The 132763-nt window shown below is 56.1% G+C and overlaps 1 protein-coding gene across 3 annotated transcripts; it reads left to right on the forward strand.

Annotated features, from left to right (window-relative positions):
- The first annotated feature begins 3836 nt into the window (after window positions 1–3836).
- On the forward strand, window positions 3837–93639 carry LOC122385086 (SH3 and multiple ankyrin repeat domains protein 3-like). 3 transcript variants are annotated; one of them, XM_043373090.1, is made up of 14 exons: window positions 3837–4089; window positions 40853–40909; window positions 58934–59113; window positions 65607–65732; window positions 79860–80040; window positions 81264–81425; window positions 83535–83692; window positions 84258–84519; window positions 84781–85014; window positions 87039–87242; window positions 87587–88008; window positions 89019–89307; window positions 89965–90227; window positions 90473–93639. In XM_043373090.1, exons 3-14 carry the CDS (start codon window positions 58967–58969, stop codon window positions 92909–92911), a joined length of 4887 nt encoding a protein of 1628 aa, XP_043229025.1. In that variant the 5' UTR covers window positions 3837–4089; window positions 40853–40909; window positions 58934–58966; the 3' UTR covers window positions 92912–93639. The 3 variants fall into 3 exon arrangements, with proteins under 3 accessions (XP_043229025.1, XP_043229027.1, XP_043229028.1); XM_043373092.1 differs by lacking the exon at window positions 3837–4089 and adding an exon at window positions 31209–31268; XM_043373093.1 differs by lacking the exons at window positions 3837–4089; window positions 40853–40909; window positions 58934–59113; window positions 65607–65732 and adding an exon at window positions 71045–71385.
- Window positions 93640–132763: the final 39124 nt, after the last annotated feature.

Genomic DNA, 132763 nt, shown 5'->3' on the forward strand with positions numbered 1-132763 from the left:
AAAAAAATCAAAAATGGGCCTGGAATAGTGCCTTTTTCGCCTAAAAGTTTATCGGTTTTTAGATATGTATAACAACTGTAGTGGGCTCACCTGCAAACAGGCGTCGGGCAACAATCGCGAATGCGGCGCACTTGTGACAATAAGCAAAGGTCATTATAGTGTTACGACCATACGACGTACAGGAATGAGTTATCAGCTGTCTAATCGTAGACAACACAATGTCGAGCCTTAAACTGTAAGCCTGTATTGGTATTGTTTCTTAAATTTGGCTGTCGAACATTAATTTGTGGTTTGAAATATGATTTTATGTAAAATAATTGATATGAAACAGCCGTCTCTTAAGTTATGACCCCATTACACCACACGCAAGTGGCAGAAATGACAATGATCAGCTGACGCATTTTTCTTGGCCGAAGTCAGAGCGCGCGGCCCGACGCACCACGCGTATTTGGAAATTCCGACCTCGACGAGCATCAGAAGCCACCTAACAGGCGTGTTCGAAACCGCAGGAGATGATGATGAACGGGTTTATCGAAACTTGATTGGATGAGCCTATCGGTAATAGCGATTTTAGTGTGTGCATTTATTGTTCATAGTGGTGTGAAATGTGGTTGGGGTACGACCGACAACCCGTCGGGGCGAATTTCGCACTGGGGTACTCAAAATTTGAAGAATTTAAGACGTTTCCATAAGTTTTGAAGGTATGGATAAGTTCTAAAAATCCGGTTCTCCTTATCCGGGTCATTAACTCCATATGGTCCAAGAAAGCTGGCACACTACCTTTAAAACTTGGTCTGAACTTTGTTGTGGTGCCTACAGAGTAAAAAGAATCAGCTTCATGACAGTAATGTGGCCTGGGGAAGGAGGTAATTTTGGGCTGTGACGTCACATATTTGAAAGTTTGTGTTTGGAATATGGGAAGCCTAAGATGTTTAATGAAAAATAAATGCCAGAACCGTGTTCCTGGTCATCCAATCTATAAAGTCGGGCACAATTTAACTGGTTTTAACAACATTTTAGAAGGTGGGATAGTCCCTTTAAAGGTGGGATAGTCCCTTTAACGAGCTTTCTGCCAAGTTTTACGCGGATCATTCTTAGGTGCTGTTTTTATCCGCTGGGACTGAGAAGGAAAGCTCGTTAAAGTACTTGGTCTATATATCTCAGAGGTAGAGCATTGGAGCGCTAATCCAAAGGTCCGGGGTTCGAATCCCCGTATAGCCCAAATCTTTAACGAGCTTACAAAAGATGACTGATGTCATCACTGTCAACCGTGGCGGCCATATGGCTACCCTTCTACGCTGGAGTACGAAAAACATCATATCACGAACTGCTGTGCCGTTTAGGTATAGGGTAGAGTGGGGCAAAGCGCCCAGGGCGGGTAAAACGCCCACCCCTTATTTGTGAAATGCTCGACTTTTCAAAGAATCCTTGATAGCCACTTTCAAGAACGCGCACGAATCTGCTTGTGCTCCCTTTTTTGGTTCCACAAGTGGGGTTTTCTGGACATAAAATACAGACTGGTATATATATAATAATACCAATAACAAATACTATATAATTGTTTCATGTGGCTTGAGAATGAACTGTTGTTCGAAAATTTGCCAAACAATATAATATTTACTTTTTATTGAATTTCCAATTAATTATCGAGGAAAAGGTCATTTAAAATCCTAACTACATATATCAAGATGTTCCTCGCTAGAGCACTGCATACTACGTCTATTTCTGGTATATTTCTGATGTTCTATAGGAATTAAAAGCTTTCTTAGTTCTAAAACTTTGTCTGATAGAGATTGAAGAAGGCAATAAAATTTTGTTATGTTGAATATGCAGATTTAAGCTATGCTTTAAGCATTTATTTGCTTGCAACACAATTGTGACAGGCTTAATTTTGGCAAATTTTGTTTTGAATGTGCTGTTTACGGAGCGAGTGAAGCGAGCGTAGTCTTTCCTTAGATTAACGGAAATTTCTGAGTATGAGCGGCCGGCACGCTTTTGCGAGGCTTATATCTCAGCAACCACTTGACCGATTTACACGCGATAATTTTTGTAGGGTAGCTTCATTCCTTCTACCAAGTATTGGACTATTCCTGATGCATGTGGGTGACCCCTTATGCACGTGCCACGTGCAAAACGAAGAGGTGTCCGTTTTGTAATTGTTGCAATATCTCGGTAACTACTTGGCCGATTGCGCTGAAAGCTGGCATGTAGGTAGGCACCCACTAGGCACTACATATCCATGTGCCAGAGTTGGGGTGCTGCTGCACGTGCGCACGTGCAGGGGTCGTTTCCAGATCTCGAGAACGGCTCGACCGATTGCGCTCAAATTTGGTACACAGTTAGGGACCGGTTAGTAGTGTGCCGTGCACAAGTCAGTTGGGACCCATTTTGCACGTGCGCACGTGCAGGGTGCCGCTTCCAGATCTCGAGAACGGCTGGGCCGATTGTGCCCAAATTTGGCACGTCGGTAGAAACCGGTTAGTAGGGTGCCGTGCACAAGTTAGTTGGAGGTACCCCCTCACAATTTCGCACGTGCAAGGCCCACCCTCTCGCTCGCTCCGTTAGTCGCCCCAAAAGGCGTTATACTGGTGGGGTAATACGCCCACTTTGGTGTGGGGCAAAGCGCCCATCATGGGAGTTATACAGCACGGGTTATTGCGAGTATTTTGGGCTCAAAGTGAGTGGCGGGATATGTTTCTAATGCTCAGGATTCTTATAAAATATGCAATTTTCTGGTTAGGATCGTCTAGAACGATTTATTCGCGAGATCTGATCTTTGCTCACCAGGGCAGAGACAGGCGTTGACTAATAAGGACTGGGGTGGCGACAACAGTGTTTAAGGTGTTTTTAATAATGCAATCTGTCGAGTTGAGGTCTAATGAAATGAGGAATGGATGAATACTACATTATTTTGTCAGAGTATCAAAATTGTGATGAAACATTCAGGAAGTGGGCGTTATGCCCCACTCATAAGGGGGTTTTGCCCCACAGGTGGGGCAAAACACCCGATCTGTAGTCCTCTCAAATCGGACGGCATATCTCAAATACTGTGCATGCCACACGTTTCTGATGTGTTATTTGAAGAAAGCTAAGGTAATGAGCTACCAGATCAGCTACCTGGTTGTTCTTCAAATTTGTAAGATAAGGAGATACTGAGGCTGAAAATTTAGGGTGGGGCAAAGGTGGGCGCTTTGCCCCACCCTACCCTAAATACATTTTTTCTAGGAATGGCATTTTGTTTCATTCTCGAACGTCGAAAAGCCGGAAATTTTCGTCGATTTCGGACGCTGCGGGGGATATTTACCTCAAATGTGACCCTGCCGGCCTGGATCCACCATTAGGGTCAGGTGGCCTACTATTTATTTCTTTTTTTCCAAAAATGAAAAATAAAAATCATGGCATCAGGGCTGTGACAAAACATAAGTGGCCTATATCCGATGAGAAAACTGGATTTGGGGGTACCTTAGGTTTGGCTTCTGGACACTGGACCTCTGGCCTTAGAGAGATTGAAAATTCCTTGGAGGAGCCCCTGCAGGCCCGCCAACCTCACGCAGTCGAAATGCACTGAACCCCGCTGCGGCCGTTCCTTCATACGATGATGCGTATCGAGCGGCGAGCCAAGCGCACTGACTGCCCACCTCGTTTCCCTCTAGCGGGAGAGACGCCAACCGGCTCATCTTCTGGCCAGCGCTCCGTGGATCGGATGTGGCTGCCCCGCTGGCCGCTGCGGCCACTCAAATCGCAATCAAGGAGATCGCAATGGCATTCCACGATTGAGAGCGGCGCGTCACGCGCGCCGTGGCCAGGTCGGCTCCCTCTGCGCGCCGCAATTAGGTCGCCAACATTAGATCGGTCCAAGTGTGCCGTCCGGTCGGCGGCGGCGGCGGCAGCAGGCGGCGCGCCGGCCGGCGCCGCACTCGGCGAGCGTCACTGGTGGGAGTGAGGAGGGGCGGTACGCTGCAGGTGTGTCTGTGCGTGTGGTGGCGGCGGCCCGGCCGCTGGGCCTACGGTGACCGAGCGAACAGAGACCGAACGAACCGGCCGACCCGGCGGTCCCAGTCGGAGTGACCGGCGCTGGATCCCAGCCAGGTGGGTGCCGTGCTGCGACATAGATTGTGATGTGATTTGGCATTGTGCTTCAGCTGTGTTTCGCGAGTCCGATAGGTGGCAAACCCAGATCAGGATATGGGATGTTGAGGAGAGGTATCCCCTTGGGGTGCCGACGGCTTTCCTCTGTAACCCCTTCACATTTTGATTTGTCGCATCCAGCATCGGTGTCTAGGTCTACAAATAAAATAGGCCAATAGATATCATGAGAAGTGTACTTACCTATATCCTGTTGTGGACTCAGTGCTTCCATTTTTTTTTTCGTTGACCCCATGCCTCTGGCGGGTCACTGGCGGGCGGCCGTTGGCCCGGCCCTATAAGTCCGTCCGCTGTGAGCCGCCCTGGCGGCGGTGACTGGAGCCGGGTGCACGACTGAACAGTGAACACCACGGTATTACCACAGGCCGGCCGGTCCCAGTCGCGCCGCTAAACCTTTCCGACATTGCTTTTACTCTGCTTACACGCATACTGACCTTGACTGGCTGCCCGCCGTCCAAACTCTCCGAGACATGGATATTCGCGGCTAAGGCGCAACCAGCTCTAGGAGCGTCAACTCATGAGTGGATACTTCTGCCCGGGTGGGTCCGGAGCAGCTGTTGGCGGGAACGTGATTTTCTACAGCTTGGTAGTATTTTACGCCTAAGAAGCTGCACCCTCTAGAAATGGAGGTGGTTTTATTGGGATCGGAAGGCGTATTAGCGCTAGTTGTATAATTTCGTTTGTTAAATTGTTAAATGGACCATCCCACCTTAACATTAGTTTGAGTTAAGATAGCCAAATTTGGGTCCCTGGCTTGTACTTCAACGCACCGGTTCTGAATTTGTGACGTCAGCACAGGTCTAGCGATTTTAAAATCTTATACTAACATCTATGTGAAGCAGTGGTGATATATGCTGTTTGCGCGCAATATCTGCCGCACTTAAACCCGCGCATGGCTGGGGGGAAGGCTCTACAGACCCCCCTCCAGTTTTTCGGCAATATCTTCTTAACCGTTTGACGGATCAACACGAAACTTGCGGTACCTTCAGCGGCATCAATTTGACACCTTGTGTTAAATTTCAACTTTCTAGCTACTATAGTTTGGCCGCAAATGACGTCAGAGTGACGTCATGTCGGCCGACTTTGATGCAAAATATTGAATTACGGCAAACGCTCTCAAGAGCTTAGTTTACAGCTAGATCCGATTTCTTTGCATCAGTGGTTTACAAATGCACGTTGCTATTAAATTGCTATCTCGCATTGCCGAAATTTTGATTTTTTTAAATATGTTTTTACAATTACAAAAAATATGTTTTGATTTTGTCAAAAAGTATTTGATGTTTCGCGAAAACCGGAATATATGTGATAGAACTCACACTGATGTGCATAAGTGTAAAGTTTTGCCAATATCTCCCATATAAGAACGCCTTTGGAAGTGAAACTTAGTTGAAATAAAAGGCAATTTAATAGGGATCACATTGGTATAGAAAGTATCTTTCCAATTTTAAAAAATCAAGCGTCGGAATCGCAAGAAGCGTTAAGTTGGCCGCTTTGCCTCACTCTCCCCTACCTCTTTTCCGACATCGAATCACTCATCCGCGCAAAAGTGAATCGCAAAACCGTGCGGATATTTTCCTGGAGCAACTGGCGCACAAGGCCATTTCGTGATGAGGGCATACCTACCACTGGACAGTGTCTGGGTGATTATCCCTGCTCCGGCGCGGCAGATGGCGTGATAACGTGCGGTGGACGTTTTCCTCCTCGCTGGCCCTGGCGCCTTCACTGTCCGATCGAATAGTGTGCCACAGTTCCGGCGAGCGATGCGGGAGGCTCGGCAGTGCTGAGTGGGACAGCGCGCGCCCGCTCCGCTCCCCTTCCCACGGCACCGGTCTTGGTGGGGGAGCGCGCCGGGCCCCCTCGCCGTTCACCAGTTATTACTCATAGCGCTATTGATCAGAGGGGAGATACAACAGAGGTGGCAGGGGACAGGTGTAGAGAGCGAGCGAACGCCAGGTCCGCGCGGACCGTTTGGGCGTCGAACACAGAGCACAGGTGCCGTGCCACGACCTGCCACGTGCAGCGCCGCGTGGGCCTGCTAGGCACGACCCGGCCGGCAGAGCGGAGCGGCGACTCGGCGAGACGCCCCTGCGGCAGCGGCCGGGCTCGGCCTGCTGCCGGAGGCACGGCACGGCGTGAGGAGGCGGTGCACAGTGTGACGGTCGGTGGTCAGCGGCTGAACACAGTGCGCGGCCAGAAGTACCGGGACCTTCCTCACCGCCCACAGCTCGTCTGACGGTCTGACGGTCCAGTTGCTGCAGCTGCCTACATCGGGCCAGGGCTGCCGACCGCCGCACAGTGGGCCGATATGCCATTCTAGCGCGACGGGGCCTGAATCTTCGAACGGAACCCTTGGTTTTTCGCGAGTATTTCGCGTAAAAAGCGGCCGATCGCGACGAAACTTTCAGTACCCTCGCGAGAACTACTTTTACAGTTAACCTGAAAATTTCATGACCCTGACCTTAATGATCTTTGACCTGTGACCTTCTTTCGAGACCATGTTTGACCGGAATCGCGATTCAGCGTATGTCGGCTCGCATTAACCGCGGGGTTGCAGTCTTTTCTTGGTTTAAAGCGTTCAAACATGGGATATTATGTTGCTCCCATGCATTAGGGTGGGTGTCAAGGTCACCAGAAGGTCAGGTAAGGTCATTGACCTTTAATGACCTTGGTTCACTTTTTCGAGTTTTACATGTTTCTAGGCTAGTTTTTGGAGCTGAATTCGAATCTAGCAACCATTTGAACATTTACTATGTAGCTTTGGTGCCTTCGTAACATGTTACAAAGCTGTCAGAGGCGGTTGCCACCTACTGCAAATACCCGGCAAAACCCTTACTGGTTGACCTGACCTGACCCGACCTGGCCTAAATGTATGAAGACATCATCTATGATCCTAAATAACATTATATTCGTGATCAGCACCCAAAAAACCATAGCAGCCACTCTTTACGCCGTTCTAACAGGTCCCGATTTTCCCGACTTTTGGGTCATTGACCTGACCTGGAAGGTCAACCGATGACCTAGGACCTTACAATTGGGTAGCATCAGCTTCCTCTTGTCACGGGCAACACGCTCGTCTTTTCCGCGAAGCTCTAGCTCGATCAGGGGCGAAACGGCGGGGGGTCCAACGGACCCCTTCTATACGTTCGCGGCTGGAAAAACACCACTAGGGGCGAGGGTTAAGCCAAATGTGAGGGCTTATTTCAGAAAGACCGCGCTAAAAGAGCAATTGAATGCACTTTTCCGCGACGATGTAGCTCTATTGGTCCCCGAGGTAAGGGCCGGTTTTCGAGATATGTTGATATATGCAACATTTTACCTTTGATGACCTCTGGTGACGTGACCTTTGACCTGACCTAGAAATGACTAATTACTCCATATGGAATTTCGGGCGCTCTTTCGAATGCCACTTACTACGTGTCGCTATGTGGCCCAAGAGCCGAGTTAGAAGGGGAGTGTTCAATCAACATCTCCCGGCCCGGCGCGTTTGACGCCGAGCACCGGTCCGGCGCGAGTTGATGTTTGGCTGCTACATCCAGAGTCGCAAAAAGTCGCAAAAAATGACTGTTGGATCTTGTAGTGCAATGAATCATTGACATGTAGCGAGATTTTCGAAGCGGTACTCCGCGGTACTTTTTTTAAAAGTCTATTTGTGTGTGACATCAATTATGTGAAATTATATTTTCGTCTTTAAATCTTTGCGGTGCCAATACATCATAACCAAGTAAGAGTTCGTCATTTTCATGTGGTTATGTGTGTTCTGCAGACCCGGAGCTATCGTTTGATGTATATAAATGTGGAATTCCTCTTCAAATTGTGATTGTTTTCGTGGATCAAAGATACGTTGTCGAAGAGTGCGGGGGACGAGTTCGGTCCAAACGATTCCGAAGTTCGTGTTTAAGCTGAGTTTTCGCCATGAAATAGCAATTGCGTTGGAAAACAAAGACAACAGCAATGTAGTATGATCATTTTTGAACAAATTGGTATAGGTTTCATTGCACATCCACAAAGTTCGTTTTTTTTACCCATGTCGTGCTAGACCTGGCGATCGGCCCAGTGTGCGCCGGTCGGCCTGGCCGTCCGATGAGCCCGCGCAGAGCTGGCAGGAGGCGGCCTCGGCAGGGAGCTGCGCTCGTCGAGCCGGCGCGGCCCGAACAGGATCATGGGAAGCCCGCTCCACCTGTTCGCCTCTAGGCAAGGCTGCGTGGTAGCCTGGCGACCCGGCGCCGACCGAGACGCCGGGAGTCAGCGGCGAATTAGCCGGGCCGAGCCACCGATAACCTGTAGCCAATCGTGCAATCGGCTGCAAAAAGTGTCCGGCCGAGCCGCTGTGGCGGACGGCGCGGACAAAGAACGCCGCCGGCTGGTGGCGTGCCACGGCCGCCGGTGACGACCCGTGGCCGGCGGGATGTCGGACGATGTGGCAACACGCCCGGCCCGCCGCCGGGGCTGACCCGCTCCGGCCGCACCGCCGCATGACCTTGCAGGGCGGCCCCTGACGCTCTCCGTGCGGCATCTCTGGCGCAACGAACCGGATCCGGCCCGGGGCCGGGTCCTCATGACCGGATCTCCGGGGTCGGGTCCTCTGGTGGAGCGGGTCCGCTCCTCTCCGGTCCTCTGGAGCGCCGGGTGACGGGTCTGCTCGCAGCGGCGGCCGCTCTGTTGGCCACGCGGTGGCTACCACAGGTCGGCGATTGTGAAACCCGTGCGGAGTGCCCGGACCGGATTCGCCGAGTGTGACGCCGGCTCGGCGGCGGGTTCACACGATCCCGCAGCCAGGTCCGGCCGGCCAGCCGGCACCATGGGCCCGCACAGTCACACTGACTGCACCTACGGCGTCTGAATCAGCGCGCCGCGCCGCTCCGCCGTCTGGCAGGAAAGTCGCCCTGCCGCCCGGCACGACACTGGGCCGCATCGCGCCGCCGGCACTGGGGTGGTTTTGCTGGCTGCCGATTTCACCTTTACACATGCATTGGCCTGCGCTGGCGTGATTTCCTTATAGATTTCTTACGCATCAGCACATATACGAGTATGTGCATACGCGACGCGCATTCGCGCATCGCGTATGCGTAGGTATACGCACGCACGCGGAATGCGTAGTTGATAATTATTTAAGTCGGAAGGTCGATTGTAAAATAGACCAGGCAGAATAATTCCGAACAGAGAGACGCCGCCTGGACTGGCGCCCAGGCGTTGTCAATATTCCACTGTCGAAATAATGTAAACAGTGCTGCACCGCATCTAACAATAGAGGAGCCAGTTATGTATAGTCACTTCTCGGATTATTCTCTGGGATAATAATATCTAACTCACAAGTCCATATATTTCGGATGATGTTGCTCACCCTTGGTCACTGGACAAAATAAAAACTGGTTTTTATTTAAACTGGTTTTTATTAAAACCGCCGGACAAAGTAAAAACTGGTTTTTATTTTGTCCAGTGACCAAGGGTGAGCAACATCATCCGAAATATATGGACTTGTGAGTTAGATATTATTATCCCAGAGAATAATCCGAGAAGTGACTATACATAACTAATTTCCTGGGAAAAATGACTTTAAAACAACAGAGGAGCCAGTGTCTGCACTGCTCCATGAACTGTTGCTGACAAAGGTGCACTGTGCTTGGCGCGTAACGAGGCACGAGCGCCGGGACGCACGCTGCCACGTGTCAGGCGTGTTTAGGGAAGTACCGCTCAGTCACAACAAACGGCCGTCGCTGCTGCGCTCCGCTCCGCCCGTGGGGTGCTCGCCAGTGCCCGGCGCCGGGCCGGGAGCACCCCGGCGCCGGGCCGGGAGCACCCCGGCGCCGGGCCGGGAGCACCCCGGCGCCGGGCCGGGAGCACCCCGGCGCCGGGCCGGGAGCACCCCGGCGCCGGCGGCGGCCGATCGGCCTCCCGTTGCTGAAACGCTGGAGGTCGAGCGGGCAGCGTTTGTGGGCTCCGCGCCCGAGCCGGTCGTACGGTCCGGGACGGCACTCCGAGCTATACCGGGATCCCGGAGGACCGCCGGACAAAGCGAGTGCCACTCGGCCATGCCGTGTGCGCCGTGCCCGGCCCGGTGGCGCGCCGCCGGGCCCGGCCCCGCGGCCGCGCGCGACAGCCGTGTGGCGGTCCCAGCTGTCGCCGCTAATGGCGCGCCGGAGGCGAGATGCGCGGCGCGTCTTCCGGCGTGGCGCCTTGTCCAGTGTTGCTTGACCTTGGGTCGCAGTCCGGGCGCCGCCGTGCTGGCTGCTCCCGATCCGGGCGGCCGGTGGGAGGGATGCGCGCCCTGTCAAGGGCGCCGGGGCTGCTGACGGGGCTGTGTCTGTCGTGCTCGGACTGCGGGGAGGTTCAGGTGGTGTGAAGTTTGGATGTCTACGGCTCAGGTGTGGGCCGTTGGGGTCATGTCTAGTCAGTTCTGTCAGTCGGTCGTCCAGTTCTGTCAGTGAGTCGGTCTGTCCAGTCCTGTTTGTCAGTCTGTCCTCATACTCATACCTACTCATGCTCATATATTTCGGAAACATCCATGATTACATGGTTTTTCGGTATTCCACGTCAAATACATGAGACTACCTAATTAAGATAAACCTAAAACTTAAAAGCCATACCTAAGGACGTTGCATGTATATGTGAATGTTCAGTCCTGCGTCAGACCTGTCAGTCTAGTCTGTCTGTTCTGTCAGTCCAGACTCCAGTCTGTCAGTCCGTCCAGTCCGTCAGTTCCATGATTCTCAGCCATCCTGCCTGCCTCCCTTGTCCCCCAATCTGTATCTATCCACTCAGTAGGGCTGTCTGACGGGCATCACTGACGCAGCCACATCTCCACCTTACCTAATACGTATGTACCTATCTCACTCGAGTGTTTTGAATCGGGCCGCAATCGCCATTGTGCCCGTCAGATTGCACTCAATCAGACGGCCTCATTTGCCGAGTAGATGCTCGAGAGCACTTAATCTTATTTCCTGTCAACTGACGGCTTTGCGGATGCCATTGATTGTTGATAGTGCGGCTGTGACGCTGTATTGTTTGCCGGGGCCGATGGCGCTCCTCCCGCGCTGAACTCTCACCGGCGCGACCGCACCGCGCTGAAGCTAACAAGGACTGCGGCTGTTTGTTTGGGTGTTTGTCGTCACGCGCGCACCAGCTCAGTAATTAGGTGAACGTTAAACTGGTGAGCCTGCCGCGGGCCACTGAGCCGGGGTCGGACCGGACTCGGGCCACTGAGCCGGGGTCGGACCGAGCTCGGGCCACTGAGCCGGGGTCGGACCGGGCTCGGGCCACTGAGCCGGGGTCGCTACGGTCAGCTACGGCTGCTGGGCGCGACTCCAGCGATTGTCTCTGTCCGGATTCGGTGAGTCCTTAGTGATTCCGAGTTTCCCCGTCTTTCAGTCAGTTTCTTCATGTTTCCGAGCAGCTCCGTGCTTCTGGTCGTGTTTTCCGGCGTCGGGAAGGCGGGGGTCCCGCCCCGCTGTGTATCAGTGACATCACTGCACGTACGAATCCGTCATGCCCGCACCATGACGTCATTTACCGGCCGTGACATTCCACTACCTGCCACCATCGGGGGCGGAACTGGACGGACGCCATGAGGTCGCCTCGGGGTCACTTCCGTTCTGACGGCGCCGCTGCTCTATGAGGGTCCGCCGCGCGGCGGTGCGGTCGGGACGGCGGCACAGCTGGCGAGCCGCGACGCGGTCCGCTCCGCGCCTGTCGGGGTCGACCTACCGACGTCCGACGGGGGTGCGCCGTCAGCCGCTCAGCGCTGGCGGGGGTCGCCGTCGGCCTCGTCTGGGGGACCGGATGCGGAGGGTCGGCGCCGCGCCGTCCCGGGCCGGGCTCGGAGGATCGGCACCGCGGTCACCGCACGTGGGAGCGATGCGGGGGTCAGAGCTCCTCAACACCTGAGGCGGGGAATAGTCTGGAGTGCCCTGCTGACACCTCGCTGGTGTAGGGCCGGGCTCGGCGGGTCGCTCGGTACGCCGGCCCTCTGCCAGCAGAACCCGTGACCAGTGACGCTCGAGAGGCGTCAGCCGTCAGGTGACCGACCCGTCCTTTTCCTAACCCTCACCCAATCCTATCGTCGGACGCCTGAGACGCCTGAGGGGGGGGGGGGGGGCGTCAGGTGACCGACCCGCCCCCTCCTCCCTCCCCGATCCTGTCGAGGCTAGTCTCTGCCGCGGCCGCCAGTGTCCCTGCCAACAAATCGACACACGCCCCAGGAGGCTAAGTGTCCAATACCGTCGAGCCGAGTGTCGGGGCTGATGTTCTCCGGCCCGCCGGTCACGGCTGCCGATAGCCGACTCGGCGGCGATAGGAGGCCGGTCCGGGCGGCTCCGCGCGACCGGCACGGCGGCGCCCCGGTCCTGCCGGCCGGTATTCAGATGGGAGGCCGTCAGACGGGGCTCGCGCTGTGACATTTGCGACGCGGCTGGGCTGCCGTGCCGGCGACCAAGTAGTCGGCGGAGGTGCGGTCTCGGCGGCCTCACCCGTTGGGGAGTGGGGTGGCTCAGACCGGTTACCATGAGCGCTGCGCCGCCGCAGTGTACATGCACACGGTATGTACAGTGCATGGCTGTGACTGACGAGTTGCGGACAGGACCAGGAACTGAACGGGAGCGGCGGCGGCGGCTGGGCTCGGCACGGGGCCGGCCGGCCGGCCACCTGCGCGGCCACCCCGCCGAGCAGGGCGCCTCCGCCCGCCGCCGGCCGGTCTATTTTCACACACGCGCCGTCTCTGCCCGCGCGGCACACGGTGTGGCTGCGGCTGCCGGTGGCCCATGTCCGCCCGGCAGTCGGCGCCGCGCTCCCTCCTGCAGCGGCAGTCGGCGCCGCCCTCCCTCCCACAGCCAGTCACGAGCCGCCGGCACCACCGGCCGCCTTTGTCGCCGCGCGCCGCCACGACGTGCTGCGAGCTCCAAGTCGGCGCCCGGCCGACGCAAAGTCGTCGCGCTCGTTGGAGGCCGACGGCCTCTGTCGTCGTCGGCGGCGGCGCTCACAATGGTAGCGCGGCGACGGCAGCCGGCCGGTCGTAGCCGAGATTTAGGAGATATTCTGGGGTACTTCGGATCGGGATACGCCGGCTAGTCCGGCCGTGCCGTACGATGCTGGCAGAACGCTGCAGCGCAGTCCGTGGCCGATCTCTCTCTCTCTCTCTCTCTCTCTCTCTCTCTCTCTCTCTCTCTCTCTCTCTCTCTCTCCTCCCTCTGTGCTCATTTTCCCTTTCCCTTCCTTTTCTCTCTCACTCTGCTGTGCAATGTGCATGCTTGTACATTTTCCGTGCTCCTATCTCCGTCCCCGGTCTCAAATCAGGATGATCTCTCGAACCTCTCATCGTGATTTGTAGCTTCCTCCCGGTCCCAGTAGGTGTGTGCTCTGTCCGCGCCAGAGGCGGCCCGGCGCGGCAGCGGTACCGTTAGGCGCCGCGCTTCGTGCCGTCATGCTGCCGGGCAGCGGTGCCCGGACGGTCATCTGGGGTGCCGCTCAATGCGCCGCGCTGGATGGGCTGGATGGAGGCGGCGCTCTCCGGGTGAGATAGCCGCGGTGGGGACGGGACGCAGAGTGGGACTCCATCTTCCTCCCGGCCCGGAGAGCGAGTCGCCCGGCCGGGCAACGACGGCCGTCTCCCTGTCTCTGTCGGAGCAGTGGGTCCGTCTCCTGGTCTCTGTCGGAGCAGTGGGTCTGTCTCCTGGTCTCTGTCGGAGCAGTGATGGCAGGTGTAGGTACGGTCATGGGACGATTTTGGGACTGCTTGGCGTCAAAATGAGACGACGGATGGAACCGTGATTTAGTGTGACGTTCGTATAAGTGTCTTGGAAGATTGAAAATGTTTGTGTTCGACATCTGACTGCGGTCCGGACGTCGGTCCGCCGGTGCGGCGTGGCCTGTCGGTCCGGACGTCGGCCCGCCGGTGCGGCGTGGCCTGTCGGTCCGTCCGTCGGTCCGCCGGTGCGGCGTGGCCTGTCGGTCCGGACGTCGGTCCGCCGGTGCGGCGTGGCCTGTCGGTCCGGACGTCGGTCCGTGGCTCCGTCGGCCTGCGATGATGCCGCTGATGGGTGCTAATGGCCGCCGCCCGGAAGGGGCCAGTTAGCACGGCCGTGTCGGCGCGCGCCCAAAGTGCGCGTTACGAGCGCCGCTCGTTACCACATCCTGCCAGCGGAGCCGCCGCCGCCGCCGCGCTGGTGCCGCGGACGGCTGTGGGGAGCTGGCTGCGGGGAGCTGGCTGCGGGGAGCTGGCTGCGGGGAGGGCTGTGATGCGGGGAGGGCTGGGCTGCGGGGAGCTGGCTGTGGGGAGGGCAGGGCTGTGCTGCGGGGAGGGCTGTGCTGCGGGGAGCTGGCTGCGGGGAGCTGGCTGCGCGGAGCTGGCTGCGGGGAGCTGGCCGCGGGGTGGCGCGGGGTTATTGATTCTGACACGGCGCCGGTGTCGACTGCTCGTCGGCGATGATACGTGCGGATCGGTGGAGTGTTGATGCTATAAATCAGCCCGGCGTCGCTGAAAGAGTTGCCGGCTGACCGGCGGAGGAGGGCGGCGGCGGATTGCGACCGCTCGCTCTTTTAGGCTGTAGCCGTGGAGAGGGTGGGTGCGTTCTTTGTGACGCGGGGTTGGACGGCAGACGGAGCGACTCGATTCTGCAGCAGGCCTGCTGTCTGCTCACACGGCCTTGGCTCGCCATGTACTGCAAATTTTGGTCATGTACTCCGTACTAAAGCGTCGATCAGTTAAAGGGACTATCCCACCTTCTAAAATGTTGTTAAAACCAGTTAAATTGTGCCCGACTTTATAGATTGGATGATCACTGACCAGGAACACGGTTCTGGCATTTATTTTTCATTAAACATCTTAGGCTTCCTATATTCCAAACACAAACTTTCAAATATGTGACGTCACAGCCCAAAATTACCTCCTTCCCCAGGCCACATTACTGTCATAAAGCTGATTCTTTTTACTCTGTAGGCACCACAACAAAGTTCAGACCAAGTTTTATGCGATTTTTCAACGAACGAACCCATTTAAATCAGAATGACTAAGCGAGGTGACGTCACACTAACGGTCGCTCCATGTTGCAGATAGGGCCTTGCACAAGGCCCATTTTCAAATGAAGGGAACGAATTTCTTCAACACCAAGAGGCCGCGGGGGTTGCAACCTAGATAGATAGTGGTTTCTGAACCTCGCCGCAAACTTGGCTATCTCAACTCAAACCCCATGTTAAAGGTGGGATAGTCCCTTTAACCCGGCAGTTGCTGGGGTATTTCGCCACCCACCGTTTGCTGGGGGGGGGGGGGGGGGGCGTTAAACGCCCCCAGCCGATAACTCGAGAACCAATAGGCGCAGCGAAACGCACGAGGCGGCAAACGAAAGAGCGCGACGAGACGCTTCAGATGAGTACTTTAAAGTTGAATTTTGAGGTCACAGGTCGGGTCAAGGTCAGGTCAAACACCTGAAATCGGGCTTTCAGTAGCATGGACTTCAGGGCTTCGCAATGGGCGCCTCTCGTCATAAACGTTGTCAAAACGGTGCACAATCCATCATATAAGGCCTACAAGAGTGTCAGCTCCATGTAGGGGTCAATCAAACATAGGTCAGGGTCAAGGTCAGGTCAACCGGGTAGGCACATATCCCCGAAAATCAAAACTGAAATTCGCAGCCTGCGACACATGTTTTATGGGTAATTTGGGGCGTAGAACACGATGGTGACATTCATTTTATCATATGTGTACGTGTTTGGCTCAAAAAGTTCAATTTAAGAAATGTATGCATCATGGTCGTGAAGTAGTCGCGAGAAATTGCCAAGATTCAGTTCAAGATTTTGGCAAATGCAGAACGATAATCAATAATCAAAGATAGCCATTTGATTGTCCATGGTATTGGCAGTCTAATGGCGTTTACGGCATGTCTGTATGTCTATTCTGTGATTTTATATGATTTTTTGAACATATGCCGTTTTTGGTCGAAAACTCAGAAATCATGACGTCACTAAAACCTCGATATCTCAAAAATTTTCGGACCGATTTTTTTGAAACTTTGTCACAATAAACTTCAATCAATTCCCTACAGGTACCCAAAATTTGGCGCGCCTGCGGCGCGCCGTTTTTATGCTATGGCCCGGCGAAAAAAGTGGGGGCGTTTAACGCCCCCCCCCCCAGCAACTCGCGGGTTAAGGCCGCCGATGGAAGCGCGAGCTACCGTGCCACTGCGCAGTGGCTGTATTGCGTGCCGCCTTGTTTAGCCGGCGATCCTCAGACCGGACAGAGACTGCGGTCGGCTGGACTGCTGGTCGGGTGGGACTGCTGGTCGGGTGGGGCTGCTGGTCGGTCTCAGACGGGGCCAGTGGCTCGGGTGCCTACTGTGAGTGTCAGGGGCGCGCGCCGTGCAGTCTGCGCCGGCCTCGGGTCCGCACTCCGCGGCTGCAGGGACGGAGAGCCGCGCCCCGTGTGGGTACCTGGAACCCCTCTGCCGGTGGGCCCCGCGCCCCGTGTGGGTACCTGGAACTCCTCTGCCGGTGGCCTGGCGCTCGTGGTGCCACGTGCCAACCTCGGCAATAGCGTGCCAAGTCCTCGATGACATCAGCGCGCGGCGGGCCGGCACGAGACTAAGATATGTCTAGATCCGAACTGTCTGCTGCTCCACTGCTGAGGGAGCGAGGTCAAAGCGACTCACAGCGGCTGGCCTAACATAGTTACCTACAGGACGGGCACTGCTTTTGTGCGACTCCGGTTTGGTATTGCAGAGCTGCCTGGTATTTGGCATACACTCTCAGCTAGTCCTTAGCAGCCAACAGGTCATGACACCGCATGTCGCACGGGATATTTGCGTGTGGGTAATATGCATGGCTTGTTTGTGTACAAAATGTATTTTTTTTTTCTAAATAGTCCGCCATCCATTTGGTCCGGTCCGGTCTGGCGTGGGTCAGACTGGCCAGGGACCGACCGTGCGGTCTAGAGCGGGGTACATATCTACTGGAGTCGGGCCGGTCGGTGCTCCATTGCGCCACCGAGTGGCGCGCAGTGCATGGTAGCAGCGGCGCCATGCACGTGCTGCCCGCGGCAGACGGCAGACGGCGCCGGGCCTCTCGGCCGGTGGACGATATAGGTCACTGCGGCTGCTGACGGCCGGCCCGGTCACCGCCCGGTCACTGGGCGGTGTCAGTGGCGCCGGCAGCTGCACCCTGAGCGGCACCCGGCGGCACCCAGCTGCACCCAGCGGCACCCGGCGCGGCTGCCCGACCGCGGCGGCTGCAGCTGCCCGACCGCGGCGGCTGCAGCGGCCCTGAAGCTGCGGGTCGCCGACAGACAGACACACAGCGACGTGGGCGGCGCCGCCCGGAAGGATGTTTGTCTGTTTGGAAACGAGCTCGCGTGTTTCATTACGACGCTCATTAATTGTAAATGGTGATTAGTTGTGGGCCGGGCTCGGGTGCTGCGGGCTGATAGAGCTGGTGTGACGGCTCCCGATGGCCTCCGTTACGCCACTGACCGGTCGGCCGGCCGGCGGCCGCACGGAGGAGCGCGGACCCAGCTCTGCAGTGCGGCCCCGGGCACACCTTGCATCCACGCCCTGCCGAGAAGTGGCGAGTGCCTACATACGTAAGGTTTCACCGCGCCCTGGCCGCTGGCGCACGCTGCAAGGTCGCGTCGTCAGTGCTAATGACGTCATCTGGGACCTTATTGGGCGAGGGTGTTGCCGCCGCGGCACGGAGCGCCGCCGCGCCCCGAGCTCGGCTCGGCCGGTGCCGCCCAGTGTCGCGGCCGAACCGGGCGGCCCGCTCGGCGCCACTCACTCGGAGTAGCTGCCGAGGGTCTCGGTGCTGTCTGTGGCGCCCCTCCGTGCCGGGGCGGCGGTCAGTCTGTGGCGGACGGACGGGGCCGGCCGCCCCCTGCCGTCGTCCCTATATTGGATCGGAGAGCGATGGAGTCCGATGGGCCGGCGCGGCGGCACTGTGCGCGCGCCGCCGCCAGGGTGACGGTGCAGGCAGCCCCACCCACACGGTCGGCGAGGAGTACGCAGTGGTGTGGTGCTGGTACGCAGACACTGGCGGCCGGCTGCCCGCGTGTAGTTGGCAGCGTGAGCAGTGTTGTGGTTTCTATTGGCGCAGAGATGCTAACCAGTGAACGGGCTATTAACTCTCTTTCTTGCAGATGTAGGTCGCTTGATGCATTCTTGCTCTAGTTGGATACAAATATAATATTGTTGGAAGGAGCGGCCATTTTCGCTTCTAAACGCTGAGGTGCGAGCGTGTCAAACTGCTGGGCCAACATGGGGACGTTTACGGGCCTGTTTCCGGAAGTGGTCGGGTTTGATGGCTGCCGGCGGACATCTGTGACACGCGTGACTGCAGCGCGCGCCGCGCCGGCGGCTCGGCGTGCACCCGTGCACTGCGGGCTGCGCACGGTATGGCGGTGCGGGCGGGTCGCCGGCCGCCGCGGCGCCGCCCGTAACCAGCGCCGGTAATGGGGACACTGCCGCAGCGGCTCAGGTGGGCCGACCGGGCCCGGGCCGGGCACAGGTGGCCGTCCCGCTGTTCCCCTCGGTCGGCCCAGTTCCGGGCGCGGCCGACCCCAGGAGCGGAGCCGGCTGGCGGCCAGCACGGCGGGACGCGACAGCAGCTCTGCGCCCGGTGCTGACTGCTGACTGTGACTGACCTGATGGGCCGGGCCACTGGGCGCGGTCAGACCGGAGCCCCACTGCCGTCCGCTGGTGGCAGTCGGTCTGTATGACCTCGCCGGCGAAGCCCGCCAAGAAGCCGTGGATGTGAGCGCCGACGCTGCGGACGGGCCGCGGTCTGGCTGGCAGCGCACTGGCACCGACGTCATGGCTGTTACGTTTACTGTTAAAGCTGTGATTACTATCTAAGTAATATTATTCAGTTAATATTCAAGTAAGCAAAGTACTCAATTCATGATCTCTATATCTGTATTCTGACTAATCTATCCCGACATCGCCCAATAATACACACTTAGATTTTCTTATGTCGCGTGCTCTGTACGCAATGGGACCATCACTTCATTGACACATCCTCCCTTTTCTAAACATGCTCAGTTGACTCTCCTCCTGCTTCTGAGTAGGTATGGAGATCGAGTCACTTGCGCCTGTTCTCTGTGTTGAGCCTGTTGTGGCGTCGCAGCCACTTGTCTTGGTACACTGGGGACGGGTATATACATATACTCATCATCAGATGACTGGCGTGTCGCTGGACCCCTTCCTGGTCTGTCCGGTGCCGGTCGAGCCCTTTCGAAGGTCGGTCGTGACCCGGCCTCTTGATACGGAGGCTTGTCCTGACCCGGGTCACGGCGGAGGTGACGTCTATTCCGGCGATACACGCCGCCGTCATCGTCAGTCTTCACGAGATATGATCTGTTCCCCAGATACTTGCTGACGGTAGCCGCCCTCCACTGGTTACGTCCTGGTGCAGGGGCCATGTAGACATGCTCCCCTTCGCTGAGCATCGGAAGATCCTTTGCACCTCTGTTGTAATAGACGGCCTGCTTCTGCTGGCGATCAGCTAATCGGCTGGGGACGTCGCGCACTGTCTTGGGTTTGAGAAGTGACTTTGTAGTTGGGAGCAGTGTGCGTGTGCGGCGACCGAACAATCTTTGTGCCGGTGAGCTACCGATGCTTTCGGTCGGTGTGTTGCGCCAGTCGAGCAGCGCCAAGTAGGCATCTCGGCCGTCCGCTTCTGCCTTTATCATGAGATTCTTGAGGATCTTCACAGCACTTTCCGCCTTGCCATTTGACTGGGGATATCCTGGCGAGCTCGTCTGATGTCTGAAGTCGAACTTCTCAGCGAATTGTCTGAACTCAGCTGAATTGAAGGGCGGCCCGTTGTCCGTCATCATTTTTTCGGGCAATCCGTGTCTTGCCATCTGGGACTTTAAGATCCTTATCACTTCACTTCCTCTCTTGTCACTAAGCCTATCACATTCAATGAAATCCGAGAATGTATCAACTGTCACCAGATACGAGTGGTTCTTGAACTCCATCATGTCGCAAGCTATGTACTGCCATGGTCGCTGTGGTATATCTTGTGAGCTCAGTGTCTCCCGTTGTTGTTTTCTACCGTACTCCAGACATACACTGCACCTGGTGACCAGCTCCTTCAGTTCCTCCGTCATACCTGGCCAGTATATCGCCTCACGAGCTCTTCTGAGGCATCCCTGCAGTCCGATGTGTGCCGAATGCACTCGCTCTTTCAAGATGTGGCGGATGGACCTTGGAATCACGATCTGCTCGCCTCTCAGGACAAGCCCATCCCTAGTGGAAAGCTCTTCTTTGACGTTGTAGTACGGTCTCAGCTGGTCAGATAGCTGCTTCTTGCTGCCGGGCCAACCGTTCTTGATCATTCTGATCATTTCTTGCATCTCTTGATCTTCTTCTGTAGCTTGTAGAATGAGCTTTGTCGTTCTGTCTGACACCGGACTGTGTTCCAAGGCATTCATGTTTCTTATTTCCACTTCGTCTGACGAAATTTCTTCTATGAGGCATACATGACCCCTGAGTTTGTCGTCTGTGGCCTCGGCCTCATGTGCTCGGCTGAGAGCATCCGCTATGTACATCTCCTGGCCACGTTTGTAGACAACTTCAAAATCATACTTCTGCAGCTGGAGCATCATTCTTTGGAGTCGTTTTGGTGCGCTCACCAGCGGCTTTTTCATGATCGACTCGAGAGGTTTGTGATCTGACTCCACCTTAGTTTTCTTTCCTTGGGTGAAGCGTTCAAACTTGTTGAGTCCATACACAATAGCCAAAAGCTCCTTTTCGATTTGAGCGTAGTTCTTTTCGGTCTCATTGAGATGAGACCTTGATGCATATGCTACCGGCTGGCCGTCTTGCATAAGACAGGCTCCCAGCCCATGGCTGGATGCATCAACCTGTACCACAACCTCTCTCTTGACATCATAGTACTTCAACACGGGATCTTGAGTTATGATCTCCTTGATTTTTTCCAATGACCGCCTGTGTACCTCCTCATAGATGAATGCATTTTCTTTCTTGAGAAGCGATCTGAGAGGTGCAGAGGCTTCCGCGAGGTTGGGGGCGAACCGCTGTAGATAGTTCACCAGGCCAAGCACTCTTTGCACACCTTTGCGGTCCTCTGGGGCAGGCATGTTCTTGACTGCCTTTACCTTGTCAGGATCTGCCTTCATGCCATTAGGTGTGAAGATGTGGCCCATATACTTCACTTCAGTCTGCCTGAGCTTCATTTTCTCCATGTTCAGTTTTAGTCCTACGTTTCTGCACCTTTCTAGTAGACATAACAGTTTTCTATCATGATCTTCCACGGCTTCTGAGTGAGAGGCACCGATCCCGTAGACGAGTATGTCGTCTGCTATTGCCATCACGCCTTCCAAGCCTTCGAGAGCTTGATGGAGTCTTCGCTGGAATTCTTCGGACGCTAGACACAGGCCAAACGGCATGCGTCGCCAGCGATACCTACCCCACGGTGTAGCGAACGTCGTGAGGTAGCTACTGGCCGTGTCCAGCTCGACATGCCAGTACCCACTTTTGGCGTCGCAGACAGTGAACACTTTAGCGTTTGCTAGTGCGGGAGTCAAGTCTTCTATCGTGGGCAGCGGATAGTGGTTTCGTTTGATGGCCGTGTTTAATGGCTGTGGATCGATACAGATCCGAATTCCTTTTGTGGGCTTGCTTACGGCTACCATGGCGGAGACCCAGTCAGTCGGTTCTGACACCGTCGAAATGATGCCGTCTTTCACCAAACGGTCCAGCTCGTCCTTGATGTCCTGCTTCATTGCTTCTGGAACCGATCTTGCAGCTAGTTGTACTGGTCTCACTGACTCATCAGTTTGGATATGAAGCTTTCCGGGTAGCTTTCCGACCCCAGTGAAGATATCTCGGTACTGCGCATGTAAATCATTTGTTGAGAAGTCTTTTTTCTCTGCTTCTTTGTTTGTGCTTCTTTCCGGTAGCGCTTGCTTGTGTACCTTCAGGTCTGCTTTTGCAGCTCTGCTCTTCTCAACAGCCCTGTTTCCTCTTGCTTCATTTTTGTAGAAGCCAGTCTCTTTGCTCTCATTTACATCTAAATCATTCACGTAGTCGATGTTCTCCGACCTTACTTCGATCAACTCCATTGTCTGCAGTGTGTTCAGCCCAAGCAGTGGGGTGAAGTCTTCGCGTACCACCAAAAATTCCACCACATATCTTGACCCATTCTTCGGGTTCAGAACGTCTATCTCGGCTTTGCCAACGACTTTGGTTGTGCTTTTGTTGAACATGACGAGCGATATATCACACCGCTTAAGCTTCTTCATGCTGCTGTCCACACAAGCTTTTTTGTAGACGTGCTGCGGTATTATGTTGGCAGACGCACCCGTATCCAGCTGGAACCGCTGTAAGTGGTCACTGCCGAGCAGCAAGTTTGCGAACAGCTTGCCTGCGTCTCGCGATGACAGAGCACCGATCTCCAGAGTCAGAGTGTTCTCCGTTTGGTGCTGACTCGCGCCGTCTTCTACACAGCCGTCCTGGACTGCATCCGGCTCAAGTAGACGCACTTCTGCGTACCGGCATTTCGTTGCAAAGTGGTTCCGTCGGCCACATGCTTGACAGGCTTTTCCCCACGCAGGGCAGCTCTCCTTTTTGAATGGGTGCATTCTCCCACAGAATTTGCACTCGCGGGGCCTTGGCGTTTCATGTCTGTTAGCCGCAGCAAGACCGCGTTGTACCGGGGGACGCCTTTGTAGTGCGTGCACCTCGGCGTTGGTGTCTCCGGCGAAGTCCTTCATCTGTTTTTGTGTCGCCTCGTGTGCTTTGACAACTGAAATAGCCTTGGCTAGAGTCAAATCTGGCTCCTGTAGGAGACGCTTACGTACAGACACGTCAGGGACTCCCAAAACGATTCTGTCTCTAATAAGACTGTCTTCTAGATCTCTGTAGTTGCAGGATTTGGCCAGTTTTCTCAATTCGGCTAGATACAACTCAACGGGCTCTTCGTTTTCTTGGTTTCTTGAGTTAAATTTGTATCTTTCAAATGTCTCGTTTTTAGATCCCCCGCAGAACTCTTCGAACTTCTCAAGTACAGTCGCTAGTTTCTTTTGATCTTCTTCATTTGGACACAATCCGTCCAGTACGTTCAAGGCTTCAGGCCCCAAACATGTCAGTAGAGTCGCCACTTGAACATTTTCCGGCCTTTCATTTAAGCCGGTTGCGATCGAATAATTATCCCACTGTCTTTTCCATGTCTTCCACGGTGCAGCCAGAGAATCGGTCTTTGACAGTGTCAGTGTGAGTGGTGGTGGAAGTGGAAATCCTTGCGCCATGTTTATCAACTTATTGAGAGCTACTCACTTATTCATCTAAAGTAATAGGTTCAATAAACTTCTGACACCATGTTACGTTTACTGTTAAAGCTGTGATTACTATCTAAGTAATATTATTCAGTTAATATTCAAGTAAGCAAAGTACTCAATTCATGATCTCTATATCTGTATTCTGACTAATCTATCCCGACATCGCCCAATAATACACACTTAGATTTTCTTATGTCGCGTGCTCTGTACGCAATGGGACCATCACTTCATATATGACACAATGGCGACGGACGGGCGCGGCTGTGTGACTCTGTCTGTTGACAGCGCGCAATAGCCAACTCGAGTTCGGGGCTCGGGCCCGCCGCTCTCTGTGCTGGGAAGGTCAGACTGCAGGCGGCTGACCTGCCGCCGCTATCAGTGCTGGGAAGGTCAGACTGCAGGCGGCTGACCTGCCGCCACTATCTGTGCTGGGAAGGTCAGACTGCAGGCGGCTGACCTGCCGCCGCTATCAGTGCTGGGAAGGTCAGACTGCAGGCGGCTGACCTGCCGCCGCTATCAGTGCTGGGAAGGTCAGACTGCAGGCGGCTGACCTGCCGTCTCAAGGCCGCCTGTCAAAGCGGGACTTAGGAGGCACTCGTTTTATTGCGCCTGATCGGATGGCTATGTGAGCCGTTTGTTTTCATTGCTATTTCTGTCAGCGCTCGCCGTTGATATCGACCGAGACACGTCCCATCCATCCGTCTGTGCAGGGTCGATGTGATCGGCTCGGCTGCTCTCCGTGCCCCTCTCCTGTGGGCACGGAGAGCAGCCGAGCCGCCGACTCGCCGCGTCCCAGCCCGGCCGCCCGCCGGGGACCGGGACTAGGACTGGGACTGGGGGCGGGACCGGGGGCGGGGGCGAGTAGAGGCCGCGCCCTCCGCGCTCCCGGCTCGGCCCACCGTCTCAGTCGGCTAACTCTGTTCGGCTGGCCAGTGACAGGCGGGATGGAACTGACTGACAGGACGGGCGGGACCGGACCGTCCGCTCACATAGCCTGAGGCGCTGTGCTCCGTGCGCTGTGGTCCCCATGCTGGGGTCCGTGTGTTGTGGTCCTCGCACTGTGCCCTGTGGTCCCTGTCACTGCGCCCCCAGCGCGCGGTGCTGGTCGGGTCGGTGGACGCTGAATTTATACATCAGCTGACAGTGTGTGGGACTGGGTTATCCATTATCGGCTGGCGCATCCGTGTCATGGCCGATGGCTGCAGCTCCACCGGCAGCCGCTGCACATCGAGTGCAGCCCTGCACCGGCGCGCCGGCCGGCCGAGTGCGCCGCGCTGCCGCCGCCCGGTGAGCGCGCGCGGCCCGCTGCTGGGCTCCGGCCCGCTCAGCCGCGGCCCGCTGCTGGACTCCGGCAGCTCAGCCGCGGCCCGCTCGGCAGCTCAGCCGCGGCCCGCTCGGCAGCTCAGCCGCGGCCCGCTCGGCAGCTCAGCCGCGGCCCGCTCGGCAGCTCAGCCGCGGCCCGCTGCTGGGCTCCGGCAGCTCGGACAGCGCCGGCGCGGCCCGTGTCGCGCCACTCGGAAGCGGGCAGTGTGATGAATAGAGAGCAGTGGCCGGTCCGGGCCCTCTTCCCCGACACAGGACAGTGGAGAGTGGCAGCTCCAGGGCGCAGCTCCAGGCAGCCGAGTGCAGGCTGAAATGACCCCCTGTTTGGTGCCGTCACTCTCGCCGATGGGAGACCCACCTGTGCTCAGCCGGTCGTTCGGCACACCGCCGGGAGCTGGCCGCCGCCGCCCCTGCGGCCTCTGTGGCAGGAATAGCGGCGCGCCGGCCTGCCGCGGACTCGCTCGCAGCGGCAGCGGCAGCGGGTGGAATGGCGGTGGGGTGGGCCGGCCGAATGTCTGGTGCTGTGTGGCTCGGACCACTCTGCCGGCGGAACCGGCCCGGTCCGGCCGAGCCGGGAGCTGCGACGGCGAGGAGGCCGGCCCGGCGGCCGCGGAGGGCAGTGGCGACCCGTTACAGGTGGGCCACCGGCAGCCGCAGCGAGCCGCAGCGGCGGCCTCGGCCCGGTCAGCGCTCTCACGGTCGGCGCACAGCCGCCGCGCCAGCCGCAGGTCGCCCAACGGTGGGCCTCCCTCGAGCTGCTCACTGGTGAACGCCCCTTCGCCGGCGCTCAGTTCCTTATAAGTGGTTTGAAGGTGTCCCAAATCGGACGGCAAATGCAGTAGTGACTTGTAAGCCGACTGTTTTCAGCTGGCTGCAGCGTGTCGCCGACCCGCCGGAGCCTCCCACCTCGGCTATTCCCCCACTAATCCCCGGCTACCGTCCGCGGCTGCCTGCCGTGTCTGTTCAGCGCCCCATTTCCTCGTGTACCTATACGTACCTACCTCCACTGAGCGGACCCAGCCATCAGCAGCTCGGTCGGCCCGGCGCCGGCTCGGGCCGCTCGGCCGGCCGCTCGGGCTCATGTTTACCGCTCGTCTCGCAGTGTCCGCTGCGCTCCGTTCTCCGGTGCCTGGACCATCGACCCACATCTCCGGCCGGCCGGCCCAGCGGCGGACCCACATCTCGGACGGACAGGGCGGGCCCATATCGCGGCCGAGCGGCGGACCGTCCCAGCTGCCCCGCTCCGACGGCTGCCCGCTCTGTCCCTACATCGGAGTCCACGTCGACTGAAGTCGACTTCGAACGGAGTCAGGAGTATGTAGTTTGGTGAGATGGTGTGCGCGAGCCGGCTCGATCCCTGGCGGCGCTCTGGCTTCTCCCAGCGGAGGTGGGCTGCCCGGATGCGGCTCGTCCCCAGGGATCCTGTGCGCCTGATGCCGGACCACACGTACGGTGCTGGTCGCAGCGGCGGTAGCCGTGTCTCGGCCGCCGCTGTCACTGTCACGGGCGGCCCGTGCCGTGACCGGCTGTGACCTGGGGCTGGCGCCGCGGCTCTCTGTGACCGGCTGGCGGGCGCCCCCGCCCCGCCCCGCCGCGCCGGCCCGCTACACGTATCCATATGCAGATGGGAGTGGCGGCGTGTGTGCGCACCGGCGGAGTGCAGCTGTGGACAGGCGCCTGAGACACAGGGACACGTCACATTGGCGCCCCTCCCGCCAACAGACGGATGGCCAGTCACGCTCCGGCGCTGTCGGGGGCCGCGGCTGACTGTGACTGCGACTGACTGTGACTGACTGTGGCCCGGCTCTGACCGCGCCCGGTCGGCTCGTCTCCGCCCGCGGCGGGCCAGCTCTGTCCGCCGAGGCACCTGTCCGTCCGTCCGTCCGTGGGCCTGGATCTTACTCGCCGTCCGTGCCGTGGACCTGGATCTTACCTGGCCGTCCGTGCCGTGGACCTGGATCTTACCTGGCCATCCGTGCCGTGCCGTGGACCTTACCTGGCCCGTGGCCGTGACTTGTGACCCATCGTTGACCCGTCAGCGCGTCAGCCGGATCAGCGTGTCAGCCAGATCAGCGCGGGAACATTTTGGAGCTCTCAAGATGCTGTGGAAATCACAGTGCAGGTGGTCTTATGGGGCCTTGGTCTCAGTGTCATGTTGAGTGAGCCGCTTGAAGTCTTTTAAAACATGCGGCTTTTGTCATGCACGACGTTCACGGATGAGCTCATTGGCCAGCTCAAGCCATGTTCAGTGCGTGACCGTGACATATTTTAGCTGTCTTTTGTCGTCAGCAAGAGGGATGGCGCTGATAAAATGTGGTCGCGACGTTCTTTGTTCGCGAGGTTGCCACACACTTATGACCATTGCACAATGCACAGGTTGTATGGCAACACAAATATAATGCATACCTATGTTATGTCCATAGGAGAACGACAGGGCTCTGGTGAAATGCTGAATTTCACCTTTTCGCGCGCTAACAGACGCAAAGCCGTCAAACGTTATAGGTCTTTTTATCGGTGTGTGATATCAAGGAAGAACAGACCTCTTGTGAAGTCGCTGCTGCCTCACTGGAGCTTTCATGTCACTAATTAACCATTAATCATCATGGGAAGACGCAAATTAACCTGTACACAGTGATGTAGGCCTTCAGGGTCATTTTCATATTATATGGCTCATTATTGTTTTTCCTTCCGCCCGGACGTTAAAAAAAAAACACTCAAGGTTCTTACTTCCAAATAATCAATTCTGTACTAGCACCATTTTCCTTCCACAACACCCGGAAAATGGTACTCGCGAACCTGTGAACTGTGAAGTCTCCTCAAAGTATGCACAGCGCCATCGACGTATCCCTTTCGACAGTGTCCATGACAGGCTAATTTCAGCGTAGGGTATTTATCGCCAGATCAGAATGGCTGCCACTTTCCTGCCTAATTGCGTTTTTGTGTAAAAAACGTCTGTTTTATTTTGACATAAGCCATTTGGGGGGGGGGGGGGATTTTTACTGACATATGCATGGGTATTGGGTATGATGGCCCTTGTATGTATGTGTCCAGCATGTCTTGCCTAGTGCAGATATGGGTAGGACCTCCACGCGAAGAAGGATCGGATTGTCCGAACGCTGTGAGTGCTGGACTAGTGCCGCGGGGGGGGGGGACAGGCTCCACCGGACGGTGGTATGTACTGCCCCCCCCCCCCCCCCCCCCACTGTGCACCCACCGCTCCTGCCGCACTCGTGCTTACCGGCTACCTTTCAAGGACGAACGTGGACCACCATCTCTGAATTCACCTTTATCTAATGAGTTCATCCCGTATCATCGGCTAGCTACGAGTTAATCTGATCGATGATGATGTCCTGTCCTTTGTTTATCCTATTTGACCCACTCAACAGTACCGATTCGATTTTCTCCCACGCTAGTAAATACTAAATAGATTTCCCGAAAGGGCGTACCGGCAGCAATTTGTGTATGCCTATTACCTAGCAATTGCCAGCAGCGGTCCACACGGGCCACTGGCCGGTCTGTCTCAGTCGCTGGTCTGTGGGCCGGTCTGTCTCAGTCACTGGTCCGTGGGCCGGTCTGTCTCAGTCGCTGGTCCGTGGGCCGGTCTGTCTCAGTCGCTGGTCCGTGGGCCAGTCTGTCTCAGTCGCTGGTCCGTGGACCAGTCTGTCTCAGTCGCTGGTCCGTGGGCCGGTCTGTCTCAGTCGCTGGTCCGTGGGCCGGTCTGTCTCAGTCGCTGGTCCGTGGGCCGGACTGTCTCAGTCGCTGGTCCGTGGGCCGGGCTGTCTCAGTCGCTGGTCCGTGGGCCGGGCCGTCTCAGTCGCTGGTCCGTGGGCCGGGCCGTCTCAGTCGCTGGTCCGTGGGCCGGACGGCTGCGGCCTTGGGATCCTCTGGCCGCAGTGTGTTGACGCGGGGGGATTGTGCTGAAAGTTGATAGCTGGGACGTGCATGGCCGGCGGTAATCAGCATCATTAGTGGCGTGCTGACCGGCCCGGGCCGGTGGGCGCTGGCGCCGCTGCCGCGCAAGGCCGTGCTAGCTGCCCCCTCCCAGCCCTCGACTCGTCCAGGGCCCGTCTGGAGGCTGTGCCAGTGTCAGCCTCTCAGGAACACGGCGGAGATGTGGGCGCCGGCAGCGCTGACGGGCGCGCGCTGCTGGCGGGTGGGGGTGGGGGGCCGCGGGGGTGACCCGGCGGCACGGCGGCACGTCTCCGAACAGCGCCCCCCCCCCCCTCACCCCGCCTCGTAGACTACCAAGCCCCGAGTGACTATCCAAGGGAGTCGATCAGTATGCAACTGGCAGACTCGGGAGCTCGGTCGAGTTATGTATTCTGGCCTGAGGAGGTGTTTGGAAGCCTTGTGAACGGCGGCGCACAGGAACGGTTCAGCGAGGCTTCCGCCTCGGTTCTGAGCTCAGCCATCCGGATGGCGAGCTCTGACCTCTTTACCTCGACCGACCAGCCAAGTCACCGTCTGCCGAGCAGTTTCTCCTGCGCCGACCATGTAGCCGCCAGTCTGCAGTGCGGCACCAGTCGGAGCTCTCGTGACGTTCCCATACGTCCTCGGAATCACGCCTGCTCGCTCCCACGGCCACGGGAAGTTCCGAGGCGCCGTCCCGCCGGCCGCAGTGACGCCGGCGACCTTCACGCCGTGCCGTCTTTTCCCGTCTCTCCGGCCGCACGGTCACGGCCGGGCTTTCTCCATCACATGCCGTCTCTGTCTTGAACATAAGAGTCGGGCACGACGTTATTCGTGGCGGGCACGGCGGCGCGGCGCGCCCGTCAGCTCTCGTCCCGGAGGCCGGAGCGCGCGCCCGGCGGCTCCCGTCCGGCGGCCCCAGCGGCTCCTCTCACGTGACGCCCGCGCAGCGATCCGTGATGCCGGCCATAACGCGGCGTCGTGACGCGCTCGGTGCTGATATGTCCGTGACGCGCGGCCATCCGTGACGAACGGCGGCGCCCAGTCACGGCGGCGAGTTCGACGGCCGCGGACCACAGCTTGTCTGGGGTGTCCGCCGCGGACGAACGGCCACGGGCGGCACAGACCATCTGTCCTCAGCAGACCTCTGCTCTCAGTGACCTCTGTCCTCAGCTGACCTCTGCTCTCAGTGACCTCTGCTCTCAGTGACCTCTGCTCTCAGTGACCTCTGTCCTCAGTGACCTCTGCGCACAGGCCAGTCCTGCCGTCACCTGACCCTGCCAGTGGGTACCCGATGTCACCCAGTTGCTAACAGTTGCACCCAGTTGCGACCTCTGAGTCATGAGACAGCGGAGCACCCTGTACGTGACCTCTGCGCGGCCAGGCGGACCGGGGCCTGCACGCGGCCAGTGACGGAGAGCCCAGGCGGTCCGTTAGCGCGGCGCCCGGGTAATGACCGTAATTAGCGGAAAAGCTGAGACAGTGTGCGGCGCGGCAGACAATGACAGGAAGAGTGCCGCGCGCCGGCGTCCTCTCCTCCGTCGGCAGGGACGGCCGTCCTCTCCTCCGTCGGCAGGGACGGCCGTCCTCTCCTCCGTCGGCAGGGACGGCCGTCCTCTCCTCCGTCGGCAGGGACGGCCGTCCTCTCCTCCGTCGGCAGGGCAGGGACGGCCGTCCTCTCCAGTCGGCAGGGACCGGCCGTCCTCTCCAGTCGGCAGGGACCGGCCGTCCTCTCCTCCGTCGGCAGGGACCGGCCGCGCGCCAGCCGTGCTCCGTGCATGTGCAGGGATCGGCCGGCTCTCGCCGCGGCGGCAGTCCGTCGGTCGGCGCACCTGGCGTGGGTAGCTCACTGTACATACGGTGGTAGGTGGTGGCCTTTCCGCGCTGCCACGGTACTCGGGTGTCTGCTGCCGGCGGCTTCGGACACCCCTTGGTGGCGCCCTCGGCTGTTCCTGTGGCTCCTGGGAGCGGAAAGCCGGCCGGGTCCCCTGCACCATGGTATTGGTCACTGCATGCGATCTCCGGGGAGTCAACAACCGCCCCCGGGGGCTGGCCAGCAGCAGTTCCCCTCTGACGGTTGGCGGGCGTCTCACGGCCGTGCCGTGCCGTGCCGTGCCGTGCCGTGCCGTGCCGTGCCGGACTGTAAGGTGCCGCTGTGCTGCCTGGCGCCGAGTACCGACCGGCCCTGGCTCAGGCCGGCCGGCGCTGCACGGTATTCCAAGGTCAGGCCCGCAGTCCCCATTCCCCGGCGCGGGGCTCCGATCGGACCCGTCGGCCCATATTTGGCAGCTCTATGCACGTGCCATCTGGTACTGCGACCCTTCCCCGAGACGGCGGCTAAACGGCTGCAGATATGCCGCCGGACGACTGGTGCCTGGAGCGCGCGGTGACAGCGACACGGCCCGGATCGGGAGCCGGGCTCGTGCCGTGGCACGTGAGTGACGTCGGAGCCGCGTCAGCGTCCGATCGCTCTGCTATCGGGGATTTAACAGTGTGATTGCTGACGGCGGGCGATAGGGGCGGCGGGCCGCCAGTGCCCAGTCACGGCTGGTGCTGTGAGCTGTGAGGTGCGCCCGCAGACGAAGCGCCGGTACGGTACACGGTTCATTGACAGGTGAGCGCTACCGGGGAACGGTCCGGCCCTTTGACGGGTGAGGTCATGTCTGGTACGTCTATCGCCAGGATCGCCGGTGGGAGCACTTCTGGGCTGTGTGCTCTGGGCTATGAATGCTCCGCTGTGTAAGGAATTCGACTTTTCTACCGAGGGGCGGCGGTGGGAAGAACCTCGGTCGTTTTGTCGGCATTAAATAAGAAAGCTGCGGCGGCTGCGGGCACTGCCCGTCACGACTTGGTGTGAACCTGTTGGCGCGGGACCGGGCCGCGGCCATTCAGAAGACGCTGGCACGCCGCGAGGTTCGGTCACTGAGCGCCGGTCTGCCGACGGCGCGGCCACCGCGACCCGATGGCGCTGACGGCTTGGCGGCTTGGCGGTACCTCTGCCCCCCCCCCCCGCCCTCCTCCCGCGCAGCGCCGCTCCAGTATCCGCGCCTCGCAGAGGCGGAGTTTCCATGCTTCATCCGGCGTTTATGTGGGCACGCCAGCGCTGGGCTGCTCGCTGACTGGATCTGCGCGATACGCATCGATGCCTGGTGGAGTCCGCTGAAAAGGCAGCTGCAATAGCTGCCTTTAACTGTGCTGTGACTGTGCTTTAACTTGAACCATGCTGTGACCCGTCGCTGCCCGTGTGACCGGTCCGGAGTTCCGCGGCCAACAGCAGGTGGACGGCAGACGGCCGGCGGCCGGCCGGGCGCGGTCAGACCGTGACCGGCCGCGCCGTCATTGAGAACCGGTTCTGCTCCGAGTGGCCGCTGCCCCTCCCTCTCCGTGTGTGTAATTATCCCGTCCGCGGCGGCTCTCCGCGGCGGCCGGACCTACGGCCGCTGGGTGTCAGCGACCAGCCGGGCCGCTACTGGTGTACCGGCGCTGGAAGTAGCTGCAGTCCACGGAATACGGTCCGACGAGCGATATCTGTAGCTGTCCGGCGCCCGCTGTTGACAACCAGCTGGTAATCTGCTGTGGTGGCGACGAATGAACTTACTACGTTAATTTTATTTTAACTCAAACAGCCCATTTAATGATTGTTGTTTAGGACACACCACTGATGTGGGCTATCTTTACTTCTGAATGATGACGCTGGCAGCATCTGGCAGTGCCTGCACGGCCGGCGAGGCGTTCGTTGGCGGCTGCCTGCCGCAGATCCCGCGCCGGCGCTGGGCGGTGGCTGCGCTGGGCGCTCGGTCCCAGTTTCGTGGCTGGCGGCCCGCTCGCTCCGCCGACCTAATGGGCCGTCCGCCGCTCGCCGCCGACCTAATGTGACCGTATTTCATCGACGGACCGCGGCGCGAGCCCGAGATGCCGACACAAAAACGGCCGAGCTGGTACCGCGGCCACAGGGGCTGGGGTGATACCGCGGCCACCGGGGCCGGGCTGGTACCGCGGCCACCGGGGCCGAGCTGGTACCGCGGCCAGCGCGGCGCCGAGGTGGTACCGCGGCCAGCGCGGCGCCGGGACGGAGTCCAGCTTGGTGCCATGAACCCTGTGCTAAATGTCGTCGAAACACGTGAAGTGGGGGAGCCGAGCAGCGCTCGGAGGGCGCCGCTCTGTGCTCCGCCGCCGAGCCCCGAACCCGAACCGTCCGACTCGCCGCGTGTCAGACGCCGAGTGGCTCCGCGCAGCCGGCGAGGCGGTGGGCGCGGCTGCTCGTGCTGGCCACTTTTAGCTGCACCCCGCCCGGTACCGGGCCTCGGCAGGAGACGGTTTTTGTGGCTGGCGGCTGTATGTGAGCCGATCTGTCCGACGGCAGCGGTACCGCGTATGTTCGTGGCCAGCAGGGGCGGATTGACCTGCCCGCCTGGCTGGCCAGCGACTCGGCTGACCTGACCTTTGCGACGGAAGCGTGGCGCCCTCGGGCTGACCGAATCTGCCTCGGACGGAGTCAGCTCCGCCCCGGGTCGGGACGTCCACCTCCACTCCCTGTCTGCCCTCGTCGGCGCCGACGGCCCGCGCCTCGGAAATGAACCCGACTCCGGGTTTGCTCGTTAGCGCTCGGAACCGGCGGCGTCCGCCGTCTGGACAGCCGTCCGGCCCGAGCGGGCGGAGCCGATCACAGCCGCCGCCGCCGTGGCGATGACGGGAGGCCGTCGGGGATTGAGGCGGCCGCCGACTGAAATACGCGCCGCCGCTGAGGGGACGACCCGCGGACGGATGTGCGCGGAGGGGGCGACGGCGACGCTAACGACGCCGCGAACTGTGATTGAGGTCTGGGCCGGGGACACCGGCGCACAGTGTGCCCGCCCCGCCAGCCGACTCGGTCCGCGGTCGAGGACATTCGATCGTGCCTGGGAGTTCGCGGCCTCAGCTAGGGCCGGCGGGGATCTGTGACCGTCGGGAGAAGCGCCAACGGAACAGTGATTAGACGGCGGTGAGACGGGACCTTTTTTCCTTTGGCCGCATCGGTGGAGCGGGGAAAACTAACGGTAATGGCGGCCAAGTCCCTGCACTGGGCTCGCGTGACGTCTGCCGGCCTCTTGACACAGCGGTGGGCACAAATGACGCGGACGGACGTGTGTATATTAACGTTGACGTCGATTGCCTTCCGCCGCCTTACAGTGACGCCCAGCTGCCATCCAACGGAAGTCCGGCCCTGCACGGAGCCCGCGGGGGGGGGACGCCTGGCTGCCGCCGCCCTTCACCAGTGGCAGTGCTCGGCTACGGTGATGGTGATACCATCGGGCCGATGGGCATTACAGTGGCCGGCCTAATGAACCGCCGGCCGACTCTGAGTGCCGCGCCGCCGCCGGGGCCCGGCTGGGCCGCCATCGCTGACGGGAGGGAGGGACTCTGACCGGGGCGGTCTCTGCGCCCACGCAGGCGGCGGCACCGGCGCAGCTTTCACCGGGCGCACGCACAGCGGTGCCGCGCTGTATCGGCCGCTCAAACACGCACAGTGCACACGGCGCCGCGGCGCGCGGCCGGCGGGCGAAGGCGCGCGGCCGACACGGGCCCTGGCGCTCGGACTCCTCGACTGGGACTCCGATACTCCTCTGACTGGCCGGCCGGCCGGCTGTGTTACTTTGTCTTGTTAAGGCCGTGTTACATTGCCGAATTTTGGCCACGACCCTGTCGCCGAATCCCGTCGTGTAGGAAATCGGCGAACAGTTTACCGACAGAGGCGAACAGTTCACCGACAGAGCCCGATTTGCAGAAAACGGGTGGGGGCCCCCCTAATCGTGCGCGGGTCGAAGCTGATCCATGACTCGGCGAACATCGCGAATGACTGGCGAATCTGTTGCGAATAGTCGTCGATACCTTGGCAACAAGTCGGCGCACGCAGCGACATGTCGGCGGCGACTCGGCGACTGTTTGGCGATCATGTTCGTTTATTATAAATTCGGCGAACGGCCACGAAATTTTCATTTTTCATGAAATATTTGTGGCGGTCGTGACGAACCGTAAAAGTCGCGCGGTGGACACCGACTGGTCTGCGAAATGCCAAGACCGTGGAAGAAAGATCCCGAATCGGTCCGTGACATAGGATGACTTGCATATTCGTGCACATTCGTGTACCAAAATTCGGCAGTGTAACAAGGGCTTTAGTTAAGGCTGTCAATTAGACATGAACCCGAAGCCCTCCTTGGACATAAACTTTGGGGGGGGGGGGGGGTGCGGATCGGTTCCGGGCGGCCGTGCCCTCAGTCGGTTCCGTCTGGGGCGGCTATGCGGCCGCTCTGTTTATTGGGCCGGCCAAACAGCTGCGCCGTGCAGTGTCGGAGCGGAGCCGAGGCCGTCGGCGGTGATCGGAGCTGAGGTGGCGAGGTGAGGAGAGCCGCCGACAACGCCAACGGGCGCGGCCGCTCCGGTCGGCCCCCGACTCTGTGCACCGTGAGTGCAGACATGCACTGGGTGTAGTCTGACCGGCTCCGGCGTGCCGGTTGGCTGGTGTCCCATGGTGCGTGAAGTAAACACGGCTACTCGTTTGGAGCCGTCCGGTGAACCCGATGGCTCCGGTGGGGCCGTTTTATCTGTTGTGTGCTGCTGCCGTGAGCCGGTCCGCCACACGGCTGGTCTGCAGTGCTCACTGCACAGTGCCAGTCGGGCCGGCGCCGTGCCCGTTCCGCGGCCGGTGCCAGGCCGGCGAGTGCTGGCGGGCCGCCGCCGGCCTCCGGTCCGCACTGTCCACTGCCCACTGCCCACTGACCACTGTCCACTGCCCACTGTCTGCTGCCCACTGCCCGCTGTCCACTGTCCACCGTCCGCTGCCCGCTGTCCAGCGTCTCGGGATCGGCAGAGGACGTGCTGGGCTGACGGTCATTTCCGCAGCACTGGCTGGCGCCGCTGCCGGGCTGCGTGGTCCACTCCCCGCCTCCCGTCCACTCCCCGCCCGTCCGTCCACTCCCCGCCCGCCCCACTCCCCGCCCGTCCGTCCACTCCCCGCCTCCCGTCCACTCCCCGCCCGTCCGTCCACTCCCCGCTCGTCCGTCCACTCCCCGCCCGCCGTCCGTCCACTCGGGGCGTGTATCAAACACACAGCGGCGCTCATTGAATCCTCTTCTTTCGTAGCGGACTACGGAAGCAGAGGATTCAATTGCCGCCGTGCCCATGCCTCCGCGTCGCTGCCGACGAGCGCCGCCGGTCGGCAGCGACGCGGCGCTGCTCGCCGGTCCCGGCGACGGCCCCGTGCTGCTCGCCGGCATTTGCATCATTGGCTCCAGTGTTGACGTGCGCCGCTGAGACGCCGTCGCCGCGAGATCGAGCGCCACTCCCCTCGCCGGCTCATATTTCTTTCATGCAGCCGTCTCGCCATTGTTTGGGCACGGTACTGTGCGGCGCTGGGGGGGGGGGGGGGGGGCTCCAGGTGAAGGCTCGGCGTCGGGCGGGCACCGGCACTCGACTCGGAGGCGCGCCTGACGGGCGACCACTGCGGCCCGACACGGCCCGGCCCTGCCGCCCGGCCGGCCCGTGGGATCGGCGGCCGGCGGCCTCTCGCGCAGTGGCGGGCGGCCAGCCGCGGGCAGTGTCCGCCGCCGCCCGCCGCCCGCCAGACGGGCGACGGCAAAGGTCATCGTCGTCAGGCAAGGCGTTCGGAAGGTCGTCCTGGGAACGATACGAGTGTCGTGGTGACTACCTTGGTGTTTGGAAGCAGATAGTAGGTCCGTTTGGATGCAGGCTTAAATAATTCTGTGATCAGTGGTTACTAAATTAGACGCGGGGTGACCGCAGACAGTGGTTTTTGATCAATAACCAACAGCTCGTCGGGTAGCATTAGCGACTGAGGGACGGGGTGACGGACCGGTGTAGGCGGGCTGTGTCTGCTGCGGGGGGGGGGTTCGGGGTGTCTGAACAGGTGCGCTGGCCGCGGTCGGTGCAAGTACCGGGCGCCGACAGCCTACAGGTGTTGGACGTCGGGGGCCGCGCCGAGAACAGACGTGGCGGCCCACTCTAACAGGAGGGAGCCCGGAGCCGCCGCCGTGCAGCACGGCAGCTGCGGCCGGGCACGGAACCACCGGCCGGCTGGCGGCCGCTCCTGACTGTCTGAGACGTAGTCACGGTAGATTTGGATGGCAGACGTGCAGTCTAAACGCCCGCACTGTGCGGCGCCACTGCACTGTGTGCCTTCTTGCAGTGGCACAGTGCATACTGCCGGTCGTACGTATCGCTGTGCTTTGATAACAACGCTCCGATAAAGGAGCCATGGATTCAACCGAGCTGTGTTCTCAACCGAGCCAGCCTGTGCTCGATTGCAGTTGAGTGCCTGCTTTGTCGTACGAACACTGGGCAATGAAGTGTTGTGTATCGGTACCAACTCTAGGCGGTGCCCGATAACTGCCGCGGTAACACTGCAGAGTTAACATGAGCTCCTATCGTCTGCTGAGCTGAGGGCCCGAGTTCTCGACGGTCGGCTCGTATAAGGCGGAGCGGCGCCACGTCAGCCACATCCGGGACAGGTATACTCGTGCGCCGGCCGCCTGTTGTTCCGTAAATGGCCCGCTGAATGACCCCGTAGTGTTGCGGTATTTACGACGTCGATAAGTATGGCGGGGCTCCCGTGCTCGCCTGGTCTCGGCGCTCTGGGTAGTTCAGAGGTTCGCCTCTGAGTGGGCGCCGCCCGGGGAATGTCTGCCAGCCGTCCTCACACGTCAGGGCTCTGACGGGAATAACGCGTCAGAGGGTACCACGAAAATACACGTATAGCTGTCGACTACAGGATGATAATCCACTCCTCAGAAGCTATCAGTTGACGGGAGTGCTAAGTGTGCCGTTTATCACGCAATAAAGCGTGTCGATTGTGAGCATTGGGACGCTATAATTTCAGTCGGGGGAGGTTTGGTCAATCGTTGTCATGTTTAGCATGTGCTATTTTTGGCAACCATGTGCCAAAAATGACAACGCTATCAGCTATTTTTGGCAACGATGAAGCCGATTTCACTCCTCAGCGAGGAAATCACGATTTTGGAAAGACAAGCACTGATTTTGGAAAAGAAGTGCTGCCACCTGGTGCAAGAAGAATAAACCTGCTTTAATATGGTCGTTGTTTGTATGGTAGGCATAGTCCAACGAATGCGTGACGAGGAGTGTGACGAATGCATGATTCAGGATGAGCAGCCGCCCGCCCAGTGTGAGCCGCCGCCGCCGCCGAGACTGGATGCCGGTATAAGGCCGGGTTGCATTCGCTGCTCTCCGGTACTATGAACTCGAGCAGTAATTGAAATGACGTATGGACGTGTGATTGGCTGGTGATGATGTGAAGGGTACCTGCGAGGTGTGAATCTGTGGCATGGCGGGGCAGTGGGCGAGATTGACTGACGGTGTGAGGGCGTGCGCTGAGGAATACAGAAACTACAGTGGCCCAAACCTCCTGGCCAGCACGCCAGAATGCGCATAGCATCTCAGGTCATAATCTTGCAAGAAGACTTCAAATTGTCTACCCAGGCTTAATTTACATGCTTTAAACTTTATGTTAGCGATGTTCTGACAAAATAAAACGAGCCTGGCTCATGTTAATCACGAATTTTCTGTATGTACCATTATTTTACTCGAAGAGGGCAAAAACGCTGTATCACCGCTAATTGCCGAAGGAGACTGAGGAAGATTTTGGAAATCACGTGGGTTGTAGGTATGTATAACGAAATGGCTGCTTCCAGTTTACGCGGTCAAAAGTGTAAAAATACGCATCACTTCTTCAAAACTGCGATGGCCCCTACCCCCGGGGGCCCATACTCGGGGGCTCTCCCCTCGGCAGCACGCTGAACCAATTTGCACTGTGCAGAACAACAGGGCGCAAGGAAAGTAGCCGAATTTAGTGCATTTAGTCTCATGGGATCTGCATATCTAACATAATTTCCCGAATCCCGTACCTAAATACTCGCTCCGTCAATGACGAAATGAATTTTAGACAGAATTCAATATTTCTCTGCACTCCTTACTGGATTTATGCCGTTAACAAAACGGTTCGTCGTTTTTCTACGAACCTATAGAGGCAGATTGTAGCTGTGCGCTCGACTGCCGTGTGTTGTGCCTGCTCTGTGGACTGTGCGTGTGAACCGTGCGCTCAGTGCAGGCGCCTCAATAGCGCTGCGCGGTCGGCCAGTCAGCGTCGTTCTCCCTCCTGCCAGTGACTCACCCATGATTCCGCACCGGCCTTCCGTGTACTGCAGGGCCATCACCATGGTCTGTACAGAAACCTTCCTCATTGCCTTTTAGGGTGAACATTTTATGCTTTCCCTGGTTTTGTTTTCCACTCCTAACGGCACCTACAAGCTGCCTATAGCTGCACAGGCCGTTTATGACATGGCTGGGGCGATCCGTTTCCCGATTTTAATAAAAGACTTTAGGTTATAACTAGGTAGGTATGTAATTCGCGTAAATCAGGACTCTGAAGCCAAAGCTGCCTCACTATGCGTGTTCGGGCTGATACGAGCAGAGTGTATTGGTTCTGTGCGATCAGCTGTCCGGACGTGCAGGCGGCGCCAGTGATGGGTCCGCGGCCGACTGGCGGCAGGTGACTGAAGTGACTGACGTCCGGGCCGCCGCCGCTGCCGGCACTGTGACGGACTGTGACGGGCGCCGGTCAGAGTCGGCCGCTGACCAATCGGCCGCCACAAACACTGCTCCCGCGGGGGCTGTGTCCCGGCGGCGCGGCTCCATTTCCAACAGACCGCCCCCCCCCCCTCCCCCGAGGGAGTCTGACCGACACAGAGCAAAGGGGAGGGAGGGGGGAGTCTGACTGCCCCAGGCCGGGTCGGCCGCGAGCCGGGGTGGCGGGCGACACTCGGCGTCAGGTGGCCGAAATGCGAGCGGTGCGGTGGGCGTGCTGCAGCGGCCTGTCGGTCGTCCGCGGGTCAGGGAGCAGCACGTGCGGGACTGGGGGATCTCAGTCCAGTGGTCGGCGGGGGCTCGGCGGCCCGGAGGAGCCCCGCGCTCCCACGGCTCCTCGGATGAATGCAGGCCCCAGTGCCACAGGGAGGTGGTAAGGTATCCAGCGGGCGGGGATCCGCGGGGAGGTATATGTATCCAGCGGGCAGGGATCGGGGGCGTCCAGCGACGCCGGCCGCTCCGAACGGGCCACCTGTAGGGAGCTCACGGTGGTCGGTGCGGGCTGGTGTACCGGTCGGTAGGGGGTAACCGGAGCCGGACCGGTACCAGGGCACCACCGCTGCACGGGCCGGGCCGGTGCAGTGGGTGGCGCGTGGCGCCGGCCGACACCGGAGACGGTCGGGCGGCGGGCCCTCGCCTACCGACCGTGGCGCTGAGCACTGAGCAGCGGGCCGAGTCCCGGCGCCATCGCTGACCCATATCCCGCTGGGGACGTGACCCGCCCGAGAGCCGCCCAGGTTCAGTCTGTGTCGCATGTGCCGTGACCGGGGCTGCTCCTGTGGTTGCCACCCGTGCTGACCGGGTATGGTGCACACTGCGCTGACTGGGCTTATGGTTTGTTTTGATAGCGCCCTCTTTCAAGCGGAGAGCGGAATTACGGAACGCGCCAGTTCAGAGGCAGGCAATGCACGGTTGTGAACAGACGCGTGTGGGGGTGGCTGCGCGCCCAACCGCGACTGTCGGTCGGTGCGCTGCCTCTGCGGCGCTCCAGAAGTTCTGCCGGGCGGCGCCGGGCGGACAGGTGGAGGCGTTCCGTTTCACGAGCTGCACCTGCTTCACGGTGGCGGCGCGCCGGGCCACCGCCGGGCAGAGCCCCATGGCAGGGCGGGTGGCCGGTCTGTCAGCCTCTGGCCGGTGTCGCCGTCACCAGTAACCCCACCTCGCGTATGTGGGCGTTGTAGCGCTGGGCGCCGTCACCAGTAACCCCACGTCGCGTATGTGGGCGTTGTAGCGCTGAGCGCTAAGCGTCTCAGACGTAGGCCGCGCGCCAAGGATCGCCGCGGCCGCGCCGTCCGTCTGGGCGCTGACACTGTCCATGTGCAGCGCCGTGTAGCCGCCGCTGACACTGTCCATGTGCAGCGCCGTGTAGCCGCCGCTGACACTGTCCATGTGCAGCGCCGTGTAGCCGCCGCTGACACTGTCCATGTGCAGCGCCGTGTAGCCGCCGCTGACGCTGTCCATGTGCAGCGCCGTGTAGCCGCCGCTGACTCTGTCCATGTGCAGCGCCGTGTAGCCGCCGCTGACCGGCACTCCCTCGTGTTTCAGGTTCCGACAGCCGCCGGCTACAGTAACGCAGCGTGACGGCTCGCCGCTGCGGCGCAGGTATGGACCGACAGCGTCACGCGTTCCTCGCCACGCGTATCTCATAACACGCGCTATAGAGCCCCGCGAACCGCGTAAGGCGCGTTATTTAATCCTCACGTCTGGCCAGTAGCGGCGGAACACCTTCAATTAAGGGGGGGGGGCACTGCCGACTTTTGGTCCCATTCTTTCCATGCAACGCCCATAGGGCTAATGTTAAAATGCCAAAATCAAAGGGGGGTGGGGCACGGCGCCCCGGTGCCCCCCCCGCGTTCCGCCGCCTATGCGTCTGGCATACCAGCCCGTCGCGTGGCGTTGCACCGCCGCGGACCGGCCGAGCGGGCTTCGAGCGGGGTGTGCGCCGCGCTGCTCTGCCGTGTCCTGCCTGCCTGACGGAGCTGCGTGGCCGCGCCCGCCGCACCGAACTGTGCTGCAGTCGCAGGCCGCTGACCGGTGCTCATGTGTCCACCGGTCCGGCCGCTATTCACCGGGCTGACATTGCCGGCCGGCTGGCCTCCGCACTGGTGACCTGTCGTCACTGGCGGTGACCTGTGGTGACTGGTGCTGACTTTAGGTGACCAGGAGGTGTTCAGCCTGTGACGGCGGCGGCGCTGGCTCAACCTTTCCCATCGGCACAGTTAGCCGACCTCGGGCCGGCGCGGCGGCCGCGGCTGCCACTTGGCAGGCAGTGTCGCCGGGCCCGCAGTGCGCTGCCGCGCCGCGCCGGCCGGGGTCGGGTGCGGCTCAGCGGGTCACTGGGCGGTCACTGGGCGGTCACTGGGCGGGCGCCGACGGTGGCGGTTCTCACTGCGCCGCCCAGCGCGGCGGGACGGGCTCCAGCGGGCGCCGTGACCGCGGCTGGTCCACCACTGGTCCGCTGCGGGTCCCGCCGGTCCACCGCGGGTCCCGCCGGTCTCGGCGCAGCCGGCGTCGGCTGGCTGACGGCCGGTCAAGGTGACCGTCGTGTCAGCGGCGCCGGTGACAGCGGGGCCGCCAGTGACGGCTACCGGCCGCTGGTGACAGCGGTGCCGTCAGTGACGGTTACCGGCCGCCGGTGACAGCGGGGACTGACGCCGTCGGTCCGCTCTTACACAGTCCCATTTGTGGGGAGTCGGTCGTATGCTGAACCGGCCGACTCGCACGTGACTACATAAATCCACCCGTGACGGGAGAGCTCCCAGTTCGGAGTGCAGCCTGTGCTCGTGCGCTAGCGATTCAGAATATGGATGGAAGTAGGACCGATCTGTGTGTTTCATTGGACACGACTTGAATGACCATTGCACAGCCTTTGTCTCTCATTTTGCTCGTGTATACGTCCGAAAACGAACGTGTTTTAACCAGCCGGTCCTTGCAATAAAAAACAGCGCAATGATTGCAATGGTCTCAGCGACATCCATTGCGCAGTAGTGCACTGGCGGTGCGCTGGCGCTGTACCTTGAACCATTGCTGTGAGCGCTCCGCCACCTTCGGCTGCCCGTCACGGGCGGGGTGACAGGCGCCCGTGTGTGACGGAGGGGTAACGAGGACCGGACAGAGTCGCCGACGCACCTGAGTCACGCATTCCGTCACCTGGCGCAACTGCGGAGGCCGGAGGTCCTTATTGCGCTCGAGCCCGAGCTCCTGCCGGTGGCGGACAGATTCCTGCTACGCGACTCCTGCGCGCGCCTCAGACGGCGAGACTGGACCGGCCGCCGGCGCAGCTGGCTGCAGCTGCCAGTCCAGGTGTAGTTCATCGGATGGCCCTACGTGACCGCTTCCCGAGGCCAGTTCCGTCACAGCGCCGTGTCCACACGTCACGGCGCCGAGTCATAGCTGGTCTTTGGGCGCGCGTCTCGACTGCACGTCCGGCCGGCGGGGCGACGGGCTCGGCCAGCCTGGCATGCGGCGCACGACGGTCCGGCTTCGAGCGATGGATGGATCAGTAGCCGGTGGCGGCCTGTGTGACGGCCGCCGCGCAGCCGCGGCCTCTGTCCGGTGAGGGCGCTGGCCGGCCCGTGTCGCTGGGAACGCCTCTCACGGTCTCACGCCTTGTCTCCGTGCGGCCCGCAGTGTCCCCTGACCGTGCTCTCGCCCCGTGTGTCTCTCTGTCCCCGGGCCGGCCGGCCAGTCAGCCCAGTCTGCGCGCCCCTCGGCCGGCCAGTCAGCTCAGTCTGCGCGCCCCTCGGCCGGCCAGTCAGCCCAGTCTGCGCGCCCCTCGGCCGGCCAGTCAGCCCAGTCTGCGCGTCCCTCGGCCGGCCAGTCAGTCCAGTCTGCGCGCCCCTCGGCCGGACCCTGCTCCAATCACGGCCCCCTGACCGTGCCGCGCCACTCGGCTAACTCGGTAAATCCAATGGGGGAGGCGGCGCCCCCGCTGGTCGGGCCGCACGGCACCGGCGCGGCGCGGGGCCCGGGATGCACCGTGGGTGGACGACGATCGGACGGACCGGGACCGGTCGGTCGGTCGGTCGGACGGACGGACTGCAGTAGGTACTGTACAGAGGTGCAGGAAGGGCCGATCAATGACCACTGACCGGCGCAATGCTGAGAGAAGACAGTGACGGGAGAGCTCGTTTTTAGAATTTCTAACACAGCTATAGTTCAGGCTTTATATAGATGAAATGCTGGGAGTCTTATAAACAGGACAAGCATCTACTCGGACCTGGACCCCGCTTAGGGCAAGCGAGAAAAGGTACGGCCCTCCAGGTATTAAGTGGTTGGTTGCTAACATCACAATAATCGATCTGCATTGATGAATAGGTACGTCTACTGGCTGATGAAAACCACTGCCGAAATGTGTGCACGAATCCTCTTCTCATTTCTATTGAGTCATTTTACAGGAGTGTCTCTGTCATTTAAAGTTATTACACCAAAAACACATAGGCTAACCAACCACTGTTTTGCTGAAGGACCGTACATGAATGCATTATGCAAGTACACTGAGTGAACGCGAATGCGTCATTTTTATATTTTTCTTATTTCCATTTCTATTGCTTGCTAAGGTGGTTTTCGGCCGGCGCTATTGATCCGATGTGGCGCAATTGGTCACAGCCGGACCACTGAGGGAGCGCTGACCAACTTCGGCGCAGGCCTGGCCCGGCCCGACTGCTATTGCAATCGGAGGCGACTGGTACGCAACTGGGACTCGACCATGGAAAAATGGTCAAAATCACTTGAATGGCAGGGTTCGTGCGGCTGAGTATTTCTTTATCAACACATTGCAGCGATCGTGCAGACTATGTGAACTCTGTGAGGTCGGATAAGCCGGCGTATTGTCACGCCCATTGGTCGTGCTATCGGCTGTTCTATCTGCTCGATAGCCGCCTAATCTTGTCAGCGCCGATGACGGCGATGCCGGTGGCTCTCGCCGATGGCAGCCCGGCCGGCGGCGCCGACCCGTCTGGGCTGACGGGTGGCCGCGCGCGCCGCGCACCTGCTAATCGCGTCCCCGTCCACCCATTCCGCGCTGGCTGAAATAAGCACGCAGCCGGCCTTGGCGCCGTATAGCTCAGCGGCTACCGACATTTCCCTGTTCACGTGCTCGGACCTCTGGAGAGAGAAGTAGCGTCGAACTAGGCACCAGAGGTCAGCCAACGCGCCCGAACAAAGCCCATTCTTGCCGTATTCTGTTCCATTCTTGTCGCTGGTGTGGTGCGATTGCCGCCGACCGCTGCCGCCTGCAGCACCGCGGCCATTCGAGGGGGGAGGGGGGGGGGGACCAGGCCAGCGTTCCGGCATTTTTACCCGTTCGCCGACGCGACGGCTTTGAGAAGGGCGCAACACACCCACGTAGGTCACGGTGGTGATTAGTGCCGGCAGTGGTGGGTGCCGCGGGCCCTATCGAAGGCCATTGGGGGAAGGTATAGGGCCCGGACCGGGGCCGGACTGGCCACTGGGGGAGGTAGCGTCCGGCCACTGGGGGGAGGGGGGGGGGTAGAGTCAGGGGTGTCGTTTTTCGAAAATGATTGGTAGGGCCCAAAGGCGGCGGCCGGCCATATGTGACGGGGCTTAAAAGGTAGGGTACCCCCCAAATCTGCCTTTCTCATCGGATTTCGGCCACTTATTTTTCGTCCTGGTCATTGACAAGACAAACCAAAATCTAAAAAAAAAACATTTTGAAAGTCTAGGTCCTCAACGAGCTCCATGCACAAAACGTGCAGTTAAATAAGCAGTTATAAATTTTAATAGTGTCGGAGGAATGCACGCCATTCTGAAAGAGGCCCACGCCGACTTAAAAGCACGGCTGTGCTGAAAGGGGCCAGGAACGGTTTTGATGGCCCAAGCCGAATGAAAAACACGGCTGCGGAGTGCGGGGCCAGGAACGGCTTTGAAGGCCTTCGCCAATTGCAGGGTTCGACAGACGACAACTAACGAGGTCTCGAAACACCACAATAGTTAGAAAGACCTGCTTGCCAAAATAAAAGGATGACAGTACGAGCCGGCATTCAGAAAGTTACATGCCCGACCATGAATAAGTAGAGAGATACATCATCGACTTATTAGACCAAAAAGTTCATTTATTCAAATAACCACCGCTAAGACAAACACATTTCGCGCAGCGCTTCGGGAGAGCCCTCAAAGTCTCCATAATCAAGTGGGTTTTGGACCCATCCCACGTCCAAGACGGCTGCTTTAGTCTCCCTGCAGTCAGCGAAGTTGCCACTGCTAATTTCCTTATGTTGGGGAAGAGGTGGCAACCAGAGGGTGCAGGGTTCGGAAAAAAGTGGATGCGACAACTCGAACTTCGAAGCCACATTTCATCGCTTCACTGATCGTCACCCCGCGGCCCGCGCATGTACGCAGGTGCGTGGCCGTGGATCAGGTGCACACTTTATGTCAGCTTCCCTGTAGCCTCTCCTCGATGTCTATCGAATGGACGCACATCATCAATTGTGCGCCCCTGTTTTAGAAAGTTGACAAGCAGAGACCCGTCGGCATTCCAAAATGCAACCACTATCACCTTGCCGACTAACTTCAACTCGTAACACTCATTTGGTGGCCGTTACTCGGTGTGCTTCCACTTGCGCTACTCGGCACGGTGTCCCTTAGTGTCAACGTGTGACACCCACAATTCCTTTACGGTGACAAGTCAATGACATCTTCTAGATATTCGATAAAGGGGCCAAAAACACCGCGCTAAGCCTTCTTTCGAGCTTGCCTTTTCTCTGCAGAGTCAGCAAACGGGGGATACATCTTGCAGAGATCTTAAACATAACATGATAGATTCCAGTGGCGTAGCCAAGTGGGGGGGGGGCGGGCACAGGGGGCACGTGCCCCTCCCATCCGGTCCAGGGGGCCTTCGGGTCCCTGCGGCGCCAATCGGCCGCTGAGGGTCCACGCTGGCCATATTTCGTCTCAAAGGGCTCGTCAGAGCATCTCATGGGCCCCCAAGTGGCGTATTAAGATCTCCGTAAGTGCCCCACGCCGGCTTCTTAGAGCCCTTGTCACCAGTTGGCAGTTCGGGCCCTAAGAGGCCGCCAAGGGCCCCTTACCAGCCTGCCCCTCACGGTCTCTGAGAATCTCTTGCTGGCCTCTGAGGGCCCATTGGTGACCTCGGCTCTGAGGGCGCATTGGTGGCCTCGGCTCTGAGGGCCTATTGGTGGCCTCTGAGGGCCCTTACCGGCCTATTAGGAGCCGGCTCTACGAGCTGGATGCCCGCCTGTGATGGTCCAACACCAATTCTCTTAGGGCCCCAATAACTGTGAGGAGTGCCTCTGATAGCCCACACCGGCGTTTCTGAGAGCCCACGCCGGCGTTTCTAAGGGCCCATTCTCCCCCATTTCTGAGGGTCTTCATCAGAGGCTCCTAAGGCCCTACACCAGCGGCTCTGACGGCTCCACTGAGTCCACACTGGTGACTCTGAGGGTCCCAGTGGCGTCTGAGAATACTATTCCGGTCTAAAGGGACCCCCTCGGCGCTCTTGAAGGCACCACCGACCTCTGAGGTCCCCTTGTCGGCCTATGAAGGGCCCGCACCAGCACTCAGCTCAGCAGCTCTCAGGAGTCAGGGTCCCACGCATATCTGTGATGGCCATAAACCAGTGCATCTGAGGGCCCCGAAACGGCGCTTAAGAGGGCCCCCACCGGCGACTGTGCAGGTCCCACTCCGGCGCCTCTGAAAGCCCCACACATGTGCATCTGACGGACACCCACCGGTGACTTTTGCGTGGCCCACACGGGCAATTCTGAGGATCCCACCGGAGTCTGAGAGTACCGTGCCGTTCTCTAAGGATCCCACTGAACTTCTGAAGGTGCTGTCGGCCTCTGAAGACCCTTTGCCGGCCTGAGGAGTGAGGACCCCTTGCCGTTCCCTAAGAACCCCCTGCCGGCTTGCGAAGGGTTCGCGACAGCAGCTCCTACGGCCCACAGGCCACACACATCTGTGACGACTGTACATACATTTATGATTATTTGCTTATCTGTTTATTTTGATTTTTTACCAACTGATCAGTGACAAAAGATTGGTAGGGCTCAGCGAACATTGGTAGGGCCCAAATAAACATTGGTAGGGCTCGGGCCCTACCAGGCCTATACAAAACGACGCCCCTGGGTAGAGTTCGTACTCTGGGTAGGTAGAGTCCGGCCACTGGGGGAGGTAGAGTCCGGCCACTGGGGGATGTAGAGTCCCGCCACTGGGGGAGGTAGAGTTCGTCCTCTGGGTAGGTAGAGTCCGGCCATGGGGGAGGTAGAGTCCGGCCACTGGGGGAGGTAGAGTCCGGCCACTGGGGAGGTAGAGTCCGGCCACTGGGGGAGATAGAGCCCTCGACCGGCCAGTATGATGTTGACCGTCGCCAGGTGACCTCCACTGGCCGGCGCGGCGGCGGGCTCTGCATTCTAATGGGCCGAGCGGCGGCCGGCACGCTGCATGTTTTGAAGGCCAGGAGAGCGTCCCTGACGGTGGGCCTCACCTCAATAGCGGGTGTCCGGCCCTTTAACTGTGGGAGCGCGTCACCGGCCCTTTAACTGTGAGAGCGTGTCAGTGCAGGTAGCCGTGACACCACACCACCCTGTGACTCACTGTGACACTGGGATAGCAGGTCACTGACGCTGGGACGGCTGGTCACCGGCGGTGGGACGGCTGGTGAATCGTTGCGGTTCCATGAGCGGGCGTGGGAAGGTGACTGAGGATTTGCGAGGCCCCCCGGATGATTGGGAATTTGCTGCGGCTAGGATTACCGCCGACTCTACTTGTCTGCCCAGTTCTTCCTGATCTGCCAGTTTACCTTGTACCTCGCGACGGAGTGCATACCACGTAATGGGACTGCCTCTGACGTCCGATTCTGTCCCGGGTCACGGCAGCGCGCCGACCGGCCAGCGAAAGCAGCGGCAGCCTTCGGTCGGCCATCGGGTGGCCTTGGCACTGGACAGGTCTGCGGGCGGAGCCCGGTCGGCAGTGCGGCCACCGACTGCCCGTCGGCGCCGCGGCCGCTCCCTCCGCACTCCGCAGCCGCACGGCGCCCTGTCGGTCCAGCGCGGCCTCCGGCGCACCTGCAGTCCAGAGATGGCGCTGCCGCGTCCGCGCCGGCCCGCCCGCACCGGCCGAGTAACGGTGCGTCGGGAGGCATCTCACCTCGACGGGCAGCGCAGACGAATCGGTCCGGCGGCGGCTCGGTGCGTACCCAGTGACTCCGCTCCGTGCAGCGCAGTGCTGCAGCTAAGGTGGCTCGTGTGCCGAGCGATAGCTGCACGATTGTACACAAGGATTGTTGACACCTGCAGTTACAACAGCCGATGTAGTTGCACTGCAATACACCGTCCGTCGAGCATTTGGGGACCTTTTAGGCGCAACGAGTTCTGTAGCCCTCCCCTCCCGTGTCTAAAAAGGGCCCATATCGGCTCTTTGACACTTACCTGCCACTGGTGGCGAATTGCTTAATTAGGTACTATAACCCAGATATCAAAGAAATGGCAGAGCTCGCCGCGTCCTCCTGACTCACGTCTCACCGCTGTCCCCGTCCCATCGCCCGGAGGTATCATCCCCTGTATTATCCCGTCCCGTCCCGCCGTGATCCCGTCCCATCGCCCGGAGGCATCATCCCCTGCACTATCCCGTCCCGTTCCGTCCCGTCGTTATCCCGTCCCATCGCCTGGAGGTTTCATCCCCTGCATTATCCCGTCCCGTCCCGCCGTGATCCCGTCCCATCGCCCGGATGTATCATCCCCTGCACTGCACTATCCCGTCCTGTCCCGTCCCGCCGTTATCCCGTCCCATCGCCTGGAGGTTTCATCCCCTGCAGTATCCCGTTCCATTTCCTGAACTATCCTCGTCCCGTGCCGCCGTTATCCCGTCCCGTGCAGCAGGTGGGCGGGCGGCACGCGGTGGCCGCCGCGCCGGATGTGGGTCACGGAGCCGCCGTGACCTCGCGCCCCCAGCGGCCGCACAGCCGCACAGCCGCACGGCCGCGCCCGCTGCCTGTTTGCTAATGTGATTGGAGGTGACGCGTCGATGGTCGGGCCGCGTGCGGCGCCACTCGCGTGCCGAGAGCTGTCGATGGTCGTGGTCAGGCGTGCTCGTGTGCCCCTCCCCCCACTCCGGGACGGGGGGGGGCGGCCAGGGTCGGTAGATGTTCTCGTTGGTCGCGCATTTTGCCGCCGAGTGGCGCGACGAACCGGTCACGGGACTCCGAGTGGCGCGACGAACCGGTCACGGGACATGAGAGATTGTTCGCGAGTCGTGATACGGTAGGTGCCGCGGAGCCAACAGGCCCATGAAGCAACCCGCTGCCGGTGCACGCGCCGAATCGGCCGGACGCTGCGTGCTGCCCCTGTCCTTGAATACATCTGTCCAGAAATGTGCACCTGTCGGCACACATTTCTCAGTCGTCCCCCCCCCCCCGGACCTCGTGCGAGTCCGATTACAGTCGTCCAGTCCAAAACGCAAAGTCCTCTTCAAGTCCTGACGCCTTCCTTCGTATTTGTACTTTTGAACCGACTTGGAAGTGTGAATTTGAGTCGGTCAGCGTTATCAGATACTTGATACGGTCGAGAATTCCGCCCGTGTAAAAGGTCCGTGGTCTGTCACACACTATCTTCCTCGGCTATAGTCGCTGGCAAGTCGTCAAGGTCGAGTACCATCTCGGCCACCAGTGTGTGTACCTATTAGAGGTGTCAATTTCAGAAAACGTATGTCCAAAGTCCGTCCAATGTCCAATGCTTACGTCGACTGTCCGTCCAAAAATGTCCAAGCCAGTCATTTGTCCAAAGATGTCCGACACCTACGCAATAGTTTACACTCAACACTGTTATTTAATTTGCTTTTCATGTACAGTCGTGTACAGGTTGATGGTCCCCTACTCTTTATCCACCGGGTTCCTATGGCTCAGCATTGGCAGCAGCCGCCTGGTACCGGTAGGCTGTGCCGCATGACCCGAGAGTGAAGCGGCACAGTCTACCCACGCCGTTTGACATCGGCTCGGGTCGCCGGGTGGAGCGCTTTGTAGACCAGGTCAGACCAGCGCGGGGGGAGGGGCTCGTCTCGGTGGTTGGCGTGGGCTGGGGAGTGGTGTGGGGCGTGTTGGTGGACCATGGGGGCTGGGCGGGTTGTGTGGTCACTTGCTGCATTGCACATTTTGCGTCGCTTAAAAATTGCATTCCTGTTTTTGCTAAGCACAATGCACGGAAGACCCAGAAAATATAATTTACTTGTGCATTGTGCAAAACGTGATTTGGCAGGTATCGAGGCAACCGTAGGTCTTGTGCCACATATATGCATGATATTTAGGCAATACGCTTATGAAAATGGTAGATTGATCGGATTGATCCTGGATGTCAATTCGTATGCTAAATGTCGACATGTAATAAATGAACGAATGAATGAATGAATCAATCAATCGACAATCAACATGTAGATATAAAACCGTATAAATGGCTCGCAACCACTAAAATCAAACCAGATCCTAACTCGGAAAAGCAGCCGGAGCCCCGATGAGGCTCGAACCGGGACTCCACGTTGAAAGTTTTGCCGATGATCCATCATCATTCCACCAAGCTAGAGCGACCGGCACCCGAAACCACAAAAACATTCATTGACTTTGCTGCCGACCTCCCGGCCCCGCCGCCCGCCCGGCCAGACTTTGCCCCGGCCGTGGCCACCATCCGGTGTAGCTCAGCGTAGGAGTGCTAGACTGTCAAACTGACCGGTAGTGAGAGGCCCGGTTCGAGACGCTTCGCGTGCTGGGTGTTTATTTCTGTGTCCGAGGCTATGCGATTAGTCCACTTTTCAGAAAGATTATTTGGTGACAGGTCTGTTTTCTTTCTTTGCTGCAATTCATGAGGAGACCGTATGGACCCTTACCTGTCCTTCCGCACCCCACTTGGGAGATGAGTGTTTGAACCCCCCTGGGTTTTGTGAATATCTCTAGAGAATTTTTGGAGGGTGGATTACGATCGGTTCTATGCGACAAGTGACCACACACACCCAGCCCCAGGTCCGCTCACTCCCTCCTCACATCACCCCCGCCCCACACCACACTCCAGCCCGCCTCATCCACCGAGCCGAGCCAAATAGACAGTCCTGACCTTTACCCCCCCCCTCCCCCCCAGCCGGTGTAACGCAGCGTCCGCTCAAATCGCTCTACCAGGCGACCCGAGCCGGTGTCATACAGTGTGGGTAGGCTGTGCCGCTTCACTCTCGGGTCATGCGGCACAGCCTACCGGTACCAGGCGGCTGCTGCCAATGCTGAGCCATAGGAACCCGGTGGATAAAGAGTAGGGGACCATCAACCTGTACACGACTGTACTGTTACCAGCTCAAAAGTGTTAATCATATTGAAAGCTGAGCTTTCTAATAGCCAATCAATGTTAAACACGATAACTTTTTTAAAATGTTGAGGTGTAGCAAGCGATTGTCCAAAGCTGTCCAAAGCCTGCTGCAATTGTCCAACCGAATTCCGAATTGGACATTGGACAAAATCGGAATTCCGAAGATTCAAGTTCCGATTGACACCACTAGTACCTATCATCCTCCTTGTACACTACCTGTCCTCGTTGGAGGTGGCGTCGCGTGTGGCGACTGCCGAAACTCACGCTGACTTTATTTCATTCATTCATTCATTCATTCATTCATTCATTCATACATTGATTGATTGATTGATTGATTGATTGATTGATTGATTGATTGATTCATTCATTCATTCATTCATTCATTCATTCATTCATTCATTTTCACATAAAAATTGGTCGCGTCCCGTCCCAGCCCTAGCTCAGCCAAAGTTTTGAAAATCCGAGATGGCAGTTCTGTACCGCCGTCTTTTCTCTACACGACCACATAAAGAACTTAAAAATTGCCTGTGAACTGTAGCTTTTATGAGCGTTTCAAGATGTAATGTGTCTTTTTTTTTCTCATTTTTGCTCGAACATGACCTCAGTTTGACCTGAAAAACTCCTGGCCTAAGGTGATCTAAGACTTGAAATTTTGTGTGAAGGTGTTAAATTGTCGGGAAGGTACTGAAAATTTGGCGGCGCGCCGCCGTTTTCCTGCTATTCAGGAAAAACCACAGGGGGCCATATTGCCCCCCCCCCAACGGGGTGAGGATTAAGGAACCTTTACAGCGAAATTCACTGAGAGGAACAAGCCCCAGTCATTTCCAGCTTAGTCCCGCGGCCCATCACAGCCCCAGCTCTGTCCCATCACAGCACCAGTCAGCCCCAGCTCAGCCCCAGTCACCCCATCACAGCCCCGCCTCACTCCCAGCTCAGCCCCAGCCCCAGTCGCCCCCGCCTCAGCCCTAGCTCAGCCCCAGTCACCTCCAGCTCAGTCCCAGCTCAGCCCCAGTCCGCCCCAGCTCATCCCCAGCCAGGCGCGGCCGGCCCAGCCGACGACTGCAGTCGACACGTGGACGGGTGGGAGGGAGGCTGTGCGACCGCGTTCCCCGGTCCGCCGCCCCGCCCTCACCCCATATTGATCGGCATCGGCCGTCGGCCCCGGTCGGCGGCCTCCTCAGCCTCCCGGCTGCCGCGAGCAGGCCCTCTGCCGCCGGCCGGACGGAAGCAGAGGCCTCTCGGAGAGACCCGGCCCGTGCAGCGCGGACCGGGTGGCCACTGGCGCTCCGTGACCGCTGGTACTGCGGGATGGCCGCTGGTACTGAGGGATGGCCGCTGGTACTGAGGGGATGACCGCTGGTACTGAGGGGATGGCCGCTGGTACTGAGGGGATGGCCGCTGGTACTGAGGGGATGGCCGCTGGTACTGAGAGGATGGCCGCTGGTACTGCAGGATGGCCGCTGGTACTGCGGGATGGCCGCTGGTACTGAGAGGATGGCCGCTGGTACTGCGGGATGGCCGCTGGTACTGAGGGGATGGCCGCTGGTACTGAGGGATGGCCGCTGGTACTGAGGGGATGGCCGGTGGTGGCCGCCGCTGCACTGGTTGCGCTGCCGTCCGCTCTTCGGACACGAAAACTCACGGTGTAAAAGCCGACTGTTCGGCGCTGGGCTGGAGACTGGACCGACTGTTCGGCGCTGGGCTGGAGACTGGACCGACTGTACGGCGCTGGGCTGGAGACTTGACCGACTGTACGGCGCTGGGCTGGAGACTGGACCGAGCTTAACCCTCACCAGTCACCACCAGACTCACCAGACTGGACCGAGCTAAACCCTCACCAGTCACCACTGCATGCCTGAGATTTGACACCGCAACTGCCTCTTCAGAAAGTGCTGACCCATCTCGTGTTCTAGCATTACTTGTCTGTTTGGTAAATGGGCAATAGTTAATCGTAACCGGTGACTGCAGCGCAGTGTTCCTTTTTTAGAATGTTAGGTGGAAAATCACACCTAATGAAAATATTTTCATCCCAAAAATAAGAAAGAGCGGCATTATATCATTTTTGAAAAAAATGACATGCATTCGAACAGCTTCCATATGACTTGACGGTTTCCTTTTCCTTTCATCCACATCCTTTTCTTTCAGGTCTTGTCTAGATCCTAATATATCTTGCTTCATCAGCTGGCATTAGAAATTGCTTCACGCCCTTTTGCGAAAATAGGCACTATACATAGGTATTTAATTCTTTTTTCTCATCCTACGATTTTTTATTCATGGGTACACCCGAACAGAATCCAATTTTAGACAGCTGCTGCAGCAGGTCTGTGAATGGTGCAGTGGTGCGCCGTGCTGCGCCACCCACCGGCCCGACGGTCAGCGCCGGCGGTCCGAGGCGGCCGGCCTCCAGGGAGCCGAGTGGACAGAGCTCTGCCAGGCGGGCTCTGAATGGGCCGCGCCGCGGCTGGGCGCCGCCGTCTGGGTGAGCAGCTGTTGTGACCGCTATCACCACTGCCAATGGCACCGGTGTCGGAGCCGGTGGCCGGCACGGTTTGGGGCTCTGGGTCGGGGCCCGGCCGCACACCGACTCGGCTCGGTGCCCGGTCTTTGGGGCGGCCTCCAGGTGATGTCGTGTTGGCGGCACCGGTCGACTTGGCCCGGAGTGCGGCGGAATGCCTCTGTGCCGCCGGTCCTTGTCTCGAGTAGCTGGCGGGACCATCAGCACGGTCTTGGTCAGCGCCTGTGGAACAAGGGCAACAGGGGCCGCTACAGCGCAGGGAGGGAGGGAGACGGCGCATGGCCGCGGCAGGGGGCGCTACAACGCAGGGAGGGAGGGAGACGGCGCATGGCCGCGGCAGATGCAGCAGCGAGAGGGAAGCGCAGAAGGAAGACGCCCGTACCGTTCAGCCTGCGTATGGTTTGGCGTCAGTCGTTCACCAAGAAGCTCCACAGTGCGTCCCACTGGCAGTGCCTTCTGTCGGGTGTGTGTGTGGGGGGGGGGGGCACCAGCCGTGCGCCCCCGCCCAGTGGACAGCGATAGGTGTGCGCAGTATTGGCCGGCGCCCGGCGCCCTCCCCGGGACGTGAAGAGCCCTCCACCGACCCCGCTCCCCAGCGGCAGGGGTAGTAATAGGGCAGCGTGGCGCGGACGGCGCGCGGCACCCGCCCGCTCCGCCGCCCCGGCCAGGCAGGGCAGACGTCAATAGTGTATGAGCCGACGGTGCTGGCCGGCAGATCGGAAATTGCCTGGAAATGGAGGCCTCGTATCGAACGGAATCAGCATCAGATATTTACACCACAAAAATCGCATTCGACCGGGCATTCGTTGGCATGTTTTTTTTCTTGCACAGGCTGGAGTGGCATATGAGAGGATTATTTGTTAAACTTGTGTTCAGCGGGGCAGTGTTGTCACCGGCACTGTGAAGTGAAGGGCAGGGCCCCGGTCGCGGGCGGCGGAGCCTCCGACGCAGACCGGCGCGGCGGGTGGCGCGCCGACCAGATGTGCAACGCACGATGAACAATGTACGATGTGCCGTATGTACAATGTACGTACAGCGTACCTACTGCGGCCGGGCCGGACCAGGTGGGTGCGGCGGCCGTGCACGGCTGTGCTCGGGCCGCGCTGGGCCGCAGTCGCCGCTCTGCAGGCCCACTGAGCGCCGCGCCGCGCTGTGGTGGTGGTCCGCCGCCGAGACGGCTGTCCGCCAGCCGGCCACGGGCCACTCCCGGATCGGCGGGCCGCCACAGCGCGCCGCAGCGCTCCGGCCGACCGACTCCCCGTCCGACTCCGGCCGACCGACTCCCCGTCCGGCTCCCCGTCCGACTCCGGCCGACCGACTCCCCGTCCGACCTTCCCCGTCCGACCTCCCCCGGTCACCAGCACCCCTGTCCACCGCTCAGCACGAGGCACAGGAGCTGAGGGTGCCTGAGGGTGACCGGTGACCGCAGGTGGTCCCTGGTCGACTCTCTGTGTCTGTGTCGCTGGCCCATGCGACTGTGACCGGCGCGGTCCGCCGGGGAGGCTCGGGAGGAGAGGAGAGGCGCTAATGCGGCCGGCCGGAGCGCGCCATGGCCTGGTTAGGAAGGCCGAGCTGGGGCCCAGCCGGGCCCGTGCCGCGCGGTGCCAGCAGAGGTAACAGACTGGTCCCGTGCTGCTCAAGCTCAAACTGGTGCGCAATGCCGATTTGTTTCAGCCGCTTTTCCATGTCACGGTCACTGTACTGAGCAGTGAGCGCACCATGGGTACGCAGTACGCTCCAGACGACCCTGCCAGGAATTGAAAGTTTGCACGACAGTAAGCGGTAATCGCATTTAGCCTCAGTGTAGCCGTCTTAGCTTGACATTATTTTTTCTTCACGGCTTAAGTGAGCAGCAGTGGGCTGCAGGTTTTATTCTTAAAACATGGCTTCTGTCGAAATGAAGCTTCTGACGTCAAACATGGCCTCATGATGAAGATAAAAAAGCCTGAACCTCATGACCCCTGTCTCTTTGCGAGGCTGGGCCGTTGGTTTGGAACGTTACCTCCGCCCTGGTCTGCTAAAACCACACGGCGCGGGTGTCCATCAGCCAACTCTAGATTGGACCGTGTGGCCACGCCAACTGAGACGCGCCCCAAAGTCCGGCGGCCTTTGGGCTGCACCTGAAGGTCCCCGGCCGAGCGGCCGCCAGTCGTCTGCGTCACTCATTGCCAATCGTGTGGTAATGCGTGGGCAATATACATGAGTAGTGCCTAATGCATGACTGAAGTTGAGCGCCGTCCTTAGGAGAGCAGTGAGCTGCGTGGCGGCGGAGCGGTGGCCGCGGGCGGCGCCGGCCGGCCGCTCACCGTCCGTCCCGGCCGCTCACCGTCCGTCCCGGCCGCTCACTGTCCGTCCCGGCCGCTCACTGTCCGTCCCGGCCGCTCACCGTCCGTCCCGGCCGCTCACCGTCCGTCCCGGCCGCTCACCATGTCCGTCCCGGCCGCTCAGTCGGTCGTCCCGGCCGCTCAGTCGGTCGTCCCGGCCGCTCACCGTCCGTCCCGGCCGCTCACTGTCCGTCCCGGCCGCTCACTGTCCGTCTCGGCCGCTCACTGTCCGTCTCGGCCGCTCACTGTCCGTCCCGGCCGCTCACTGTCCGTCCCGGCCGCTCAGTCGGTCGTCCCGGCCGCTCACTGTCCGTCCCGGCCGCTCACCCTCCGTCCCGGCCGCTCACTGTCCGTCCCGGCCGCTCACTGTCCGTCCCGGCCGCTCAGTCGGTCGTCCCGGCCGCTCACTGTCCGTCCCGGCCGCTCACCCTCCGTCCCGGCCGCTCACTGTCCGTCCCGGCCGCTCACTGTCCGTCCCGGCCGCTCACCCTCCGTCCCGGCCGCTCACTGTCCGTCCCGGCCGCTCACTGTCCGTCCCGGCCGCTCAGTCGGTCGTCCCGGCCGCTCACTGTCCGTCCCGGCCGCTCACCCTCCGTCCCGGCCGCTCACTGTCCGTCTCGGCCGCTCACTGTCCGTCCCGGCCGCTCACTGTCCGTCCCGGCCGCTCACTGTCCGTCCCGGCCGCTCACTGTCCGTCCCGGCCGCTCAGTCGGTCGTCCCGGCCGCTCACCCTCCGTCCCGGCCGCTCACTGTCCGTCCCGGCCGCTCACTCTCCGTCACAATGCCGGAACAGGACCGCCCACGAGCTCCGGGCGTCCTCAGCCAGGGGCCCGCTGGTTTCAGGTGCTGGAATAGATGTTCCCCCACTCTGGGCCCGCTGGTTTCAGGTGCTGGAATAGATGTTCCCCCACTCTGGGCCCGCTGGTTTCAGGTGCTGGAATAGATGTTCCCCCACTCTGGGCCCGCTGGTTTCAGGTGCTGGAATAGATGTTCCCCCACTCTGGGCCCGCTGGTTTTTGGTGCTGGGATAGATGTTCCCCCACTCGGGGCCCGCTGGCTTTTGGTGCTGGGATAGATGTTGTCCTGCTCGTTGCGTGGAGGTGGCGAAGGGGAGGGGTGGGCCGGAGTCGGAGCTCCGTCTGTTGGCTGCCGGGTGGGTCTGTTCGAACTGACCGCACTCGGGGCGCGCTTTGTGAGAGGGGCGGCCGAGATCAATACGGCCGCGCCCGGAGTACAGTCTCGGGCGGGCCGGCGCGGCGGGCTGCCTTTGGCCGGAGGATGAGCTGTGACCGGTCACTCCGTCTGTGACCCGGGTTGACCTGTGGCCGGGGGCCGCCGTGCTGGGACCCCAGCTCCAGGCAGCCGGTGCCAGCCGTCGGCCCCGGCTGAACCCGTCCGGCGCTCCCGGCTGTTCGCCGGCCAGGTCGCGCGGCGGCAATGCCAGACTGGCCGGGCCGCCTGCCTGCCGCCCTTGTGAACACTGCAGATGAGACTACAAACGACCATCCAGGGAACGCGGGCCAACCACCGCATTCACGAGTCGTGCCACGTTGTTGCTGATGCGAGCGGCTTGACATCTATTTGCGCCGTGCGCTGGAGCTTGTGTGGAATGAAGTGTTTCGCTGAAATGACAGTCGCTCAAACTGTAGTCGACGAAACAGATGTCTCTGAAACATAGCTTTCGCTTAAATTGATAATTGCTATATGATAATCGCTCAATTTGATATTTGCTAAGTTGCCAGTCGCTGAAAATGGTTCGCTCAAATGACGTTCGCTCAAATGACACTCGCTAAGTCGCTCGCACCGGTGGAATCTGCCCTCGCTCTTCCGTCAGCGCAGCAGTGGAGTTTTACTGTCCCGATTAGCTCAGCTGAGCTATCAGATGTCGTGTCCGGCTGCTGCGACCCGAACGGATCGCGGCAGACGCGCACCTCGGACCGGGCCGGCCGCCCCGCCCCGCCCCGTCCGCCTGATCACCTCCGACAGCTCTGTGACACTCCACTGCTAAATCCGGCCCAATAAAACGGCTGCCAGCGGCCTCCGACCGCGGCCGCGCCACAAGGCCGCGCCGGGCTATCTCGTCCGTCCTCAGAGCGGTGGGGGGGGGGAGGGGGGTATCTCATCCGTCCTCTGGGGAATACGTGATTTGAGCCGCTGCAGTCGTCGTTTTTAACACACGCTTGGCTGGGCGCATCAAAGTGTCGCTCATGTGCCGTTCAGGCGCCACCATTTCCGGTTACTCAGTGTGCACACTCCTTAGCTTTCACAAAGCATCTTAGCTTAACTACTACAACCTAACCTGAGCTGACCTGACCTGACGTGTTTGGTGTCGAGAGATGTGTGACCTGGATATAACCTGACCTGACCTGATCTGACCTGTATGGTGTCGTCAGATGTGTGACCGGGAACTGAGCTGACCTGATCTGACCTGACCTGACCTGAGCTGACCTGACCTGTATGGTGTCGGCAGATGTGTGACCGGGAGCTGATCTGAGCGGCCACCATGGAGGACGACCTGAGTGTCACCTCCGACGAGCTCATCTTTATCCGGATCTGCGTGCCGGAGCTGAGCGTGGAGAAGTGCCTGCAGTTCTGCCGCTCCGACCTGGTCTGGGACGTGAAGCAGCAGTGTCTGCGCTCGCTGCCCAAGGTGAGTCCGGCCCGGCCCACTTGGCGCGCCCAGCCGCAAACGCAGCCCACATGAAACGTGCTCCACAATGTTAATGTTCGCCGTCAAACGATTTTAATCGCACGCTAATAGTGCTAACGCTGCGATGATGGTTTTTCTCTGGGGCAGACTGATCGCTGGGATATTTAGGCTAAATGATACAGCACACAATCTATTAAAAGGCCAGGCGGAATGTCGGTGTATCGCCGATAGTCCGCTCGCCAGCACGACAAGCCGTGGACGAGATCTGGCCACAGCGGGGCCGGGCGAGAGCGAGATCTGGCCACAGCGGGGCCGGGCGAGAGCGGCAGGGGCCGAGAGCACGCGCCGTGCAGCCGAGGGACAGAGCGACAGCACGCGCCGTGCAGCGGAGGGACAGAGCGACAGCACGCGCCGTGCAGCGCAGGGACAGAGCGACAGCACGCGCCGTGCAGCCGAGGGACAGAGCGACAGCGCGCGCCGTGCAGCCGAGGGACAGAGCGACAGCACGCGCCGTGCAGCCGAGGGACAGAGCGACAGCACGCGCCGTGCAGCCGAGGGACAGAGCGACAGCACGCGTCGTGCAGCGGAGGGACAGAGCGACAGCACGCGCCGTGCAGCCGAGGGACAGAGCGACACGCAGCCCCGGGCCGGCCGTACTCACACGCCGATAGTCCCCGGGCCTGAGCCTCTAAATAGGGGAACTCAGCCGCGGGGACTGAATGCGACCAGCGGTCGACGGGTGAGAGAGGGAGAGCTCTCATCCCCGGCGTCCCCGCCGAATGTCTGACACGTTCCGGACGGTATTTATTCGCTAGGGGGATGTGGGCAGAGTACGTCTGGAGCGGCGCAGCTGAAGTGACTGCTCTCTGGAGGCAGGTGCACGGTGAGCCGGCGCAGCGCCCCAAACCGACCCGCCGACTGGGCCGATGGCTCCAGATCTTCAGATCGACGCTTGGGAATGCCTCGTTTGGGGCCTAATCACGCAGCCTGTGATGTTGTTTGTGGCGCCTTTGTTAGCGCAGGTTACCGCGCTGAGCGCTTGTTGACGCGCGAATGCCGGTGCCGGCTCGATAGCCGCGCTGTCTCGTTAGCGTGAGGGCGCTGTTTGCAGAGAATGCTGGAGGGCCGCAGCGCGCGTGACCGCTCGTGGCGGCCCGATGTATGCTGGACGGGTCTGACTACCGAGTGGGAGCGCTGTCATCCGGGCCCGGACTGGCCTACTCAACCTGAACAAACTCATCCCGACCCGGGCTAACGCAAAGTGGAGCGATGCCTTTCCAGACGGTCAGCGCCGTTCGATTCAGCCCAGAGCGACCCACCCCCGGCTGGGCGAGTCCGGACTGGTTCGCTCAGAGCTTGTCTGGTTCATTTCTACCGCACAGCTCGCGTGGATCGCCGTATTGGCGAGCTGGCATCACGTAGCGCCACCCCGAGATCGGGCGCTCCCGGCCGCCGAGTGGCCCCGGCCGCCGAGGTGTCGAGCGTCGCTGTAGGTGGCGCTGTCGACGGACGTGCTTCGCCGCCGCGCCGGTCGGCAGGAGCCCCCACCCCCCGCCCCCGTCAGCAGCAGCGCGCCGTGGGGATTGGGGACGTCAGCGGCCAATAGCGGCGGGATACCTTCAATTAAGTGCCGACTTTTGGTCCCATTCTTTCCATGCAACGCCCATAGGGCTAATGTTAAAATGCCAAAATCAAAGGAGGCACGGTGCCCCGGTGCCCTCCCCGTTCCGCCGCTTATGTCAGCGGCGCGCCGTGTTCACTTTCACCGGGCGCGCGCGCAAAAAGCGCCATCTGAGTATAGCGCGCCGCAACGGCGACCACGAACACGCGGTTTTTCACATGCCGGTGGCGGCTAGCGGCTGCGGCGCGCTGAATGCCGGACGTCTCTGCCGGCCGGCTGCTCTCGTGTCGCGGCCCGTGCTGGGGTGTCCCGGCCGGCAGCTGATCCGGCTCGCTCCGGCCGTGTCACTGACTCACCTGTGCCGAGTCGGGACGCAACGGGGGTGCCCGCGTGGGTATCCTTGCCGGTCCCCGCTCACGGTTCGTCGGAAAGTCATTTAATCTACAAAATAAATGAAATACACCATTCTAAAGGTGACGGTGAGATGATTCCAATGAAGTCGTTTTTATCAAAATCGTTCGTTGCCAAAATCTCTTTTTAAAAAATTGTGATTTTGTAGAAACTGAATACCTATTCATTTAGGTATTTAGGGGTACACCTATGTACTTACCGGGCAGTCCCGGACATTTTTGAAAAAAAAAATAAAACATAAGCCCCGTTTTTCGAGTTTCATTTGAAAGCTGAACGCCAAAATAACAATATCTAGTTAATGAAGAAATGTGCTTAACTACTCATGTACGACTTCCATAACCGACAATAAGGCGCAATCACACAGCTCGGTCCCACGATGGACCAAAGTCATACCACACCCAGGAGCCTGAAATGACCCTTGTCAGTTGTCGACTCGAGTCGTAGATGCGTTGCTCCCGACCCGCCTTACTGACACTGCTATTGACACTGTTTTTGACTTTGTTACCGATACTGACACTGCTGCTGACACTGACACAGCTTATGACACTGCCACTGTTACTGACACGGTTGCTGACAGTGCCGCTGATACTGTTACGCACACTGACAGCGGTACTTACTAACCTGTGGCCGCCACGGGCACTGCACCCGTAGCTATACGGTTAGGCAGTGCAGGCACTCCTTCCTGTCTGTGCCTCTCTATACGGCTGGTGGCCACTGTTCTGACCGGCGCGGCGCGCGCGATGGTTCCCGCTGACGCCCGTGCGCTCTGTGTTTCATTGGGCGTGCGGCAGGTGGCCCTCTGGTTCCGGGTATGTGCCGCCCGGCCGTGGGCTGACTGTGAGCTGACTGTGAGCTGACTGTAAGCTGTCTGTGAACTGTCTGTGAGCTGACTGTGAGCTGACTGTGAGCTGTCTGTGAGCTCTGCCACTCAGCTGTCGACTCGCGGACAGCTACTGGGCACGCACGGTCACACATTTTGGTCGCCCGCTTCTCAGCTCTGCACATGAACGGCCCCCGCCGATGGACGTTTGCTGAGGCGGGAGAATACATGTTTGTTTTGTACTCTGATCTGCTTGACATGTCACTGCGCAGTGCGCACCGCAGCCCACCCGCACGACACCCTGGCCGTGTGCCCTGATGTGCCTTGTCGGCCTCTTGGCTATTCTGCTGCTTTTTTCTGCTTTGATTGTCTCAATAGCCAGTGTCCTGTCGATTGTTTTGTGTTGCTTCAGCTGTAAATTACAAATGCACTCTCAAATGCTGGAATGGTGTGGATCAAGATTGTGTGAGAGCCGATTATGAATATAATTATGATACAACGAAATATCAGAAGCGGAACAGCCACATTGCCCACATTTGTACCTATAAAGTGGGGTGATTTCCTCTTCTCGTTCCCTAATCCCTGGCGTCCCGCTTTGTTGCTGCATTGTTTGTGAAATGCTGCACAGTGCACAGAGTGTGAGACCCTCTGGAGGGCGGGTGTGGTGTGGTGTGGCACGTCCCCTCGGCGGAGCGCGCCACGGGCTGTCCGCAGACCTGGCCCGTGCAGCTCACTGACCCGATGCAGGCCGGCAATGGGAAAGCCGGACGTTTCCGGCCTGTAGGCCGCGGCGCCGGCCGGTAACGGTTGCTGGAGTTCAGTGGGCGTTCGATCACAATATTTCACCGGGCGGCCGACCCACGCGTACGGCGCCGGGCCGCCGGGCCGGGCCTGCTCCCAGGCCAGTCCACACGCTGGGCGCGGCAGACGGAGGTGCGCCGCGCGTACCATCGGCTGCGTACCATCACTCGGCGCGGTGGCTCATCAGCTGGCTCATCAGCGGGGGACGGTCGGAGCCGATTGTCGGCGGCGCCGTCCGGCCGGCCGACCAGCCCGCGCAGTCGGCCGGGCCATCGCGCGGTCAGCAGTCAGCACGTCCAGGCGCGCCCTGGGAACCAACTCCACAGCACCAGTGGCTATCGGCTGGTGCGCCCTGGGAACTCCATCGCTGAGCCCCTCCATGGTGGATGGTGGATGGAGCGTGTTTGAGCCATGAGGTGCCCACAGTGTGTCCTTCCTGACGCGCGTTTCCGTGCCATTAGGTACTGTTTGTCGCTTTGGTGGCTCTAAAAGCTCGCTTCTCTGATGAATAAATCAGAATATGTCAGAATGAGCTCCGTGCTCCCCGTCCATCGAGATACATCAGACTGATGTCCTGTTCAGCCCTGCGGCTCACGAAGCTCCGAACTGGGGATCCCAACTGGTTAAATGGTCTCAATGTTTCCAACTGGATTGCTGCTCATGCTCCGGCAGGGGCTGCTGTATGTACTCGTATGTGTGTATGTATGTACTTAGACTGGTGCGCGGCGCTCCACTGAGCGGCATCCCGGCTCCATAATATCAGCGGCCGGCGCGCAGTGCAGCATCGGCCCGGCCGTGTGAGGGCAGTGGTGTCCCGCCGTGTAAGGGCAGTGGCGGCCCGGCCGTGTGAGGGCAGTGTGACCTGGGTGACGGGTAGTGTCGCCTCCCGTGTGTCGCCGCCGCCGGTGATCATTGATGGCCTGTCTCCTATATGGAGAAAGCCAACCCGCTGGCTCAACACAATGTCATCAACAGTGGCAGCCAACTGCGGGCGTCACGGCGGTGATGGCGTCACGGCGGTGACGATGAGGCTGCAGTGACGGCGGCTCGGCGCCGGTGACTGGTGGCTGGTGACTGGTGACTGGTGACTGGTGGCGCGGCTGCCACGCACCGCCAGTGGGGCGCGGTGACATGTTGGACACACCGAGCGGGTGAAGGGCTAATGATTATCAGTCGGTAACAGTTGGAAGTCATGGTGGTTCGTTTGTGAAGTCGGTTTGAAGTCCCGCGTATGGATCTGCGGGCAGCGGATGCGAGCTGTAGCGGACACGGTGCGATGCGGTGTGACCGACCACTGCGGTGTCGCGGCGGAACGGACGGCTGAGGTCGTGGCCAGCGGCTGGGCGAGTGCACGCAGCCGGCAGCTCGACTGCAGCACCGCACCGCGGCGGTCCGCGCGCCGTGGCTCCCCGAGCCCAGCTCGGCGGCCGGTCGGAGGTCGACCCGGCGAATGGCGCTGACGTGCAGTCTGTTGAAACTGGACGAGGTCAGCCGCGTGGAAATGTCCAAAGTCCTAAATCCTCATCCTCCTCCCTCGTTAGAGGGGATTTGACCTCTGCAAACAGCGCACCCGGATCCCGGACACTGTCAACATTTTGTATTACAATGAGGCGGCGTCAAAGGCTGTGGCTGAGAAAAAAAAAATGCCACTATGTGAGTGCCGTAAGCACATTCTCAAGAACAGAACACTTGAACATTAGTGTTTCTTTACGCATGACACATTGCTCTTTTTTCGTTCGTAGGTACCGAATAATTTTCGCTGATGACGTATCTTTTGCATCTTGTTAATTTATGCACACGTGGCACACATTCGAATCGTATTGATGGAGTGTGTTAAGGCATTTCTGGGAGCCAGTTCCAGAGCGCGATTTTTGTTGAGCTGCGCGGGTTTAGGGGCACCGCTGGGCGCTGGCTGAGCCGCCACGCCGTCCGCAGCTGCGCCGGCACCTCGGCCCTCCTCATAATCAGACAAAGCTTTATTGGAAAATGCTCATAATCACGTGGCGGAATCTGCGCCATTTGTGCCGCACATATGAGAGAATGTGCGCCAGTTCCGCCAGACGACTGCGGCGGAAACTGCGCCACGTTTGGCGAGCCTGGTGACGCCATCGATTTTCTGCGGGGCTGGCGGGCAGTGGGGACGGCGCGGACGGTGGTCGCGGGTCGGGGATGCCGGCTGGCGCCGAAGTTACTTGGATCAGATCAGCGCCGAGATCTGGCCTTGTTTGGGTCGCGGCTACCCAATGCGGAGCGGCTAGCGCAACCGGCGCCCGCTGCCGGCTGTTCGGGTGGGGTGGAGTGGAGCTCGGCGGCAGAACAGGGCGCGGTCGGCCGCCTCCGCTAATGGCACCGCGCGAGTCCCAGGGAGCTGATGTTTACGAGCTATGCTGCCGAGTGATTTTGTCATCTGTCGTAAACACCGCCGATCGGCTGACTTACGATTCCGCTGAGCCAGTCGGCGTGAGCGCGGACAAGCACTGCAGCGTCCGAGCCCGCGGCTTTGAGATGAGCCGGCGGCTGTGTGAAGAAGAAGCCATGTCCGGGTGCGTGCAACTCCCTGTCCCGACGTCCAGGGAGCCTCGAGCACTCTGGTGTCGGGCTGTGGCCGCACACCAGGCAATTAACATTATATATGTCAGCGTACCAGCCCAGCCGCCACTGTTGTGGCTAAGACTGGATGTCCTGGTATCTGCCCATCGCTGCATGTTTGCGTTGCCCCGACAAGGGCCGCGACACGAGCACGGTCCAGCCACATGCCTCGGGAGAGCACGGCGGGCTGAGACCGGCTGGCTCCCGTCCCCGACCGTCTCTGCGCGCCCACTGACGCCGCCTTCTTTCAGGAGCTGAAGGAGAGCTTCAACTACGGCCTCTTCTACCCGCCCCAGAATGGCAAGGCGGGCAAGTTCCTGGACGAGGCGCGCCCGATCGCCGACTACCCGTTCGCCGAGCCGGTGGGCTGTCTGGAGGTGAGTCGCTCCCGTCCCACCGGGCGGTCGGCACGGACCGCGGCCTCTCGGCCTGTCTGGAGGTGAGTCGCTCCCGTCCCACCGGGCGGTCGGCACGGACCGCGGCCTCTCGGCCTGTCTGGAGGTGAGTCGCTCCCGTCCCACCGGGCGGTCGGCACGGACCGCGGCCTCTCGGCCTGTCTGGAGGTGAGTCGGTCCCGTCCCACCGGGCGGTCGGCACGGACCACCTGTCGCTGGTTCTGCCACTGGCGCTGACCGGCCGGATCGTCCGCTACCTTTCCGCGTGTGTTCAGGTCACGGCGGCCCGCCACCGCTCTCAGTGCGGTGTCTGGCGGCCGGTCTGCCCGCTGGCCCGCTGCCAGAGCTGACAGTAAGTACGAGAGACATGGCGTCTAGCGAGGCCACAAGACGCCCAGGGCCCAGCGCAGCCGCTGGAGGTTGGTCAACAGACGAATGGCCCGCGCGGGACACGGATCCCCGGGCCGAGGCTGGCCGAGGTCGAGGACAGGCTGTACGCAACCTTGTTGCGATATTTAAGCAGAGCTTAACATTTCATGGATGCGAAATGCACGTTGCTGATGCTGCGACTGTTTCGGCGTCCCAAATCAGTAGTGCGTCGTAAAAATTCGACCAGAACCCTTGCACAGCGTTGTGCAATGTTTTCTGTAGTACTCAGCTAGCTGCAGGACATTGGGACACTCGTTGTTTGTAATGACCCAGTCATTATGTTTGCGGGTCAAAAGCCCGGTTTCAGTGAGGTGTTTTGCAAGGCCCTCATAGCCTTCTGGGATCTTTGGCCACCGCCAGCGCGGCACCAGAGCCCTGACGACTGTGTGATAACATTTACATGGCATGCGTGATATGACATGCGTTGGTCTAAATTCAACCCCGATGAACCCTATTACTGGTGGGCTGGTGGTGGTGGTGGTGGGGGGGGGGGGGGAGTGATTCGGCCCCCTTGCTATCTCGAAAACTAAATGTCCCATCTTAACCCTATTAGTGGCAGGCTCCTGGCTACCCCATATTAGTGGCAGGGGGGCTGTTTACGACCCCCCCTTGATATCTCGAGATCTAACCGGCCGATTTTCAAAATTCAAACGGCATTCGATTTGGCTCAACGAGATCTACATTTCTTTAAAAAAAAAAAAAATTAAAAAATGTCAATAGGGGGGTAGAGGGGGGTAAAAACGGGCAAATTGCAGATACATTTTAGACTGTTTATCACGGCCAGGTTTCTGAATCAATCTTAACGCAACTTTTACCGATCGATAGAGAATGAACCAGGAATTCACATGGATCCTAAAAATATGCATTTTCAAAAATCATAGGCGGATACAGATCATTGAGATTGGGGGCACACAAAAAGTATAGTAAATAAGGTTTTTGTTGGTACTGTTTCTAAAAAGGGTGGCAATGGTCTTGTTATGTTACAATTTTCTTATGAGAGAACGACTAAAATTGTATTGGTCATGCATAGGCGGTGTCAGGGCACCTATGTTGGGAGGTAAAAAATAACCCCCCTTTTTGGACGCCTGGATCCGCCTATTATAGCAAAAACGTGTCAAAAGAGGATGCACAATAACTTTGTATATGTTATCACATGATACCTTTCATTCACTGTTCGTAAAACTGGTGCAGCATCGTGATCTTCGCCCAAATGACTCGCTTCACGAATAGGACCCCCAATTCCCAGTGCTCTGGAGCCGCCCCTGGTAAAGTTATGAACTTGAAATTTTCAGGGAATGTGCCCAATTTAGTTTTAGGAAAAGTCAGAAAATTTCAGCATCGTAGCTTCAGCGGTTTCGGAGATATTCCCGAAAAACCTGAGGGGTGGATAAAAACAACCCCCCCCCCCTGCCACTAATAGGGTTAATGGAACGAACGCCATTCGATTGCTCTCATCGTGAACTTTCAGATTGATTATAAAAAGTAAAAAAAGTAAAAAATTGGGGGTACTGGAAGCAAAATTGTTCGAAAAAAAAATCGCGTTTTACACCTCATCACTAAAAATGCTGTAACTTTTTTTCTTTTTTCGCCCATTTTGATGAAACTTCAGTCCCTTCTTCATGGACTGGGCTTTCATATATACCGGTATACCGGTACCGTAAACGGGGGTGACTTTGCCTTGCGGGGTGACTTTGCCATGCTTCTCGAAAAAGCCTTTAGGGAGATCTCCAGTGATATTTTACGAGGAATGTAATTCTTTTTTATGCACGCATGAAAGATAATTGATGGGCCTTCCAATATAGCAAACACTGAGAGATAAGTTACCACTAAATGCCTAACTGGGTTCCATTTTATTGGAGTCATTGAAATGGTCAAATTTGAAGAGGTCAGAAGTTTTTATTATCTAACCATGTTTCAGACGAACTGCGATGCTGAAACTTGGTACGGTTGATCATGACAATGCTGTTTAGTTAGCGTTTCCAGCAAAACTGGCATTTGTCACTTCATTTAGCTAAAATTTTTGGTGGAGATTTTTCCAAGTGAATCGCAGGCCACATGGGGTGACTTTGCCACCATGTGTTATCAATGCAAAAATGTTACCTCAGCGATGACCTGATCGAAAAATGACCTTAGCGATTCTGAACGATCTTATAACGAGCTATTCTGTTGCTTTTCTGCGTCCTTCTAGCTTTCTTACTTTCCGAGACCACCTGGTGTGGCCATACCTACGCCCTTCCTCCATGACAGAGTTGGCTGAGACCCCTACCCAGGCGAGGGTTAAACGGCTGCTCTTTCCTTGCTTTCTTACTTGCCCTTCTGGCTGGTGAGCTAGGTGAGGTATAGGGCTGAGATGCTACAAGTTACGGTCACTGCTGTCTGCTGGCGGGATGAGATGGTTTAGGACGGGTTCGGAACTGCGCAGTGGAGCACTCGCGCGGCGCTGCGGCTGCCTTTGCCCCCCGGCGAGGTCAGGTCACGTCTTGGCGGTTTCATCGACAGAGGCGGCTGCACAGGCGGGTCGCCGATGATTTGAACAACCACTGGGCGTTAGCGTTATAATGGCAGTTCCAGACGATCGCTGGGTTCCAGCGCGAAGTCTGTGGCTCCGTCAGTGGAGTGTCTCTGTGGGGTGGTCGGGTGGGCGGCCGGAGGGGGCGATGGTCCGGTGACCTGGTCAACGTCTGACCGCCGTCAGTCGCACTTCGCCCTCCTTTGACCCAGTCAGCCAAACAGCCTGACCCTGTCAACCAAACAGCCTGGTCGATGGTTCTCTTTCGCCTATGTGTTTGTGCTGATGTTTTCTGTTCTGGGTGATGTTTTTAACTGCCGAAGAAGTCAGACGGCATTCTTTCCTTTTGGTTGGCTATTTTTCGCTCAGCTCCGAATTCTCTAATTGGAATACATTACGCAGGTGTGAAATTAACTCCTCTTGGTTACTGCAAGCGTCACGCAATATTGCCACAGCTCATAACTCATTAGTTTTTCCCCGGCCGTCGCCGGAACAGATGCACAAGGCTGCGGCTGGTGGTTTTGCCAGTGTGCGATGTCAGGCACTGAGCTCCAGCAGGGGCCGGTTTTGTTGGCGGATCCGCTGCAGCCGTAAATGCCACCGGCTGCCTCTCGATGGCGCTGGGCGCGGCGAACTGGCCACCGGCGGCCGGCGGGACATACAGTGGCCGGGTCCCGCGGCGCCGAGCTCCCCGGCCGCGGCGGGTCCCGGGTCCCGGGTGCCGAGCTCCCCGGCCGCGGCCCACCCTCAAGGCTGGGAAAGGAGCGGCCGCGGTCGCCGGCGCCAGCTGGCCGAGTCGCCGCTGACCGCCGCGGCAGAGCTGGGTCAAGGCGAGCGCTGGCCGGCCGCTGCAGCCGGCCACCGAGGTGACTGACGCTCAATCAATCAATCAATCAATCATGTATTGAGTCCTCCATGTGAATGGTTTTTCAGTGCTCTCGTCATACAATCATTCACAATCTATAAAACTACAAGTGGGTATAAAACACACATCAATAAGAATGACGCACAGTATAAAAGTAAAGAGAATCGTCTGTACCAGTAAGATACTCAGATGGCAAAATGTGAAGTTAAGAATGCCAAATACGCGGGTAAAAAGTAGACAAAGTAAATAAAAGTGAGCAGCGCAAAAAAAAAATCATCACAAAATACATCACAGCTTGTTTGCCAGAAAGCTAACGATGGAGATCGTTCCACGATTTTACTGCTCTAAAATGAAAAGTACGCCTGGCTCGCTCTGTTCTAATTTTAGGCAGGTCCAGCTGATCCCCACATGTGCCGCGAGTGAGCCTCCTATTCACATCAGAGCGACGCATCACGAGTCCAGCTAGAGATGGCGGCGCATCCGACGAGAGAATCCTACGCAGCATCGCTATGTCTCCGGGACGCTGCTTATCCCCGGGCCGGACCAAGCATCCAGCCGGCGGCGGCGGCGGCGGCGGCGGCCACTGGCCTGCAGCCACCGCGTGCCGGCCACTCGGCACTTGGCCTTTACCTCCCACTTTGTGCAGCGCGCGGCGTCTCTGTGCTGAGCGCGGAGGATGCGCCGCCGCCACCGGCCCGGGGCTCGACCAGCGCCGGCTCCGTGCCGTCCCGCGCACCGGACCGCCGTGGCAGGGCCGGGCCGTGCAGCACTGCGCCGGCAGCGCCGCCGGCCCAGAGCGGGCGCCATTGACATGGCCGGCCGTCTCGGGAACCGGTCCGTGTGCCGACCCGTCCGCCCGGCTCGGCACTTTAACGGTGACGTCACCTGACGGCCTGTCGTCAGCAGCAGCGGCGCCGCTGTGCGAGCGGAGACGGCCGGCTCGGAGGGCCCAGCGGTGGCGGCGCGGCAGTCCGAGTCGGAAGCGGCACGGCAGAGCAGCGCTGGCGTCGCCGGCAGCCTGTTTGTGTGCAGCGCCAGCGCCGGCTTTTTTGCGCGCGCTCAAGGCGAACGGGCAGCGTCCAGCGGCGGGCGGCGCTGCGGGCGGCGGCTGGTCAGTGGCGGGCGTCGCTGCCGGTCGGCGGCTGGCCAGTGCTGGTCAGTGCTGGCCAGTGCCGGTCGGCGGCGGTCGGCGCCGGGTTGAGCCGGCCGCTGCGGGAATCAGAACAGTCGGCGCCACCAGCCGCGAGCGGTGTCAGCGCGCCACGGCGGCTGGAGCCAGCCAACAGTGACACAGTGCCACTAAAAGTGTGCTAGGATATGTTTTAGGCCTGAAGATGCTGTGAACGCCGCCGGCAGCCACAGCGGCAGCACGCTGCTCCAACCGGTGTGGAGCGATTCGTGTGACCGGCTGAGGTGCCCGGTGGTGTTTCGTGTGACCGGGCTGAGGTGCCCGGTGGTGTTTGGTGTGACCGGGCTGAGGTGCCCGGTGGTGTTTGGTGTGACCGGGCTGAGGTGCCCGGTGGTGTTTGGTGTGACCGGCTCTAAGGCGACTACCGGGAGGTGATCGGCCACTGTGCGCGGCGCTCTGTCCGCCGCTCACCATGCTCTCGGTGGGAGAGGAGCCGTGGCGCCGCCAGCCGTGCCGCCGCCGGGCGCAGCGGGTCGCCTCGTGCCGGGAGCGCGCCGGCCGCGGCCAGCACCGCGTCTCCTGGCAGGACCAGGTGGAGCGCGTCTCCTGGTGGCAGGACGAGGTGGGCCGGCAGACAGGCGCGCCGGCGCCGCCCAACCGACTGCAGCGCTCCCACTCGGTGGCCACCATGACCGACGTCGTGGTAAGTCTCCCGAGGAACAGCCGTGCAGCAGCTCACGGCGCGCGGCAGTGAGATCGGCTCCCAAAACGACCTCACTTCCTTCACCCACGCGATTTACCTAAGGCTTGCTGTGAACTCTGGGCGTATTTTGGAGCTGACCGTATCGGAAATTAGTGGCTGTTTTGAAGCTGGTCCGGCGCTCTGCAATGCATCGCATTCCCGATCAAAGTGAGGCGTATCGCTTTTATGGCGACCCGTGGCCCCCGTGCGGCACTCTGCTCGTTTTTGCTCGTTTGCCGGCCGGTCGCACGACGTTTGCTAAGTGTCCCCACATCAGCACAGACGCGCCGCGCCGCGCCGGTGCGTGGCTTTGTGTCGGCGCTGCGCTGGTCTGATGGACACCAAAGCCTGGTGGTGGCAGGGGCCGTGGAATGCCTGCCGGCCGGCCGACTGCAGGCCCGCTCTACTGTGCACGGCCGCCGCTCACCGCTGTGTGGCGTGCAGTAGGCCCGCCTGCTGTGCACCGCCCGCGCCCCACACCGACTCCCGGGACCGGGCCGGCGGGGCAGCACTGCTGGCCGGCGGCCGACCCTCTCGGGCCGCGACCGGCACAGCGCACCGTCCGCAGCGGCAGCTCATATCCGCACTCAGGTTCGCGGGCCCCGCACCTGTCTCAGTTTCTGTCCAGTAGGTAGCTGCCCGGAGTGCCGGCGCCCCCCGCTCGGGGCGCGGGTGGCTGCTCTGACGTGTCGGCTGGCTCCGCCGAGCCGGTGACCTCACCGGGCCGGGCCGCGGCTCAGCCGGGCCCGGCGGGGACCGGTCTGATGCGGCGTCCATGTCGGGTCCGGCGCCCTGGACCGATCGGTGATCATCTGATCAGTCGGCGGCCCTCCAGCGGTACCTGCTCCCACAGAGACCGGTGTGTGCGGGGCGGTCTCACAGGGAGCCGTGTGCAGTGTGCCGTGTGGTCTCACAGGGAGCCGTGTGCAGTGTGGTCTCACAGGGAGCCGTGCGCAGTGTGGTCTCACAGGGAGCCGTGCGCAGTGTGGTCTCACAGGGACCGGCATCGACTGACGGCACCTCACCGCTCTGTGACTGTGGGATGGCTGTCAGCTGCCGTCCCGGGTCGGCCTGGCCTCTAAGCCCGGCATCTGGCCTCACACTGGCCCCACACTGGCCTCACACTGGCCTCACACTGGCCTCAGACTGGCCTCAGACTGACCGCACACTGGCCTCACAACTCTTACTGGCCTCAGACTGACCGCACACTGGCCCCACACTGGCCTCAGACTGGCCTCAGATTGATCGCACACTGATCGCACATGAGTGGAGCCTGCGCAGGCCATTATCTGCGGGGACGTCTCGTGTGTAAAAAGACGGCGGGGAGATCAGTACTGGGTACATCGCGGGACATCGGAATGACGTGTCTCATCGGGAATCTGCGAGCAGCCTGTAAAAGGCAGCTGAAATGTTATGCTGGTGCTCTGGGAATGACTCGACACAGAGAACGGGTTGGCTATGGATGTCGGAGGGAGCTCAGTGTTCGGTCGTTCAATATTCAGTGCCGCTGCTGCCAAGGCGACTGTGAGCGGACGTTGCCGGAGGTGTCCCCGGCGCTGCATTCACTCGCGGGCGGCCCCGACTGCCGACGGCCGGCTCAGTATTCCTCGAACCGGACAGAGCGGCCGCTGCTCCGGTCGTCAGGTGATGGCTGGGCTGCAGGCAGCCTGTGTCTGTCAACGGTGGCCTCGCCGGCGACCTCTGCAGGACGGACCCATTCCGGTGTGCCGGTACGGTGGACGCGTGATGGATCGGTCACGGTGGCGTCAGTGGCGCCACGGCCGGCGCTGGGTCCGCTCCGGCGCAGTGTACGGACTAGAGATGTCAATCGGATACCAACATTTTGGTATACCGATACCAAACCGATACCAACTTTGGTATTTGGTATTTCAATCCTTCTATATTTGGTATTTTGTTGGTATTATGAACCCTCACTAATATATAAGAGGCTGATAAATTGGTATACCTAAATTTGGTATTTGCCTCATGTTCCTAGGTTGGTTCGGTTTCGGTATTTCCTCACGGTTTTGGTTGGTATTTGGTTTGGTATCGGTATTCCGATTTTCTATAATTGACATCACTAGTACGGACAGAGCTGTCCGTACAGAACGGCCAGTCACTGCAGGTGCTCCCCCCCCCCGCCCGTCTGCTGACGTGAGACGGCCCCGTTCTCCGGCCGGCCTTCCATCGGCCTGCCGTCTCGGACGGACGGTACTGGATGGTGCCCGGCGCACGAACGGGAGCTCTGCTGGGAGCCGGCGCGGCCAGACCCGATGCACTGCTGGGAGGTGCCGAGTTGGTTGCTGTCCAGCGTGAGGCCGCTACCCGTGCGCAGGAGCGGCACCCACCGCCGGGCCACCGGTCACCGGGCAGAGCTCGAGCATGTGAGCACCTCCTCCCAGGCAGCAGTGTCGGCCCGCCTTCCGCCTCCGGCCACAGGTCTCGGCCCAATGGAGAGTGCCGTTAGGTGGCTGAGGATGCGCAGCCTTGTTGACAGTAATGCCACTGGGCTGGTGTGTCGACCGCCCAGCGAACCCCGACCGGGGGTTTGAAGTCTGAAGCTGATCCAGTCGAGAGGCGGCCGCTGTTGTCCACTCAGTTGCCCGTCTTACCACCCTCTGAGGCTCGTGACCACTTTGCTTGGTCGTTAGGGGGCTGTCAGTGGTAGTGTGGTGGGGCTGCCAGACGCAGTGGGGCTGCTAGTGGCAGTGTGGTGGGGCTGCCAGTGGTAGTGTGGGTGGGGTTGTCAGTGGTAGTGTGGGTGGGGCTGCTAGTGGCAGTGTGGTGGGGCTGCCAGTGGCAGTGTGGTGGGGCTGTCAGTGGCAGTGTGGTGGGGCTGTCAGTGGTAGTGTGGTGGGGCTGCCAGACGCAGTGGGGCTGCTAGTGGCAGTGTGGTGGGGCTGCCAGTGGTAGTGTGGGTGGGGTTGTCAGTGGTAGTGTGGGTGGGGCTGCCAGTGGCAGTGTGGGTGGGGCTGCTAGTGGCAGTGTGGTGGGGCTGCCAGTGGCAGTGTGGTGGGGCTGTCAGTGGCAGTGTGGTGGGGCTGCCAGACGCAGTGGGGCTGCTAGTGGCAGTGTGGTGGGGCTGCCAGTGGTAGTGTGGGTGGGGTTGTCAGTGGTAGTGTGGGTGGGGCTGCTAGTGGCAGTGTGGTGGGGCTGCCAGTGGCAGTGTGGTGGGGCTGCCAGTGGCAGTGTGGTGGGGCTGTCAGTGGTAGTGTGGTGGGGTGCCAGTGGCAGTGTGGTGGGGTGCCAGTGGCAGTGTGGTGGGGCTGCCAGTGACAGTGTGGTAGGGTTGTCAGTGGCAGTGTGATGGGGCTGTCAGTAGTAGTGTGGGTGGGGCTGCTAGTGGCAGTGTGGTGGGGCTGCCAGTGGCAGTGTGGTGGGGCTGCTAGACGCAGTGGGACTGCCAGTGGCAGTGTGGTGGGGCTGCCAGTGGCAGTGTGGTGGGGCTTCCAGTGGCAGTGTGGTGGGGCTGTCAGTGGCAGTGTGGTGGGGCTGCCAGACGCAGTGAGGCTGTCAGTGGTAGTGTGGTGGGGCTGTCAGTGGTAGTGTGGTGGGGCTGCCAGTGGCAGTGTGGGTGGGGCTGCTAGTGGCAGTGTGGTGGGGCTGCCAGTGGTAGTGTGGTGGGGCTGTCAGTGGTAGTGTGGTGGAGCTGTCAGTGGCAGTGTGGTGGGGCTGCCAGACGCAGTGAGGCTGTCAGTGGTAGTGTGGTGGGGCTGTCAGTGGTAGTGTGGTGGGGCTGCCAGTGGCAGTGTGGTGGGGCTGCCAGTGACAGTGTGGTGGGGTTGTCAGTGGCAGTGTGATGGGGCTGTCAGTAGTAGTGTGGGTGGGGCTGCTAGTGGCAGTGTGGTGGGGCTGCCAGTGGCAGTGTGGTGGGGCTACTAGACGCAGTGGGACTGCCAGTGGCAGTGTGGTGGGGCTGCCAGTGGCAGTGTGGTGGGGCTGCCAGTGGCAGTGTGGTGGGGCTGCCAGTGGTGGTGTGGTGGGGTTGTCAGTGGTAGTGTGGGTGGGGCTGCCAGTGGCAGTGTGGGTGGGGCTGCCAGTGGTAGTGTGGTGGGGCTGCCAGACGCAGTGGGGCTGCCAGTGGCAGTGTGGTGGGGCTGCCAGTGGCAGTGTGGTGGGGCTTCCAGTGGCAGTGTGGTGGGGCTGTCAGTGGTAGTGTGGGTGGGGCTGCCAGTGGCAGTGTGGTGGGGCTGTCAGTGGCAGTGTGATGGGGCTGTCAGTAGTAGTGTGGGTGGGGCTGCTAGTGGGAGTGTGGTGGGGCTGCCAGTGGCAGTGTGGTGGGGCTACTAGACGCAGTGGGACTGCCAGTGGCAGTGTGGTGGGGCTGCCAGTGGCAGTGTGGTGGGGCTGCCAGTGGCAGTGTGGTGGGGCTGTCAGTGGCAGTGTGGTGGGGCTGCCAGACGCAGTGAGGCTGTCAGTGGTAGTGTGGTGGGGCTGTCAGTGGTAGTGTGGTGGGGCTGCCAGTGGCAGTGTGGTGGGGCTGTCAGTGGTAGTGTGGTGGGGCTGCCAGTGGCAGTGTGGTGGGGCTGTCAGTGGTAGTGTGGTGGGGCTGCCAGTGGCAGTGTGGTGGGGCTTCCAGTGGCAGTGTGGTGGGGCTGTCAGTGGCAGTGTGGTGGGGCTGCCAGTGGCAGTGTGGTGGGGCTGCCAGTGGCAGTGTGATGGGGCTGCCAGACGCAGTGAGGCTGTCAGTGGTAGTGTGGTGGGGCTGTCAGTGGTAGTGTGGTGGGGCTGCCAGTGGCAGTGTGGTGGGACTGTCAGTGGTAGTGTGGTGGGGCTGCCAGTGGCAGTGTGGTGGGGCTTCCAGTGGCAGTGTGGTGGGGCTGTCAGTGGCAGTGTGGTGGGGCTGTCAGTGGCAGTGTGGTGGGGCTGCCAGTGGCAGTGTGGTGGGGCTGCCAGTGGCAGTGTGGTGGGGCTGTCAGTGGCAGTGTGGTGGGGCTGCCAGACGCAGTGAGGCTGTCAGTGGTAGTGTGGTGGGGCTGTCAGTGGTAGTGTGGGTGGGGCTGCCAGTGGCAGTGTGGTGGGGCTGCCAGTGGCAGTGTGGTGGGGCTGTCAGTGGCAGTGTGGGTGGGGTTGCCAGTGGCAGTGTGGTGGGGCTGTCAGTGGTAGTGTGGTGGGGCTGCCATTGGCAGTGTGGTGGGGCTTCCAGTGGCAGTGTGGTGGGGCTGTCAGTGGCAGTGTGGTGGGGCTGCCAGACGCAGTGAGGCTGTCAGTGGTAGTGTGGTGGGGCTGTCAGTGGTAGTGTGGTGGGGCTGCCAGTGGCAGTGTGGGTGGGGCTGCTAGTGGCAGTGTGGTGGGGCTGCCAGTGGTAGTGTGGTGGGGCTGTCAGTGGTAGTGTGGTGGGGCTGTCAGTGGCAGTGTGGTGGGGCTGCCAGACGCAGCGAGGCTGTCAGTGGTAGTGTGGTGGGGCTGTCAGTGGTAGTGTGGTGGGGCTGCCAGTGGCAGTGTGGTGGGGCTGCCAGTGACAGTGTGGTGGGGTTGTCAGTGGCAGTGTGATGGGGCTGTCAGTAGTAGTGTGGGTGGGGCTGCTAGTGGCAGTGTGGTGGGGCTGCCAGTGGCAGTGTGGTGGGGCTACTAGACGCAGTGGGACTGCCAGTGGCAGTGTGGTGGGGCTGCCAGTGGCAGTGTGGTGGGGCTGCCAGTGGCAGTGTGGTGGGGCTGCCAGTGGTGGTGTGGTGGGGTTGTCAGTGGTAGTGTGGGTGGGGCTGCCAGTGGCAGTGTGGGTGGGGCTGCCAGTGGTAGTGTGGTGGGGCTGCCAGACGCAGTGGGGCTGCCAGTGGCAGTGTGGTGGGGCTGCCAGTGGCAGTGTGGTGGGGCTTCCAGTGGCAGTGTGGTGGGGCTGTCAGTGGTAGTGTGGGTGGGGCTGCCAGTGGTAGTGTGGGTGGGGCTGCGGGTGGCAGTGTGGTGGGGCTGTCAGTGGCAGTGTGATGGGGTTGTCAGTGGTAGTGTGGGTGGGGCTGCCAGTGGCAGTGTGGTGGGGCTTCCAGTGGCAGTGTGGTGGGGCTGTCAGTGGTAGTGTGGGTGGGGCTGCCAGTGGCAGTGTGGGTGGGGCTGCCAGTGGTAGTGTGGTGGGGCTGCCAGACGCAGTGGGGCTGCCAGTGGCAGTGTGGTGGGGCTGCCAGTGGCAGTGTGGTGGGGCTTCCAGTGGCAGTGTGATGGGGTTGTCAGTGGTAGTGTGGGTGGGGCTGCCAGTGGCAGTGTGGTGGGGCTTCCAGTGGCAGTGTGGTGGGGCTGTCAGTGGTAGTGTGGTGGGGCTGCCAGTGGCAGTGTGGTGGGGCTTCCAGTGGCAGTGTGGTGGGGCTGTCAGTGGCAGTGTGGTGGGGCTGCCAGACGCAGTGAGGCTGTCAGTGGTAGTGTGGTGGGGCTGTCAGTGGTAGTGTGGTGGGGCTGCCAGTGGCAGTGTGGTGGGGCTGCCAGTGACAGTGTGGTGGGGTTGTCAGTGGCAGTGTGATGGGGCTGTCAGTAGTAGTGTGGGTGGGGCTGCTAGTGGCAGTGTGGTGGGGCTGCCAGTGGCAGTGTGGTGGGGCTGCCAGTGGCAGTGTGGTGGGGCTACTAGACGCAGTGGGACTGCCAGTGGCAGTGTGGTGGGGCTGCCAGTGGCAGTGTGGTGGGGCTGCCAGTGGTGGTGTGGTGGGGTTGTCAGTGGTAGTGTGGGTGGGGCTGCCAGTGGCAGTGTGGGTGGGGCTGCCAGTGGTAGTGTGGTGGGGCTGCCAGACGCAGTGGGGCTGCCAGTGGCAGTGTGGTGGGGCTTCCAGTGGCAGTGTGGTGGGGCTGTCAGTGGTAGTGTGGGTGGGGCTGCCAGTGGCAGTGTGGGTGGGGCTGCCAGTGGTAGTGTGGTGGGGCTGCCAGACGCAGTGGGGCTGCCAGACGCAGTGGGGCTGCCAGTGGCAGTGTGGTGGGGCTGCCAGTGGCAGTGTGGTGGGGCTTCCAGTGGCAGTGTGGTGGGGCTGTCAGTGTCAGTGTGGGTGGGGCTGCCAGTGGCAGTGTGGTGGGGCTTCCAGTGGCAGTGTGGTGGGGCTGTCAGTGGTAGTGTGGGTGGGGCTGCCAGTGGCAGTGTGGGTGGGGCTGCTAGTGGCAGTGTGGTGGGGCTGCCAGTGGTAGTGTGGTGGGGCTGTCAGTGGTAGTGTGGGTGGGGCTGCCAGTGGCAGTGTGGGTGGGGCTGCTAGTGGCAGTGTGGTGGGGCTGCCAGTGGTAGTGTGGTGGGGCTGTCAGTGGTAGTGTGGGTGGGGCTGCCAGTGGCAGTGTGGGTGGGGCTGTCAGTAGTGGTGTGGTGGGATTGTCAGCGGCAGTGTGGTGGGGCTGTCAGTGGCAGTGTGGTGGGGCTGCCAGTGGCAGTGTGGTGGGGCTGTCAGTGGCAGTGTGGTGGGGCTGCCAGTGGCAGTGTGGTAGGGCTGTCAGTGGCAGCTCGCTGCTCACCACTGACAGCCCTACCACACTGCCCCCCCCCCCCCCTCCTTTCCATGTTATCTGTAACACAGCTCAGTGACCACTCGCCGCGCAGGCCTGCCGACATTCCTAGGCGTGCTGCTCCGTGTTTCGGTTTTCCCGAGAAGACCTTGTGGCGGCAGCTCAGTGTCAGCGGATCCTGAAGCCGCAGATTAGAGTGGCGCCTCCCTCGGTATGTGGCCGACGGCCGAGGGTGCCGCTGCTGCGTGTCCACAGCGCTCACTCCGCAGAGCCATACCATTGATGCTGGGAACAACGGATGTAGCGATTGTGCTGCTCTGGACCTTGCAATGACATGATTAGCTCCTCAGCCGGGCCACTTACCTGTCGCTCTGTTATCGCGCACCTGTTCCGAGTCGCACACAGTGCCCGTCAGCTGTCTGGCGCTTACGAGCGACAAGTGGGTGCTGTTTCCGGCTGTGTACTAGTGGCCCTCACCCGCAGCACTCGGCGGCCAAGGCCGAGCGGGCTCTCCTGACAGAACCGTGAGACAGTGGCCACCGGCCACACCGCTCTCAGCTGAGAGAGCGGGACAGCGGAGATAACCGACGTGCTCTGGACCGTGAATGACTATACCTATACTATGCATCCATAAGCCATCGAAAAGCACGATGTCTATGAGCTAATGCAGGTCTAGCCCGAGCGTAACAAAAAAGAAGTTTGCTGTCACCAATGACTAACTGTTTTGACATGCTCATGATTGTTGTGCCAACATCTTGAACGTTTTGAGTGAATTTTGACAGAATTCATGCTCTGAAGAGTCTGTGTCCGAAGTGGCTCCGTGTGACAGCCACGGTCTGTTCGACCGTGGCTCCGTGTGACAGCCGCCCCCGTCTGTTCGACCGTGGCTCCGTGTGACAGCCGCCCCCGTCTGTTCGACCGTGGCTCCGTGTGACAGCCGCCCCCGTCTGTTCGACCGCGGCTCCGTGTGACAGCCGCCCCCGTCTGTTCGACCGTGGCTCCGTGTGACAGCCGCCCCCGTCTATTCGCAGCTCAAGTACAAGCGGCGAGTGTACAAGATGCTCAAAATGGACGAGCGCCAGCTGCGCGCCGCCCACAGCCGCGCCAACCTGCGCCGAATCGTCGAGCACGTGCTGCAGGCCAACGCCGACAAGGTGGCCAAACTGTGCGCCAAAGGACTCGACCCCAACTTCCACTGCCCGGAGACTGGCGGTGAGTGACTGGACCACGCCGGCGACGGGTCCAAATTTTAGCAAACTGTGCGGCACTGTGTGCAGTGCAGTGAACGAACAGGTCATGTCCAAAGGTAAAAACGAAAGGTCATGCCGACGAATTCAAATATAGAGGTAGATAAATTGTAGTGTGCATCAAAGGCACCGAGAGTAATGACTAGTAACTCAGCACCCACTAATCACTATATGGATCGGCTAAAATAGTTCCTTTAAACCTTTTCAACCCCAAGAGACGCGGTGCAGGCCTTGTATCTCTCTATATTATCGCATACCTATATGCGATATGATCGCATGACTCAGTGATGGCGCTATATGCGCCATCACTGAGTCAGCGGCTAGCTTAGCTTTGCAGAGTCCATCAAAAGTGCAGTACGGCATTTACAGCCGTGGCGGCCGCAGCTCGTCAGTGAAAATCCCCCAGTCGGAGGACGTATGGGTGGCGTTTCTCTACGTCGTGAAAAGACTTCGTGTAGGCCGTAGGGCAAAATCGATACCCACTCAGCTCCGTCGTCCGTCAGCTGGGCTGGAGGGAAGGGAAGGGAAGGGAAGGGGAGGAGAGAGAGAGAGAGAGAGAGAGAGAGAGAGAGAGAGAGAGAGAGAGAGAGAGAGAGAGAGAGAGAGAGAGAGAGAGAGAGCGCAGAGGACTGTCGTATGGGAGCAGAGGACTGGCGTCTGGGAGCAGAGGACTGCCGTGCTGAGATCTGTGCTGGGTCATCGATCGCAATCATTCCTATTCTTATATTCAAGAACTGCTGTTCAAGTTTTTCTCTACCTAACCCGTAAATGACCTAAGGTTATCGCGTGACTTTTAGGGGTAAAATTGATGGTACGAACGCCTAAGCCTGGGTCTTGGTGAGTTGTTTGGTGCCATTTTCAGCAATCTATCTTCACTGGTTGGGCCACAATTTGCTGTGGATATTTGGGGGTCGTGTCTTTTGATGACCTCTGCAGGTCGAACAATTAAGAACGACGCCGAATGGTTTAGTCCTTTTGTTCCACACCTCACGGGCTCTATTGTGTGCGAGTGTCAAGTAGATCGGGTGCGTCCCGAATCTGGGCTGAATCCGGGTTAAATATAACAAAATGTAGAATATAATAACACGGCTAAATAAATAAAATATACTCGTATAGATATGGGCTGTGTTGACGGCCACGTGAACGGCGCCTGGAGTGTGCCACTGACAGCAGCCCTCCGGCCGACAGAGACACCTCTGACGCTGACGGCCAAGCTGAAGAGCCCGTCGCGCGTGATCCTGACGTTGGTGAACGGAGGCGCGCTGGTCGACTACCGGACGGTCGAGGGCGCCACGGCGCTACACAAGGCCGTCGAAAGGAACAACTTCGAGGCTCTCAAGACCCTGCTCGGTGAGATTGGCGAGAGCGGGAGGGAGGGGCGCACACCTCGCTGGATTCTCGGCTAGTTGAGGTTGCCAGTCGGTTGTCAGTGCCGTGACGGTCAGGGGTAGCCAGTAACAGTTGGTAGCATTAGACCAAATGGGCGCTCAAAAACTACTACCCCATGGGGTTCCCATGTTAAATCAACCTTTTCAAGCGAGCCTCACACATAACACAATAGAAAATCCTAAACCGATTGTGGGGAAAGGTAGCCTGAAGCTTTCACTACAACCTTTCTATCTAGCGTTTTTCGATGCCCAGGCCAGAACAGGTCCAAAAAGTTTTGGGCGCTGCCCGATGTCCCAAAAGCCCCTCCATGAGGCCAAGCTCCTGCGGACTGCGCATGCGTACATTGCCGCAGCTTTGTACCGTACCATTGCCATACCGTACCATTGCCGCAGTAAGTAGGTGAATGAATACCTACCGCTCATGAATTCGATGAACCAGTCAGCATCCTCGTATACATTTCAAGATGTCACTGATATCACGTACCTACCTAAATCCTGCTCGCGAACACGTTTGAGGAATTTCACAGCTGCGCCATTTCTGTTTCTAACAACTCCTTCAATCTTAGTAGTTAGTATCAACTATATGCCTTTAAACATACTTTAGACTAACTTTCAAACTAAGGTTAGTATGCATTTGCCGGTACAGATCATTAAAAAATAACTACTTTATGAAATTTGCTGAACTCACAATTTAGTATCATAATTTTTTGTCATATACAAAAAATATAAAAGCTGCCCTGTTCTCATCCAGATAAAATGGGCGACTTCCGCGTCGTTGGTTTACCCGACAGGCGACGTTCTATATAGTACATATCTATTGATTATACCAGCTGGTAGTGGTGGCGGTGGCCGGTGGGTGATCTCATTGCTGTCTGCTAATTGGGTTCAAAGAGAGAGCAGGTGTCAAATCATGAATGAACCTCGACCACTCTTAGAACTAGCTTTCAGGTGTGCGCAGAACGCTAGCTGAACCGCTCGGCGCGACTTTCCTCTGCGGCATCAAAATCACTCTGCCAATATTCACTCAATGCTCACCTCTCTGCCTCGTTGATAATGGCTTTGAATGGCTAGAAGTAGGTACCTACAACCCTCAGCAGACTGCGTGGTACCTAGGTGTTCTGTATTCGACAAAACAAATAATAACTCAAAGGCTATGTTATCAGTCGGTCGGAACTCACTGCAAATAGATGCGCCATGCTCCACTCCTTCGATTAGGTCTATCACTAAACAAGGTAAACGCCTTGTGTGGCAACAAAACGCAAAAGTTTGTTTTGGGGCAAATATAAACTTTTGGGTTTTGTTGTCGAACTAGATGGAAAATGAATACGGTGATAATGCCAATTTAAGGTGCAGAGTCTCGCGCGTCTTGCTGTCACGATTTCCGAATGACCAATAGCATAGTATTCGAGTTATTGTCGTTTTTTGTCGAAAAAAAGAATACCTACCACGCAGTTTGCAGAGGGCTGTACGTGACTTCCCAGCTGCTATGCGGAAACGTGCCGCGTGCTGCCCGCCGCTGCCTTTACCCTTTGAGGAGCACGGCCGGCGGACGTGACTTCCCAGCTGGTTACACCATCAGGGATGACCGTACCGTAAGCGACACGGCGTCCGGTGACCGCCCGGCTGGTTGGCAGCCGAGTGTCGCCTGCGTGGAGCTCTCAGAAGGTGGCGCAGAGCGCGCCAGATTCCGCCCCGCTGCGCTCCCAGTGCCCACTCAGCGGCGCACGGTTTACAATTTACAGCTCGCTCGTTCGTTCCGGAATCACGAACACAAAAGTGGAGAGGTGCTAGCCATACAGGTTTTAGTGGTTATAAAGGTCTCGGGAATTCCGCTGCTGCTGCATAACTTCATTGAGCGGCCGCCCCACTGGCCGGCCGGTGGTTCACACACACTGCGCACTTTCACTCACAGCTCAACTGCACGGAGCGTTAGAACAGACAGCAGTCTTTTTTTTTTACTTGAACAAGTGTGGTCTTGAAGTGTCTTAAGCCAGTCCACGTTCATGGTATAGCTTGTTTTGTTGAGTGTTGCTGACGGGCCTCTCTCTGTGTGTGTTTTCGTGTCGGCCAGACCTGGGTGCTTCGCCCAACTACCAGGACGCCAAGGGCCTCACTCCGCTCTACTATTCGATCGTACACAACGCCGACGCCAGCATCACGCAGGCGCTGCTGCACGACCATGCCACCATCGGCGCCCGCGACTGCCAGGGATGGGCCGAGGTCCACCAGGTGAGCGCCCGCGACTGCCGGGGCTGGAGAGGTGTCCACTGTCCACCGGAACTGCCGGGACTGGGGAGGTGTCCACAGGGACTGCCGGGACTGGGGAGATGTCCACCGGGTCCGGGACTGCCGGGGCTGAGGAGGTGTCCACAGGGACTGCCAGGGCGTGGCAGAGGTTCACCGGACTACCGTCTCACAGCAGAGATCCGCCTTGCTAGATGTCTGCCGTATTACGGCAGGGATTTGTTCAAAGGGTATGCACGACGCGTAGCCGTATATAGATTTAGGGTGGAAACGGCTGTATTTTTACTAGCTGTATTTCTACTAACGGCTGTAATTTTAGTTATTTGGACGGAAATTTGAGCACATTTCATCATTATGCCAGGCTCCAATACAAGGAATAACAATATTATTTCCACGTGTTTTGCTTTCGTTCCAAATTCCAACGATGTAATGACATTTCGGACCGGAGCCTCCTTTTTTACGGATTGGTAAAGTGGAGGTGCTGCAGGGAGAGGTGCGCCCGTACCAGGTAGGTAGTGCGTGTACTACCAGCTGGTCTGACTGCCGGCAGGCGGCGCGTCGGTCGATGACCCAGCACCTGGAGCACCTGCTGTTCTATGGCGCCGACATGAACCTGCACAATGCGTCCGGTAACACGCCGCTGCACGTATGCGCCATCAACGGCGAGGAGGCGTGCGCGCGCGTGCTGCTCTTCAGGGGCGCCGACCGAGAGGCGCTCAATTTCGCCAACCAGACTCCCTACCAGGTGGCCGTCATCGCCGGTAACCTGGAGCTGGCCGAGATCATCCAGCGCCACCGGCCGGAGGACATTGGTGCGTACCGCGGGCCGCGGGGAGGCGGGCACAGCGCCGCCGGCCAGGGCACGCCAGTACTCCACTGTTCCCTCTCGTATAGTGGCGCTCATCTGACATATCACCGCCTTCCCTGTACATCTGACATATCGCCGTCCTCCCTGTACATCTGACATGTCGCCGTCTGCCTGTATCCATCTGACATGTCGCCGTCCTCCCTGTACATCTGACATGTCCCCGTCTGTCTGTATCCATCTGACATGTCCCCGCCTGGCCGCGCAGTGCCGTTCAAGGAGGCGCCCAAGTACAACCCGCGCCGCCGCTCGGGCCTGGTGCTGCCGCGCACCCACTCGGAGTCGCGGCTCGGCTCGCCGCTCTCCAAGCCGCCGTCGCCGTCGCCTTCGAACCGCTCGCTGCCGCCGTTCTCGTCGGCGTCCAGCCTGAGCGAGACGAGCACGGGCAGCAGCGGCACGTGCACCCAGCCGACCAGCGAGGCCGAGCCGCCGCTCCTGCATGGTACGGGACGCGGCGGGCCGCTCAGTGCGGGGGGGGGGGCACGGCGGGCCGCTCAGTGCGGGGGGGCGGGGACTGGTGAGGGACGCGGCGGGCCGCTCAGTGCGGGGGGGGGGCACGGCGGGCCGCTCAGTGCGGGGCAGGGGACTGGTGAGGGACGCGGCGGGCCGCTCAGTGCGGGGCCGGGGGGCGGGGAGGGACGCGGCGGGCCGCTCAGTGCGGGGTCGGGGACTGGGGAGGGGCACGGCGGGCCGCTCAGTGCGGGGCCGGGGACTGGTGAGGGACGCGGCGGGCCGCTCAGTGCGGGGCCGGGGGACTGGTGAGGGACGCGGCGGGCCGCTCAGTGCGGGGCCGGGGGACTGGTGAGGGACGCGGCGGGCCGCTCAGTGCGGGGGGGGGGGAGGGAGGACACGGCGGGCCTAAGGACGCGCTGTATGTCGTCAGACCCAGCACTGGCCACTGGCCAGCTCGGTGCTACCAAATTGAACCCCACCGATCACCGGATTCGAGGCACCCAATCGAGCCTTTGGATATGGCCTTAGTCACCCTGTGCTGATCGCACACTTCAGTTCGGTAATAACGCCCACCCCAATCATATCGACTTTGCCACAGCAATCGGGCGACTGATCCCTCGTTGACGTTTGGGCGTGTTTCTGTCCGGGCAATGTCGGGGGCCACTTCTCGTTGCACTGATACAGTCTCGGGCCGGCACACACGCCACCGCCGCGCTGGGGGTACCGCGGGGCGTGCCGGATGGCTCGGACCAGAGCAGCAGGCAGGGTCCGGCGGGGCGCGGCCGGCGGCCACAGCGGGTGGGACGGCTCACAGCCGTGTTCGACTGGGGTACTGTACTGGGGGTGTCCCGGTGGCCGCGTGGGTACCACGGCCGGCCGGCGCGGCGGCGCAGTCTACCGGCAGTTTGTTTGTTCTGAGTGCGCTGCGCTGTTGGCACGATTTCCCAGCGCCAGCTCGATAAAGATGGCTAACGTGGTCGACCATTGAAAAACGTGCCGCAGATCGCATAGGTGGCCTTTGCACGGCAGACATTATTTTTGGCTGGTAACAACAGCGATGTAACTGTTTAAAACGTTTCACACAACTATGTAAAAAGTACAAGTTATTTTGACTGCTGAACCATTGCGGCGCATGATTATCTTTGTCACAGCTTTGGTGGAAATAAACCTCATCGCTTTTTACCCGTTCCTTGACAATTGATGGGCGTAATCCAAGGATTTTGCACGATAGAAGATCTATTGTGGCTTGATGTCGTGCAAACAGGTTTAACCCTCCCAAATTTCGCCTTTTTTACCGCCGTTATCAACCGTTATTGCTTCAAACACATGAAATATTAAACTTTGTTTTCGAATAGCGTAGCAGTACGTTTCTGAATGTCTAAAACGTTGAAGGTACCTATCTCACAACTGTATCGGTAAGGCAATCTGTGAGGGACATGCAATGCTGGTAAATGAACTGGATTTTTCCACTGATCTGGTGAGTTTGCATAATTCGTATATTCGTCCTATTCATAATTAATTATATGGCTGCCGAACATTGTCGGCGCTCGTGTTTAGCGGCGTCCCTGGGCTGAACCCCGGCGTCCGTGGGCTAACCCCCGGCGTCCCTGTGCTGAACCCCGGCGTCCCACGACTGACCGCCGGGATCCGTGAGCTAACTCCGGCGTCCCTGGGCTAACCCCCGGCGTCCCTGTGCTGAACGCGGGCGTCCCTGGGCTGAACCCTTGGCGTCCCACGATTGAGCCCTTGGCGTCCCTGGGCTGAACCCCGGCGTCCCACGACTGACGGCGGGGATCCGTGAGCTAACTCCGGCGTCCCTGGGCTGAACCCCGGTATCCCACGACTGACCGCCGGGATCCGTGGGCTAACCCCGGCGTCCCACGACTGAACCCTTGGCGTCCCTGGGCTGAACGCGGGCGTCCCTGGGCTGAACCCGGGCGTCCCTGTGCTGAACCCGGGCGTCCCCCGACTGCCGGCCGGCGTCGGCGGCTGACCGCTGCGCGGTGTCTCCAGGTAAGGACCTATTTGACGTGGTCTCCGAGAGCTCCGGCGTGGGCACCAGCAACGGCTCCGGCTCTGGTGAGAGCGTCCCGGACACGGCGCCCGAGGCCGGCCTGGTGCAGTTGGCCGCCGCCGGCGCCACCGTCGTCTGCATGGAACCCTACAGCAGCCCGCTGCCCGGACACCTGACCATCGCGCACGGAGACATCATCGAAGGTAGGCTATACCGCCGACCAGCAGCCGGCCGGCAGCTGACTCGGCGCGCCGCTGCGCAGAGCGGACTGCCCGGCAGCGCCACTCATCGGCCTTTTGCCGCCTGCTTGACTTGAAATGGATGTTTTCTGCGTACTTATTATGATATTCGGTGTGGACGAAATCACTGCCTCCGATTACATTGCAATGTGTCTGTTATTTGTCGAATTATGTTTGCTAATGCTGCTCCTGGAGTTCTGAGCTCCTCCACGCCACTAGCTGCATCGTGTACCATGCTCCCTCTGTCGGCGCGGGCGACCCCTCTGACGGTGCCCCGTCCCCCCCCCCCCCCCTCTCACCGCGGCCAGTGTCGGCCTCCACCGATCACGGGATGCTGGAAGGCTGCCTGGACGGCCAGCTGGGCGTGTTTCCCGCCCGCTGCGTCCAGGAGGTAAGGCTGCGCAAGTCGCCGCCGGTGGCCGGACCGGCACGGCCGCCGGCTGCCGACGAGCCGCCGTACGGCGCCGCCGGCCTGGGCTGCTCACTGAGCACGCCGTACGGCACGGCGCCGCGCCAGCGCCGGCCCGCGGCGCCGCTGCAGCCGCGCACCGTGGTGCTGCACCGCAGCGCCAAGGGCTTCGGCTTCGTGCTGCGCGGCGCCAAGTCCAGCTCGCCGCTGATGGAGCTGCGCCCCAGCGAGCGGTGCCCGGCGCTCCAGTACCTGGACGACGTCGACCCGGGCGGCGTGGCCGAGCGAGCCGGCCTAAAAAAGTGGGACTTTATACTGGCGGTGAGTGTGGGGGGAGGGGGAGAAGGGGGAGCTCGGGACGGCGGGATGCTGGTGAGTGGGGAGGGGAGGTGGGGGAAGGTGGGGGAGCTCGGGACTGGTGAGTGGGGATGGGAGGTGGGGGAAGGTGGGGGAGTTCGGGACTGGTGAGTGGGGCTGGGCTAAAATGGGCTAAAATGGGCTAAAATGGCATACCACCACCACCACCTAAATACGGATCGAATGATACGCAGCATGACACTTTCGGGTCAGGTCATGACCTTGACCTGAGGTCAAATTTTCAAGCTGACCTTTCAAGGTCAAATTATAGTTTATTCGATGCGTCTTGATGAGAGGAACTCGATGCCGGTAAAAGCAAGCTCGTGCAGGGCTTGAGTCAAAAGTTATTGCAGAAAACTGTTTTAAAAAAAGGTTATTTTGACAGTTTGTGCCCCCTGCAGGCAAAACCGTTGACGCTAGGCCAAATCTGAGAGCAATACCCAGAAAGAGCGTTGATAGGTCTATCGAATGCGTTTTTCCGCGTCGCTGTGACTATAAGTTCCCGAGTTATCTATTGGCTTCTTGGAAATTGTCCTCATTCGACCAAAAAATCGGCGAAATTTTGCTTTCAATGACCTCTGGTGACCTAACATATGACCTGAGCAAAAAAGTGACCGATGTGTTTTCGTCATTATTTTCGGCGCTGTTTTGAACGCCGCCTTCCGCGTATCGCTACGTGGCCCAGGAGCCGAGTTAGAATTATGTTCAACCCCCCCCCCCCCCCCTCCCCCAGCAGGGCGTGGAAATCGAGGACCCCCAGCGGGGCGCGGGTTAATGAGGCGGGAGGCCGAGCCGCTGGATGGCTAGTGAGAAGGCGCTGCAACACAGAGCTGGTTCAGCTGAGCTCTAGCTACGTCAGTGCTGTTTCACACCTCATCACTTTTGTAATGTACATATGCTGGGCGATGTAGATCCGTTTGCAATACCGACCGTGTTGTTGTCTGACGTACGGCGCCGGCCGGCCGTGTGCGCAGATCAACGGAGTCGACGTGGCTCAGGAGTCTCACGAGCTGGTGGTGGAGCAGATCCGGCGCGCCGGCGACCTGGTGGCAATGACGGTGGTGTCGCTGCCCGACCCGAGCCAGCTGGCGCCGGCGGCAGCCGACCGGCCGCGCCAGTTCTGCACGCTGCCGCGACACGTGTCGGCCGGCGCCGGCCGCCGGCCACCCGTGCCGCCGCTGCCCCCTAAACGCGACCCCAAGACGACGCTGAGTGTGGGCCGCGCGCGCGCCCGCTCCCTGTTCAACAACTACCCAGAGATCGGTGAGTGGCGCCGCCCGGGCGCTGAGCTGAGCTGAGCTCTCCCGGCCGCCGGGGCTGAGCTGAGCTGAGCTCTCCCGGCCGCCGGGCGCCCACCCAGTCGCCCTCACGGTGCAGTGCTCTGGTGGGGGCGCGCCTGGACGCCAGGACCAGGCTGTAGGCAACGGTAAAATATTGAGAGTGGCGGGCTAGAGTGGGCTTCACTTATTAAGTTCGACTATCACTACGTTTCCATGACACGTCTAAATCGATTTAGAGAAATTTCACGTGCGTTTTTCTCGGATACTATTCACCTTATGCAAAAAACGAGCGTATAAATGGTTTTAGCTAGCACCTAATCCTATATTTACATTTTCAAATGCTGCCTGAATGTTATGATTGAGCAAATCCATTTTGCAAAATCGGCTTAACTTGTGTCATGGAGACGTAGCCTATGTTACGTTTGGTTCCGGAGAGTTTACTGATAGCAGCGTGTGCCAGTACCTACTACCACAGTGAGGCATGTGGGCTAGCCCGGACGGTCTTGTTTGACGACGTGGCCCGGGTCTTTATGTATGACTGTATGTATACTGTGTACGAGTGGTGCTGGCCGGTGAGTGGCCGTGGCGGTGCCAGTGCTGCCGGGGCCGGCCGGTGACTGCCGTGTGCTCTGACCGGCAGACGCGCTGGATCGCGCCATTCACGACTACGACTCGGAGGGGCGCAGCACCAACAGCAGCTCGGTCGACTCGGAGACGTACAAGGTGCCCAGCGCCGGCGTCCAGGTGGCCTCGATTCGGACGCGTCCGGCCAGCTCTCGGCTGACGTCCCGCGAGCTGGAGGAGCTGTTCGCCCGGCAGGGCTCTGCGCCGCGCTACCCACCCACGGCCGGACAGGGCGGGCCGCGCGTCTACGCCTCGGTGGCCGAGATGAAGCGGCACAAGGTGCGAGGAGAGCGGTACCCGCCGGCGGCAGGGGGGGGGGAGGGAGGAGCGGCACCGGTAGGTGGCGGGCGCCACGCGAGCCTTGCCTCCGTGAGAGTGGCAACGGACGCCCCTCTCTGCACCCGTTGATGCTAGAGTTCAGTCATTGTGCGCCTGCTTGCCGTGGGGTACGACTATGCGGCAACTGATTGGTGCATATGTTTTTTTTTTAACTCTGTCTGATATTAGTCTTTCCCGTCTTCCAGGGCAAGAAGCCGAAGGGCGGTCCGCTCGAGTCAGTGTATGTGGGTGACTCTGGCAGTCTGAGCAAGGCGTTCCACAGCACGCCGGACCTGCAGTCGGCCGCATCGTGGATGGCACGCCGGCGCAGCCACTCGCAGGAGGACCTGCACGCGCTGCAGCATGGGCCCGGCGCCCGGCTGGCGCCGCGGCCGGCCTGGTCCAGCAGCGAGCACCTGTACGGTCGCGCGCGCCGCGCCAGCACCGACACAGCCAGCGAGACCAGCGACCACAGCAGCAGCCGCGGCGGCGTCGGGCGCCGCATGCGCCAGCTCAAACTGCGCGGCCGCGCGGTGGCGGCCGGCGCCAGTGCGGCGGTGCTCAGTGGCGGCGCGGCGCCGGCCGGGCCGCTGCTGACAGACGCCGAGTACGCCGTGCCGCCGCCGATAGGCGACGGCAGCGCGCGCCGCGTGCCCTCCACCTTCCGGCCGTCGTCTGACGCCAAGCTGTACGCTTCGCCAACCGAGCTGAAGACGCTGGCGTTCCACGACGGCGCGGCGCCGATGCGCAGCCGTTTACAGCCGCAGCAGCGCTCGCGCAGTGTTCCGCCGCCGGCGCGCGACGCGGACCGGACCGATCAGCCGCTGTCAGACGAGACGACGCCCACCAACGCGGCGCCGCCGTCCGAGCTGTACGCGCGCCCGCTGCGCCGCTCCACGTCTCAGCCGGCCGACGAGGAGCTGCCGCCGCCGCCGCCGGCGGCGCTGCTCAAACCGCCGCCGTCGCCGCGCAGCTCGCACCCGGCGCCGGCCGCCGGCGAGCAGCCGGCCCGGCCGTCACCTCCGCCGGCGGGCGGCGGCTCAAACCTGCAGACGCTGCTGGCCGAGAAGGTGGCCGAGCGTCGGCGCCGGCTCAGCGTGGGCGATGTGCGCGGCGGGCCGGCCGGAGCTGCGCCGCCGCCAGCAGAGTGCCCACCCGCCCGAGACGCGCCGGCACCAGCAGAGTGCCCACCCGCCCGAGACGCGCTGGCAGCCGGTGATCGGGTGCAGCAGGTGACGCGGATACAAGTGGGGAAGAAGCAGATGCCGTCGGGCATCCCGAGTCCGACCAAAACCGTGCCCCAGGGGATGACAAAGTCGCACACCATCGGTACTCTGAGTGGCACTGACCTGCGCTCGGCGCGCGCCAAACTGCGCAGCGCCCGACAGCCACCCGGCCTGCCGGGCGCCGCGCCGCGCCGCCAGCAGGAGGAGGCGGACAGCTCGTCATCGGGCGTCAGCTCCGACCAGGACCAGGCGCAGCCGCCGAAATACGTCACATTCATCCCTACCGAGGGCGGTTCATACACGCGGCGCCGCGACGACAGCGGCGAGTCTGAGAGCTCAGACGACACCAGCGACCGCACGTGGATCCTGAGCTCGGAGCGCGGTGGGCCGCCGGCGCGGCCGGCCGCCGCCGCCCCGCCCACCAAGTCGAGCAGTATCCCGTGCCTGTCGACGGCGCACGCCAAGACGGCCGCGCCCACCACACCGCCGGCGTCCAGCCTGAGCAGCAGCAGCGGCGCTGCCAAGCCGGTGTCGATCACGGTGCCGGGCGGGCGGCCGGCGCGCCAGCGGCGCCAGCTGCGCTTTGGCGGCACCACTACTGTGGTGATCACCGGCAGCGGCGCGCACGGCACCGACACAGAGGCCGAGCGGCACCCCGCGCACGGCACCGACACAGAGGCCGAGCGGCACCCGGCGCACGGCACCGCCGCCGACGACGAGCGCAGCATCGAGGATAGTCTGCGCGAGATCGAGCAGCACGTCAGCCAGCTGGGCGGCGGCGCGGCGGCGGCCGCGGCCGTGGTGCCGCCGCCGCCCGGGTTTGGTGGCGACGGGCTGCTGCTGGCGCCACCACCCGAGTTCAGCGACCCGGCCGGCCACAAGGCGCCGGCGCCGCGGCCGCCGCCCAAGCCGGCCGCCGAGAGCCAGTCGCGCCTGGTGAAGCCCAGGTCGCTGGCGGTGCGCAGTCGGTCTCCGGCCGGCGCCGGCACGTCGCCGCCGGCAGCGCTGAGCTCACCGAGCGGCGCCGGCTCGGTGACGGCTGGCGCCAGCCCGGCGCGCGCCAGCTCCGGCATCCCGCGGCCAGACGGCGCGCGCCGCCACTCGGCCGGCAGCCCCAGCAAGATCCCGGCGGCGAGCCGGCCGCGGCCGGCGGCCGGCGCGCACGTCAAGAACCGGTTCCGCACGGTGCCTGTGTCCCAGTGGAGCGTCGAGGACACCGCTGACTGGCTGGAGAGCCTCTTTATGCCCGAGTACAAGGCGCGCTTCGCAGAGGCCGAGGTGGACGGCGCGCGACTGCTGCAGCTGGACGGGCCGGCACTGGCCCAGCTCGGTGTGAAGCGCATGGGACATCGGCTCAACATTGAAAAGTCGCTCAAGCGTCTGACCGTGGCGGCACGGGTGGGCATTGCTGGCCGGTAGGGCCGCCGGTGGCGCCGCCGCGCCCAGTGTTGTTGGTCGCCTCAGCAGTGTTTGTGTGGGCGCCGTCCCGTCCACGCTGCGCCGCTCTGCCGGCGTAGCTCGCCGCCCGACTGGCCGACTGCTCACCGGGCGTCAGCTGTGATGTCGCGCCGTGCCGAGACGCCCCAGTGGCTGCCAGGTCGGCTCAGCGCGGCGGCTCTCCCCCTTTTTTATTACCAATGGAGTGCAGCATATTGTCATTCTCGAAGGCGGCAATATGAAATAGGCGAATGTTGACTGGTCGTGTTAAGTTCATTTAAAGCGGAGCAGCAGCTTTAATTGTGCCAAGATTGCTTACCTAAATCACTGCTACTGTCGAATGGGTCGTATTCGTGAAAGTATGTTATCGCCGTAAGAAGAGATCCAACTATGATTTATGTACCGTTAGTTCATATTTCCGGTCGCCCAGGCAGTTACGTTAGCACTAAGATATGTAAGCTATACGTGCTGGAGCTGCGCGTACCCGTGCTTCCCAGTTCTGAGTGAGTGGGCGTCTGTTTAGGCGCCGTGGTCCACGCTGGGGAGCTAGAACAGAGAGGGCAGAATGCGCCCAGACACCGGCTTCAACGTGCCAACGATGTCAGCCATTGTGATTGCTATTGTGAATCCGCAACGGACTCTGTCAACGTGTTTGTATGAATTTATTTTGTAAATAACCATTGTTCAATTAAAGACATCTAGATCAATAACCGGCGTCTGATGCATTGAATCGTGGAAGTGGTTTCTGAACAAATAATGCTGTCCCATTGCCTGGAGGGAGCGTCTGCTTACTTAGGGGAGAGTATGGGAGGACACTGGCGGATCCAGACTTGCGTTTTTTTTTTGGGGGGGGGGGCGATCCTGCAGGAGCCAAGCCTGGGGTAGGGGAAGGTGGGGCAATATGGGCACCCTAAGAAAATGTGGATCAAAACCACTGTTCATGGTGCTGAGCGGGACCTTGATGCCTTGCTGATAAGGCGCCAGTGCATTTAACTACTTGATCTGATATCCAGACGCATTTAAAAACTTTCTTTGAAACAGGTCCTGCACTTTTTCCGTTTTGCCCCACCCTTGGGGTAAAACGGGAAATGGCGTGGGTCAATACGGGCTTCGATGATCTTCACCTAGCTATACTATCTTCCTCAGTATCCGTCCAAGCTATTGAAAATGAAAGTTTATCTCGGTAAAATTAGGCACATAGCTAGGGGAGAGGCCGAGAGGCGGGTGAATTGGGACGCAGGAGAATATGATTAGGGACACACCAATATTTAACAAATGGACAGCATCCTTGCACGGTTTTTGCCTTTACCTTTTGATTCTATGTGTCGTGCAACGATGAGAAGCCTCAGCAACCCTTTTGTGGTCGTCGGTTGGGCTGTGCTGGCTGAACACCAAAAAACTTACTTTTTCGAGTGTTATTCTGAGTTGTCTGCGTATTGCATAGTGCAATAGGGCGGATCGGGCGGAGTGCAATAGGGCGGATTGGAGGGGGTCTTCGGCGCCCTCCAATCGCAAAGGGAACCTTCGGCGCCCAAGGGGAGCATGGTTCAGTGCCCCCCCCCCCCCTGCCTACGCCCCTGCCGACTGAGCAAGGGCTCCGCCACCGGGGGGGGGGGGGGTTGAGACGGGTGGGACATGTCCCCCCAACCAAAATGTTGGGTGGGACATACTATCTTTTGTCCCCCCCCCCCCCCAATAATCGGCTCTCCTGCTGGTAGATAAATCGACTCTTGTTCCTGGCACCAAAAACAGAACATAGGTGCAAAGATTCTCCGAAGAAACGTGATGATAATATAATTAAAGGTAGTGTGCCAGCTTTCCTGGACCGTATGGAGTTAATGGCCCAGATAAGGAGAACCGGATTTTCAGAACTTATCCATACCTTCAAAACTCATGGAAACGTCTTAAATTCTTCAAATTTTGAGTACCCCAGTGCGAAATTCGCCCCGACGGGTTGTCGGTCGTACCCCAACCACATTTCACACCACTATGAAAAATAACCCAGTAAACATGCCGACGTCGGCCCGACGTCGGCCGACGTCGGGGTGACGTCGGCAACTCGGCATCGGCATGCCGACGTCGGCCCGACGTCGGTCCAACCTCGGCACGACGTCGGCTGGATGTCGGATATGCCCGCATGTGCCGACGTCCAGCCGAGGTCCAGCCCACGTCGGGCCGACGTCGGACCGAGATCAATTGCTGAGGTCCAGCCGACGTCGGGGCGACGTCGGCCCGACATCGGCCGCTGTTTTGACCGTTAAAATAATATAAAATACATGTTTCATGTTTCATAAAGAGCTTCTGTATTCAAAATATCATCAAGAAACTCAAATCTTCCTCCACGCCGCAACGATCCGGATTGGACGGGAAACTTTATCCCATTTGGGATTGCCCGTAAGCCAAGCTCGCCCGTAGCCGGGTGCGGTGAGTGCTTGGGGACTGCTCGGCCTATCCTTTGGTCAGGCTCAGCCCCGGCAACTCACCAGGGCCGGGCCCAGTTCACATAGAAAGGCCAGTCGGCAAGTGTCACTTTGCCAAAGTGCCACTTATCAAACGGACACTTTGGGAAACGTTGGTGCAGGTGTGTAAGAGTGGCTATATGAATCCATTGTGGGGTCGCCCTTTCCAATAAGTGTCACGTAACAGCAACGGGACCAGGCCCAGGGACTCTATATGAACTGGACCCAGGGTGCTCGCCAAGAAGACCAATGTCTCCATCCTATCATCCTTCCGGCTCTGAAATGGTCTTGTCGGACCGAAAGGGCATAACCCAACAAAACAAACTGAATTTGCTATCTGGCTGCGTGGTGTAGTGGTTAGCGCACTAACCTCGCGTTCAAATGACACAGGGTTCGATTCCCATCGCCGGCTGATGCTTTTGGCGTGTTGTCCCAGTAAACATGCCGACGTCGGCGACTGGGGGGCTCGAATCCCGCCGCCGGTTGATATTTTTGGCGCGTTGTCCCAATAAACATGCCGACGTCGGCCCCGTCGGTCCAACGACAAACGATCTCGTCAACCTCGGCAAACGACCTCGGCCCGACGTCGGCTCGACGTCGGCTGGACTTCGGCTGGACGTCGGAACATGCGGGCATATCCGACGTCCAGCCGATGTCGGGCCGAGGTTGAAACGACGTCGGGCCGACGTCGGCATGTTTACTGGGTTGATAAGTGACACTTTGGCAAAGTGACACTTGCCGACTGGCCTTTCTATATGAACTGGGCCCGGCCCTGGTGAGTTGCCGGGGCTGAGCCTGACCAACGGATAGGCCGAGCAGCCCCCAAGCACTCACCGCACCCGGCTACGGGCGAGCTCGGCTTACGGGCAATCCCAAATGGGATAAAGTTTCCCGTCCAGTCCGGATCAGGGGGTTGCGGCGTGGAGGAAGATTTGAGTTTCCTGAGGATATTTTGAATACAGAAGCTCTTTATGAAGCATGAAACATGTATTTTATATTATTTTAACGGTCAAAACAGCGGCCGATGTCGGTCCGATGTCGGCCCGACGTCGGCCCGACGTCGGCTGGACCTCGGCTGGACGTCGGTACATGCGGGCATATCCGACATCCAGCCGACGTCGTGCCGAGGTTGGACCGACGTCGGGCCGACGTCGGCATGCCGATGCCGAGTTGCCGACGTCACCCCGACGTCGGCATGTTTACTGGGAAACGGACACTTTGGGAAACGTTGGTGCAGGTGTGTAAGAGTGGCTATATGAATCCATTGTGGGGTCGCCCTTTCCAATAAGTGTCACGTAACAGCAATGGGACCAGGGACTCTATATGAACTGGACCCAGGGTGCTCGCCAAGAAGACCAATGTCTCCATCCTATCATCCTTCCGGCTCTGAAATGCAGGGCGTATTTTAACATGTTAACTGGGTCGGCAATTGCCGACCCAGTCACGGAGAATGCCGACCCAGTGACAGCCGTTTGCCGACCCAGTTGCCGCCCCCTCTAGGATGCAGCACGCACATGCAGGCTAGGTGCCGTCATTCATAGTGAGGCTGCTGCCCTCCGAAATGATAATGCCGCCTCTTAAAGTGAAGCAGCCGTCTATAGAAAGTGATGATCCCACAACTCAATGTGACAGTGCCGCCCCTAAATCTGTTAGTAGTCCCACTCAATGTAATGGTGCCGCCCTTCTTAAGCATCTGTGGAGCCCCTCAATGTGATGATACCGCCCCTCAAGAAGATGATGCCGCCCCTTTCAGTATCGGTGGCGCCCCTCAATGTGATGGTGCCGCCCTCAAAGGGCCGGTGGCGCCCCTGAATGTGATGGTGCTGCCCGCCAACGAGTCGATGGCGCCCCTCAAAATGATGCTGCCGCCCCTTAAAGTGTTGGCGCCGCCCCTTATAGTGTCAGTGACGCCCTTCGAAGTGTCGGAGGAACCCACTAATATAATGGTGCCGCCCCTCTAGATATCCACATAGCCCCTCATTGTGATGGAGCCGCCCTCAAGCAGATGATGCCGCCCCTGAATGTGATGGTGCTGCCCGCCAAAGAGTTGGTGGCGCCCCTCAAAATGATGCTGCCGCCCCTTAAAGTGTTAGTGCCGCCCCTTATAGTGTCAGTGACGCCCTTCGAAGTGTCAGAGGAACCCACCAATATAATGGTGCCGCCCCTCTAGGTATCCACATAGCCCCTCATTGTGATGGAGCTGCCCCTCAAGCAGATAATGCCGCCCCTCAAGAAGATGATGCCGCCCCTTTCAGTATCGGTGGCGCCCCTCAATGTGATGGTGCCTCCCTCAAAGTGCCAGTGGCGCCCCTAAATGTGATGGTGTCTCCTGTCAACGAGTCGGTGGCACCCCTCAAAATGATGCTGCCGCCCCTAAAAGTGCTGGTGCCGCCCCTTACAGTGTCAGTGGCGCCCTTCAAAGTTTTGGAGGAACTCATCAATACAATGTTGCCGCCCTCTAACTTTCTGTAGCGCCCCTCCATATACATAATGGTGCCGCTTCTCAAACCATCCGTGGCGCCCCTCAAAGTGATGGTGCCGCCCCTTACAGTGTCGGTGGTGTCTCCTCAAAAGTCAAGGTGCCGCCTCTCAAAGAAATGCTGGTGTCCCTCGAAGTGTCGGAGGCGCTCCTCAATGTCATGTTGCCGCCCCTCAAACCTTCCGTAACGCCCCTCCACGTCATGGTGCCGCCCCGCCCCCCCCCAATGTGCTCACGGCGCCCATATGTGATAGTAACGCCGGTCAAAGTGCTCCTGGCAGTGTCGGTGGCGCCCCTTATAGTGTCGGTGGCGCCCCGAACAGTATCGGTGGTGGCCCTCAAAGTGATGATGTCACCCTCAAACAAACGGTGGCGCCCTTCGAAGTATCGGAGTCCCTAAATATCATACCTATTGCCGCCCATTAACGATCTGTAGCACCCCTCCATATGATGGAGCCGCCCCTTAACCCTCGCCCATGTAGGGGGGGGGGTTGGTGCAACCCCCCCCCCTGAGGTTTTTCGGAAATAGTGCAAAAACGGCGGCGCGCAGCGCCGCCAAATTTTGGGTACCTTATGGGGCAAACCTTGCGCATCTTTTGATAAAAAAAAATTTGACCGGGTCATGTCAGGTCACGGAGTTATGACGTCACAAAGGGAACAGCCTCCGGCCGGATTTTCACATACTGAGTGCCAACGCCCGAGGTTTCCTGCCGGTGGTACGGAGATCGGTTGATGGATCGTGATGAAACTTCCCATGCATGTTGGGGCAAGTATTGGCTATCATATGGTATAAGAAACTTGACCGGGTCAGGTCAGGTCACGGAGCTATGACGTCACAAGAGGAACGGCGTCCGGTACTATTTTTGAAAAGCGCCCGAACCACTATTTTGCTAATTCTTGTCACCTCAATGGGAATATGCAGCAATATTAGCTTCTATAGGGAGCAAATGGACCTCCCAAATCCAAAAATACAATCAGATTTCAAAAATTTAAATTTTGATTTTTCGAATTTCTGCCGCCGACTGTGACCTTGCCGACTTCCGGCGCTCCCAACGCGCCATTTTTAGAGCTAGGGAAACGAAATACATACCAAACGATAGAGAATTGATCAAGGAACACGATAGTGAAGGTTTCAAGTCGATATCTCCCACTGTTTTGCCGCAATCGCCGCCGAAAGTTGAAAAAAGTCTATTTTTCCGAAAATTTGACCTTTGACCGGTCAAAAGCAGGTCAAATGTTGACCTAGGACCAAAAAATATACCACCAATCGCGAGATCTCGGCGAGAGCAATCCGTTGGTTTTTTCCGCTAAGCTCTACGACGCTCCGTTTTCAAACGCCAAGGGGGGGGTCGCACCAACCCCCCCCCCTGCATGGGCGAAGGTGGCAGATCGCCGTTTACGGGCGAGGGTTAAAGTATCCATGGCGGTCCTTAAAGTTACAGTGCCGCCCCTTACAATGTGGGTGGCGTCCTCAAAATAAAAGTGATGTTGCCCCCCCCCCCCGAGTAATGTTGGCGTCTCTTTCTTCTTTTTAAGTATCGGAGGCGCTCCTCATTGTCATTTTGCCCCACATCACTGCTCACATGGCGCCCTTCAATGTAATGGTGCCACCCCGCAACGCTCAAAGACATAATTGCGCTCCTCACAGTGTCGGTGGCCCTAAAAAAAAATTGGTGGCGCGCCTCAAAAAACAAAATGATGCTGTCGTCCCTTAGCATATCTGCAGCGCCCCCAAAATGATAGTGCCTTCCCTTAACCGGCGCCGGGCTGAGTTTGTTTAAACCCCCCTCCCGACCCCTATAACTTGGCTACTTAGGCCACGTAGCGACACGCGGTAAGCGGTATTCGAAAGAGTGTCAAAAACTGCTTGGGTTAGTTGGTTAACCGTGCTTTGGTTAGGGCAAGTCAAATGTCAAATATCAGGTGACCAGAGGTCATCAAAGGTGAAATGTGGGTGAAATGTTGTCTGTTTCAACATTTATTGACAAACTGGCGCATAACTCGGGGAAGAATAGAACTACAGCACCGCGAAAAAGCGCATTCGATAGCTCTTCAACGTTCCTATGAAGTCTTCAGACTTGACCTAACATCAACGGCTTAACCTACAGAGCACAACTTGTTTAACCCGTGCCGGGCCGGGGAGGGTTGGAGGGGACAGTGGACCCCCTGCGCCCCTCTACTGAGCTGTTTTAATGAAGAACCTTTTACTGTAATAATTATTGACTCACGAAAGTTATGACATTGTTTTTTTCAGTACTGTGCTCCTCTCGTCGAGATGCGTCGAATGAACTATAATTTGACATTCAAACGTCATTTGGGAAATTTGAGCTCAGGTCCAGGTCATGACCTGGCTGGTAAAGGTCATGTTGCATATCAGTCGATTTGTATCGTCAAACTGAAATCATCTATGTAAGGTGTTTTCATCGCTCAGGCATGTCGCATGTCTCTATCAGAAGTTATTGGAAAAACTGCTGGAGGCCTACCATGACCTGACATGACCTCAAGGACATAACGAGGGGTCGTGGGTGGCAATTTTCCGATTAAGTGTGTCATTTTTAATTGTTTTCTGATGTTTAAATTCGTTAATTTTGACATTTGTCTACCTATAAAAAGAGGCACATGCCCTGATTTTCTCCCATTTCCTTTTACCTAATGGAAGGGTCGCAAAATTGTCCTTACATTTGGTCAGAGACATCGCAATTTCGAGACTTACATTTAACCCTCGCCGGTTGATGCAACCCCCCTAAGGTTTATCGCGAAAAACTCGCGTAAAAAGCGGCCGATCGCAACGAAACTTTCAGTACCCTCGAATTGATCAATTTTACACCTACCCTGCAAATTGATGACCCTGACTTCAATGACCTTTCACCTGTGACCTCTTTTCCGTGACCATGTTTGGCCGAAATCAAGATTCGGCGTATGTCGGCTCGCATTAACCGCGCGTTTGCAAGCTTTTCGTGGTTTCAAACGTTCAAACATGTGATTTGATGTTGCTCCCATGCATTAGGGTGGGTGTCAAGGTCACCTGAAGGTCAGGTCAGGTCATTGACCTTTGGTGACCTCGGTTCACTTTTTCGAGTTTTACATGTGGGGCATTCCACGTCAAATCAAACACCGAAATCCGTCATCCCCTTCGATTTTTCTGAAAATTTGTAGGCAGACTGGGCATGGTTCAAAACTGAGTTACGTATAATATTTTCGAAATTTGATAACGTATCGCTGAGATATAGGTCATCGAATGTAGCGAAAAATGCCACACATCAATTTTTTAAATGGCTATAACTCTGGTTCCTTTTCTGGTATCAAAATGATATTAACAGGGTCTTATAGGCAATTGATAAGGCTTTGATTTTTAATTCAAAAATTAAATTGAAGTGACCTTTAAATGCATTTGACCTTGACTTAAAACAGAAAAATTTAAATAGCAAAAAACACGTCACCTTCGATTTGGGTAATTTTTACATATTATGTCCGTCACAATGTTCCTAACCATCTGTGAAAAAAATGGAGTGGGCCATTCATAACTTTCGCGGCAAACGCCGTTTTCATGCATCAACATCACGCAACCGCGCGTGACCTTGAAAGACAGAGTCAAGACATGCTTGCTTGTGTACACTTTCTGAAATGAATGATTGCTGATTAGTGATATCTCAAACTCTGCGAGAATGGAAATGCATAGTCATCGTAGTCAAGCATTCACGTTCCATAGTAAAAGTGTCTCAGGCAAACGGTATTTATGCGGTGAATTTTGAGCCGTGTGGAAATGCATCATGAAGTAAATTCAACGAAAACATTATCACGCAACGATATCTTCACGTCTTTTGATCTTCACTATACGAAAGAACATACATTTTTTAGTATGTATGGGGAATTTCTAGTCAATCCAATAATAAATATGGCAGTTAGAGGCCTGCTAAGAGTAACATGTCGCCGGCTGAGGCGGGCTCGGCCGGTGCGGGAAACGCAGCAATCACAATTTTGTGTTTACACGTTCATATTTCAATTGTTTACCAACCGATTTTCAAAATTCTTTCACCATAAGATTGCCTCTGTACATTTCTTAGTCTTCTCACAAAATTTGACGCGAATCGAACGTAATCAGCGGTAGGGAGCGCGATGTAAAGACGGAACCGTTCCGTTCCGTCCCGGCACAGTCTACAATTCAGGCGGCGCGTAGCGGTCGGCGCCGGCTGCCGAGTCGCCGCGTTGCTGCGGCGACAGGATGTTCACTTTACACCGCTATTACTAGAACAGTTGTGAACCGATTTTCTTATTGCTTGCACGATGAGATGTCCAATTCAATTCTTGACAGGTAGCCATAATTAATTTCGCATTAATCTTATGAGATATTGGCGAAAAACAGGAGGGGTGGGCGAAATTCGTTCTTCCCCCTCCACTGCGCGTGCTAACATACGTTTGCATATGTGCAATTTTCTTCAAAACTTATGAATGGCCCACTCTAATTTTTTCACAGGTTGTTAAGAATATGGTAGGCAATAAAATATATGAAAATGAGCCAAATCGAAGGTGACGTGTTTTTTGCTATTTCAATATTTGTGCTTAAGAACAGAGTTAAGCAAATTTCAAGGTCATATATTCAAGTAGGTGCAATTCTAAACAAATGCTTAAGAAATTACCTAAACAGTAAGGTTTATTTCATTCAAATCAAACAAGTACAACCAAAGTTATGGTCGTTCAAAAATATAAAGATGCAACATTTTGTAAAAATTTGATGCCCTATATTTAGAAGACCTGTGGTCAGAATGTGCAAAAAAACATCAATGTAATGTCCGGGGCCACACAGGAACTCGCTCACAAATTTATAATGAAATCGCTGATGGTAAGGTGCAAAACAGCCGTTTTTTGTTCGATTTGACGTGGAATGCCCCATGTTTCTAGGCTAGTTTTTGGAGCTGAATTCGAATTTAGCAACCATTTAAATATTTCCGAAGTAGTTTTGGTGCCTTCGTAACATGTTACGAAGCTGTCAGAGGCGGATGACAGGTACTACGAATACCCGGTACGACCCCTACCGGTTGACCTGACCTGACCTGACCTGACCTGACCTGACCTGACCTGACCCGACCTGGTCTAAACGCTTAACGACATCATCTGTGATCAAAACTAACACGATATTTGTGATCAGCACCACGGAAAACCCCTTAGCAGCCACAATTTACGACTTTCAAACAGGTCCCGATATTCCCGATTTTTGGGTCATTGACCTGACCTGGAAGGTCAACCGATGACCTAGGACCTTGAAATTGGGTATCATTGGCTTCCTCTCGTGACGGGCAACACGCTCGTTTTTTTCTGCGAAGCTCTAGCTCCATCAGGGGCCAAACGAGGGGGGGTCGTACCAACCAACCTCACTGAGAAAAATCCTGACTCCGCATGACACCCCCAGGGGGAGTTCACCAAAACGACACCCCAAAACTCCCAGGTGGTACTCCTCATTACACCCCCTCCAAAACTCTCCATTACACCCCAAGACTTCCCTCGAGAAACTCTCTGTAACTCTCCCTACCGTTTTAGAAAACTCTTCATTACTCTCCCTTACCCTATTAAAACAAACAACATACTCCCTGAAACTCCCTTCCATTACTCTCAATGACTCTCCTACTGCCTCATAATTACTCCCGATTACTCCATTCCATTATTCCCCAAAACTCCGTTTACAGCTTCATGGTATACTTCTTGTTACTCCCCATCAAACCCATCCAAACTTCCCATCACTCCACTCCAGCCCCTCCCCCCCCGAAAATAAATATTGGACGAATAGCGTAACCACCCAAAGCTCGTGTACCGAAGTACAGATACACTGAAAACACGATTTACACCCCATTGACACCTTAAGTTGGGATTACACCCACTTTACACCAGATATGCACCAGAAGTACGCCAACCTGATGCCCATTATACACCGTTGTTAGTCTCTGTTTGCACCCATGAACCTTTTTAACACCGCTCATACACCGATCCGCTAAATATACCATCAACACACCAGGCGAACACCCTCGTTGAAACACCATCTGTACACCTAGGTGATGCCCAGATCGGGGTGTAATAAGGGAATAGTTCGGGATACGAACTTTCTGGAAACACCCTTTTTACACTATACGAACACCATCGTTGAAACACCATCTGTACACCATATGGCGATGCCCAGATCGGGGTGTAATAACGGAATATATCGGGATAAGAACTTTCTGGAAACACTCCTTTTACACTATACGAACACCATCGTTGAAACACCACCTGTACACCTAGGGCGGCGATGCCCAGATCGGGGTGTAATAAGGGAATAGATCGGGATAAGAACTTTCTGGAAACACCCTTTTTACACTATACGAACACCATCGTTGAAACACCATCTGTACACCATATGGTGATGCCCAGATCGGGGTGTAATAAGGGAATAGATCGGGATAAGAACTTTCTGGAAACACCCCTTTTACACTCATTGAACAAGGAAGCAACGCCGTTTTTCGCGCGCTTTCTAACGGCTGCCGACATGACGTCAGCGCGGCTGACCAATGGGAAGCGGCCTAGGCCCCTGCGTGGGCCCTCGGCCGCCGTTAACGGCTCAGTTTCGCCGTGACCGCGACTCAGGACGCTCCGACGAGGGGAGCGTCCCAAGTGCTAGGTGGTGAAAAGTGAAAACCTCTATTAAGTGGGCTGTGAGTGCGGAGTGCGACGCAGGATCTCCCTCTGGCCTAGCGGGACGCACCACGGTGCCTACCCGCGGCCAGATTCTGCCCTTCCAAGGAGCGGATGGGCAACGACCGCCCAGGTACGCCCTCCACATCGCGCCAGCGCCTCTCAACAGCCGACACGCCGTCAAGGAACACCAGTAGCCAGGTGGCTCGCCAGCTATAGTTCGAGCTGGATCGACCCGAAGGCGGTGCCGGGGGCGCGAGGCCCACCCAGCCGGTGCTTCTGGGTGACGACTAGCTGGAACAGCTCGCCCGCCGAGTGGCGACTCTTTTACAGCCGCCCCGGCCGGGCCGCGCTGCCCACTCCCAGCCATCGCAACCAGACTCGTCACCTCGGCCGGGTTCGGCTTCTCAGCGCCCCATGGACGGCCCACCTCCGCTGGTGCTCCCTCCGCCCGAGTTCAACCAGCAGTGGCGGAACTACCTCTCTCAACAGAGTCTTATCAACGAGAACTATCAACAAGGGACCGCCAAGAAATCAGAGTGCTACTCCTAGTTACTGAGCGGCCCCCGGCCGACATCCAAGACCAGCAGTTCCTTCAAGATAGACTGAAACTGTTCGTCATAGTCGGCCACCGCGGCTGGGCGGCCGCGCTAAGTTTCGTATGCGCTAAGCTTAGTTATGCGTTTCGTTTTAAGTTTCGTTGTAATAAATGTTGCACCAGCTGGCTGACTTGGGTGACGGGTCTGCGAATGAAAAAGGTGGGGAGCGGTGGTGTTGGGGAGCGGTGCATGGATGGTGCTAGCCGGGTGTACCGTGGGTGCTAGGGGAGTGTAGAACGGGAGTAAAATGGGTGCAGAGAGGGTGTAGAACAGGAGTAGAATGGGTGCAAAGATGGTGTAGAACAGGAGTAAAATGGGTGCAAAGGGGGTGTAGAACAGGAGTAAAATGGGTGCAAAGGGAGTGTAGAACAGGAGTAAAATGGGTGCAAGGTGGTGTAGCACAAGAGTAAAAAGAGTCCACATAAGGTGCAAAGGTGGCATAAAGCTGGTTCAGGGGGTGTAAACCCGGTGCAAGTGGGTATGATACGGGTGTCATATAGGTTTACTGGTGGTGTTAAAAGGGTGCAAGAGGGGTGTATGAACGGTGTTCGACAGGTGTACAGGGTGTATGTTTGGTGTTTCGAGAGGGTTAAGATGGTGTTCTTCTGGTCTAAGTAGGGCGTAAAGTGGGTATCGTTTTAGACCACACCCCATTTACACCAAAAAAGGTGGTGTTAAAAGGGTGCAAGAGGGGTGTATGAACGGTGTTCGACAGGTGTACAGGGTGTATGTTTGGTGTTTCGAGAGGGTTAAGATGGTGTTCTTCTGGTCTAAGTAGGGCGTAAAGTGGGTATCGTTTTAGACCACACCCCATTTACACCAAAAAAAAGAATCATTTGAGTTTTGAGTGTAAACAATATATTTCAAGAAATGTGTATTCATAGTCCGGGGCGGTGGGAGGCTTAAAAAAAAAACTAACAAACGCTTTCGACATCCCGCCGCGGCACGCTCTCCGGGGATCTCACTCCATATGCTTCACGGTCGCGAGTTTTGATGTTAAGAATCCAAAAGGCGGCCTACCACAGCGGGAATGCTTAGTCTGGTGGTGCCTCTACCCTACCACCTCCTGGGCCTCGACGAATACTGCGTCTTCTTCGTCCGGCTCTCCTTTCACGATGGTGGGATGGATATTTTGATGGCCTCCGTTGGCTTCCGACGTGTCTTGCGGGATTGCAGGCTCTCCAGCTCATCCCCTGCAAAATGTTAATGACCATGAAACTATAGGTACACTTAACATTGCGTGGGAGGAATGGAGGAGAAAGAAAAAAGAGAAGGAGGGAAATAATGAAGGAGAAAGGGACGGATGAAGGAAGGAAGGAAGGAAAAAAGGAAGACAGAAAGGGAGAGAGAGGGGAGGGAAAGAGGGAGTGAGGAAGGAAGCGAGGAAAGATGGAAGGAAGAAATCCATCAAGAACATGGGGTTACCATATGTTCTCATCACAGCATTATAACACTTTGCACTATAAAAGCATGATGAGAAATACAGCTAAGCTTACCTTTAAATCCAAAGTAAGGTCCAATTATCCGTCACTGTATAGGTCAGGTCCGTCTAAGTCAACACGCTCTTCACTAGCACCTCGCCCGCCGCCCCGCACAACGTGCTGTGTACTAAGCGCAAAAGATGGCGGTCAGCGCGGCAGCCTCGCGACGTAACTATGCTAAAACCCCTTCGTAACTCCACTTTTACTCCTGTCGGAACGTTCGGGAAAGGTTTTTCGGGAGTAATGTAGAGTTGCGTCACAGAGTTATGGGGTGTCACACATGGAGTCATTTCGCCATCCATTAAGAACTCTTGAAAACTCTTTCGCAAAATGAGGAAGGCTCGAAGTTACCCTAGAACACACTCGATAACTCTGCTGGAAAGGGAGTTATCAATGGTTTTAAGGAGTTTTCAGGGGAGCATTTTCAAGAGTTTTGACCCATATGGAGTCAATTTTTTTCTCAGTGCTTGTGCCGTCGAAGGACTCAAAATGGCCTGTGCCGGCGAGGGTTATATATACAGTTACACACTGTTTGTCTTATCAATCGCTGAAGTTATAAAGGGATCGTTCAGTCGGTATATCTATGGTGAGCATTTGCCTGTTCCGTGGCTCAGTTGGTAGAGCACCGGACTCCCCGCATTGTCTTCGCTTGCGTTTTGTCCGCCGGCCGAGCCGGAGAGAAAGTTACCGAGTGAAGGTCATTCAAAGTTCAAAAACTCAATGACAATGTCACTGGGGTCACGAAAATGTTTGAGTAGGTAGGTATAACATTCATTAACCTGGGGGGGGGGAGGGATGAACGTATCGTTGCAATACGCTGTTCATTACGCGAGTAACTAATAAATAAAAAATGTATGAGTTAATCCTTACTCCACACGCTCTCCCTCTCCATAAAAAAGAGAGTTAATTGTGTTGCATTTTATCTATATGCAGAAAAATAGAGGCGTCAAAGGATATGGCCGAATATCAGCGACCCTTGCTGTGTAAGCAATGGGGTATGACAAGTGGGGGTAATGGCCCCGTCCAGCGCCCATAAAGTGGGCACACTCGTGCGACCTGCCGACCACTGTTCTAGATAGAGCAGTGATGCCATCCACATTTTTGCTCCATCCCAAGATCTCGACCAGAATTTCCCAAGATTCTCGTCTCGAATCCCAAGACTACCCATCGCATATCCTTAGGTGTACCACAAGTAAATCCATAGATTATTTTGGACATATTAGTGTGTTTTATTCAGCTTTCTCTTCTTCGGGTCCACCCTTGTCCTTATTGGCGTCTTTACAGCAACTAATGTACATACATTGTACAGCCCTCTGCAGACTGCGTGGTAGGTATTCTTTTTTCGACAAAACCGAGAATAACGCGAATGCTATGCTATCGGGCACTCGGAAATCGTAACAGCAAGATGCGCGAGACTCCGCAGCTTAAATTGGCATTATCATCGTATGCATTTTCCATCCAGTTTGGCAACAAAACCCAAACGAACTTTTACATTTTGTTGCCACACAAGGCGCATGCTTTGTTTATTGATAGGCCCTATCGAAGGAGTGGAGCATGGCGCATCTATTTGCAGTGAGTTTCGGCCGACTGATAACATGACTTTTGAATTATTATCAGTTTTGTCGGAAAAAGAATATCTACCACGCAGTCTGCTGAGGGCTGTACCTAGAGGCCGGGGGGGAGGGGGAGGGGGTCGATCGGACTCCTACAGCTGATATTCCTGACCGAGTATAAGAGCTTCACGAAAAATGAAGATGCTGGCCTAGACAACATTAAGCCGGTGGTATCTGATTCTATGGTCAGGTCATTCGTCGACCGTCAATGGTGGGTCAAAGACCCAAAACACAAAGTCCGAATCTGTTAGAACTTCTTGGAAACGAAATCTGTGGCATTTTGGATTTATTTCGAAATTTGTCTGACACATTTGGAGAAGCTAGGGTCAAGTGAGGTCAGGCTGTTTTTAAGTGTCTTTCACCACTGACAGTTTTGAAATAGGGGCTCCAAAACAAGCTCTTAAAAGCTTATGTAAATCCCGAAATCGAAAAGCCTATGCTGTGAATCTGCGTGTAAGCCAGTGCCCGCTGGGGCCCATGGATTTTCAAGCCGACGATGGCGAGGGGGTCTAAACGAGGACCTAACTCGTCCCCTGGACTATATAGCTACAAGACGTCAGCAGTGTTGTGAAGGTCGCAACTCGCAAGGTTACGCTTTGATTATTTTTGGTCCAGCAGAGCCCAGAGGTCAGGTGACCAGGCACTTTTCCGAGGTCAAAAAATTGCCCTTATTTTGGTTCGCGGTCAAAGGATAAGCCTCCATAGAGCAAAACCGTAAAATGAAGCGCTTTGTGCGGGAGCCGCTTTCTGAAATATTTTTTGGACATAATGTTTGTAAAAGCTTTTCATAGCCACCCAACATCATGCCGCCAAACCACCCATCCCCGTTGATTGGTAGAGTTGGAAATTAAACAAATGAGCGCCAGTTGCGAACAGCAGCGACTGAAAGCTGCTACTATACCCATAACAAGTAATGGTACAAAAATAATCTTGCGATCTCGGGAAGAGAATGCCTGCAAGAAACATCGCAAGCTTCGTCCGTTACCTACTTCAATATGTTTGAATGCTATTAACCTCCGTGAGGCAAATCCATCCTAAATTTATTATCGACCAAGGAGAAAAAACATTCGACAGCATGAGAAGACAAAGTGAAATCAGCTTCTGCCAGATCCCAAGATATGCAGTGCAAATCACAAGATCCCAATGTTAATGTTCAAATCCCAAGATCTTGGGACAACTCCCAAGGAATGGCATCGCTGAGATAGAGCCATAAAACGCCGTGAATATTTTAAGCTTGACGATACGAATCGACTGGTATGTAACATGTTTACCTCGGGTAAAATTTTAAAATTACTTTTTGTTAGGTCAAATTATAGTTCATTTATCGCATTATGATGAGAGAAATACTATATCCCGGAAAAATAAACGTAATACCGCTGAGCTTAGGTTGAATCTGAAATCATTACTTAGGAAGAGTTATAAAAGAACCGACGAACGTGTCTTTTTTGGTCATTAAATATCAGTAGGTATGCCGCCCCCTCAGATGCCAAGTGCCGCCCCTATGAGTGCAAAATGCCGCCCCTAATTGTGATTGCCGACCCAGTGAAAATCCCTTAAAATACGCCCTGCTGAAATGGTCTTGTCAGACCGAAAGGGCATAACCCAAGAAAACAAACTAAATTCTCTATATGGCTGCGTGGTGTAGTGGTTAGCGCACTAACCTCGCGTTCAAATAACACGGGGCTCGAATCCCATCGCCGGCTGATGCTTTTGGCGTGTTGTCCCAGTAAACATGCCGACGACGGCGACTGGGGGGCTCGAATCCCGCCGCCGGTTGATGTTTTTGGCGCGTTGTCCCAATAAACATGCCGACGTCGGCCCCGTCGGTCCAACGACAAACGATCTCGTCAATCTCGGCAAACGACCTCGGCCCGACGTCGGCTGGACGTCGGAAGTCGGAACATGCGGGCATATCCGACGTCCAGCCGATGTCGGGCCGAGGTTGAACCGACGTTGGGCCGACGTCGGCATGTTTACTGGGACAATACCAATACAGGCTTACAGTTTAAATTCGACATTGTGTTGTCTACGATTAGACAGCTGATAACTCATTCCCGTACGTCGTAACTCTATAATGACCTGCTTATTGTCACATGTGCGCCGCATTCGCGATTGTTGCCGACGCCTGTTTGCAGGTCAGCCCACTAAAGTTGTTATTCATATAGAAAAACCGAGAAACTTATAGGCGAAAAAAGCATTATTTTAGGCCCATTTTTGATTTTTTTGCGATATTAGGTAAAAACAGAAGCTTCTTATCCTAGGAAAAATAAAATGGGAAATCATTGGAAGGTGGCACACTACCTTTAACCTGTCGTCGATAACTATATTGTCGCTGTGCTTTTAGTCTTTTTCTGTTATGGGGGCCACGGATTTCAGTTTTCTTTTTAATAGACCAGGCGTTTTCGCGTTAGGTACATCAAAGTGAGTCTACTGACGAATGTTCGCAATCACACGCGCCATTCCGATGATGAATCCAGTAGGTAGGTATATCCAGATCAGATAAGGATCTCTCAATCAATTTAACGATCAACACGGAGATTATTCTTTCGGGTAAACGCCTTCATTCTTTTATAGGAAACTTCGATCAGTCAAATTTGAGAAGTAGTATTGGTACCGTAAACGGGGGTGACTTTGCCATGTTTTCAACTTTAGACGCTTGTATTCTTTACACTTCTTAACTTGTTAGGATGACTCTATATGTTCAAAACACGGATGAAGATAAGCTCTTTTGGTTTTGCTATTATCGTATTTATATCTTGCCTAAAAATATAATTTTTTAAATAAAATGAGTCGTGGCAAAGTTAAACTGAAAAAGGGGTGACTTTGGCACTATGTCAAAAAATGTTTTTTTTAACGCTTGCAAATAATTTTAAAGTATTTTTGTTCCATTGTATGGGAGAGGCCAACCATCTTTAATTATTTAATAGGGAAAAATAAAGCAATTCAAAGTTTTTTGCTCTTAAATGATGTACAAAAAAGGAGAGATACCTACATTACTTTGATAATACATTATATTTGTTGAAAATTATTGACATTGATAGTAAATAGAAACTGAAAAATGGTTTAGAATAGATAAGTAAGCAAAAATATGATTGTAGCGGTACTCTAGGACCGCGCCACATTCCTCCAGCGGCATTGAGAGGAACAGAAAGAAGACGTTCTTGCGGCAAATTACCGGTACCCTTATTATCAGCGTTTTGATCTATAAAATGATACCGATTTCTTCAGCTAGTCTTACTCGCAAACTCAGGAGTTGTAGGGGAAAGTGGGTGTATTGCGCCCTCCAAACCAATTGCGCCCACCAACATTCCCACGGATTCAATGGCATGTTTAGAATTTTGTGTTCGAAAACATTATTTTCACCACTGGATAGTTCATTTTATGGCCGAAACTCTCCGATGAAGCCAATAAGCAAGGCTCATTACGCCATCAAAGATGTTATGGCGTTTTCTTAGCTTTTTTGCAGTATTTTGAACCGTTGGCTATACAAACTTGCGATATTTGTGTGATTTTCAGAGTGATATTTAGAAAGAAAAACCCTTTTTTCATTGTATTTCACGGAAACAATAAACTTCCTTCAACATCTTTATGATAACTTCTACGATTGAATGGTGTGAAACGTTTTTTTTTAGCATGATTATGATTATAATGGAAATCAGATGGATTAGTAACCTTTTGCTCATAACTAATGTAAGCCAAAAACAAATCCAAAATATATTTTCGGTGCTGGACCTTCTTCAGTGGAATGACAAAAACACGAAAGAGTGACACATTTTAAATCATGATAAGTAAGTACGCACTCGCAACGCTAATAAAGCTACTTCCGAGAAAACGCATCACATTCATATGAAACATCCAGATTTTTGAAGGCATCAAACATAAGAGGGAACATTCCTATCGGCGAAGCCATAGACTCTGTTCTCAACCTTCTCGCCAAACATCGTAACCAGATAGACCTCCTAGGCCTAGATTTAGAGACCATCGAATCCCTGCTCACTCACTGCCTTACCAACAATTTTGTTAGATTTGGACAACACTACTACAAACAATCAAACGGGATTGCCATGGAAAGTCGTATAGCTCCGCCATTAGCTATCATCTTCATGCACGCAGTGGAATCCTTGATGCTCTCTTCTTTTGATCTCCGACCCACCCTATATTTGAGATACATTGACGATATCTTTGGCATCTGGACTTACGGTTCTGACTCCCTAGACAAGTTTTTCGAGCAATTGAACAGCTTCCACCCCGCTTTGAAATTCTCCATAGAACGTAGCGACCATTCAAACACTCGTCAAATCCCATTTTTGGACACCTTGATCCGCTTGGAAGATAATGGCTCCCTCACCACAGAACTATTCATCAAACCCATGGCCGCTCCGATCATCCTCCCATTTGATTCAGCCCACCCGTTCCAAACCAAAAGATCAGTGCTATACGCACAACTTCTGAGAGCTAAGCGCTTGGGAAGCTCCGTCGCAGCTCAAGAAAGGGGAATGAACAAAATCGAAGCCCTATTCATGTCAAACGGTTATCCTACTAAGCTGATAAGAAAGACAAAATTCACAGTCAAAACTCGTAACCGTAGGAAAGAAGATCAGGGACATCAACAACCCTCTGCCAAAAGTGACACTACCTACATAAGTCTCCCCTATGTTGATGACAGTCTGTCAAACAAAATTAACAGCATAGTTAAGCGCTCAAAACTCCCGGTGCGCATAGCTTGGAAAAGCGGCCCAACCCTGGCTGAAAAGTTGACGAACTCAGCCCTGGAGAGCCCACCATGCCCATCAGGCAACAAAAAGTGTCAATGCTGTATGTCAGGAGTAAAGGGAAAATGTCACACTAGGAACGCTGTGTACATGGTAACATGCCTACTGTGTAACACAGAGACTTTCTACATCGGGGAAAGCAAGCGTAGTGTGAGACTTCGATTTAACGAACATCTCCGAGATGCAAAAAACAAAACTAAAAACACACCATTTGGAGAGCATTTCACCCGAGCGCACCCAAACGTTCAAGTGACGGAAGGCGCCCTTTCCATTTCGATTCTCCAGGTCTGCAAAGACATGGCAGAGCTAAAGATCACTGAATCCTTAGAAATTCGCAATCGCAAACCGGCGCTCAACATTATGACATCATCTTGGACGCTGATCAAACCTGTGCCCTACTCTGAACTATGAGTACATAGTAAATGCCACCTTCACACACATACACACCCACACCCACACCCACCTATACACTTGCACCCCCCCCCCACACACACACACACACAAACACATTCAGTTGCGCAAACAGGCATGAACTTGAACATATTTAATTACACTTGAACACACACACAGGGCCCACTCTTTATGTTAGGCCCATTGAAGAGTACGTGTCTGTATTTTGTATGCACTACACACCATTTACGAAGTGTTTGATGCTAACGTATGTGATTGATCTTTACTTGTTAGGTACCGTGTGTCTGCTACATACTGATATCGCTCATTTAGACCTGTACGTGATACATATGTATGTACCATATATCATAGCGATTTGATATTATGCTGTCCAAAGTTTTCCAGTATCTAATGTCTTCTGTTTGATGCCTTCAAAAATCTGGATGTTTCATATGAATGTGATGCGTTTTCTCGGAAGTAGCTTTATTAGCGTTGCGAGTGCGTACTTACTTATCATGATTTAACCCTCGCCGGACCTATTGGTTTTCTACATACGCGCCGGCCGAGGGGGGGGGGGGCGGGTACGACCCCCCCCTCGCCGTTTCGCCCCTGGTGGAGCTAGCGCGTCGCGGAAAAAACGAGCGTGTGCGTCGTTACGAGACGCAGAGATTGGTACCCGATTTTAAGGTCCTAGGTCAACCGGTGACCTCTGAGGTCAGGTCAAGTGCCCCAAGGTACGGTTCAGTTTTTGGTGAATAACTTCGCAAACAACGGCCGCAGAGCGCCGATTTTGGCAGCATCGTGTTCGTCTCGCTCAGGCGCGTCGAATGATATACTTTTTGTCCGGGTCAGGTCAACTTGGGGTGTTGACCTCAGGTCAAGGTCAGGTCAGCAACCCCAGGTCACGAAGTTGGTCGAAAGAGGTCATGTCGCATATCATTCGATTCGGCAGGTCTTCCTGAGTCCATTGGTGGCTTTCCCGACTCGCTAGCTCAATTTGATCAAGAGTTATTGACGAAAAACTAATATGACCTTGATGACGTCATAAATGACGTCACGCAAGGTCAACATTGCAAAAGTGACGCATCTAACCTTGCAAGGAGTGCATCAAATCACGATTCTGTGTGCTTGTGATAGTTGGAGATCGTTCCCGGCGCCAGAATAGCAGTTTGAATTTTTCCCCATTGACTTATAATGGTGAGGTCACGAAAATGACCTGACCTCATATGACCTTTAGGAAAAATCCGAGATATACAAGTTGTGGGACTCATAATGGATACTAGATTCTGCAAGTTTCATTTCCCTGTGACATCTCCTCTGGCAGTGAGGGCGTTGCGAAGTTGCGACATCTGAAGACCGTGCAGAGGTTCACTTATGACGTCATAGGTCAGTGACCTGACCTGACCCGAAAATGCGGTTGGTGTCAAAAGATCCGGCTTGGATCAAAGGTCAGGTATGCCAAGTTTCAGCTCTCTATCGCCAGCGTGTTCGGAGCTATCGCGAAAAAACCCTATGGGGGGGGGGCGGCACCCGCCCCCCCCCCCTCGGCCGGCGAGGGTTAAAATGTGTCACTCTTTCGTGTTTTTGTCATTCCACTGAAGAAGGTCCAGCACCGAAAATATATTTTGGATTTGTTTTTGGCTTACATTAGTTATGAGCAAAAGGTTACTAATCCATCTGATTTCCATTATAACTTCTACGCTTTTATCAAAAAGTAGGGGAAGGAGGGTGAATTGCGCCACCTTAACGAAAAATGCTAATTGTAAGAAAACCGCTGGAGATATAAGCATGCGCTGGAAACCATTTCAAAGAGGAGCTCATTGGCTACGATTTAAGAGCTTCCCGATCAACAAAGAATGTTTCGTTTGCTTCTGACAGCATGTTTTTCAGAAACATGCAAAAGGGCGCATTTGCCAACAACTGCTGTAAATTGCGCCAGGGGGATGGCGCAATTAGAACCCAATTGCGCCCTATACTTTAACATGGCTAAGTGAATGAGACGGAATGCATACACCCCGGCAGTCTAATGTCATTGCGGCTTACTTAAACAGTTATTATGTTATTCAGGCTGGATAAATAATAAATGTAGATATATATCGCGATGTTTTTTGCCCAGGTAGATAACTTTACATGTGTCCGTACGCTTGTAAAAGTGCAACGAAAACGTTTACTGTAACCGACTAGATATATGTGAACGTATGCGCCTATTCAGTTAAATTTTCACTCGTTTCTCTCAAAATTAATAAATTTTTATCGTTTTGATAACTTAATGGCATCAGTTTTTACTTTTTTATCATAGCTGTCACTTCTCACGCCTGAGTCCATGTTGAAAATGTCGTATTTTGTCAATTACACCACAAGTCGTAGCCTAAATGGCAGCTGCATTATAAGTTTGACGATAGAAATAATTTGCGGACTTACGACAGCGGGCTGCTCCCTTGCCTGACATCAAACTCCTTCTTTATTGCAATCAGTCAATGATGCATTCATACTGTCGTAATACAATGGCTACACCATTATTCTATTTGCGCCCCCCTGGCGCAATTGCCATGGGCGCAATTAAAATTGAGGTACTTTTTAATAAAAGCATAGAAGTTATCATAAAGATGTTGCAGGAAGTTTACGGTTTCAGTGAAAAACAATGAAAAAAGGATTTTTCTTTCTAAATGTCACTCTGAAAATCACACAAATATCGCAAATTTTTATAGCCAACGGTTCACAATACTGCCAAAAAGTTAAGAAAACGCCATAACATCTTTGATGGCGTAATGAGCCTTGCTGATTGGCTTCATCGAAGTGTTTGGGCCATAAAATGAGCAATCCAGTGGTGAAAATAATGTTTTCGAACACAAAATTCTAAACATGCCATTGAATCCGTCGGAATGTTGGTGGGCGCAATTGGTTGGGAGGGCGCAATACACCCACTTTCCCCTACCTCAATTTTAATTGCGCCCATGGCAATTGCGCCAGGGGGCGCAAATAGAATAATGGTGTAGCTATTGTATCACGACAGTATGAATGCATCATTAACTAATTGCAATAAAGAAGGAGTAAAGAAGGAGTCAAGCAAGGAAGCAGCCCGCTGTCGTCAGTCCGCAAATTATTTATCTCGTCAAACTTATAATGCAGCTGCCATTAAGGCTACGACTTGTAGTGTAATTGACAAAATACGACATTTGCAACATGGACTAAGGCGTGAGGAGTGACAGCTATGATAAAAAGTAAAAACTGATGTCATAAAGTTGTCAAAACGATAAAAATTTATTAATTTTGAGAGAAACGATTGAAAATTTAACTGTATAGGCGCATACGTTCACATATATCTAGTCGGTTACAGTAAACGTTTTCGTTGCACTTTTGCAAGCGTACGGACACATGTAAAGTTATCTACCTGGGCAAAAAACATCGCGATTTATATCTAGATTTATTATTTATCCAGCCTGAATAACATTATAAATGTTTAAGTAAGCCGCAATGGCATTAGACTGCCGGGGTGTATGCATTTCGTCTCATTCACTTAGCCATGTTAAAGTATAGGGCGCAATTGGGTTCTAATTGCGCCATCCCCCTGGCGCAATTTACAGCAGTTGTTGGCAAATGTGCCCTTTTGCATGTTTCTGAAAAAGCAGCTGTCAGAAGCAAACGAAACATTCTTAATTGCTCGGAGTCGGGAGGCTCTTAAATCGTAGCCAATGAGTTCCTCTCTGAAATGGTTACCAGTGCATACTTATATCTCCAGCGGTTTTCTTGCAATGAGCGTTTTTCCTTAAGGTGGCGCAATTCACCCTCCTTCCCCTAGATGATCATGACTGTGCTGAAAAGTTGGGCCCAGCTTCATCCATTTTTTTTTAGTTTGGTAATTTTTGCCTTTCTATACTCCCACTGTGCATTCTTGTGCCAATTTTAAACGTATACCTAAACTCTCACTTTTTCAAAAACCAGTTTGGAGGCCAAAATGATGCTAAATTAAAAATTATTTTGAATTGCATTGTATAAGTATTCAATTTTTGCATAAATAACATGGTGGCAAAGTCACCCCATGTGGCCTGCTACTCACTTGGAAAAATCACCACCAAAAATTTTAGCTAAATGAAGTAACAAATGCCAGTTTTGTTGGATATGCTAACTTAACAGCCTTGTCATGATCAACCATACCAAGCTTCAGCATCGCAGGTTGTCTAAGACATGGTTAGATAATAAAAAGTTTGGAACTCTTCAAAATTGACCATTTCAATGACTCCAATAAAATGGATCCCAGTTAGGTATTTAGTGGTAACTTACCTATCAGTGTTAGTTATATTGGGAGGCCCATCAATTACCTTTGATTTGTGCATAAAACATAACTACATTCCTCGTAAAGTATCATGGGAGATCTCCCTAAAGCATTTTTCGAGAAGTATGGCAAAGTCACCCGGCGAGGCAAAGTCACCCCCGTTTACGGTACCAATTAGTGATGTCAATTACGGAAAATCGGAATACCGATACCAAACCAATTACCAACCAAAACCGTGGAGAAATACCGAAACCAAACCAACTTGGGAACATGAGGAAAATACCAACTTTTTACCGATTCCTTAGCCTCTTAAACATTAGCGAGGGTTCATGATACCAACAAAATACCGAACACATTAGGATTGAAATACCAAATACCGAGTTGGTATCGGTTTGGTATCGGTATACCAAAAAGTCGGTAATGGTATCCGATTGACATCTCTAGTACCAATGCAACATGTTACGAAGCTGTCTGGTGGTTGACACCTAGGTACTTTGGCTAGCGGGCGGGACACGCACTTGTTGATCTCACCTAACCAGACCCGACCTTCGCCAAATGCTAAAAGGGATTCAGATTCAGCGCAAAACTATAAGCCAGATACCATTAAAAAATTATGTCCGTGAAGTTAGCGTCAGCAACAGCAACGAATACAGCGTCGGATTCAGAATCGCTTCAAAAACTACTATTAGGTCAATTAGGGGACGGGAACACGAATATGACATTTATTTTGTCCTAGCTCCCTTCCTTCAACCCCTAATCGTCCGTTAAAGGACGGGGCGCGTCAAAAGTGCCCCAAGGCTTCGTTTGATCGCCAAAATAATGGTCGCAATCGATTCCTCGGGTCACTATCTAAATATCTAACCTCAGTCGAAGGTACCAGACCTGTGGCTCCTATCTTTCATCCCTTAATCGTCCCTTAAAGGACGGGGCGCGTCAAAAAAGCCCCAAAGCTTCGTCTGATCGCCAAAAAATGGCCGCAATCGATTCCTCGAGTCAATATCTAAACTCAGTCGAAGGTTCCAGACATGTGGCTCCTATCCTTCATCCCTTAATCGTCCCTTAACCCGCGCCCTGCTGGGGGGGGGGGTGTTTGAACACCCCCCTTGTGGTTTTTCGCGAATATCTCAAAAAACGGCGGCGCGGAGCGCCGCCGTTTTTGGTACACCTTATCATACATCAATTCTACACATGTTGTGAAAATTTCAGACCAAGGTCATTCAAGGTCAGGTCACCAGGTCACTTGAAGTGACCTCACCTCATAAAAAAAAGTTTCAACGTCTGTCATAGCTACACCGAGTGACCGATCGCTTTGAAACTTTCAGTGATTGCTAAGAGCAATAGCATGTACAAAATGTATATCTCAGAATTTTGATATCGATGACCTAAGGTCAGGTCAATTTTGCGACCTCCCCATTATAAGTCAATGGGAGAAAATTGAAATGCGCCTCTTTTGGACGAAAGACATTATAAACACTCCCAAACACTGAATTACAAGTGGTTTAGACACACTGAACATGAAAATGGTGTCCGTGAACCCTGTTTATGCCCGAGGTCATCTTAGGTCACGAATGGTATCTAACAGTTTTTCGCAAATAACTTTTGATAGAGGCATGCTAGAGCGATGAAAACGCCTTAGATGTGTTCATCTCGACGATACGGATCGACTGATATGCAACATGACCCTTTCCGGTCAGGTCATGACCTTGACCTGAGGTCAAATTTTCAAATTGACCTTTCAAGGTCAAGTTATAGTTCATTCGATGCGTCTTGACGAGAGGAACACGATGACGGTAAAAGTAAGCTCGTACAAGGCTTGGGTCAAAAGTTATTGCAGAAAAACTGTTTCCGAAAAAATCGGCTATTTTTGCAGTTTTTGCCCCCTGCAGGCAAAACCGTTGACGTTAGGTCAAATCTGAGAGAATTACTCAGAAAGGGCGTTAAAAGGGCTATCGAATGCGCTTTTCCGCGGCGCTGTAGCTCTATTGGTTCCCGAGTTATGCGTTGGCTTCTTGGAAATTGTCGACATTCGACCTGGAAATCGGCGAAATTTTGCCTTCAATGACCTCTGGTGACCTGACCTTTGACCTGACCAAAAAATTGACCGAAGTGATTTCGTCATTATTTTTGACGCTCTTTCGAACGCCGCCTTCCGCGTATCGCTACGTGGCCCAGGAGCCGAGTTAGAAGGGGGGTGTTCAAACACCCCCCCCCCCCCCAGCAGGGCGTGGAAATCCAGGACCCCCAGCCGGGCGCGGGTTAAAGGACGGGGCGCGTCAAAAGTGCCCCAAGGCTTCGTCCGATCGCCAAAATAATGGCCGCAATCGATTTCTCGGGTCAATATCTAACCTCAGTCGAAGGTTCCAGACCTGTGGCTCCTATTCTTCATCCCTCAATCGTCCCTTAAAGGACGGGGCGCGTCAAAAGTGCCCCAAGGCTTCGTCCGATCGCCAAAATAATGGTCGCAATCGATTCCTCGGGTCAATATCTAACCTCAGTCGAAAGTTTCAGACATGTGGCTCCTATCTTTGATTCCTTAATCGTCCCTTAAATGACGTGGCGCGTCAAAAGCGCCCGAAGGCTTCGTTTGATCGCCAAAATAATGGTCACAATCGATTCCTCGGGTCAATATCTAACCTCAGTCGAAGGTTCCAAACCTGTGGCTCCTATCCTTCATCCCTTAATCGTCCCTTAACCCTCGCCGGCACAGGGGGAGTTGATGCAACCCCCCTAAGGTTTTTCGCGAATAACTCGCGTAAAAACGGCTGATCGCGACGAAAGTTTTAGTACCCTCGCATTGATCAATTTTACACCTACCCTGAAAATTTCATGACCCTGACCCAAATGACCTTTGACCTGTGACCTCTTTTCCGAGACCATGTTTGGCCGGAATCGCGGTTCGGCTGGCCTCTGGGGTCCAACGCCGGCCCATGGCGGTATTTTAGAGTCCGACACTGACCTCTGAGGGCTCATGCTGGCCTGTAATGACCCACATTAGCCACTGATGACCCAAGTCGGCCTCTAAAGGTCTCAAACTGCCCTTTGCAGGCCCTGTACTGGTCACTGAGGGCCCAAACCGGCCTCTAAAGGTCCCACACCGGCATCTCATAAGTGCCCAATTTTTTGCTTAAGTAGGTCAGAGGCCAGGTCAAGGGTACAAAATGCAAGTTTCTACAGTATCGGCCTTGCACCGTAGTTGCCGAAGAATGGACGGAGACTGATTGCCCAAAACGTGTTCTTAGGCTACCAAGACAATATTCGTTGCATAAAATATCATTTAAAGGTCAAGGTCAGGTCAGGTCACCAAAAACAAAATATAGAAAAGGGCATGTGCGACACATGTTTTATGGGTCATTTTATTCATAGAATTTAATAGTTACACTCAATAAGTGACATGGACCACATCTGGATGAATTTCAGGCCGAGGTCAGGTCAAGGTCAGGTCAAGTGAGGTCAAATTTTGAAGTTGGTTGTTAAGGCCTAAAAAGGCGTCTATCTGCTGCAGTTTTACACGGCGAATCGAATGGTGCTATTGTTGTTTCCGCACGAGGTCTAGAACTTCCAAAAAATTCATTGTTCAAAAATTTTGTGTGTCGTGACGTCATAAAATTTTGAATAACTCCCACATTTATGAACTGATTTTTCTAAAAATTGGTACGCAGGTGCACATCGACCACTTCTCTGACATACACATTCTTTTTTTCGATGCACTCAAAATTTTGGATGTTATAATTATTTTCCCAAAAAAGTCAGTTTTTTGACAAAAATTGGGCAAAAATCCAAACTTCTTAAAACCGAGATAGCCATTTGATAGACAAAGTAAAATAACGTATAACATTTTTGTTACGTCTTGATTTCTTTAAAAATGAAGATGTTAGCGGCGTTTGAAATTTTGCCGTTTTTGAGGCGAAAATGGCTAACATGACGTCACTAGAACGTCATTTTCTAAAAAAAAAAAAATCCGACGGATTTCGCTCGAATTTTCAGGGAACGTGTCAAATTGATGTATCATAATGTACTGAAATTTTGACGTCGCTGGCGTAACGCGTTTAGAAGATATTGGTGAAAAACGGGAGGGGGCAGATTCAACCCCCCCCCCCAGCCGGGCGCGGGTTAAAGGAATAGGAGTTTCCTATCCAGGTTCTTTCATCCATGTTATTTCTATTATTGAAATCGCGTCGCCTGGCTTCAGTACTTTTTTGTCGCAGTGATTTTCACTTTTAGAATTTTCTTCAATAATTGTGGTATTCAGTTCTGTCTGATTTACAATGGCTTATCATTTGAAGTGAAGGCCTTGTTATGGCCCTGGACAACCTGGCTGCTGAAAAGTGAAACAGCTGGAATAACAGTATAGCAACTCGTTTCACATTCTTCCAATTTCTTAGAAATCAGGCTTAGACCTATGAATAACATCAAATTTGCAAGCATGTTCAACCTATTCCCGAGAATCTCCAGAACATCACGCAAGGGCGGATCCAGGGTCAGCTGAAAGGGGGGGGCCAAATGCCCATTAGGTTTTTCGCTAGGATAGGGCCCGCGGAGCCTAACCTACCCCCAAATCCTATTTTCTTCCCGGATTTCGGCCACTTTATTTTGTAAAGCTGCCAAAAATAAATTTCAAAAAAAAAAATCACGTATCACTGACCATCAAGGCCGGGGGGGGGGGGAGGACCAACCTGGCTGCGCCCGTGCAAACACCAATCTGTGACATCAACCTAGGCTCTGCCCAACCGATCATCAAGTAGCGCCTTTTTTATTTGACCCTCGCCGGGGCTGGGGAGATGTTCGGACACCCCATTGCGGTCTTTTGCGGATATCTAAAAAACGGCGGCCGTATTTGGCACACCTGTCAATGCATCTTTTCCGTACATGTCATGAACATTTCAGACCCAGGTCTCTAAAGGTCCAGTCACTACGTCACTTCAAGAAACCTCACCTCAGAAAAACTTGAATGTTCGTCATAGCTACACCGACTGAATGTGCCTTGAAACTTTCAGCGGCTGGTACGAGTAGCAGTATGTACCTATAAATGTTTATCTCGGAGTTTTGATATCGGTGACTTACGGTCAGGTCAATTTTGCGCCCTCTCCTTTTTGAGCAAATAGGAGGAAATCGAAAGGCGGCTCTTTTGGACGAACGTCATTCCAAACACTCAAACATCGGGTTACAGTTAAAATAGACAGCTAAATCGAAAAATTGCAACCATGACCCCTCCATTTCCCTGGGGTCATCTTAGGTCATCAAAGGCCCCAGCAGTTTTTGACAATAACTTTTTACGGAGACATGCTAGAGAAATGAAAACACATTCGATGTGTTCAGGTCGACAATACGAATCTACTGATATGCAAAATGACCTTTTCCGATCAGGTCACTACCTTGACCCAAGGTCAAATTTTCAAAATACCTTTTAAGTCAAAATTATAGTTCATTTGACTTTGAGCCATCTCGACGAGAGATCTCGACGTTTCTTGAGTCAAAAGTGATAAAAAACATAGTTCGTAAAAGCAGCTATTTTCAATTTTTGGTTATGGCGGTTAAACCGTTGACCTGGGGTTAAATCTGAGCACTGTCTTTAGAAAAAGCGTTGAAAGGGCTATCGAATGCGTTTCTCTGCGGCGCTGCAGCAGCTCTATTGGTTCTTGAGTTATGCGCCGGAGTTGCGAAATGTGTTGACATACATAGGCAAGAATTTTCTTTTGATGTTCTCTGGTGACCAGACCTTTGACCAGACTTTGCACAGTGGGGATTTTTCCGATCTAGCACGTATTTATTCGTAGAGGGCAAACCATAGGTAGAATTGTAGCCAGATTGTGCACAGATGTTGACTGGTGTGTCCTGGTGAGAATTTTACCTGTAAATTAGTGGTGTCAATTTCAGAAAACGTATGTCCAAAGTCCGTCCAATGTCCAATGCTTACGTTGATTGTCCGTCCAAAAATGTCCAAGCCAGCCATTTGTCCAAAGATATCCGACACCCACGCAATAGTTTACACTCAACACTGTTATTTAATTTGCTTTTCATGTACCGTTACAAGCTCAAAAGTGTTAATCATATCGAAAGCTGAGCTTTCTAATAGCCAATCAATGTTAAACACGACTACTTTTTAAAAATGTTGAGGTGTAGCAAGCGATTGTCCAAAGCTGTCCAAAGCCTGCTGCCATTGTCCAACCGAATTCCGAATTGGACATTGGACAAAATCGAAATTCCGAAGATTCAAGTTCCGATTGACACCACTACTGTAAATGTGCATAATCAACATAGTATAGGGGGTTCAAATGGACCCCCGCTCAGCCGTTTGGCCCCTGATCAAGCTAGAGCTTCGCGGAAAAGTCAAGCGTGCTGCCTATGACGAAATTAGGCCGAATATATCCAATTTCAAAGTCCAAGGTCATAAGCTGACTTTCCAAGTCAGTTTAATGACCCAACTAAAGTTGGGAAATCGAGACCTCTTGAAACTTCGCAAAGTTAGGGTGTTACGGGGTATTTTGGGGTGCTGATCACGAATTTCATGTTAGTTTTGATCACAGACGATGTCTTTATGCATTTAGGCCAGGTCGGGTCAGGTCAGGTTAGATCAATTAGTAGGCGTCCTGCCGGCCATCCATAGAAGTGTCACCTACTACTGATAGCTTCGTAACATGGAACCAAGGCACTAGAACTACTTCGTAAATATTCAAATGGCTGCTAAAATCGAAATCAGCACCAAAAACTACCCTAGAAACAAGTAAAACTCGAAAAAGTGAACCAAGGTCATCAAAAGGTCAATGACCTTGACTTGACCTTCACGTGACCTTGACACCCACCATTATGCATGGCACCAACATCATTTCACATATTTGAACGTTTAAAACCACAAAAAGACTGGAAACCGCGGATAATGTGAGCTGGCATACGCCGAATCGCGATTCCGGCCAAACATGGTCTCGAGAAATATGCCACAGGTGAAAGGTCAGTTGGGTCAACGTCATGAAATTTTTAGGTTAGATGTAAAATTGATGATCTCGAGGGTACCGAAAGTTTCGGCGCGATCGGCCGCTTTTTGCGCGAGTAATTTGCGGAAAACCATGGGGTTTTATCCGACCCCTTCCCCCTCCCCCTCCCAACAAGTGCGATGGTTAATAAGGTTACGGCATGTATAATTTACGCTTGTCATTCTATTCCTAATGAATGTGTCTCAGAAAATAAGCATCATATAAATCACGAAGCAAAATTATTCGCCTATGTCCGGAACATACCTATATCGTGCTGTTTGCCCTAGCGCTCCTCGAGTGGGGTGTTAAGATACTCCAATGTGAATATTCCGTGTTCAGGCAAGTTTCGGCAGCCAAACTAGGCGTTGTCTTGTGCAGAAGAAAGTGGCGAATTCGATAGGATATATTTCGGAGTGGAAAAGTGTGGAGAACATTGTTGATTTCCTACATTTATTTAGAATACCATTCCTTCAATATGGTGTCTGTAAGGGTTTTTTGTAAAAGGCATTTTTGTGACCTTAGTAAGGTTGTGGCATACTTTCTGTTTGCCATTCCATTCCTAATAAAGGTGCCTTTCAGACGATATGCAACTTTAAGACCTCGCAAGATTAAAACCAACAGGACAGGACAATGAAATTGAGCTATACTTTCGGGCCTTGCTGAGCCCATTGAGTAATCACGCATGAGTGTGAACTTTGGGCGCATTTTTCCTAGTTTTGCTGTGGACATACAGATAAAACAATGCCATATATGAAAAATTCAGACATTTCTTAGCCCTACTGACACAAAAAATAAACCAAAATCCAAAAATATTTTTTGAATTAATAGGCGCTAGATCGGAAAAATCCCCACTGTGCTTTGGTGCAAAAATGAAGCATCGAACCTTGCAAAGAGTGCATGAAATAATCACGGTTGCGTGTGCTACAGCTAGTCTGAGATCGTTGTGGGCTCCAAAAAAGCAATTTATAATTTTCCCCATCGGCTTATAATGGGGAGGTCATATGACCGGCCTGACCTCATGTGACCTTGAATAAAAAAGCGACATATACACGTTGTGAGACTTCTGGAGGATACTAGGTCTTGCAAGTTTCATCTCCCTATGAAATCTGCTCTGACGCTGATGGCGTTGCGAAGTTGCGGTATCTGAGGACCGTGCAGACTGCAGAGGTTCACTTATGACGTCAAAGGTCAGTGACATGACCTGACCTGAAAAAGCTGCTGGTATCACAAGATCCGGCTTGAATCAGAGGTCAGGTTCATCACCACTCGGTACGTTCCAAGCATTCGAGAAAGCAACCATCAAGAGGTAATTGAATCAAGGGCGGATCCAGGGGGGCCAAAGGGGCCATGCCCCCCCCCCCCTTTGGCGCTGCAAGGGGGGGGGGCAACATATCTTTTGGCCCCCCTTTCATCCGTGTTCTTTCTCACGGCCGGCCAATTTTTCAGAATTACTTTCACCATTTTCATCGACGCTAAGGCCGAACTTTTTTGTCATAGGTGGGTAAATATGAACAGGGATCTACGCACGAACGCAATTTGGCGTGCTGGCAACCAGCTTATGCAGCACAGACTTTATTTTCGACTATGTCCGTTTGGCTGTAACTGCAGGGCGCCGAGGCTGGCTCGCTGGCTTCTATTTGTCCATGTCCTGCTGGAAGTTAGCCCAAAGATCCTCGATCAGGATTAGGGTCCGGATGGTAGCCGGTTAATTTCTTCAGAACTCCGGCAGGCTCGATTCGGACAACCGCCTGGACATTGGTAGAGCAATGAGCTGGCGCGCCGTCCTGCATGAAAATGCATGTTGACCTGCATCATCGACCGTCGAGGCCATGCGTCGACTCAGAACGCATGGAGGCTATTGTTGGTAATGAGCCTCAGTGAACTCTTCTACAGGGTGATTTTTTTTTACTTGTTAAAAAGTAATGTGGTTTAGTGGCGTTAAAATGCAAATATATATTGCAAAATTATATACCAGCATGACGAGCATTCTGGGACATTTTGATTTCATGCAGACACGATGTGAAGGAACGTCCATCGTGTATTTTTTACTTGTGCTTGAAGCTACCCCCTCTCTCACCGACACGAATCAGCCCGCCTGAGCACGTGTTGAACAGCACCGTGGACTCCTAGACCCTTTAGGCGGACTGAAAAGGCTCCTGCCTCCTATCATCCATTTTTAGCTCTGCCAGAGATTTCCACTGTTTTCTTGTTATATCTGCCATACCTGGATCCAAAACTAGAAGTCTTGAAAGTGCAGGTCGAGGATTTTGGTACCTACTGGCGGCCCTAGTGGTGTCTGATTCGCTGTTTTTGTTTCTCCCTGAAGAAGGATTCTTCAGAGGCTGCACATACGCCAGATGGACCGTTTGAAGGCTAGGTATTTATGACTATAAGCTTGTTTGTGCATTATCTAACGTCTTTCCGAGGTATCTCCTTGATGATCGTATGCTTCGAACTGCCTCAATGCTTCAAAATCATCGTTTTGTGTCGTTCCTTACTGAACGGCGATGGACCATGCGTGCCCGATTGGTGGGACATTATCAGGTTCCATTGGGGCCGAGGCCTTCGGCTAAAAGGGACAAATCATGACACCATGCAAAATGTCCCAGATTTATCTATCACGTGCATTGCTTTTTTGCACACGATTTTTCGATTTAGGCACCTCCATTGACGTTTACTTTTTAACAGTTAAAAAATCACTAATATCTAGTGTCTCATGGTCCTGTCATGGAGATGGGAGCAGCTTTGCCAAATTATTCACCAATTGGCCACTCTTCCTGGCCGCCATTTCAATGCGATTTCTTCCCCGGGCCAAATGGTGGGCGAATGCCCGTTCTCGGACAATCGGCAACACTGCCAGCAGCCGTATGCTTATCCCACCAGTGCGGGACTGTGCAGGCAGATGTCCCAACTGACCAGCAATAACACGCTGTTATTTTGGCCTGAAGCATGTCGACTATCTGGTTCAGCTCCCCGAGATTGAAATTTATTACCACCTTTTGCCTTCATTTTGCGACGCAGCCATTCGGGGCAGGGGGGGGGCAATCTATCTGTGTATAACTGGTAGTAGCTCGGTGACCTATGACCCGAGATTCGGTCGCGACCTCATGTTCCGCGGCCAAGGACCGTGCAATGCAGAGGTGCAGCCAAAATATTTATCCCTTAGGAGTTAGGGGTAGAACCGATGAGAAACCGGATAAGTGTTGTCCTAGGTAGAGGACAACATTTTTGCTTGACCCTGCATAAGACCACCCTGCAGTTTCCCTTCAACCGGCTTTGATCCAGCGGAAATAGTCACGCGTTAGCACCCGCGCCAGGCCGGTCCTCGGTGCCAACCGCTCCGGACCGGTGGGTGTCTGAACACCCTTCTCCTTCTAACTCGGCTCCTGGGCCACGTAGCGACACGCGGAAAGCAGCATTCGAAAGAGCTTCGAAAATCAAGACAAAAACAGTCATTTTTAAGTCTGGTCAAAGGTTGGTCATATCAGGTTGGTCAGGGTCAGGGTTCAAGGCGGTCAAATTCAGTCGGTGTAGCTATGACGAACATTCAAGTTTTTCTGAGGTTAGGTTACTTGAAGTGACGTAGTGACCTGATCTTTAGCGACCTGGGTTTGAAATTTTCATAACATGTGCGGAAAAGATTCATTGACAGGTGTGCCAAATACGGCCACCGATTTTCATATGTCCGCAAAAGATCGCAGGGGTGTCCGAACACCGCAGCCCCGTCATGGGTTAGCCCTCGCCGGCACAGGGTTGATGCAACCCCCCCCCCTAAGGTTGTTCGCGAATAACTCGCGTAAAAAGCGGCCGATCGCGACGAAACTTTCAGTACCATCGCAATTCGCATTGATCAATTTTACACATACCCTGAAAATTTCATGACCTTGATCCAAATGACCTTTGACCTGTGACCTCTTTTCCGAGACCATGTTTGGCCGGAATCGCGATTTGGCGTATGTCGGCTCGCATTAGCCGCGCGTTTGCAAGCTTTTCGTGGTTTCAAACGTTCAAACATGTGATTTGATGTTGCTCCCATACATTAGGGTGGGTTTTAAGGTCACCTGAAGCCCGGCTGAAGGTCAGGTCAGGTCATTTACCTTTGGTGACCTCGGGTGACCTCGGTTCACTTTTTCGAGTTCTAGGCTAGTTTTTGGAGCTGAATTCGAATTTAGCAACCATTTGAACATTTACGAAGTAGTTTTGGTGCCTTCGTAACATGTTACGAAGCTGTCAGAGGCGGTTGCCACGTATTACGAATAGCCGTCACAACCCCTACCGGTTGACCTGACCTGACCTGACCCGATCTGGTCTAAATGCTTAAAGACATCATCTCTGATCAAAACTTACACGATATTCGTGATCAGCACCCCGGAAAACCACACAGCAGCCTTTCTAACAGGTACCGATTTTCCCGGGTTTCGGGTCATTGACCTGACCTGGAAGGTCACCCGATGACCTAAGACCTTAAAATTGGGTATCATCGGCTTCCTCTCGTGACGGGCAACACGCTCGTTTTCTCCGCGAAGCTCTAGCTTGATCAGGGGCCAAACGCGAGGGGGGTCGTACCAACCCCCCCCCCCCCCTTGTGCCATCGAAGGACACAAAATGGCCTGTGCCGGCGAGGGTTAAAAAAGGCGCCGCTACTTGATGTTTGGGCAGCGCAAAGGTTGATATCACAGATTGGTGTTTGCAAGGGCGCAGTCAGGTTCGGTCCTCCCCCCCCCCTCCCCGGCCTTGGCGGTCAATGATACGTGGTTTTATTTTTTACATTTTTTATAAATTTATTTTTGCAGCTTTACGAAATAAAGTGGCCGAAATCCGGGGAGAAAATAGGATTTGGGGGTAGGTTAGGTTCCGCGGGCCCTATCCCAGCGAAAAACGTAATGGTCATTTGCCCCCCCCCCCCCTTCAGATGACCCTGGATCCGCCCTTGAATTGAATGATACCGTTTAGGATGACATCTTCCCGCCTATCGCCATATTTCAGCGTTTTATGTATGTACCATCGCCAAAGTGGATACGGGTATCGATAGAAAAAAGATCAGGCTGTCGTGTGGTACACTCGTTTTTACGTATCTCGACTAATAAGTTCATAAATCGACTTAGTGTTGCCCTCGAAATCGGTTTCTCCCATAGGTTTAGCACTAGCGAAGGGAAAATAAAAACCTTCACGCTCTGCCTACGTCACCAGAGCTGAAGCTACCAATGCCCTTGACTGGGGCCGATTTTCACAGCCCAAGGTTGGGAAGAGATTTACCACATGCCGACCGGCGCAACAGTTAAACGACATGGAATGGACAGGAGCTTCGATTAGCATTGCCACGTGTGTAACCAAAAGTCAAGGATTTTGCCGGATGAATATCCGGAGATCCGGAGGATGCGGATGAATTTCTTTTCACGTGGGTTTACATTTTATATTATCTTAAAGGGATTATCAGGGTTTAAAAATTGAAAGGAATCGGCATAAATTTCCAATCAATGAACTCCCCAGACTCTGCCGATTCTAAATATATGCATAAATGTAAATCGGTACCAAAATTTGCGAGATATAGCCGTTTCAAAATTGACAAAATTGTACTTACTCACGCAAAACAAGTACTTGGGCGGCCAAGTTGGCCCATCACTAAAATGTAAACAAAGAGCAGCCTTGGGAAATTTCGCCAAGGCCGCCGCACCGCACTGTCGATTTCCACAAGACGGGCCTTGTCTGTTTTGTTTTTGTCTGTTGTTTTTAGGGCCTTGCAGCAAGATTTCAGTGCTTGGCATTGAATTTGGATATGAACAAATTGAAGATTTGCTTTTCAATAAGACAGCAAGAGTTATCAACATTGCCAAAGTTATTATTTTGATTTGGGTGTGATTTGAATAGCTTGAGCTTGTTTGCTGATCATCAAATCTTGATTAATATCATTTAAATGTCAACAATTTTCAAGGGTAAATTTGAGTGTTTTATTTCAATAAATTGAAATGTAAGTGCATCAGGCACATGAGCTAAGTTTCAATCTGATTATTTTGTCAAGAGTGGTCAATCTAATGTAACGTCTTGCGAGGAAAGCTTACCTAAGTGACTGAAGAAAGCGCTACCTACAGTTTTTCAAGATCTATGTGATCTGTTTTTTTCGAACAACAGGTTGTACAACATGATGTTGTGACATGACCTCTGTGTCCTGTACGTCTCCCTGCTGCTGCAGCAGAGCCCCGGCTTCAACTATGGGTTCAACTAGGGTGGGCTCTCCGTGAACGTCTTGGTGCGTTTCTACATATTGCTGCTGTGAAAGGACGGTACATGAAAAATATGTAACTTGTATGTTTTTATTGCCCTAGTACCTACTTAATGTATATTTTGTTGTTTATGAGTGATAAATGAATATATTTTGAGGAAAATTGAGGCATTTCAGTTTTAGTTTGTGGAACAGAACAGAAGAAGCTGCTGAGTGCGGATCATGCTTCAATTGAGAGAATCATCCTCAGTTATCTACATATAGGCATGCTTTGTAAGCTCCTTGCATTTTGCCAGCTTCTACTTGCTAGTCAAAGTTGTAAGAAGGGTTAGGGAGAACAATTGGTACACATGCCACCATGTGCAATCACCAAACGAATGAATGTGAGGGCCAAGTCCTTCACACAGCATGGATGCTTATAGGTACTGCACTAATGTATAATGTTCATTATGTTCATATTAGCAACTCACCCAGGCAGCCTGCCTTGTGGTATTTCTGAGTTTAAGATTTGTAAGACTCACACTAATCATAAGGTAAATTATATTGATATGTATGGATGAACAATGTGCAAAGGGGTCGCACGTGCCTGCTCAGTGCTCAGCCATGGATGCACGTGCCTTCTCAACAATGGGCGTGCTTGCAGACATCTCCATGGACGAACAATGTGCAAAGGGGGGGGGGGGGCGTGCCTCCGCGGCCGCCTGTTGGCTCAGCCGCTGTGCTGCTTGGCGCCGCTGCTGAGCGCTGCCGGAGACGCCGCTCGCTGCCGGAGCTGCCGGAACAGTCACCGGAGCTGCCGCCCGCTGCCGGAGCTGCGGGAGCCGGGCCCGCCGCTCATCTGTCAGGACCGCCGACGGCAGCACGCCCGTCTGTCAGGGTCTGTCAGTGCCGGCAGTGGACGCGCGCGGGTGCGGGCCGGGTACGGACGCGCGCGGTGCGCGCCAGGTACGGGTGCGCGCCGGCTATGGACGCGCGCGCGCTTGCGTGCCGACGATGGGCGCGCGCGCGTGTATGCCGACCATGGCTGCCGCCCGCTGCCGGAGCTGCGGGAGCCGGGCCCGCCGCTCATCTGTCAGGACCGCCGACGGCAGCACGCCCGTCTGTCAGGGTCTGTCAGTGCCGGCAGTGGACGCGCGCGGGTGCGGGCCGGGTACGGACGCGCGCGGGTGCGCGCCGGTACGTGCCGGGTACGAACTCGCTTGGGTGCCCCGGCTGTGGACGCGCGCGGGTGCGCGCCGGGTACGGACGCGGCGTGCTCGCCGGGTAAGGACGCGGCGCGCGCTTGCGTGCCGACGATGGGCGCGCGCGCGTGCATGCCGGCCATGGCCGCGCGCGTGCGCCCCAGCCATGGACGCGCGCTAATGCGCGCCGGCGATGGGCACGCACGTGCCTGCTCGGCAATGGATGAGCGACGAGCGTGCTTCTCGGAAATGAGTATACATGCAGACATTTCATGGATGAACGCTTTCAATATGTTCAATGTGTTGAGACGGATCTGAGTAAACTGGAGAGAAACTAGGATAGTTTTAGTCCTGCTCAACTAGTTCTGCCAATAAGTAAAAACACCACCTTGCTGCCAACTGCTTACCAAATACCGCATCTGTTGTACCCTTGCATGATGCATATGTACATACAGAAAAAAATACAGTCTGTTGAAATCTGAAAACATACACTGCTGAGCACTGTGGATGAATCTGTATGAACCCTGTGGCTCCGCGAAACCTTCTGGCCCAGGTTATAATTGACAGTGAATTAGGAATCAATCCTTGCGAAGAGAAAATAGATCATTGTGCTTTAGATGAGCATAATGAAGAAGCGTTCCTGAAGTTGAGTTAGTGACTTTCCATCCATGCCAGATGGCCAAAACACACCATTTCAATACTGTCCCAAAAAATATATTTCAAAAACACTTATTGCATG

The sequence above is a fragment of the Amphibalanus amphitrite genome, unplaced genomic scaffold, assembly GCF_019059575.1.
Source record: "Amphibalanus amphitrite isolate SeventyFive unplaced genomic scaffold, NRLGWU_Aamphi_draft 000207F_arrow, whole genome shotgun sequence".
Taxonomy (NCBI): domain Eukaryota; kingdom Metazoa; phylum Arthropoda; class Thecostraca; order Balanomorpha; family Balanidae; genus Amphibalanus; species Amphibalanus amphitrite.

Excerpts from the sequence above, each read along its gene's own strand:
- LOC122385086 (XM_043373090.1), top strand. The coding sequence starts at position 58,967 with ATGGAGGACGACCTGAGTGTCACCTCCGACGAGCTCATCTTTATCCGG. Across the intron at positions 81,426-83,534 it reads GGCTCTCAAGACCCTGCTCG|ACCTGGGTGCTTCGCCCAAC; the intron begins GTGAGATTGGCG and ends CGTGTCGGCCAG. Across the intron at positions 88,009-89,018 it reads AGTGGGACTTTATACTGGCG|ATCAACGGAGTCGACGTGGC; the intron begins GTGAGTGTGGGG and ends CCGTGTGCGCAG.